This window comes from Lutjanus erythropterus, chromosome 15 (genome assembly GCF_056507025.1).
Source record: "Lutjanus erythropterus isolate fLutEry1 chromosome 15, fLutEry1.hap2, whole genome shotgun sequence".
Taxonomy (NCBI): Eukaryota; Metazoa; Chordata; class Actinopteri; order Lutjaniformes; family Lutjanidae; genus Lutjanus; species Lutjanus erythropterus.
In genome coordinates this window covers 18,712,987-18,852,500 of record NC_139331.1, presented here as the reverse complement: position 1 = coordinate 18,852,500, position 139,514 = coordinate 18,712,987, and the positions used below count along the sequence as shown (strand labels likewise).

The 139,514-nt window shown below is 39.0% G+C and overlaps 7 protein-coding genes and 3 non-coding genes across 14 annotated transcripts in view; 2 read left to right on the top strand and 8 right to left on the bottom strand.

The window, feature by feature from the left end:
* Nucleotides 1-9,265: 9,265 nt before the first annotated feature.
* Nucleotides 9,266-13,593, bottom strand: LOC146314311 (zinc-binding protein A33-like). Its single transcript, XM_084737380.1, has 6 exons — nucleotides 12,127-13,593; nucleotides 11,933-12,028; nucleotides 11,624-11,854; nucleotides 11,511-11,533; nucleotides 10,709-10,827; nucleotides 9,266-10,521 (listed from the first exon to the last, which is right to left on the bottom strand). The coding sequence occupies exons 1-6, from the start codon at nucleotides 12,529-12,531 to the stop codon at nucleotides 10,019-10,021; spliced, it is 1,377 nt and encodes a 458-aa protein (XP_084593506.1). The 5' UTR covers nucleotides 12,532-13,593; the 3' UTR covers nucleotides 9,266-10,018.
* Nucleotides 13,594-23,923: 10,330 nt separating this feature from the next.
* Nucleotides 23,924-90,213, top strand: eya4 (EYA transcriptional coactivator and phosphatase 4). Of its 5 annotated transcripts, none has more exons than XM_084736876.1 (20): nucleotides 23,924-24,298; nucleotides 28,713-28,773; nucleotides 57,426-57,475; nucleotides 61,527-61,648; nucleotides 65,586-65,669; nucleotides 67,007-67,084; nucleotides 67,712-67,778; nucleotides 69,743-69,885; nucleotides 70,501-70,644; nucleotides 70,801-70,883; nucleotides 72,671-72,845; nucleotides 74,695-74,831; nucleotides 75,069-75,152; nucleotides 81,096-81,185; nucleotides 81,795-81,853; nucleotides 82,660-82,820; nucleotides 84,183-84,297; nucleotides 84,447-84,568; nucleotides 87,145-87,245; nucleotides 89,313-90,213. In XM_084736876.1, exons 2-20 carry the CDS (start codon nucleotides 28,741-28,743, stop codon nucleotides 89,391-89,393), a joined length of 1,929 nt encoding a protein of 642 aa, XP_084593002.1. In that variant the 5' UTR covers nucleotides 23,924-24,298; nucleotides 28,713-28,740; the 3' UTR covers nucleotides 89,394-90,213. The 5 variants fall into 5 exon arrangements, with proteins under 5 accessions (XP_084593002.1, XP_084593003.1, XP_084593004.1 ...); XM_084736877.1 differs by lacking the exon at nucleotides 87,145-87,245 and adding an exon at nucleotides 86,958-87,058; XM_084736878.1 differs by lacking the exon at nucleotides 65,586-65,669.
* Nucleotides 90,214-92,313: 2,100 nt separating this feature from the next.
* Nucleotides 92,314-95,918, bottom strand: rps12 (ribosomal protein S12). Its single transcript, XM_084737959.1, has 6 exons — nucleotides 95,807-95,918; nucleotides 95,637-95,683; nucleotides 94,312-94,428; nucleotides 93,996-94,098; nucleotides 93,434-93,535; nucleotides 92,314-92,401 (listed from the first exon to the last, which is right to left on the bottom strand). Exons 2-6 carry the CDS (start codon nucleotides 95,648-95,650, stop codon nucleotides 92,339-92,341), a joined length of 399 nt encoding a protein of 132 aa, XP_084594085.1. The 5' UTR covers nucleotides 95,651-95,683; nucleotides 95,807-95,918; the 3' UTR covers nucleotides 92,314-92,338.
* Nucleotides 93,765-93,847, bottom strand: LOC146314309 (small nucleolar RNA SNORD100). Its single transcript, XR_014771998.1, has one exon. It is a non-coding gene; the product is annotated as a small nucleolar RNA SNORD100 (small nucleolar RNA).
* On the bottom strand, nucleotides 94,169-94,251 carry LOC146314308 (small nucleolar RNA SNORD100). Its single transcript, XR_014771999.1, has one exon. It is a non-coding gene; the product is annotated as a small nucleolar RNA SNORD100 (small nucleolar RNA).
* On the bottom strand, nucleotides 94,513-94,589 carry LOC146314307 (small nucleolar RNA SNORD101). Its single transcript, XR_014771995.1, has one exon. It is a non-coding gene; the product is annotated as a small nucleolar RNA SNORD101 (small nucleolar RNA).
* A 1,104-nt stretch (nucleotides 95,919-97,022) lies between the features above and the next one.
* Nucleotides 97,023-99,502, bottom strand: LOC146314305 (SH3 domain-binding glutamic acid-rich-like protein 3). Its single transcript, XM_084737640.1, has 3 exons — nucleotides 99,315-99,502; nucleotides 98,919-99,086; nucleotides 97,023-97,387 (listed from the first exon to the last, which is right to left on the bottom strand). The coding sequence occupies exons 1-3, from the start codon at nucleotides 99,357-99,359 to the stop codon at nucleotides 97,325-97,327; spliced, it is 276 nt and encodes a 91-aa protein (XP_084593766.1). The 5' UTR covers nucleotides 99,360-99,502; the 3' UTR covers nucleotides 97,023-97,324.
* Nucleotides 99,503-101,872: 2,370 nt separating this feature from the next.
* Nucleotides 101,873-116,807, bottom strand: LOC146314304 (scavenger receptor cysteine-rich type 1 protein M130-like). The gene is made up of 17 exons (XM_084737222.1): nucleotides 116,649-116,807; nucleotides 115,464-115,541; nucleotides 115,083-115,109; nucleotides 114,631-114,942; nucleotides 111,423-111,716; nucleotides 111,008-111,322; nucleotides 109,747-110,037; nucleotides 107,447-107,761; nucleotides 106,976-107,275; nucleotides 105,865-106,173; nucleotides 104,671-104,985; nucleotides 104,189-104,497; nucleotides 103,787-104,080; nucleotides 103,354-103,689; nucleotides 103,144-103,248; nucleotides 102,165-102,249; nucleotides 101,873-102,033 (listed from the first exon to the last, which is right to left on the bottom strand). Exons 2-17 carry the CDS (start codon nucleotides 115,513-115,515, stop codon nucleotides 101,883-101,885), a joined length of 3,810 nt encoding a protein of 1,269 aa, XP_084593348.1. The 5' UTR covers nucleotides 115,516-115,541; nucleotides 116,649-116,807; the 3' UTR covers nucleotides 101,873-101,882.
* A 6,186-nt stretch (nucleotides 116,808-122,993) lies between these two features.
* On the bottom strand, nucleotides 122,994-131,473 carry sh3bgrl2 (SH3 domain binding glutamate-rich protein like 2). The gene is made up of 4 exons (XM_084737939.1): nucleotides 131,220-131,473; nucleotides 125,945-126,130; nucleotides 125,406-125,486; nucleotides 122,994-123,821 (listed from the first exon to the last, which is right to left on the bottom strand). Exons 1-4 carry the CDS (start codon nucleotides 131,262-131,264, stop codon nucleotides 123,807-123,809), a joined length of 327 nt encoding a protein of 108 aa, XP_084594065.1. The 5' UTR covers nucleotides 131,265-131,473; the 3' UTR covers nucleotides 122,994-123,806.
* Nucleotides 131,474-138,184: 6,711 nt separating this feature from the next.
* Nucleotides 138,185-139,514, top strand: part of lca5 (lebercilin LCA5) — a 5,933-nt gene continuing 4,603 nt past the window's right edge. The window contains exons 1-2 of the mRNA XM_084737790.1: nucleotides 138,185-138,595; nucleotides 139,271-139,512. Of these exons, the coding sequence (XP_084593916.1) occupies nucleotides 138,202-138,595; nucleotides 139,271-139,512 (636 nt within the window). The 5' untranslated portion in view covers nucleotides 138,185-138,201. The remainder of the gene's footprint in view (nucleotides 138,596-139,270; nucleotides 139,513-139,514) is intronic.

The window sequence follows — 139,514 nt, the reverse complement described above, 5'->3', positions numbered from 1 at the left end:
GAGGGGTGGAAGCGGCTGGAACACTGTTTCTTTTTTATTATAATGATCTAGGCTCTTGTATTCAGCATTGTATGTAGGTACTTACACCTGCCTTATGAATTTCAACTTCTTCTTCAATCTCTCTGCTTTTGACTGACCTTGATCTCTGCTTCCTAACCTTCTTGTTAAAATAATTTACATTTAAAGACAGATGAGACAACAGATCAGATGATAATAAAAGGTTTAATCAAAACTGCAGGATAGCCAGATTTATATGGAAGCTAGAGGAAAATACACTCAGATTATGTTTTTATAAACATAATGAAGTAATGTTTTAGTGAACACATTTGAAAAATTGCAAAACATACTGACAAATCTGCAAAACACTGACTGACAGTGTATTTAATTTGCTTTCCCCATAATATCAGGAAATCTCTAACAGGAAACAAAGCCTGATAAAACTGTTTTATGGTTATGATTAGGCACTCACTTAGATAGGGTTGGGGAAACAGTGATGTCTTGATTTAATATCAAATCATCACTAACTTTGATTTTCAATTTACTATTAAATGGCTTAAAATCATTTAGTGGCCCAAACTCCTGAACCCCAGCCTGCCTGCTGTCCACCCAAATTTGTGAGATTAAAGATTAAGATCTGTTTAGGTTTAGGGACTAAAAACACTTGGCTGGGTTGGGGCAAGATCATGCTTTGGGTCAAAATGACTTACAATGGCTTATGATAATTACAGTATTGGAGATTTCCAGTACAATGACAGATTACTATCCACATTTTGACTGTGAACATTTTTTGGCTTAACTATTAAAGAAAGTGGTTTAGTTACTGATTGCTGATTACTAGTTTGGCTGAATGTGTGTAAGACCACTTGTGTTTCCAGTGTTAAATTTCCAAATTACCTGGAAAGTGTAGTGAGCTAAGCTACCAGGAAGCATCACTACACCGAAGCTAAATGTAGCAAGCTTAGACTATTAATGTATTGCATATACCTAGTTATTGAGAGTTATTGAAAAAAAAAAATAACGGAATTTCCTTTAAGTCAGCACTGGCATGAATTTGACAAACACATACACACATTTTTAATTTCTGTAAATAACTAACCACACTGATCGCTATCTAGAGTATCTATCCAAGTTAATGTATACCTGTTGATTCAGCAGGACAGACATGTATTATTCATGTCCTGTATGACTCAGCAGTATGATTGTGGATGTGAAATAGTAGCTGAACGCAGGCTGATAATGGATGGTTGGGTGGGGGTACATGAGGTGAAGCCTTCTTCTAATTAAAGCTACACGTTGTCAGTCAAAAGGTAGTGATTCACACACGATAGCTTTTTCACACCACTGAGTTCTCCTTCGCGTCTCTCACAGAGGTAAATGTATCCTTCACTGCAGCTGCAGTTTCTAATAAATGTCCTTAGGGGGCGCTGTGAGTCAGGGCTTTGGGATTTATCTGCAGACTAACTCTTCCTATCGTCTTCATTGACATTTAATGATAATTATAACTTGGGTCACACCAGGGGCATATGCACACACAAACACTGGCTCACTAACAACACACACACACACACACACACACACACACACACACACACACACACACACACACACACACACACACTGCCTGGTTAAAAACATGAAGACATTAGCGGTAACTTGATGCTGAGTGAGTATTGATCTACTCTCAGGGGGCTTAGAGAGTGAGAGAACACCAGACAGCACTTTATCACAGCACTTGACCATCTAGGCTGCCCAGCGCTAGTGTGTGTCAGTGTGTTAAAAAAAGAGCTTTAACAAAACCATTTGTTATGTTTGGACATTTTTCAGAAAATAAGAACAAGTCTTAACGCTGTAATATGTAACATTTCTAGATTAAAATGTCTAAAAATAGCCCTGTGTCCTAGAAATTACACTGAAAGAGAGGTGACGTTAGCCACTTCCAGTGTTCCCCATGGGACCTTACTTCAGAAAAAATTGGTTGGTCAAAGGAGAGAGGCGGATATTTTTTTGATCCTGTCTGAATTGTGCCATGAATTACATTCTGTAGGTTTGTCGTAGTTTGGTTTAGTTTTTGGTAAACCGCTCAGTGAACTGCATCTCCCTTCTTGCAAAACATACATCATCAACACCAAAAACATTGTTGTCCCTTGTGACATTATCTTATCTAATGTGTTTTATCCGGTGACTCCTGGTCCTTTTATCAGCCAGGAAAATGAAAAATGAGTAAGGCTTGTTATTTGTTTTGACTACATTGTAGTTTCAGCGGCTAACGTTAGCATTTGGAGGGAGAAAGTCGTGATGTCACTGATGACATGGCTGTGTAGAGTTTCTAATCATGAACATTCACAGTCTTACTCTTCAACGGTTTTACAACAAATGGTGACTTTCTTGACTTGTTAAATGATCTTTTAAACTGACAAATATCATATGTGTAATTTGTGGGAAAATTCAAATGGGACCAAAAGTTTTTTGGCTCTCCCAATTGACTACAATATTTTTTTTCCAAGGTAGGGCAAACATAACCTCTAAGTGACAGGGTTGCTAAAAATGCTAGCTTGAGTTACATCCTTCTGCTCGAAGCCGGAGAAATCAGTAATTTATTCGAGGGAATGGTACATTTCCTACTAGCTGTTAGTTGCTATAACTTGCTAAAACACAAATACATCGGATATGGCAGATACATCAAGAACGAAGCCAGCAAATATGACTAAAACTTTAATATTACCTCGTCTATGAAGATGATTTCTGCCTGAGTCGTGTCAGATAGATATTTTTTCAGCTATGGTGGTTGTTCAACACTGAAGATGATCCCACGCTACTTTCCTATGTCACCAAACTACATCTTGTATTAGTGGTTTAATATGAGAGAAACCCCTAGTGGCAGAACTTACAGATTGTGCATTTAACTGTCAAACCTGTCTTTGAAATCCAGCCTTGTTTTAACCTTCATTCATCACTGAAAAGCAAACTTCCTTTTCCTTCTTTCCTTTCCTCCTTCCTAATTCCTTCACCATTTCTCCCTATATCCTCCTGTGAGGTCCTGACTGACACATTCAATCTGCATCTATAACATTATACAGACCAGACCGAGCAGCAATCAGGCCCGTAAGTGTGTGTGTGTGTGTGAGACCAGTAGGGATTTCGTGATTATGATTGCTGAGGACACGTGCTGCTCAAATTCTTCAATGATTGCCTCCAAACGCAACATAAATGCCAAACACAACAATAAACCCTTCGAGAGAGAGACAGAGAGAGAAATGACAACATCATATACTCTGGGTCTGTTTCTTGAAGATATCCAGACCACAAAAACATGAGCAAAAAGTGACCAAAAGGGACCTGAAAACAAGGAGCAGATGGAAAAACAACCACATAAGAGTGCACGTGTGTGTCCATGCGTATGTTCTTGTATATATTGTTTATTACACTGATTTAGCCCTTAATAGGCATACAAATAAATATTTTGGAAAATTAATCAAGCAATTAACTAATTTTCAACGAATCAGGCCAAAATGACACAATTTAAGGGGATAAATTTAATATTTCCCCCTTTTTTAACAGTTAATTTACCAACTTTTACAACATTCTTCAAACTATTTTGGGAGAAGTCTGTAATATATTTACCGTAGTAAATCATAAAACTACCAAGATTTGTCATCAGACATCATGGAAACGTGTCAAGTTGAAATATTTGTGTCTCTGACAACAACACTACAGCCACGGTTTCCTTTGAAATTTCTATTCCAGCCTGTAACTTGTGTTATTGTTTGCCAATTTCACATGAATTACATTTCAAAGTGAATGATAATGGGCTTAGCTTTATGTCAACAGAGAATTGAGAGTTATTAACAGCTGATCAACTTACAATGCTGGACTTGTTATCACAAAATCTTTTTATGTTTATATTTATTTTATTTAAGAAGGGACAGTGCACATTAGTTAATATGATCCCTCAAGTCACCTCATTATAAAATAAAGGTGCACAGACCCTTGATAAATGTCAATAACAAAGAAACCTTTTCGGTTCACATTACAAAAACATAAATAAATAAAAATTAAAAATAGTAAAACACTGAGACAGTTCACTGAGAAGTTTTTGATGACAGTCTCATTACATTTTATGCTCTTCTTGCCTCAGCCCTCCAGCTACATTTGTAAATCCTTTCTCAGCACTCCAGCACACACACACATTTACACACACACTGTCATCTCCTCAGAAACCAAGCCAAGTCAAACTACATAGGTGCTGGTCCAGACAGACAGTTACCGTGTGTCTTCTGTCTCAAACCTTCAGGCTACTGGCACATCTCTCCCGTCCTTCTGTTTGCCTCTTTTATATTCCTTATAACTGTGTCTTAACTTGATATCTGCTTACTGTTTTGGCTCCGGTTCAGAGCCGTGTTGTCACGCCACGAGATGGTCCGCCTTTGATCGCTCAGTCCGAGTCACTCATTGTCTTTGACCCCATGAAGACCTAGTATCAAGAGAATCTGTATCCAGACACAGCCACATAAGAAAGAAAGGTTAATCATCGCAAAAAAATGTGATCGCATTTGTCCAACCACATCTGGAGGTAGTCTGGCTAACTTTGTTTGGATCTCAGGTATAACCACAATTCATATAAGGTGCTAGTGTCTGTACATGTATCTGTAAAAACAAATAAATAAATGAATAAACAAAATTTGCTTACAGTTTTTGCCTACAAAAATTGCCTACAGTGTAGTCAACAGTTCAAATAAGACACGACCACAGTTTTGGAAGTGAAGTTCATCATCAGTTGGTGAAAAGGATTCTCCATCCAAAGTATTTAACAGCCGCACAGACCACCGCTGTCCACAATGCTGCCTCAATTTTTGCCTCTAGGAGGTACATAATTACAGCCTCCTCCAGCGTCACCATGTTTGTTCTTGCCAGAAACTTTTGATTCCTCTTCTTCTTCTTTGGGGTAACTTCTGACTCTGAGTGGCGCCGTCTGGTGGACGTATTCCATCATCCGTGCCAGCTTAAAGGTCATGTACACATGTAAGTGGGCAGTGACTGTTACATCATTTGAAACAGAGGTATCTATTTATGTAGCAGCATAACTAAGCCTTAAAAATACCAGGTGTAAATGGGGTGTTTGTCTCTCACACATAATTTATGAATAGCACACTCACACAAATACCCACACACACATTAAAATGCATCCACGTACACACACGAATAGCTTTGTTATGCCTTTTAGGACAAGAAATTTAAAGCACTGATGTTAAATGTGATTGATTCTCTTTGTAAAGTTTTGGGACAAAAGTAATTTCTACACCATTACAAAAACAGTGTCCAGTGCTTTGAACTTCATCTGATTAATGTGTTTATTTCATCTGATTAGTAGAAAAATGGGACTTTCAGTAAAATAACATCTGACGTATTCCACTCAGTGGCTCCTCAGTGCTCTCTGGTCAACATCGAATGATTGATCATTCAAAGGGGATTTTGAGGGGGAAAAAAGAAAAAAAAAAAGTTGGATACGCTGGTTTGCCGTCATTCCTTTGAGCTACAGTAATGGTTTATACAGAGAGAGTGATTAGTTATAGAGAAAATATATATAGAGAGAGAGCGAAGAAGAGAGGTTTTATTCCAGAATGTGAAATCTGCAATATCATAGCTCAGCTGCATTAAAATAAGCACAACTAGACTGGGTTCAAAGATTAAATTAATCTAAGATTAGCTAATCAGAGTTGAAATGAGTAAATGCAGATTAAAAATTAAGTAGAGCCCTATTACATAATCATGCACTAATCTCAGTTTATTGATGTAACTCAATAGTTTCATCAAAATATAGATGCTTTTTAATCCAAAGTAAAATCAGTAAATAATCACACTGCCAAGAAGCTCACCTGTCGATACCACTACTTCTATTGAAAAATATTCTGGGACGGTGATGATGCTAACAAAGAACATTTAAATATGCATAATTATCGCTATTAATCTAATTGTGTACTTACAATAGCAAAGGAGGGAATAGTGGACAAACAATTAATAAACTCAAAAACAAACATAAAACATATTAGGCTAACAGGTAACAGGTAACAACTGTATCGGGAATACATTTTTAAAGTAAGCCTCCCAAGCCACTAAAAAGTTAACTAAACATTAAATTGTTTGCTAGCTAGCTAAAAATTTAACTGTGATGACTACCTAAAAAGTCAGTTTTTTGATGATGGTAGAGAAGCTCTAATTTTTCCATATTTGACGAAAAACTTGGCTTAATTAATTGAGCAACATGGCTTGAACCTCTCTTAATTTCTAGCTAGCTTACTTTGGTGCAGCAGAATTTAAGATTAAGCCATGATTTAAATGAGTTTTCCTTGTTGGTGCAGCCCAGCCGTAGAGATGAATTTTAACACAACACTTGCTATCCAAGATGCCTACTTATAAAGTGACGCATTTATGCCAAGCAGCCAAGTTAGTCATTCCTTAAAGTCCTCCAAAGTCATTTAGAGAGCATCTAGTCCAAGGGTGAACAACCTGCAGCTCTGGAGCAGCATGCAGTTCTTTTGCAGCTCTCCCGTGTCTCCCTGTGACTTTGGCAAAAAATTTAATGAAAGTGAATGACGGTTCTTTTTTTAAAATTTAAATTTTCATGTAGGCCTGTCATTATTGTAGATGATTCTTACATTCTGTAACTATAAAAATGTGTAGGCTATACTATACCAAATTAAGAAAAATGTTTTATTATGTACATCTTACGTCAGATTTTCGCTGGTGGCTATAGTCTTAAGTGTCTCTAGGCTCTGGATGTCAAATACAAAAACTAGAAAAGCCTCCAAGAAAAATAGTTGTGGCTCCAGACAGATTTTGTTGTTTCTTTTTCAACAAAAAATGGCTGTTTTGATAGTAAAGGTTGCTGATCCCCGATATATCAAACCTAAAAAGTAGGTTTTGCCTAATTAAATTCATGTATGAGTAATCACTCAGGCTGACACTCTTTCTCCTCCAGCTTTCACTAATGACAATTACTAAGTTTGAAATTTATCTTGTATAATCAGGGGGAAAAGTCCCCACATGACCACATTTGAGCAAATGTTGTCAGTCAGCGTCTGATTCATTAGCCCTGAGAAAAAACTGACTGAAACACTCATCATGTAAAACATGCAGAGGAATACAAATTGAATGAAAGATGCATACGCCCCTTTCTCCCTCTATTTCCTTTTCTCCCTCAGTGTGTTTTCTTCTCTCCGTCCTTTTTCTCTTTTAATTTGGCCCCTCTGTTTGTTTTTCTTCATTCTTTCATTAGTTGAAAAAACATAGCAGGCATTCCAGCTGTAATACCACTGAGATTCAGTATCAGTACAGGGATCCAGACTCATGTGAGTGAGTGTGTCAGCAGCTAACAGACACACACAGAGGAGAGAGATGGCAGCACACTGGAGACGTTAGGCATTGCCTCATAATGATTCATCTCTCTGCTATGCATGCATGTAGGCACAGGGGCATTATGGGAATACTGAAGATTCTTAATGAAGACATTCAGACTGGCTGAAGGCTGCATTTTATTTTTTTATTTTTATTTATTTTATTGTTTGTTTGCTTTTTTTAAACATTTTTTTCTATCACATTCCTTAAGACAGTCATGAGGAGATCTATGTCAGTACAGACACCCTGGACTTCATGTATGATCAGTGATGGTTGCCCACTGCTCCTAATAAAAGGATGGGATAAATGCAGAGACTGAATTTGACCGTATAATTGTAGTCTGTATGATCACGATAAAATCTTTACCTTCACCTTCATTTGCACAATAGCACATTAAGATGCAAGCATCACATAATTCATGCTATTTTTGCAATTGTACAACAGTTATGCAGTCATTTACCTGAAAAACATTTCTCTGCCTTCATTTTAGAAAAGATAAATTTGATACACATTTTGACTGATATTCATGCATGTACAGTTTGTCATTTTCATTTATATATCCCCGAATGACAAAAAACACCCCCACAACAGGTTAAAATTAAGAAAAATAGGAAATTGTCCTTTTCTTTGAAGAATATTTACATGATTAAAGTATAAAAGCCATTTTCATTATCCTTAAAAATACCCATCCATTAATTAGCGAAACCTTCTTATTCTCAAAAACAATTCATTTGTAAAATCAAATTATATAACAGTTAACAGATAAATTTACAGTGTATGATGAAATTAAACTACACATGATTAAAAAAAACTTTCAACAGATACATATATCGACTTGCAAATCATTCACAACATTAACTGAATTATGTATTGTTAAACATGTGTTAAACTTCCATAAATTTGTTTTACTCAATAGAGCTACATTAAAATAAGATAAGTTTTAGTTCTTAAAGGTCAGCCTTCAAAATAACTACACCTTTCTACACTTCCCATGAAAAAACTCAGTAGCATCCTTCATTAAAAGGATTCTGCCTCCCTAATTCCTGTCTTTCGAACCTTTTGTATTTGCATTTTGTAAATTATGGAACAAAGCAGGACATGCTTTAGGGAGGGGCTACTGTGTGATTGACAAGTCATTCTTAGTGAGTCTGTCCAGTGCAACACACGGTTGATCAAATATGGATCAAGAATCTGTTACTGCATTGCCTGTTTCTTACTTAAAATGTTTTCAGAAACATATTTAGCACACAGTTTCCTTTTAATATGAAAAAGATTGTGACCAGCACGCATTATTTCCTGCTGAATGGACACACCAAAACTAAGTACCACCCAAATCACTCTACATCACCTATCAACTCTACACTTTCGATGGCAATGCCCATTCTAAGGCAACTCCCATAATGCCAGTCTCAAGGTTTCAAAAGTCCACAAACCAATGGCTGATGGTATGGCATCTACATCCACTTATTGTACTGTCTATGAGTATGTAGTACTCCTCATGAATAAATAACAGGGCATGGCCACTGACAATACTTAAGTTAAAACGAACATTTGGTGTCAAAAATTTAAAGAGATAGACCAAGGTTTACCCAACTACTAAAATCTGACAAAGATAAACTAAATAAAAGTTATGTACTTAATGTGGCCAGCATTTGCCAAGGTAGGTGATGTTGCAAACTGTTAAGGTTTCAAGGCCTCACATTGTTTGATCCAGTGTTAATTTTGTTGACGAAAAATTTTCGTCATAGTTATCATCAACAACCTGTTTTTTCTGACTAAAACGAGACGATAACAAAATAAAAATTCATTCAAGAGGACTAAGACAATGACGAGGTGTATTGACATTTTCGTCAACGAATAAAAACGAGATGTTACGTACACACTTTGAACTAGTTTGAGACTGACCCAGGAATGTATACTTGCACCCAACTAGCGTGTTTCACACGGAAGACAACAGAATGTCAATGCCTGGGAGGACGAGGAGAGAAGATATATGGACAAATTTTACATTTGACGTGAAGGAAAACAAGACGCTGTGTAAAAAGTGTAGCGTGAGGATTACCGGCAAAAATACAACGAACTTTAAGAGACATTTACAGTTGAGTCATCCTGAAATCCACACACAGGTAAGCATGTTAATCAACGGATGGGGATGAATGGAACTCGTCCCATACATCCTGTCGGAGTTTATTTTTCCACAACATACAACTCACTGGACGTTAACCCGTTTATTACACGGCTTATGGGTGAAATATTAAATTTGAGACGTAATGTTCGCCAAAATACAACTTTTATCGATTATTTAGCGTAGCTATACAAATCTGCTAGTCTGGTGATTTTGCCGCTGTTTTGCTAACCCCCCTCTGCTGTATGCAAGTTGAAGGAAAAGTTTACATATTACCCTTTACACACTTTTTAGTTAGTTGACTAAATCTACTGTAGTTTTCGTCGACTATAATCTTATGATATTTCGTCAACTAAAACTAGACTAAAACTAAGATAATTTAGATGACTAAATTATGACTAAAACTAAATTACAATTTAGTCAAAAGACTATGACTAAAACTAAATAAAATTTTGCTGTCAAAATTAACACTGGTTTGATCTCTACATTACTGCAGAATGTTTATCTGGGTTGTCTTATCTTCACTAACAGTTCAGCTGGAAGCATTTTTGCACCCACAGAAAAACACGGATAGACCGTCTCTGTGAAAGTGTATTTGATGATGTGTACAGGTATTTTCCTTTCAATGTCAACAAATGACAGGATCCCTTGGTCATAATCCAACTGCACTCTCACCTTTTGGGGAATTACATTTTCAGATACAATTTCTCTGTCGTCTTCTGGAGTAAGTTCACGCAGAAAGTCATGGTTAGAATATACATAGATGCTCCAGATCTTTTTAATGAATGGATTCTTGGATTTACTAGCCACACCGACTTCCCAAAAATCCTTTAACTCGGCATCCCAGCTGTGTTTTCCAGAGCTAAAGCCTTCGGAGCCAAGTACTCGTAAGCCTAGTCTTTCTGGGTTGTTAGGAAGTGGCTGAAAGTTCTCCCTTTTTGTTGAACGTGTCATCTGTTCTGATATAGTCATGTGACAAGTGTTGGGGTCCAGAGTTACAGGAGCTTCAGAGAAAAAGAAAGGAAAGAGAAAGAAAAGCTTATTAAGATGGTTATTAAAGTGAAGGTAGAAGTTTTACTGAAGGCATTACAGTGTATTAATAGTTCTTAATAGTTCATTTGTAACCGTACATGCCACTGCAGATTAAAATGTCAAAATCTGGCAAGGCGGAAACAACATGACATCACTTACTGTAGTGGATCATCTTTTTCATCTTGTTCCAGACTGTGAACAGCAGGTTCCCCAGGTGTTTGGCCTCATCGATCAGCGCTCCTGATGGAGTCTCTGGTTGTGGCAGTTTGCACTGTGATCTGAAACAAGCAAGGCAGCCTCAGATTACCAAGCAAATATTTTTAAATACCCAAAGCAGCAAATACCTTAGAGTTTTAATCTTTACTATTTTCATTAATTCAAACCATTTGGGGGTTATTCATGGCTTGTATTTATTCTTCTATAACTTTAAAATGTATTGACACTTTATTGGCAATGCCACACAGGGGTAAGATTTACTACAGTTCCTCACAATTTTTCAAATGTGCATCAGGTTAACTTCCCCACCAATAATCAATCACATCACAAACCAGCTCTCCTCTCACCTAAACTTTTTTTAATGGGATGCATCCAGGACTTTACCCAACACAGACAGTCCCAAACTACCATCACCCTGCTTCTGGATTGTTTAAGTTGACACTGTTACAGTTCAATATGGTGGAGGACCGAAATGCAGATGAGGGAACCAGCTCAAAAAAGGTTTAGTGAAATTAAACAAAAGAAACAAAGGCTGACACAGATGCAGGGTGGTAAAAATCCAAAGTCCAATGAAACAGAATCCACAAAAGGCAAACTCAAAAACAGTCCATGGGAAAAATAACACGGTCTAAAATAAATAAAATAAAACAGGAAATAACCAACAAAAAAACAAAACCATGACAGACATGTGCAAATGCTGACTATCATTCAGCTGTGTTTTGATAGTATACAGGAAGCAACTTACCGCTTCATGGTAGATTTGACATTCTGTAAAAGAAAGAGAAAACAGGACAACAAATCAATGTCATTAACTAATACTCAATGTAAGGACCAGAATATTAATGAATCACTGAGTACCAGCATAAATGAGATGTCCTCAGCCTTCATCTCCCTCTCTGTGATTTTGATTTTGTCTGAGAGCGACAAGATCTCTGCGGTCAAATTAACAATCCTGATGTTCATTGCTTCAGTCTTGAGCGTCGCCTCTTTCCTCACTGCATCAATCCTGGCAGCCTCCTCTGCTCGCAGGAACTGGTAAAGCTTCTGAAACTCCTCTTTGATTGTCTTCTCTGTCTGCTGAGCCTGGAGCTGAGGACAAACACCTTTTTCATGAAAGAAGACGACCAATAGACCACACGTCTGCAGCCGTTAATGTCTGTTACTTACCTTGATGTGGCTGGCCATTTTATCACAGGTCAGTTTTTCGTTGTTATATGACCCCAGTTTGGTTTTTAACTGCATCAGTTGAACTTTGAGTTGGGTCTACAAGTAAAGGCACATATGGGTTAAATACATAATAAAAAAATAGATTAGTTACACAACACATTTTCCTGTTATGTTAAACATATATATTTGCTCACCCTGTAGGCTTCTGCTGCTTCATTGACGGGGACACAGTTGTGTTTCTTATGTTTTTGTGAATCCCTACATATCACACAGATGAGCTGTCGATCATCCTGACAGAAGAGCTTCAGTTTCTCACTGTGCAGACTGCAAATCTCTTTAGATCCTGAGTTATCTCTCTGACTCCTCTCTCCTCTCAAGTTGTCAGACAGATTCTTCAGCGCCAGATTACGTGGAGGCTGAGCCATTGGAAATATTTCCTTACAGACGGGGCACGTCTTGAGTCTACTCTGTCTCCACCACTCCTTAAGACAGTGCTTACAGAAGCTGTGACCGCACAACAAAACAACAGGATCCTTGAATATATCACAGCACACAGGACAGGTGCATTCCATTTCAGACGATGAAGCATAAGCAGCCATTCTGGTGATTGATTTCCTGTAGCTGTCAGCTCCTGCGTGTCTCAGACCACCAACTTACTTTCACTTTCACAGATTCTCTTGTATTTGCTCAGCCAGTTCTCAGGTTCAGTACTTGGTTCCAAATGGTCTCAACAAACACACATAAATTCCTCAGTAGTCGGTACATAAATAAATGTCCTATTTACTAGAAAGTTTTACTTATTTTTGCTAACAAATACACTACCACGAGCTGCTTCAGTGCTGACTTCCTGTGACTTTTTCCTGTTCACTGTGTAAAAAGGGAGGAGTTATTGGTTTTTCTTTTTAACTCTGTCATGCCCTGTGCAGTGAATAAAAGCACACACTCTAAGAAATGATTCATGGGGTTAGTAAGTATAGCTTAAAATCAAGAGTTGTTTCAGCTTAAAAAATTAAGTTTGTCACATCTACACATTTTAATGAGTTGATAACTTATTTAATGAAGATGGTCAAACTTAAAACAAAGAAAGCTGTCTTAACTCAATAATATCTTGGTTTTGAATAAACATTTCTGCCATTATTCAACAACAGAAAGAATTAAGTTAGAGCAACTTGAATATGTAGTGAGCAAACTTAAAAAAGAGTAGAAGGATTTGAATTTGCCCAGACTTGTTTTGCTCCCAGACTGCACCTGCCACAAGAGAAAGGAGGGAGGAAAAACAGCAGTTTGCTCTGAATATCTACTTGGTGAGTACTTTTAAGTTACTAATACTCAAATAAATTAAGGTAACAATTGACATGGACTTTTCTGAGTAGACTGAAAGTAAAATAAATAAGTTAGAATAACTGAAAATAAGTAATTTGACCACTTAATAGCACCAGTTGGTCCAACTTAATTAAGCTTGTAGAGGACAAAACAAATCAAGCTGGTTGTACTAAACTGATTGAGTTGGTCTAATTATAAAAGTCTTGTGGGATTTACTCAAATCATAGCTGAGTTGGTATTACTTAAAAAGATCCATGCAAATTGTTACCTTAATTTTTTTAAGTTGAGCCAGGATATTATTTTTTAGAGTGCACTCATTTGGTCAAACCCACTTTAGATTACAGTCCACAATGTAGCCTACAGTATAACTCTGCCCTGTTTACAGTATACATTTCATTCTTGATTCTGATTGGTAGGTGTGAATTAACTTTTAATGACCAGACAATAAAAGCAGACACACGTTTTTGTTTGCCAGCAAGCATCCAGCCAGCCAGCCTCAAACTGACTTCCTAGTTTTCTAGCAACCAGCCTTCAACTCACCCTGCACTCTAGTCAGTTAGGCTTGGGTTGCTGAGCCTGCAGCCTTCCTGTCCAGAGCTAGATAATCGGTTCCCTGGCGGTCGTGAGCCAGCTAGCCACTGGCCCACTAGCTTCCTGCCAGTTCCTGTACTGAAGTTAGTCAGCTTCCTACCTGATTCCTCCTTCGATGATCCACTGAAGTCTCCTTTTTGGGAACCCAAGCTTTTAAGATGACCTGACATCAAGAAAGCAACATTCCAGATACAGTCAAAGCTCCTTGTTATTGTCATATCGTCCAGCTCTGTGGTCTCCTTTCTCTTAGAGCTGAACAGCACTCAGACTGCTAGCTTCCAGACAGTTAACCAGTCGGCTAGCACAGAGCCAGCTAGCTCTCTTCCTGATCTTGTCCAGGAGCCACATTCCCAGAAGTCCTCCAGAAGAAGCTGTGGTACTCACCGATGTCAGGCCTCCCAGCTGCCCTGCATCCTAGAGCCTCAGCTGCCTGGTGTCCCACAGCCTAAGCTTCCCCGTGTCCCAGAGCAGAGACATACCAGGATCTCAGGACATAATATAAGATGTTTAAAGGAGATAACTATAAAGGTCTAATGTATAAGAGATTTGGTCACATTTTCACACACACACTACATTTCTTTAACTTTTTTTTTAATGGCATCTTTTTCTTTCTCTCACACATCTCTCTCTCTCTCTCTCTCTCTCTCTCTCTCTCGTCTTTCTCTCTCATGCACACACATTCATATTAAAGCACACACATAAGCTACATACATCAAATTCACAGCAGTGAAAATTTCAAGTGATTTGCCCTTTGACCGCTGCAGCAATAGCAATCAAAGGCTAACTGTTTTAACATGACAGGACACACCATGTGGCCAGCTAATGTGGCTTCTCTTTTCTGTTTTTCTCTCACGGGCTTTCTAGGACAAAATTTATAATCTGGCCTGCACTGTTAAAACTGTCCATCACACCAAGAAATGCATGACATCCAATGTGAGAGAAAAACCAATCATTGTGGATATGAAGCAGATGAAAGCTTAACTGTAGAAAGCTGTATTGATATTAAAGTGGTTTCTTGCAAAAAAAAAAAAAAAAAAAATCAGCCTCAGTCAGTGATTCAGTTTGGTGTCATTGTATAAAAACCTGCACCCTCAGTGTTGGGGTTAACTATCAAACTGACAGTCCATATCTAACCGTCTGTGCTCTGTTACATAACTTCATGATAATGTCTCTCCGACAGCATATGGACTTTTCCCACTTACCTTTCCTACCCTGGTGTAATTATTAGGGCTGGGGATAGTGGTGCGGGGGTGGATTCTTGCGAGACTGTTCCTATACTTAAATATTATGTCCATAACCATAAAACATTCAATCCGCATAAAGCCAAGTGTTCTGGATCTGGCCACAGTAGCCTCCCCAGGGTGGTGCAGTAAAACCGCCCTGGGCCGCCATTAGGTGGAGGGAGCTGGAAGAAATACTGGACAGAGGCTGGGACGGAACGAGAGCCAGAGCACAGCTGATGGTAAACTAATTCTGTTGGCCTGAGACCCTTCCCCAAAAACACACACATGCTGTATGTGCTGTGTTCACACACATCTACGTGGGACACACATACTGCACTGCTTCCACAATAGTGAGGAGTCTCTTAAGACATTTAATGTGGGACAAAATCACTCTCTCCTTCTTTCCATCTCTTCCCTCAACGGCTCTCACACACACTTGATCACCATCTCGGCGAGTAAGGCATATGCTCCATCATTTGCCTTGAGGGACAAAAGACTGGGAGGGAATTCAGCGAGACACTGTAGCACTTCTCTGCAGACTGTTGAAGAGCAGTGGTGTATTTGTGTATATTAACGGTGTTCAGCTGCACAGCTTTCCTGTCTGTGAAACTGAAGAAACACTATACAAATCTAAATCTGGACTTGATATTCAATGTACACGTACAGAGAGAAGAAAACATCAGTCATGTTCTTTACATGATAAATTGCTCCAATTATGCCTGAAAGGAGTTGCATGTTAATGCCAGAAATAATTCTGTAAAAGCGTTTGTCAAGCTTTAAATGTTAAATGTCTTTATTATCTCTGATCATGCGATAGGTCGTGTGTGTATATAATATTTTTTGTGTATATGTGTGACTATATGCTCAAGGGCTCTTGTGGTAGGGGTGATTCACAACTTTTGAAAAACCTCTTAACCAGCTGGCAGGGGTCACAAAAACAAGGTTACATCTGTAGAAAAGTTTTGTTTCATCTGTAGATTAAACCAGACCCAATAGCTACCAGTCTTTCCATGGTTTCATTGACTAAAATCCTGATTTCATGGCAGAGATCTAAAAAATTGTGATGCATGTTGCAGTGTTTTGAGGCACTTCCCGCAATTAAATTGCAGAGGCAAGTGAAAAATGCAAAAAAAAGAGAAGTTGTTTTGTTTGTTCTTTGGTATTATGCATTATTATATTATTATGCATGGTATTATGCAGTGGTTGTATCTGGCAGCTGTGATGGAATTGCAGTATGTGCTTCACCATCAGTTGCCCAGTAGAGATCTGCTCTCAACCACTTTAAAATTGAAATAGTTTTTTCTTTTCCTGAAGGTTACGGGCACCTGAGACTAAAACCACTGTCTGTCCATCCGATGCCTCAGGCCTATGAAGAATAAAGAGATTAACTGATTGCAGTGATTACAGGAGGCCACACATAAAGAAACTTTGGACATACAGAAGAAGCCTCCCGTCTTTTACTGTATTATGTTTGTCTCTTTCTGTCACCGGACACTAATAAAGAGTCAGAGGGAAAAAAAAGTTGTAAGTGTAACCGGAGCAGCAGCTCCTCAGCAGGACATTACAGGAATTTACGATGTGTTAAATGTTTCCTTTGTTCCTCCCTGTGGCAGCTCACTCTGGCAATTAGGGAAGGCAGCGGCCTGCAATGAGCTCATTATCCACCCTGTTTCTCTCTCTACATCACAGAGTCTTCATCGGACGTAATTGTTATGCAGGTTTACTTGACTGATTGATGCTTGCAGCATTAAGTCATATCATACACCTTGTGATTCACCACCATTTTAACGTGTTCACAAAAAATAACCATGCATTTTCGTATTTGCTTTGCTGTCAGCATTTGACTCCCACACCACCATCTTAATTACCAGAAGAGATTAATGTAATATCGCTTTTGTTTTTCTTTCAATATTATGGTAAAATCTGAAACCCAACTGTGGCACTTTGCCAAAGTCTGAAATGCCAGCAGACTTTTTTTTTGTACACTCGGCCGACCCCTGAAATAAACCCCATGCACCATTCCATTTGGCAAACCAATTTGGGATGGAGGGTGGGGGCAGGAAAGGGAGAGGTATAGGTTAGCTGTAGTAATAATCATAAATCACCTCTGAAATGCTGCCATGTCACATGCCAGACTGCGCCACTAATGACCAGCCCCATCTTTCACTGGGTATTTTTATCTGTGTGCCCTGACACTCGACTTCTGGAAGCGTCCTCTCGTTTTACGTCGTCAGCACCTCAGCCCGGCCTGAGCACAAGTTCCTCACATATCTATAAATACCAGCCAGCTAAATGGCATTTTCTCTCACCCACCCCCTGCTTGGCAAGAACCAGAAGCTCTGTGACTTGGCAAAGGGACCCGCAGTCCAACGCCACTAAACATCTTGGGGCTTAGCCCCCCACCCCAGCGTCACCCTCCGGAGAACAGCTGGCTAAAAAAATAGATCCATCTGCCACTGCCTTCAAATTCCAGAGTGGTTCCAGTTTAATTAAACAAGTTGAAATTGGCTTTCACAAGATTTAGTAAAAAGTGGTGAACATTAGCACACTAGTTTAGTTTAAGACCACCTGTAGGATTTATTTCAGTTAAAGCCTCAACATCTATTAATGCTTGTTGACTCATGTAAAGACTGACAGACACTCTCACGCGCACACCAGAAATGCACAAACACCTGTATATGCTTCCTTTGTGCAGAATGTTCTGCCAAGTTTTTTAAGCTTGCTGACATGTGGCACTAGAGACTGCAGGTCAGCGACAGCTTCCTGCTATTTCGAGCTCTGTCACAGCTTGAGGTTTTAATTTATTCTGCAAGAATGTGTCAATCACTGAGCAGCAGGGTTTGGGCATGAGTCTGCTGCGGGAGCAAGAGGGAGGAAGACCTGACCATGCTCACACGTAGACATTTTCACATCAATCTCTCAAAAAGTTCTGAAAAGCAAGAAAAGCCTACTTTCGAGGGTGGGAACCCAGAGAGGGATCATGTCCTTTTTGTTGCACTAGCAACTCCTATTGTTTGGTCTGTGTACTTGCATGAAAGGAGGGAATGTTGTACAGCATGTGACACTCTCTCAGTGAAGCTCATTGATGGCAGGTGTGATGAGCACATTACCTGTGCATCATCAGAGTCTACACAGGATGTGTTCAGGCACAGTGCTGTGTGCAGGTCACCTGTCTTTGCATATTCAGAGCCAAATGCACAATCACTGTACATGTGCACATAGAAGGAAATACACTTGATGCCTTAAATTATACTTGTTATTGTGGTTATGCACATAAAGTGCAAGTAAAACAAGTAAACACAATCCATTATGTAGCCTGTGTGGACAGCTGCATTGATTAAAATAGAAACTATGTGTTGGGTCTGACACTCGTAAGACTGATGACTGAAAAACATGTCAGAAACCAGGGCTGTTTCTGAACATTTTGAGGCACATAATAACATTTTACACTAATCCTAACTGCCAGACCTCCATAACAACCCAAACCACCACTATCCATTCACTGAAATGAATAATTTGGCATACTTCCAAATAAAGTACAATATGAAAACAATAAATATATATTTACAAGAAAATGTATAAAAAGAAACTGCATAAATATTAGTAAAAGAGTACAACACAAACCTTCTCAGTGAAAATGACTAGATTATTCTAATGCAATAGAAAAAAAATAAAATAATTTGTAAGCAATTAGATATTTACACAGATAAAAGATACATATAATTAAAATGTAAACTTTCAAATGGGCTAGGTTAGAGCTTGTCCCTTAAAAAGCAAGTACACCTAAAAACAAAAGAAGTAAAAAAGAAAAAAAACACGCACAGGGCCCCCTGGTGGTTAGCGGTGCCATCACAATTGCTTATAATATGTATATGTAAAAACAGTCCTGGCTAAAATTCCTGTGTTCATGGCTTTAAGAGAACTTGTTGCTCATGCTAATGACCAAATTTGACAAACCTGGGACAATACACACACTCGTACAAAGAGACTTCAAAGAACAAAGAGAGATTTAGAATAAGAATATATAAATGTTGTCACACAGGTGGCAAATATCTGCAACAACCAATATCGACCAACCAACCAACCAAACATCTAACTAACCAGCAGACCCTTTCACAGTTCTATTTATACTACACTGGGTTTCTGCACGCACAGCCCATCATGCAGACCCTCAAGGCCATTCAAACTTTTTATTTTCAGTGGTCAAAACCCCTCACAGAGTGTGATGTGTCAAAGATGTGTTCCCTGAACATGGAGTTAGTCAAAGTGTTGGTCAAAAATGGATTTTATCTCAGCTTGCTCCTTCAACAACAAAATCATGGGACAATTCCACCCAGGAACATTTTACCTGATTGTTTTGATGAAGACAAGTGATTAAAGAACACAATGACTGTTATTCTCTCTCTCTTTAGGCATCAGGCCACTGTTTGCCATGCCAGTGCCCGTCCACATGCCATGCCAAGGGCATGAATTTGACCCTCCCGGTGTTGTGCCAAAATACACACACACATCAGTCAACATGTGATGTCATGCTTACTACGCATGGCATCATATGACATTGCAGAGCTTACCCATGAAATGACTAAAAGGCTCAGTTGTAAGGCAGTGTCACTTCACAGGAGGATATAACCAGGGCTCAGTTCTCTGCTGATCCTGTGCAGAATCTGCATCGCTCCCTAACTTTACTTGGGTCTCCTCTCAGGGTCCAGAGACAGCTGTGCAACGCAAAGTGATTCTGTCAGCCTGTGTTTTTGCAGATGAACTGATAGCCTGTCTTTTGTCACCTTCTACCCACTGCGGTAACCGGAAATCACTGTTAATGTATGTCATGAAAGCTGATACAGAAGAGCTTTCTGACACACTTGCTGCGATGGCAGCTACATGCTGACTTTAACAAATGTCTTGGTGTACTTGAATCAATGCGAAAATCCCCACCTTTTATCTAGAAATACAAAGCAATTTATTTATTTACATTTGAAGACACTGTTTCATTAGATAATTTCACTTTTCACGTGTGGTTTAGTTAAAAATGTGACAATATTTTTTTTTGACTCATGACATATAGAGAGATTGAATGGTAAGTTGCATTGTAAAAAATGCCTTGATTTTAACCCCAAAATTTATCATCTTAAAGCTGATAATCTCTTCAACTTTTTTAATCACATCCAAAAGAAAGAAAGACCTATTTCCAACATGGTGGGAGGCCAGATAGGGATCAGGCTCTTATTGCTGCACTAGCTTGACCTCTGTTTGTTTCCGGTTTCCGCCCAACAGTCAGTGTTTTCTTTTTAAAGTATGACCACAACTGATACCAAAATGTATCCACGTTTATTATTGCAACCACAACAATGTAAGCCCAATAACCTTAACAGAGCAATCATTTTAACCCAATTTCTAGGGATGAGTTCAAAGATAGTTATGTGTAACAAACCATCTGGTGTGTCAGGTTAGCAGTGAGCTGTACACTGCAAACACCTTGCCTCACCCTCCCCTTCCATGCATGTAGGAGAACCCATGGCTGGACACAAAACTACTGTAGAAGCATGGCAGTTCATCACTGGTGTCTTCTGTAGATATAAACAGCTCACTGATTATACACTAATGAAAACATATTTAGGAGTATTATATTCAATTTCTGTCACATTCTGCCAATAAATCCAAATAGATCTTAAACAACCTGACCCTAAACCTTGTCTCAGCTACACACACTTTAATTTTCTTGCTCCTATAACTGACAAGATAGTGGTAAGTGGTAAAGTTGAGTCTTCAATAAATCCACCCACTAATATGTGGATGACATCACTAATACTGCATCCATGTCCTTCTGCAGCCTGCAGCTGGGATAACCTCCAGCATCCAATTAAAATAGACACATGGAAAAAGAAAATTAATGGATAGAGAAAGGAAAAGAGTGGGGGTAAACACTGCACTGAGGTAAGAAAATTAATATGACAGCCTCCTTTTCACTCTGCTCCCACTTTTTCATTTGCTTTGCCAGTATGTCAGTGGCTTTCTCTTTCTCTCTGGCTCTGCCAGCTGATGTGCCAGCCAATGCCACAAAGAACAGACCTTTTTTCAGTGTTTGTGTGTGTGATGCCAGGGAAAAGTTGGCTCTCTTCATTCAACATAATATCACCAAGAAGACTTTTGAATTATATAAACAAATTGTGTTTGTGTGCATGAGAGGAACAGAAAAGCAAGGGAAAGGATGTAAGATGTGTTTGCATGTACTGTGTGTGTGCGCGCGTGTGTGTGTGTGTGTGTGTGTGTGTGTGTGTGTGTGTGTGTGTGTGTGTGTGTGTCAGCAGGATCTCTAAAGCAACAATCAGAATCAGTCAGAGAGGCTGCTGACATCATCATCCCAAATAAATGACAGCATGGTAAAAGAGCGCTGGTTCGAGTCCAGCATGGATCCAACAGTCTCAGAATCCATAAGCCATAACAAACATTCAATTTTTCAAATAAACTTCACTCCCAGGCCAAATCTGTCATCTTTCGGGGGCCACTGTGGAACAGTGCTGTCTGACTTAACACTCACGAGATTTATTCAAGCCATGCCAATGTATGTTTGTTACTTTGTTTTGTACGCCCAACATGTTTTCTGGCATCTATTGGAACAATTGTTTTCCATTTCTCTCTCTATAACTTTATACAGAGTAACCAAGAACATGTTTTCCCTCTTGGGGCTTTTCCACTGGCACTTTTGGCAGCGCTGAGTCAAAACTTGGCATGCTGATTCGCATTTTCATTACGACTTTTATCATACCAAGCAACACAGAGCTGCGCCTGAGATTAAGAGTACAGAGAAAAACGTTTCTAAAAGTCTCTTATGTTCTGCTCTTAGTACTTTTGTAGCTTCTAACTGAATCTCTGTGCTTTGAATTCAGTTTCTCTCCATCGCTATTTTTGCTCGGGCCACCGAGTCAAGCCAGGCCAGCTCTTGTATGGAAATGGGCCATGTATCTAGCTGTGTATGATTTGCAGTTTTTGCCATCTTTTCTGTTCTGCTATATGTATTTTTAGATATTTCAGTATGAGAACTGTTTTCAACAGGGCTGGAACACCAGATCACAGGTCCTATACATAAGCAGTCTGTGTGTGGCCCCCCCTAGGTTCACTGCCTTCAATCTAAGAAAACAATTTATTATATTATCTTAAACTGTTAGTTGTGTTTTCAACTTTGTTTTGAAAGAAATTGGATGTTTTCCCTCAGTTGGTTTTCTGTTTTTCTTTTCTTTTTTGGTACCCCAATATCTGTTTCTTAGAGATAGACATGACTCACACACTGACACTCCGGCCTCAGCACTCACTTGGCTCAATTAGCTGCATTTAGAGACACATTTCTGCAATATCTCCAAGTGATTCACTATCAAGAAATGGCAAAAACAACCATCTGTTTTGTAGACACCCCTTTAAACGATACTGGTGAAGCTGAACTTACTGACAAAATCATTATATTACCTCAAACCTCTGCTCAAACATAACATAACGCTAGGTCTACCTTTTTCCCCAGAAAGTCTGTTTCAGAGTTTCAGACCAGCTCTGTGAGACACTGCCACCAGAAATCATGTAACTTGCAGGTTTGAAATTGTGCACGCAGCTCTCTGAAAAGTGGGTGATGTAAACTCAGCTCTGAAAGAATAGTCTGCAGTGCGGGTGCAAATGTACATCGGCAGAAGTTCCAAAATAAAGATTCCTTTTCAAAACTCTAGTTTCAAAACTCTTAGTGGTGCAGCCTCTGTCCTCCCTGGGAGAGATTTCCCAAAGACTGCTGGCACAGACTCTGTACTCTCTCTTGGGGAGCCGGCTCCCCAACCAAGCAAGCTAATCAGGAATCCTACAAACAATAAATAATTTAACAGTTTGAGGTCAAATAAAAAAATAAATTTATTTCTGACTAAGCAAAGATATGTCAAAAAGACATTGCATGTCGTCCAATTTTTTTTTCCACTACATTTACCACTTGCATTGCTACATTTTCCCTTGTGATACATATATTATCTTATCTCTCACTCAGATTGCTCCCTTGGAAATGTGTGCACTTTTGTTCTAAAAAACAGACATTAAATTTAAAATGGGGCCATTTGCTTTATATGCCCTCAAAAAGGCCAACCCTCTCCATCATGGTTTTCTTTTTTCTTTCTTTCTTTTTTCTACATAAAACATAAAAACTATGATTTATGAGAAATGTTAACTGTTCTTGTCACACAGAATCCAGTAATATGTACAACAATGTTGATGCTGTCCAGCGTAAAATCATTAGCGTGCACTGGGCCCATCGTAATCTACTGAATTTACGCTTTGATATAACATTAAGACAATTAATTGAATGAAGCTGACATTTTTAACATTTAAATAAAATACTGTGGAATACTGTGGGGAAAAGACTGAATGTGTGGGAGGACAGTTGACTTGACATGCCTAAAACACAGGCAACAGGAGCAGCAGTAACATGTCTTTCAAGTGGACCAGTTAACCACAGTGTGACCAGTTTTTATTGGAACTATAATAACCCCAAAAAAATCCTTATGTGAAAATGATTGAAAATCGTAAAAATATTAAAATGCTCATTAGTATTTGAAAATAAATAAATACTAGATATAGATAGATAGATAGATAGATAGATAGATAGATAGATAGATAGATAGATAGATAGATAGATAGATGCAGGCTGGTCAGTGGGTACATGTTGTTTTTGCTCTGATGGGATAAATAAAACTGTGAGCTCGTCATTTGGGCCAAACTATTAATAAGAATGTCATTTTGGTATCCCCCTCCCTCCCCTCTGAACCCCATTAGTCCTTTGGACACTTGCCCAATAGTGTCCGCATGGCAGCTGGACGCATGCGCAGCGGCACGGTTTTTCAATAATGAAGTTGAGTGTAATGCCTGTGAACAGCCCGGTGCTCAAACTTGGACGCGGACTTAAAATAATGGTGTTACCCGCAGAAGTGAGCGGTGCTGTCACCGAAACTGAGAGCCGGGACGCGGCTTTGAGTTTGTGAATGACTTTAATCGAGTGTGAGTAAGTCGTCGGGCTTGTTTTCGGGACTCTTGCTGGTAATGGCCAGCAGTGGCTGAAGTGTTTTGATCAAGTCAGTGACAGCCTGCAAACAGCAGGGAGAGCTGTGCGGCGACCACACTGCGTTAGATTATGAGCGTCCCTAAGAAGAAGTGAAGGAAATCTGGGAGCTGATTACTTGCTGGGACGAAAATAAATTGAACACAGGTATGTTGACTTTATTTCTTTATTTACAGACAGTTAGAGATACGTGTGTTTTATTCTGCTAAGTATCAGGTGAGTGACACTTCAGGTGGCTGCAGTTCAGAGGTGATAGCTTGTTAACTGTTATTTTAATATTACTGATTTTAATTCAGTCTGATTCATTTAATGAATTGTTCAGTAATAAACGGAGGATATTCAAATCATACTTTATTTTATACGTTTTATCATCTTACAAAGCATTAAACAATTTAATTTTCACAGCTGAAAATATCGTGTTTTTTTTATTTGTCTTATTATTTTTATTTCTGTATTTTTTTTTTACGTAAAGTTGTTGTTATAAGGAAGTTACATACACATTTATGAGATTTTCAAATGAGATTAGCTCAATATTTACGGTGGTGTCCGGATTTCACACGGGAAGGAGTCCAAAACTTCAATCTTTATGAGTATTAAACCCGGTTGAATCTGTTTTTTTCCGCCTTTTGATTTTTCATTTCTGAGATTAATACACACAATTTAACAACAAATTATGAAAAATAAATAAATAAATAAATCAGCCCCGTTCCTGTAAAACTGGCTGTATTTTACTTGTGAAGAAAACCTTTTAAAATCATTTTATAAAAATAAAATCGTGGCATTTGCCAGATGAGGAGCTTTCCCTGCAGGTCTGTGGTTTCTACATCTTTTCAGACAGATTTCATCACATATCGAGGAATTTAGTAACGTCTGCCAGCATCCCTCCCTGTGTCCACCACTTTTCTCCCCATCTCTTCTCCTCACATCCCGTACACGTGGAGTTTGTGTTTATATTTGATATGTAGGAAATGGGAATCTTATACCACGGTCCCGGTCGGGGCTCTCAGGGCTTGAATGGCCCCTGGCTATTGGCCTGCCCCTAACAACATGACAGGTTACGCGCCGACTCAAAATCTGATAGGCCATACTGCGCCGTAATCCATACAGATTAGATTTCACATTAAGGACTCATACTTTAACCAACGCGCATTAATGCGCAGGAGGTGGATGGATGGACGGGATTTGGTTCGTGGTGGAGATGTGGGGAAATGATAAAGTCCGGTACACACAGAGTCTGAAAATAAAACATTGTTCTGGCCCCTTTTTTTTTTTATTTAAGTAGCAGCTCGGCCATTTACAATAAAGTCTGTTTAAAAATAATTAAAAAAAACGCTGGTTTAATCCGTTTACTATCTTATAGAGTGTGGGAAATGGTTCTAAAACGCAATATTTGTATATGGTTGGCATTTTTCGCAGGCTACGAGTAAAATTTGTCCTTTTTATATCGAATTTAATTTTGGATGTTTTTGTCTTTTTTATTTTATTTTCTTCTTGCAAAATTTGGCCTGTATGAAACACTGCCTTTGAATGAGTTTAATATGAGACTGTATTTGAAAAAAAAGCCCCATAACTCAGGTGGAGGGGTTTAAAACTTTTATCATTCAATCAACATTTAATTTCTCATCGTGTACCAAAACAAGGAAACCGTTTCTCGGCCTTAACAAAATAATAAAAGGCCCTCATGAGACATATTTCATTTTTTTCATTTGGACAATTATTCCTTTAGATTAATGTTGCGTGTCTTCAATATTCCTGCTAAAAATAGTAAGAGTGGCCCATTTAAGCGTGTCTGTATTTTTCGTGTGACGGATTTAACTCACCCACCTATTTTCAAGCGTCATCTAAAAAATCGACCTGTGCGTAAAAACGATTGCTAAGTCAATAAAGTTTAAACTGAACATGTGACTTTTCACTACAACCTCTCCATCCAGCAGCAGTCTGCGGTTTGTCCTACATTCTCCTGTCCTCGGCTTTTATAGCGTGAAATTACCGCAGTGTAGCTCGTGTAGTTCACTTTCTAATCCTCCGCCGTCTCATATGTGTTTCTTATGTCGCTGTCAATAGCCATTGAGAGAAATATAATTCTCTCTTCAGGGACGCAGAAGGAAATGGCAGGCGTTATTGATTCCCTGTGCAGTGTTAGGTAACTGCTTTAGGGCCGCGCGAGGCTGTCCTGTGTGGTGAAGGAAAACACACAACCAGGGGGTCATAGCATTTAAATATTCTTCATCTCAAAGTTTAAGAATATTTAAACTCATTGATTTATACATTTGAAAGACTTATTCTTAACTCTGACTAACCATGAGTGCCAATCCGTTATAAATGTCTCACTTCAATGCCCAAAGAGTTAAACAGACCCTTCAATACCCATTAAATGACAGGTAATCTTTACTTGATGTGACTTTACTGTCCACTGCATACCTGAAAAAGAAATGATGAAGGGGAGAGTGAAATGCAAACAGATAGAAGGCTGATTCTGTCCTCCACAAAGGTGAGAGGGAGAGGCAGAGAAAAAAAAAGTGAGGGGAGAGAGAGAGAGGGAGGGGGGGGGGGGGTGAGAGAGACTGGGGCACAAATCAATTCACCTGAGAGACGCATTATTGTCTTCGGTTTCAGGCGAGGAGGAGCTGAACGCTATGAAAAATTAAAAGGATGCCAGTTAGTTTAAAGGATCGAGCCAGACAGCTACACAGTGCGCGAACATGCACACACACGCACACACACACACACACACACACACACTAAACAGACTGAGAAAAGTCTTATATTTCTCTAATTTAATGCTTTTCTAAATGTTTTGGGACACAGAAAGTATTTAAAATACTGAACAGCCTTTGTAGAAGAGTAAAAAGATGTATTTTCTCTTACATCTCCTGCTCTTGCACATACATACCACACTGCGCATACATCAGCTGAACACACTGTATGACACACAGCCTTGTTGGCACTGTGCAGAAAGGACAGCATTTGTGGTTTGCTGTTGATATTATCTCCACATCTAAGTCATTATCTCAATAAAGTTTGTCATTATTTTGGGATACGAAGCCATTAGAGTGAGACTAAGTCATTACTTTAAAATAGAGAATCATTATTTTGAGATGCTAAGCCATCATTGTGAGCTTGTGAGTCATTATTCTTAGTAACCAACTAATTATTTTGAGATGCTGTGTCATTACTTCCAGAAAACTACTCACTAACTCATTATTTTTAGAACTTTTCTCATTATTATGAAGGATAATGTACAGTGAGCCGGTTGTTAAACCCTGATGGGGCAATGAGTGAATCATGAAGGGGTGTATTTTGCAATAATGATCTGCTTTCTGCACATTATCCCACTTATTATGTGGTTGCTTAGAAACAGATTTAAAAAATCTAATGATTTGAGACAAACTACTAATTTAAAAATTGTTTTATTGATTTAGAATTATTTTCTTGCTCCTTTGCTCCTATGATATGAACTACATCCATGTTATACACAGCAACAGTCTGCTATTCAGAAATAACAGACCCTGTAATGCTGTATTTGACTAATCAAGTGTTTAACAAAGCTGTGTAATAGAGGTGAAGTACTAGTTAGTCATTATGATGACTTATTGATGTTTTTTCATCACTGTGGTGGAAATGGGCTTCCATAAAATAGAGCAAATGCATTAAAATGTGAAAGTGGTGGTGGTGTTTTCTTTGTTTTTTCATGGGCAAAATAAGCTGGAAATGGTTCAGTGGCACTCCTTACCACATTGCTGGGAACCACAGATCTAATGACAGAGAAGACCTTTGTCTTTGCATGTGAGTGCGTGTCTTTGCCGCCTACTCTTCTGTTCAACTGTCAAACTTTTTCTGACAGCCTTTGCACAATATAACAGAGAGAAGCCATTTTGTTAGGATGCTGGCATCGTTTTCCTATTCTTCAGGCTGGCCTTTTGTTGCAGTGTCACCCTTTGCGTGACATAGACGGAATGCAATTTCTGTCTTCGTTTTTCTGATCGCAACATTTAATCTCGCTTAAGATGTAGACAATCACCTCGGCCTCTCCGTCGCTCCAGACTCCTGCGCCAACCTGTCTCCTGTCTAGTATTAATAGGGTCACTCACTGTCTTCATGTGCAAGCCAGCCACTGTGTCTGTGGTCCAGAGGCAGCCAAGCAGCCGTATCATTTACACTTCTCCATTTTCATTGTTGATATTTACTTCTGCAATTATCTCTCCACTTCACCCTCGGCTGAAGATGATATGCTGAAGTTAACGCTGCAGCTTCCCTCCTTCAGTCTCCTGTTGCTCACACATAAACACACTGACAAGAGGTCTAACCAACAGATGCACATAGATGTGGAAAAAAGAGAGATTAATGCTGCATGGTTGGTGGTTTCATCCACAATGTGAGTGTAAGCGATTAAATTTGGGAGTAAAACCCCTGAGCAAGTGTTCAGGCAACATGGCAGGAAAACAGTGCTGGCCCAGGTGATGATTTACCATTAAACCTGTGCACAGGTAAATAGAAAAAAGTGACTTTTTCATTTTAAATCGATCAACCCACGTCTTATTTTCTCATTTTTGCCCCTCAGTGTGAGGTGGATCACAACCCAAGAAGCCATGGAGGCCTCACAGGACCTCAACGAACAGATGGTGAGTTAAACGCTACTGTATGCATGCAAGTGTGTGTGAGGGCGGGTGGGTGAGTTTACCTTGTAGCAGCCACACAAGTCTGAGGTATGGGTGCACTGGTGAGTTGTTGTGTGTGTGTGTGTGTGTGTGTGTGTGTGTGTGTGTGTGTGTGTGTGTGTGTGTGTGTGTGCTAACACACAGCAGATGTTGCTCAGTGAGTATACAGTAACCATATGGCAGCAGTCAGAGTGAATGAGACTTCAATAGAAACAATGCTGGACGTAGACATCAATTTATGAACTGTGTGTGTGTGTGAACTGCAATATAGGATCTAATTTAAATGACTGATTAATTGAAAAAAGTACACTGTAAAAATAAACTGTTTTAACTTTTAAAAAGTTAGTGTCCGGGCTCCCATAAAATTTTAAGCTGACTGAATTTGAAAAGACAAGTGGAGGTAATTTTGTAATGACACAAAATAAATTAACATTTCTATTAAAATAAAATTGAAAAAAACATGTTAACTAAGCTGAAGATATTAAGTTGAACCAACAACTTTCCAGTCGCAGAGATGAACATTTCCAAAATTTAACATTCATTATAATTTATTACATTTTTAAGCGTAAAAAAAAAAGAAGAAGAGAGAAAAAAAGAGAATTGATGGACCAACTTTAAAAAAATGAATTGGTAGCACACAAATGAATGAAGTTTTTCCAAATCAAGTTAACAAGTTAGATGAACACAATTCCTTCAAGTCATATGTACTCAATAATCTGTTTGCTTTCAAATCAACCGTTTGCATTAATGCAACCTAAATTTAAAGCAGCTTAACTTAAAAGTTTTCAACTTTCCAATTAAATTATTTGCTTTATGAAAAAATTAAAATTCTGTTACTTAACCTGAAAGTTTGGTTTCAGGAAAAGCATTTTTTTTTTTATGGTAAAGTAAATATGTTATCGCAGGTTTTTGAATATGATGAATGTTAGCATGAGTTAATGATAGCTGGTTTCATTCAGTGAAAAACGCAATTTAACCAATTTTGGTGGACCATTTTATATCTGACATAATATATTATGTGATCACAAAATATAATTTTGTCTTGCATTAGACTTAGCCTTCTTTACAGCTCACCAAGAAAAAATGGCAAAAAATCTGGAGAGGAGGATGTCATGATGTCAAAAGTAAGAGAAACCTAAGTGTCACACTTTTACTGGAATAACAATAACAGGTTTAGGAAACTAGATGTAATTTCAAGTTGTTATAATCCACAAAAATAGACTGTCATCACTAAAGCAGAGAGCTGAATGGGACTATTCAAAACATCAACTACTGAAATACACGTTTTAAAGTGTAGAGGCACACGGTAAGTTTATAAGTCTGTGCAGTACATTCATTCAACTCATTTAAAATCAAAAGACTTCAAGGTAAAAGAACTCATGTTTGTAAGTTCTGAAGTGTTCTGAAAATTATTTTTATCTTTAATTAACTTGAATAAATAAACTTTTATATAATTATGTTAAGTTAGTGAGAAATGATAAGTTGATCCAACTAAATTCCTGTATGATATTTTTATGTGAGTCGTTTTTTAAACTCTACTATGTCCTTTAGACCTCAATCACACACACACACACGGTGCCTGAGTGTTTGTTAGTGTCTCAGCACAGCAGGCCGTCTCTGCGTCACGTCAGCGCAGCGTCCCAGTTCTGCTTGTTTAAAGATCAGGCAGTATTGTTGGGAAAATGATTTTGGCGGCGAGCGAGGTCCACTCGCATTTCAAAGTCGTTAGTCAGCCACCAGAACAGGTGTAATTTCATCTCCTCCTCCTCCTCCTCCTCCTCCTCCTCCTCCTCCTCCTCCTCCATCAAGCCTGGTTCTCTCTCCCTCACTCTCCCTCTCCGACCTGCCAGCCTCCACAGTAATAATAGCGCAAAGTGGGACAGAGCACATGAACTATGTTGTTTTTCCCCCCACTTTTTGTGTTGCTCTGTCAGACTCGCCCTGGGTTTAGATTACGGGCTGACCCCAGCGGAGTACTGTCACTCACATATACAGTACACACACGCAACAAAAACACACAGAAAAAGAGGAAGGAAGAAAGACAGAAAGAGGACGAGAGGAACATCCATCTTGTCTCGCTGCCATCCAAAATATCAAATATTGATGTCCATATTCCACAATTACTTCACCTGCTTTAAATAGGGCAGTGATATCATTTATAATGTGAATTTGAGCTGCGGCTCAAAGGCATTGATTAATTGTTCAGGTTGGAAATTAGACCTCAGAGCAAGGACAGAGATTTTAATCATATCACATAATAGGCTTATATACCTGAGATTTGTGACTTCTGGAAATGTTTGTCTTTACCTTTCTCTGTGTTTATACCAGGTGGGCATAATACACAAATACACAATTTGACTTGATTTCTCATTTTAGGTCATGATTCTTTCAGTCATTTTTCAATTTGAACATTTTTTTTTAGCACTGATGTCTATGCCGCTGTTAAACTATCGAGTCTTGATTTTTAAAGATCGACACATTATTGGTAATATCCCCTGACAACTGTCGTTTACATTTTCAAAATAATTCTTTTAAAAGATAATGTCCAGCGAGCTACGCTGTGTCGTCTTTGAGGTGCTATTTTTTTTTTTCTTCAGACACATGCTGGATGTCACAAGTAGGTGGGGGTGGAGAGTAAAAAAAAATACTGTGAGAGTCGCGACTGTGCCTTTGATTTTGATTTTGATTTTAATTCAGTTTTGCTCATTTCGATCTATTTGATATTTAAACTGTGACACCCCAGGTATATATGGTTTAAATCTATTTGCCTAGATTCGTTAACTTTATGGTTATGTTGGAATATGGATGATTAATGATGTCGTTGTTCAGAACTAAACCGATTAAAAGTTCATGAGCTGATAATGTATGTTTTATGAAGCATTCCTTCAGAGCTCTCAGGTTTTCTCGCAGTTTGGTTTGGTCTGCCTTGTTAGTTTACACGTGACAGTAAATGTGCCACATGTGACATTGTATTGTTTGGAGGAGTCATTTATGGAATAAGAACAAATGGATAAGAGCAAGAGGTTTATTGCTTTATTATGTTCTTTGTGCTTCATCAGTTAATGCATCACATTATTTAAAAATAAGAAATCAGGTGTGCATTTTGAATCTCATTAATTATTAATTAACAATCAGTCAGTGTTGATTAATGAACATTAATGTTTTCAACTATCATTATATTATATTATATTATTATATTCTATTACACTGAGATGTGAAGGAGATATAACTGTGTGTGACTGTAGAGGAAGATGTGATGTTGTTTACAAGAAAATATCATCAATAAAGTGAAAATGCTGGCAGAGCAGAAACGGTCACTTTAACTGTCATGTAGGGCAGCAACTAACAATCATTTTCAATTATATTCAGTTAAATTGGGCTTTATTAGCATGGGAAAGAGATGTTTACTTTATCAAAGCAAGTGTGAAATAAACAATGTTTGGTCCTATTCTTTATCGATTAATCTGTTGGTTATTTTCCTCATTAAAGGGATAGTTTGGGTTATTTGAAGTGGGGTTGTATGAGGTACTTATTGATAGTCAGTTACCAACAGTTGATGATGTTTGTAGAAGCAGAGAGGAGCAACAGCACAGAAGATAAGCAATGTCCTGCTTAAAAAAGATGATATCAGTTAAAGTGGAATATGTAGAATATTTTCTGTGCTTTATTTTGATGTCAGACAGCCTTTCCCAGCAGAAAACCAGCATTATATGTCAAATATTGCTCCCTTTCACTCAACCAGACTCCCTTTGCAAAATGTGAATTTTGCCTTACTCATCACAGGAGATGCTGGTCTTCTGCTCCCTCGAGCTGTTAGTTTGTTTGTGTTGTTGTGCAGCGTCTGTGAATCCAAACTAACCTTTTAAAACACCACAGTCACACATTAACATGAACAAACTAACAGATCGAGGCAGCAGTAGACCAGCAACTCCCGTGTTCTGCAAGGTAAAATTACTCATTTCGCCTTTGGAGTTTTATGTTTTTTGGAGACAGCGATACTTGTCTTATCTAACAGTTATTTCCCATCAGAAAAGCCTGTCAGATGGCAAGGTAAAGCTGTGAAAATACAACAGAAATATAACCTTAAACATGTATGTATTTTTTTTTTTTAGATTGGCCTTTTTTAAGTGGCTTTAATACATTGAACAGGTATTTAGTTTAATATCATAGAAGATGAAGAACACGAGAAAACAGTCACATTTGAGAAGGTGAAACTAATGAACATTTGGCATTTCTGCTCGTAACAGGATAAGCAATTAATAAAAAAGTTGCCAATTAATTTTCTGTAGTTTGACTGACAGACCTTTTTCACAGCTGACATACTGATATGAAATAGTACAATAAACACTTTACATTTAGTGTAGCAGAGCCTTTCCAGTTAGCCAACAGCCACAATAGCAGCACTCTGACTCTTTGACCTGAATGGAACAATAATCCCTGTCAAATAACTTTATAGCTCACATTTTATTTACAGTTTTGTGCTCATCGTCTCACTTTGATAACTACAAATTAAGTATGAATGACAGCTTTCAAATAACCAAATTAACTTTAATTGGAAATGAAGGTTTTAATCTGTTAAATTGATTACATAACTGTAATTCATTTCCTCCGAACCTTTCCCTTTTGTTTAAAATTTAAACTGAAAGTGGCTAATTCTTTCACTGCTTCATTGAAACAGGCGTGTCTCGGGTGACTAAGAAAACAGCGCAGACCTCACACACAAAGTTTCGGGGAGTTGTCTGTTGATACCTGATACCCCCCACCCCTCCCCTGTACCCTTTAAAGTGCCCCCCTCCCCACCTCGGCCCTCCCTTTTCCCACCACATCCATCGCGCGTCATCTGGGTTATGGTCAGGCGTCCTCTCTGGCCGCCTGCCTGCCGAGGGCCAGCCTGCCGTCTGGGGTCCTCGGGGAGTGCTGGAAGGAGCCTGAGGCAGGGCCAACGGTGGTTAGCCCCCATAATGCTACTTTTAGCCTGTTTAAGTGTGTCACCCCACCTGTTGTCACATACTTGTTTAGCTTTGGAGAAAAAGGTGATAACTGTTTTTTTGTTGTTGCTTTTGAGTGACGCTCAGAGATGATGATGGAGAGAATGTTTTGTTATGACCTTAATTAAATCCTAGGTATGGATTTCCATAATAATTAAGGAGATTTCAAAATAAAGGATCCTGGATTTCAAAATAAATGATTCAAAAGTAAACTAAGAACTGCCAAGTATTTATTTAATATTAATATTAAATATGAAATGAAATGATAGAAAACACCAGTGTCTAACATTATATGCAAAGGCCGTCCCTCTGAACATGTTTTGGACATGGTTTTTTAGGGGACTGGAAGAATTTGGGTTTGAGGAAAGGTGGGAAATAAATTGTATTAGTAGGGTTTTTAAATTATGTTCTGTGAAATGATGAAGAGACAACAATAATTGGATCAAATGTTTTCTTATTAATCTAATTAAATCCTTAGTATGGATTTGCATAAGATTTCAAAATAAAGGATTTCAAAATAAAGGGTTTGAAAGTAAAAGGTAAAAGTGACAAATATTTATTAAATACAAAAAATGAAATGAAATGATGAAAAAAACAAAACAAAAATGAACATAGCTAGGAGCAGGTTTGGAAGGAATTATAAGATTTTGGATTTGTCCATCAATGGCTCTTGAGCCAACAGATCCCTGATTGAGGTCTCCAGTCTGTTGGCTAGAGGGGGAGGCAGTGAGGGACGGGGTGGGGGGGGAGCGGCAGTGTGTGGTGACCCTGGGGAGCCTTGCAGGATTTAAATGTATGGCCACCAGAAGAAAAAAGTCAAGAGAGATGAAGGAAAAAAGGATGAAAAAAGAGGGGAAAAAAGGTTCTTTTAGCCGTTGCCTTTTCCTCTGGTGCGCTGGGAGAGGCCCAGAGTATGGCAGCTGTCCCAGTCTGTGTGTGTGTGTGTGTGAGAGAGAGAGACAGAAAGACGGAGAGAGAGAGAGAGAGAGAGAGACCAACTTAGAGGAGGAAAGGGGTCAGGTTCCACCCCTCTTTCACCCCTACAACCCCATACAGACACATTCACACAAACTTACATGCAGCAGCAGTAGCTAAATACGAGCACGGCCCAACCCTGATTGCCAAGATTGCATTGGCGTCATAGACAGTCGTTTCAAAATCTGCCCGGCGACAAGGCATGTGGACAGATCACAGGAGTGTGGAGTGTAACATCTACCCCCTGGCATCCCTCTACGAGGCTGGCATCCTAGTTGTGGCACCGAGGTGCACTTCAATTTCAGCTTAGTGTACAGTGATTCTTGTAAGATTTATGTTTAGTTGACAGCTGAGTGCCGCTGAGAGACTCGGCCGCTCAGTCCTCTGGTCACCTCCATCTGAGCTGTGCAGAGAAGGAAAATATTTAGGACACATAAAAGAAATTATTGTTGATTGAAATATGGTTGATAATTATGGCCAAGAGAGCGATGAAGTCAAAGAGAAGCAGACATGTTAAAAAAGGAAGCAACATGTGGAGTGTGCAAAAAACAATGTAGTAGTAGTAGTAAATGAGTAGTTCAACATTTGTGAAAATATTTGCTTTCTTGCTTACTTGTTTCTTCCCATGGGGCCTACATGAAAGTATTTTTGTTCAGTAAATTTCTGCACTCAGTCAGCCTGGTAAGAATAGCTCAAGCTGTTTCTGATTTGGATTCACAGTTTGATGAGATGATCAATAATATTTTCTTCTGGTAAATATTAAAGCTTCAGGCCGCCACCATTTAGTTTAGCTTAGCATTAAGACTGGAAGCAGGGAGAAACAGCTAGCCTGGCTCTGTCCAAAAGTTGCAAAATCAGCCAACCACCACCTCTATAACTTATTGATGAGGTTGCTACCCTCAGCCAAGAAATAGCCCAACAAACTGCAACTGCAAAAAGTTTGTACACTTTTGTTTTTGCTGGGATTTAAGAAACTCGTACGGCTGGGAGAAAAAAAATCTTCTCTTAAGTATCGTGATTCTTTTTTTCATGATTCCTGAATTGATTTTTGGATTGCTGAATCAGTTTTTTTTTAGCTATATAAATAACTAGTGCTTTGTTCCGTTAGCTTGATGCTAACACATGATGGGATTTCCCATTGACATGCTGATGTAAATAAGCATCACAGCTACTCAAATAGTATCTTAAACCGATCCATTTTACTTCACACTTTTAACTAAAAGGACGTGTGTTCATACTTCCAGGCACATGTTTCCTCTGCCCTGTGGAAACAAACTTAATAGCTTCTGATTTCACATTGCTAAATTAATCTATTATTCTGGCTCAAACACTCCACACTGACTCCACTGACTGACTATTTTGTTTATTATTTTCTTAAGGCACCACCTTGCTGAACAGGAACAGCTGTGATGCGCATGTTTTTGGAAATACGACCTATGATGTACAGCCTTGATTCAGTGATTCAACTTTTTCACATGGTCTAGTGTTAAAAAAAGAAAACCAAAATTGCAATAAGTTGTAATATTGCACTGCAATATTTTGAGAATCATGATACATATAAAATCAGCACTCAAGTGTCGTGATAGTATAGAATCAGGAAATAAGTGTATTGTTCCAGCCCTACAAACTAGATGTAACACGTTAAGTAAACCTAACAGGTCTGTGTTTCCCCCTTCTTCCAGTGTTTATGCTAAGCTAAGCTAACTGGCTGCTGGCTTTATTTTGCTAACAGATATGAAAATGGAAATGGAAATGGAAAACGCCTTGAAGCGTGGAAGCATTCGGGTCAGCCCAAGTTAACTGGGGACTTTGGCTCGTTTTAAGCACTATGCTTACTTCTGGAAACTGGGTGAAAGCAGCCTAAATGAAAACTGCAGGTTAAGGATTCTACTTCCTTGTGAAAAATGGAAAAATAACAGCCTCTCTGTTTTGACATTGCTTTTATTTAAGAAGCTTGAAACAACCAACATGTCTGTCTATTCAGTTCTTGCCTCGCTTCAGATAATTTATAACTCATATATAAGAGAGTTGAGAGTCTGGCCGGCCAGGGAAAGCCAGCTAGGTGTGAGGTGAGCAGGTCACAGACAGCCTGTGAGCCAATCACAGTGGGACAGAGTCAAAGCCCCCAAACAGACTGGAGAATCCATCTAGAAACCCAAAGCAACCGGCGTGGGCTTCTAGAGGAACGCACCAGACAGGAAACCACATGATATGTGTGCTTGAGTGTCTGCTGTGTGAGAGTATGTGTGTGTGTAGGTGTTTCTTTCTCTGTTATACACATAGACTTTCTGTGGTGTGGGACGGCTGAGGTCATCTGAGTGGAGACGGTCTCATATTGTGACCATGCTTGTTTAATGGAAGTCAATCAGGGCACGATATTTCATGCCAAGATTCCTCACTTTATTGATTACTCAAAGAGTTTCGGGGGAAAATTACATTATTGCCAGATGTTGAGTTGATTCTTAAAGAAATTATACCAGTAACAGCACTGAATTCAAACTTTTCCAAACTCTGAAAATTACATTACATGTACAGAGGTCCTTGGTAAAAGCATTTTATTTTTTGTTCCCAGCAACTTCCATAAATAGAGCCCTTGATAGCACAGCCCACCGTTTGTTCAGCCTGCTCTCCTGGCCAAACGCTCATCTGCCATTGGTTACACAAAAAGGAGCATATTTCCTCATTTTGCTGGGAAGGAAATGAAATTGCAACAATTGTGCTTTGGTTACGGAGGAACCTGCCTGCCCTGCCTGCCGCGAGAACTTCCTCTGCTGCTCTGCTGGGAGATTGTATTTCTCTCTCTGCAGTGGAGGATCAGAGAGGTAGCAGAGGGGTCGCTGAGGCCAGATGGGCTGTGACCTGGGTCTCTGACTTGATACTCCAGACTAGGGCTGTCCCTAATGATTGTTTTCATTACTGAGGAATCCATTCTTTGGTTATAGATCTTTGCTGTTCATCATCGTCAGTGTATATCGGTGGCATATGTGTTTAACGCGTAGCTGAAAACCAAATTTTCTGTAAAATTAAAGGAAGTTGTGTTTTTGTTATCTTAAATTGAGCTGTTGGTATTTACAGCAGGTGCAGGTCCCCTTCCAGGCAGGCTGCCATGTTGCACCGCCATGTTTCTACAGTAGCTCAGAAGAGACAAATCAAACACTGACTATAGACATGGCCTTTCACACTTTTCGTGAGTTTCACATCCACCATAGGTTCTTTTAAATGCTTGGAAGCCGAGGATGAGGCAACAGGTTTGCAAGCTCGCCTCAAGATGCAATCAAATCCTTAAGTCTTTTAAAATAAAGTTGAAGTTAAAGTTATATCAGAAAATGAAAAAAGAAGAAGAACCCAAGGTGATGTTCTCAAATTGCCTGTTTTGTTGAGCATCAGTTTACAAGATAAGATATTCAGTTTTCAATGTAAAACATACAGCATAAAAAAGTAGCAGATCTTCACATGTGGAAGCTTGAACCAGAAAATATTTGTGTTTTTGGTTGAGAAATGTACAAATAATGATTAATAAATTATCAAAATTGTAACAGATTTTTCCAGACCTACAGAAAATCTGTACTTGAGAGGCTTTGCAAGATATCTTAATAAAATTAATTCTTGCCCTTTATTTGTAGTAATATTAGTAGTATTTAACTTGCAAGCACTAACCAGGATTTCAACACTGATGTTCAATTGAAAACTGGTTGATATTCACTCTGAACGTCTCTTTTCGCCCTCTTTTCAAGAGACTAAAATGTGGTTACAACACCGTGTCACAAATTTGTTCATCATTTTGATAATTTGTTCAGTTGTAAGTTGAAAGAGAGACTATATTGATGAGTGCGAATGGTTTTCTCTGCTAGGTGAAATCTGGTCTACACAAAGACACAATTTCAAAGCATCAGATGTTTCAAAATGTCATAAATACAGAACTCTGTGAGCCGTGTGCTGCCAACAAGAAACTTCGAGGACATCGTGCTGGCAGAAGATCTGCATGTAAAATAAGAAATTGCGCTCAAAGCTGTGGCCTAACACGCATACGCAAATGTATCAATATAAAAAGCGACAGAGAAGTCTATATGGCAAGGAAGATGTGGTCGATCAATGGAATAGAAACAGGATTTTTATCTGGGAGACTGAGGTTTGAGGCCTGTTTGTGGCAATAATTTTTTCTGGCTTTCAACTGAGAAATTTGAATGTGGTTTCTTGGTTTGGCTCCAAAATGAGGATGAGGAATTTCACTGTTGCAAATCCTGGTGAAATACGGCCTAAACGTGAAAAAAAAAAAAGTTAGTTAGTGAAAGTTAGTGAAAAAACATCCATAGTCGTTTTTGTCTTTTCAACAGAAAAGTGTCTCCTGGGTAGTATGAGAATTAAAACAGAAGAAACAAAACATGCTGCAAGCTTTCCAGTATCACTAATATCTTTTCAAATTAGCAATTTATTTAAAATTTGAGCCAGATTTATTTAATGATGTGTTTAAGATTTCCTGGTTAAGCACATTTTGTCCATCTGGCCATGGATCTATCGAGCGTTGATGCCCAGACAGACATATTTTACCCTCCCTGTCCTTGATTCTTTCTGTCTGTATTCCTGTCTGTCTGTCCCACCTTGTCTTTCTCCGCAGGCCTGCCCGCCTCTTCGTCTCTGACTGTCTCTCTCTGGCTAGAGTGATGATTCAGGGCCTATTGTGAAGTCAGCAATCCGATACAGAGCCAGCAGGGAGGGAGGAAGGTGGACGACAGAGGAAGGGAGGGAGGGAGGGAGGAATAGAGAGAGTAGAGGGGGATGAGAAACAGAAGGGATTATGGGTGTTCTCATAGCCAGGTCCATGCTGTCTGGAGCCCGGGGCACTTTGGCACCCTTTCACCTGTCCTCTGCTTTACCTGTTGCTCTCATTCTCTAATTTGGCTCACGGTCCTCCGCGTCTCTTTGTCTTCCCTTATCTTTTTCTTTCTCACACCCCCGAGCGCTTCACTGTCCCTTTTTTGGACTCGCTGCCCTTCCCTCTTTTCTTTTTCGCACTTACGTACATCCTCTTCTCCCTCAATCTGCCTCCCCTCTCTGCGGACATATGGTATTGTGAGTGATTTTATTAGGAAGATGATATGAAGTGTTTCGAGGCCTGGTATGATGGAACAGCTTGCGACTTCTGAGACATTCAACTCCTGTTCGCGCTCCTCGGCGCGGAGGGCAGCAGTAACTTCTAATAATCGGCTGCATATTGAATCTGAGAGCAGATGGCACATGTGTGTGTGTGTGTGAGAGAGAGAGAGAGAGAGCATACCTATCTGCCTGCTGAATGTCTTTTTTTTTTTAAAGGATATCTACCTTATGTCGTACCCTTCACATGCACACACACACTGTGATGTCATGAGCAGCATTATTTAACAGGCAGCTGGGAGGCCATTCATCATTTAATTAAAAGCGTCTGAAAGGGATCTGAGGCCTAATGAGATTAGCTTTAATTATTGATGCTGCTGCTGCTGCTGCTGCTGCCACAGACACGCACTTACACACACAGGCTCACAAACACACACACACTCACTCTAGTAATGACCACCGCAGACACTCAGACTCTCTTAGAATTAGACTTTTTGGTTGCACTTTATTTTATTATAATTACAAAAGAGCTGTACTGTAAACTAAAGTGTGTTGTTTCCCACTGTTAGGCTTTTACTTAGGGGATAATTTGCGGTGTATTACACGAGAACTGTGCTGTAAACTGACATGAAACCACTTATCTGCTACTTCCAAATTTAAAAACAACATGTGAACCAGAGCTGCCGAGTAAAGGCCAAAATTATAGAGGTAGAGGAATATTTTGTCTATGGATGACTGCACAGACTTATTGTTAAGCTACTCTGCCAGTTGTGCAGGACCAGCCAAAGACGGTGTGTTTCAAGGAGCAGATATGTGATTTCACTTTAGTTTACAGCGTATTTCTGTTGTAATGTCTAATAAAGTCTAATGGGGGTTTAATACTGTTTAATATACAAAAGTACAGCTTGTTGCATCTCACGAGTGTACTGTAAAATAAAATGCTTGCATCTGCAATTTTTGTTTTTCAGTTCTTTGCTCTGTTACCTCATCTTTTTTTCCGACACACACACACACAAACACACACACACACACACGTCTCATTGATTTGGCTTCACGATGGGATGTGGAGGTGCTCAGGGAGGTGGGCTGGTGGGTTCGGAGGGGGAAGGCCTGCAGTATGGGGACGGAGCAGGGGGTGCGGTAGCTGCGGTCAGATTCGGGATAAGGAAGGGTGATGGCGGAGGGGGGTTGCGGGAGAACGGTGTTGTGTTTCTTCAGGTCTCACACAGCAGCAGCAGCAGAGAGTAGTTCTTACCGTTCTAGTCCTCTCACTCTGCTCTCTATTTCGTTAAGTTAAATTCTGGCACAAAACTTGGAGACTAAAAACCTGTCTGCTGTCTTAAGTGTTAGGTAATTAATTACAATGCTTTTCTCACCTTTTATTTCCTCTTAAGTAGAATTAAATTAGTTAAAAAATCATTATTATTTTATACTTTTTTAATAGTATTACTTTTTTCGGGCTGCACCATTTCATCATTTTATCAAATGGAAATTTTCTAGATATTAGATAGATATTCTGTCTTATGTATTATTTTATATTAACCTCTCCAGAATTCAACATATTTGGTTTATTTGCAAACCACAGCTGGTTTACAGCTCATCATATTACCTACAGTAGATGCTGGTTGACACGCCCCCAGTTTGGAAAAGCAGCAGGAGTACTGGTGTAGGACGGTAAGCAATGAAATGCTATGGACAGAGTCTGCAGGAAAAAGGATTTTAGTCACCAAAAAATGTCCTTCTAAAAAAAAGAAATCCATCCACCTTGCAGAACATGTGAGTTGCTGGTCTTCCATTGCCTCGATTAGTTATTTTTTGGGGGGGGTTATTGTATGACTGGATGAATCTGAATGAACCCTTTAAAACCAAAGTTACATAATAACACAAAGAAAGTAACCGATCAGACCAGCAGCGCCTGTGTTCAGCAAGATAAAATTACTGTTTTTGCTAATGGACTTTTGCATATAATGGCATTTTCCCATTGGAAAAGGCTGTCTGAATGCAAGGTAAAGCAGTAATAATATCCTAAATATAGCCTAAACTGATGTTGATTATGTTTTTTAGGTGGACAATTTACATTTTCTTGCTGACCTTGTGCATAGCAGTGCATTGCTTAGCTTCTGTGCTTGTACTCCTCTCTGCTTCTCCAAAGTGGGAGCATGCCGATCGCCATCTGCTGTAGGTAATACACTGATGGACCAGGACCTAATACAACCCCATGTAACTTCCTCTTCCATGTTTCTAAATCAAGCCATGAGATAGTTTCAGTGAGGACATCTGTAATATTATATCCTATATACTGCATGGAGCTGGGAGTCATCTATTGACTCATACTGAGTCATTCAGATCAATTATTTAGGGCTGTTGATTATCAGTGAGATGATTAATCATTTTATCCATAAAATGTTGTACTTAACCGTCAGAGAAATCTTGATCAATCAAATAATTATTTCTTACCTATACTTATTCGTCCAGATCACTCTGCAGTTACCCGTCTCAGTTTTTGACATACTGTACCTTTGAACATTTCATATTGGGTTGTGTCTTCTTGCCGTTGAGTGGAGTGATGGCCAGTGTGTGTGTGAATGTGTGTGTGCGTGTGCATTTGTGTGTGTGTGTGTCTGGTCAGCCATGGACTGGTTTAGGTTTCTCCCAGTTGTTTTTTTAATCACTCTCATCAGATTAGCTGAGCAGGGGCAGTTGAGGCCAAACGCTTCACAATTAACAGCGCAGAACCAGCCTGCACACACACACACACACGCACACACACACACACATCCATCAGTGACTTTTCATTTGTCTCCATTGAGTAAAGCTGCATTAAATCATGTCTGTGATCCACTCTGAGACAATGAGGAGCCAATTTAAATGGCAGATATGAAGACCACCAGGACGGGAAGGAGGATGGAGAGCAGCCGTAGTCACTGTTCTCCTTCACTGCTCTTCCTTTCCAAACATGTGTATTCACCACGAGTTGATTAAATAAAATAATCTTTGAGATTCCATAATTAGTAAAGTGCACTGACCACCCTTGCTTTGTTTACACAGAGACATTATTTTTAAAGATGACCCATTGGACCCAGCAGGAATTAATTTGCTTTCTTATTAACTACATGATTCCCTGTCTTATATTAAGAATAAATTCATAATTTGCTAAAAAATCAGAACGTTGTGTAATCAGGATGCAAAAAAGGCAACTGTATTTAATTCCAGTTACACAAAAAAAGACGATATCAAATTACAGATGCATTTAGTAATTAGAAGAGGTCACTCAACAGAGTACAGATCCCCACTAGGCAGCAGATGGTGAAGCACCTACTGCAATGCCACCACAACTGCCGGATACAACCAGCAGAGATTTGTAAAGTTCCGCTAACATTAACATGTTGTTCTGAGCTAAAACAAGATTTCAAATTGTTGTTGATCACTTGCGACCCCTAGTGGCCGGCTAAGAAGAGTGAGTTGCATTAAACCAAGCAATAAAAAAAATAGAATTGCTGCTTCATAGTTGTCTCCACCAACCAGTCAAGTTACAGTTAGACTTATATAATGTCTGTAGTGAAGAGTTTGAAGGAATTTAATATTTAATATGTAACTCACGACTATATTGACCTGTAACTTTGAAGGAATTAAATAAAAGGTATCAGGTGTATTTATTTTGGCAAAATGGAAGTTCTCACTATAGCTGTGTGATTCCAGTGAATAATTTAAACATGTTGTCTTCACCTAGAGACTGTTTTTTTCAGAGGAGGACAGAGGACTGATAGAGAGCTGAACATTATGGAAGTTGACCTTTGACCTTTTGCATATGAAAGGTCATCAACTCATCATTTTATCCTTTTAGGTATTTGTGTGTAATTTTGTCATAATCTAGACTTGTGAACCAGAGATCCTTCAGCATAGATTCGTAATTGCGCTCCAAAAAAACTTCAGATCGGGCCGATCCTTTCAGCAGTATTCACGATTAGCTGTGGACAAACTGCAGGTCCATTGATTACACATGAGAGCGACTGCATGATCAATAAATCCAGCAAACATTCACATTTCACAAGCTGAAATCACATAGTTGTATATCATAATAACAATAATAACTTGAAAGGTGAATGCAGTGAAAACATCTCAAACGCATTAACTGTGAATGTAGACGCGGTCCATATTCTACTTAGTAGAAATGTTGAAATCTGGTTGGTTTGAAACATTTTGAATAATTTTTTCTGTAATTTGAATTTACTAGAGGTTACAGATTGCAGCTTTCGATTGTAGAGGTGTTTCCATTGTTTTTTTTGCAACCAGAATGTTCTGTCATGAGATCAAAAGCAAGATATTGTGAGGAAGGAACTGTGTATTCCTTTGAAAGCTCATTAACTCACACACCCATGAACCTTTTTTAAACTCACTGTAGATCCTTTTTCTGGCTTGAATGACGTAACAACTCTGTGCTACATAGCTTGGAGCGTCCATGATACGTGTCGTTCTTTCATTTCTTAGATTGTTCGAATTGTCTTGGGGGTTCAATGTAGGCATTGTCTAGTTTTAGCTCTATTTTTGTCTTTTTTTACTCCCCCTGGGCGATTTGAAGATGATTCACAGACATGTGACACTACTGATGAAGAAACTGCGTGAATATACTTTCAGTTTTGTAAGTCAACACTTGTAAACTCTTGGCAAATTCATGTGCACATAGACAGGTAGAGAGAGGTACACCTAGCCAGAGAGAGATGTTTTTGGAGAGTACCTTTTCGCCCAAACACCTCCTCCTCCTCCTCCTCCTCCTCCTCCCTGCTCCACAGACTCACCCTGTTCTTCCCTTTCACTCCCTCACTTCTTTTTTTCTTTATAGCTTCCTACTACACCTGAAAAAGGGGCATTTTTGGAGGCATAAAGAGAGGGATAGTTTTACACCTCCCCAGGCTGGGGGGAACCGGGGGTTGTAGGAGGAGTGGTGGAGAGAGGGAAGGAGGGAGGAGGCTCAGCACAATGTATTTTACATGAAAGGAAGAGGATAGAGTTACCACGCCGATAACCACTCATACAAATGGGGAGAGCAGAGAGCTTTGAGCAGGGGGACAGGTAAATGTGTGAGACTCTGTGTGTGTGTGTGTGTGCGAGAGAGAGAGAGAGAGAGAGAGAGAGAGAGAGAGAGAGAGAGAGAGAGAGAGAGAGAGAATGTGGAGGATTGATAGAGATGGTGGCTGTGTTTGTGTGGTGAGTAACATCCTTCATGAGTGTGTTTTGTGGTCGACACACACCAGCCGATGTCAGAGACAGGGATGGCTGAATGATCATGTTGCACAGGTGTGTGTGTGTTTGAGTGTGTATGACCGCGTTTGTGCATGAAAGACATGGTATTTTTTTTCCTCTATGAATCCTGTTAGCTATGTATTAGCACAACTGTTTTCTGTTCTTGACTTTTTTTGTTTATCAATATTAAAGGAATATTTCAACCTATTGGGAAACATATTTTTTGGGGTTCTTTCCAAGAGCCAGATGAGAAGATCGGCACCACTCTCATGTCTGTATGATAGCATAGCTTAGCGCAGAGACCGAAAACAAGGAAACAGCTAGCCTGGGTCTGGTAAAACCACAGCTTGTTTTTACACTTGTGGATTAAACAAACCACCTGTGTGTTAGTTCAATTTAGAGCTCAGGTAGATTTTTTTTTTTTTTTACTCAGGCTAGCTGTTTCCGCCTGTTTACAGTCTTGATGCTTGCCAGCTAAGCATGGTTGAGCTAGGCTTTAGCTTCTTATTTATATAAATATATTTTTTTAAGTTTGATATCAACTTTACTTGTTTGTTTATTAATATTAAAGGAATATTTCAACATTTTGGGAAGTGCAATGAGATTGGCTTAGCACAAATAATGGAAATGGCTGGCTCTGATAAAGCCACAACTTATTTTTACTCTTACAGATTAAACTAACAACATAATGCATCAGTGAAGTTTAGAGGTGCTGACAGGTGCATTTTGTTAACTTTGAACAGAGCCAGGCTAGCTATGTTAAGTAAAATGAAGACTGGAAACAGGGGCAAAATGCTAGCCTGGCTCTAATAAAACCACATCTTGTTTTTACACTAATCAAACAAATAAGATATAATGTGTTTGTGAAGTGGCCAAGAGATAGATGAGATGATCAACACCACTCTCTCATCAATACATAGATAAAAAGTTGCAGCCAGTAGCCGGTTATCTTAGCTTAGCACAAAGACTGGAAACAGGAAACTGCTAGCCTGGCTCTGGTAAAACCACAAATTATTTTTACTTTTTTTTGTATGGATTAAACAAACAGCATTAGTGAGGTTTAGAGGTGCTGGTAGTTGGATTTTCTTTGCTTTAAGCTAAGCTAATTAAGCTTCACAAAGCTAAACTAGGCTTTAGCTTCCTACTTTCTACCAGACTCAAGAGTGGTGTCAATCCACTCATCCAATACTGTTGGGCAATTCCATCACTGGTTATGTTTTGGGGCAGTTTTTGTCATTTTATTTTGCAAAACTAAGGGTCTAGAGACCGAGAGCCGCTGCTCAGTGTCACGCTCTCATTCAGTACACACCCACTGGGCTGAGAATGAGTGCAGCGGACTATTTTCACATCTAATGTAGTTAATTAAGGATTTTTTTTTTCAATCAAACAGTTGGAATAGTTGTGGTGCAATTTATTAAGTGTCTCTAGTGTCTTTACTAAGTTTGAATGATGTAACAAGGCAATTAAGCTCATCTTAGTTTGATTAAAGGGAGAAACTTGGATTCAGAAGATGTGCGGTTGTATTTTTCTGATTAATAAGAAAACCAGATGTTGGAATGTTTCCCTTTTTAACATTTTGTGAGGTTTTTTTTTGTTTGGTTGTCTGTTTATTGAACATAGTGAGCGTTCATAGCCTATGTGACATAGCAAACTTGCCAATTGCACACGTCTCCCAGCTAAGCCTTATGAAGACGGCAGGAGGTGTGCATGAATATACAGTATCTGCAGTCATTGGTTGATGGGTTGATGGGCTGACAGTGGCCAGTTGGAAAATTTTTACCTATTGCCCAACCCTATCATTTAACTCGTGGTCAGGAAGCAAATTGGCGCATTTCCCCTAATATCAAACTATTCCTTTAAACTCAGTATATTATTGTATTGACTTATTTTAAAACAGATAATAAATCTATTTTAATAAATGTACTTGTGAGTCTCTAGAGATATAAATAAAAAACAAATTGAAGGAGCTCATGAAAAGTCTCACTACAAAATAAATGAAAAGAACAACAATAAGACAGAAGCGATGAAGAGGAGCCGAGTCTGTCTCCGCCTGCTGAGTGGAAGATAAACTGCTGTTGTTCCACTTGAAGAACAAAGTTACTCTCGAGGGCCTCTTGAAAGGGAGCGAGGCACCTTCGCCAGACACTTTTAAAACACTCCTAAAGTCAACAAAAACCGAAGCCGAGTCCTGTCATTTAGCTGTCTAATATACTACCCGCTTCCTCTGCTCAGGTCACTGCTCCGATGTGCCCGTGCCACGCTACTGTTTTGTTTTTTCTGTCTTTTTCTATTTTTTTGGTATTTCATTAGGCATGTTTTGGGACACCTCCCCTGCTCCCTTCTCCACTTGCTGTGAAAATATTTCATCGGGGATGTTTTTGGACGACCCCCTCCTGATGGGGTCCTGCCTGGCTAATAATAAAGTGCTTGAGTTGTCAAGCGCTTCGGCAACACCCTAATCTGTTCTGACAGCTAGTCCTTCACATACGCTCTCAAACGTCCAGCACACGCACATATGTGCATGTCGGCATGCACATACATACAGACATTTGCACTGATGTGTGCACACAGGTCTTCGGACAGTCTATCAATCAAGGTGTTTATTGGGGTTGGGGGATAAATGCTGTGGGACGGGGCCGCATACTGTCACCATGGTGACGGAGCTAAAGGTGGCTGGTGCACAGTTGGAGACAGTGGCCCTGTTCCAAATTGGTCTCTCTGCCTGTATGTGTTCAGCACCCTTCTCAGCTGTTTTCTGCTGCCTTGTAGATGTACAGTAACATTCAAACTGCTCTGTATGTTGTTAAAGGGTCAGTTCACCCAATTGAAAAAAACACATATTATTTTGGTACCCAGCCATGGAGATATTTAATATTATTTGTTTTATTTGCTTTTTTTCTGTATATATTCAATTAAAATTAATTAACACATTAGGATATTCATTGTATGCTAAGATGCAATACTAATATGAAAAAGAACTATGTGTTGTTTGAAATCTTTACTGATTCATATTTTAGTTTACATACACTACACATTTGTGACTTTTGGTCTGACTGACACACAGCAATTGGACCAAATTTAGTTCAGTACAACTCAGTGCCTTTTCCAGCCATTTAACAGCACAGTGACCACCAAGTTGAATACTAGAGTCATGTCAAATTTTATTTTGATGTGTGTTTAAAATCACAGTGAGGTAAGATCAGATGTGAGTGGAGTCAGATGTCAGACTAACCATATACATGGGGCTTCTCTTTATAAGAATAAGTAGATACTAATATGCATATATATGCGTGAAACTCTGAATGATAACTTTATAGGAGTAATATGTACCAATGCGTGTAAAAAAAATAAGTACAGCAGTCCACATAGTGAGTTGGAGCCATATACTGTATATTATATCAGGCTAAAATCCTATTTAATATACGATCTATGGTTGAAGCAATTTGTTTCCCCTTTTTCCCTCCTACCCAGACTCTGGCAAGGTCATGCAAGCTGCAGGAACATTTCAGGAGCACAAGACACGTTCAACATCATAAATTAACAATTAACAACCAAGCAATGAGGAGTCCTACACTGAAAGTTGTACGGCTATATCTATAGTCGTAAGTGTCAGCTGTTCATCAACGTAAATGTAAGCCTGTTATCCTGAAGACAAAAGCCCAGTGCACTGAAAATACACCTAGAAGAGTATTTCAACTTGTATCATTTTATGATTTATTACAGTAAATATATTGCAGATTTCTCCTTTAAGAAAATTTCCAACTAACAGCCATCGTTTGGCCTCCCAATTTTCCCATGATTCTCCCATATGTTACCCTTCTTTCTCGCTGTTCGGCCCCTTACCTTAAATATTTTGCCATAAATCTCCCATATTTTTAACCTTCCTAAAAACTTCAGAGGTAGGCACAGGGCTCCATGCTTATTTGCTGTGTTTGTTACATTACCTTCCTGTTAACCAGGTTCCAGGATAGAACATTAGCTGTAACATCTAGTGACCAGAAATCATTAAATCAAACAGGACCAGTCTAAGTGTCTAAGTGCTGAATTTATGTGCTCTTTTGTCTTTTCATTCATTTATATAATTCAGAGATGTTGACAGCATTTCACTTTCAACCAGGTGTCTGATTCTGACCACCTAATTGTAGTCACTTACTTAATGCAGGAACTAGTGTACACAATTCTTTTTACACTCGTATGTTAAAGCAAGCAGTTGCCTAGTGGTGATTTTATTCACTGTGTGTACCCTTGTCTTAATGTAAGGGGAATGTGGACAGTAGTTGGGGTGGTGGGACACCAGAAAATGTACCTTATTTTCAAATCCCAATGTTGACAGGTATGGCCTTGACTAAAACACAGTCAACAAGTTTCTTAGGTAGAAAAGAGTCCCAGGCAATGGAGAGTAAAAGAAATGAACCTTACTTCTCATCACTACAAAGTCTGTTGCGACTATGTTCTCTACCACCCCACTTTGTTCTCCTTTTGTGTTGTCCGTCTGTCTTCAGCATGGACCACAGAGTGTCCCCATAAGCATAAAAAATGCTGTCAGTCTCCTGGGTTGCACAGTAAAAGGGGAGGCAGAGGGACACTGGGTGCTGCTGCCAGAGGAGTGCTGACTAACATTACAGCATGCATGGGAATAAATGACAAAATAATACATTTGTATATATTTCTCAATTCCCCGATTGTCTGAATAATTGTGAATCACTTCATTCAAATATTAAATATTTTTGCAGTAAAAAGAGACTAGTGTCTACAGGTAGGTAGTGGACCAAACCACTGCAAGGCATTTGGGAGGCGAAGCACACAATATTTTAAAACTTGAAATTGTTTTGTTTTGCATCTATAATTAGCACAGGTGTTACTGAATGTCACGCCAGTCAACAGTTGTTATATTAAATTTTTTTTTTGTTCAAAATATTGCTAGGGGCAATTTAGTAGTCCTGGATATTGGTAGGGACATATCCCTACAACACCTACCCAATTCTACACCCTCGTTCCTGATGAAAAGTGTTCACAGTGAAGTGTGTAGATTATCTAGAGTAACTGGGAGGGTTTTTGTAAAGTTGCTGTTGACCAAAAACACTGGTATTACAGATGAGTTGACACTGGTTTAGGTATGTGTATGAGTGTGTGTGTGTGTGTGTGTGTGTGTGTGTGTGATCATTCTCCCATCTGTATCTGACTCATGTGTGTGTGTGTGTGAATTTGGGTGTGTGTCTCCCCTGATAACACCTTGGCGACCACAGTGAAAGAGTGCCATCTTCAGACCGAGGCAGCCCGGAGTAGTTGATACCACACCCGCGCTCGCACCGACCCCTCCGGCTTAGTTCCACTTCGCATATGACACACACGTGCAGCCAGTGTGGTTCCAATTAACACAGATTGAGTGTGTGTGTGTGCTCAGGTGGACATGTGAGTCTCTGTGTGGTGTGGGTGAGATGGGGGAGGGTGTGTGTGTGTGAAGGGGGGTCAATTGCATGGTGTGAAGTTTATGGTCTGGCCTGTACGTTGTACTGCACAGTGAGACATTGACATTGCATCCACACTGCATCTCCGTTTACCATCTTAGCACCACAGAAGTAATCTCACTAAAGCTACCATCAGCAGGACTTACACACACTGATTATTTCATGTCAGGGGCTCAGACTTTCAGAAATCCTTCATTATATTTTCATGCATGCACGAGTTGAAATGTGGAGTTAAGTGCCTAAATAATGGATCTACAGAAAAAGAATGGAGATTTATTTTTCTGTACACTAATAGGGCATAACAAGTCATACTTTGTATCAACTTAGACAAAAACTGGATACAATATGTTCTTTTTAGACAGTATTAGATCCTTTATTAGGGGATACATTACAACAGAACTAAACTGTCTAAAACTAAAGTGAAATCACATGAAACAATATGTGAACCAAATGCACCAAATAAAGTATGAAATTATAGAGGCAGAAGAATAAGGGTGGAATAAAGGGCTAACAGTGGGAAATAATACACTTTAGTTTACAGTGTGGTTCTGTTGTAATCACTTACCACACTCTAATAAAGTCAAACAAGGATCTAATGCTGTCCAATAAAGAATATACGTCTTGTTTTGACACAAAGTACAGCTCCTTATGTCTTATCAGTGTACTGTAAAGTGCAACCAAAGAAGCTTAAAAAAAAAAAGTTCCTTAGCTTTAAATGTAAGCTTGAGTGAGTCTGTAGTGAGTGACAGCCGAGATAGAGAGAGGAGGAGGAGGAGGGGGAGGAGGAGAAGAGAAAAAAAGAGGGGGAGGAGGCAGAGGAGGAGGGAAACAGGACGAGTGAAATGTTCCCCATTACTAGAGTCGAGGAAGACAGGAGCTGTGCATGGATTGACCTCACAGGCAGAGAGAGACAGAGGAAGAGAGAAAAGTGTAGTTCACATGCAGTTTGCGTCTTTGCTCCGGCCGCTACATGTTTGCTCAGAGTGAAAGCGAGAGGCTCAAAGAGAAAGAGAAAAAGAATGCATTGTCTCCTGTAAAGCAAAAACAAGACAAACGTGACACCTGGAGCGCAAAGTGAGAAGCAGGTAGATAAAGACAAACTGAAGCTGCGTGTTCGTCCTGGAGGAGTGTGTGTCGTTCTGTTTGTGTGTATGAGACCAGCAAGCCTGTGAGTGTGAGGGGAGGCTAGTGGATCGTACAGCTCTGTAATGCTTTGTGGAAGTACAGGACTGTTAACTGACCTGATTACACCCTGAGGTAAGAATACATCTCTAACTCTGTGCAAGTGTGTGTGTGTGTGTGTGTGTGTTTAATGCTCAGTCGACTGCTGTAGTTTTTTCATCAATCTATTGTAGTGTTATCTGTGATGTTAGTATATTTAATATTCTGTTTTGCAAGTCTGAATGAATAAATGCTGCTGTAAGTAAAGGAAAGACAAAAATTGCTATTTAATTTGATATGACTAAAGCTGCACAGTTAATCGAAATATTGTCAAAATCACAATATGGACAAGTGCAATATCCAGATCGCAGAAGTTTTTTGCTCAAGGAAAAATGTGTGACAGAGTGGCATTATAATAAAGTGCTGCGGTGGTGCAGGGATGCCCTGGCCTACAAATCTTCATCTCAAGATTTAAGAAAACATTTTTGTTTTTGTTCACTGAGAATGAAAATTGTGATGCAAAAATGATCATTGCCCCTGTCACATTTACAATATCTATCAGAATAGTCACAATTTTTTTTTTACTATATCATGTACCCCTATATATAATTTACGGATGAATGGGTCCAGTATTCAGAGTAAACAAGGGTAGTAGGTTATGGTGACAACACTGTAATTGTTACCACTGAAATTAATGTCAGTTTAATTAATTTACACTGTGAATATGCTTTAAGTATATATCAAAGCACTTTCCGTAAAATTAATGGAATGGATTTTTCCTTCATGCTTTTATTTTATGTAAACCGAGTGGTGCCAAAAAAGGACTGTCATTAGTAAATATTCTGATCTTATATTGTTATATATTATTGTTTTTTGTTATATATTATTTGTGTGGGGTTTTTTTTGTTTGTTTGTTTGTTTTTACAACAATTGAGATTTGCCATAGGATCACAGCTATGTTCTTGAATTTATCTTTAAATCTCCCTCACAAAGATAAGCAATTTCTATGACCATACATCACCATTTGAAAAAAAAAAGGGAAAAGTGGAATTTCAGCATTTATAGCAAAGATCATTTTAAAAATGTTTCTGACATTTGGTTATGAGTCAAAATGTTTCTTATATAAAAGCAGAAAAAAAGATTTTCTTAAAGCCTTCATATACCATTTGTCTATGTGTGTGTCTTTGTGTGTGTGTGTGCGCAACTCTGTGCATGGTATCGGATGTCCTATTGCAGATGGGTTGGGTTCTTACCAGAAACACATAGCGCTATTCTTCTTCGTCTCTCCCTCTCTACCTTCTTTTCTCTTCCTGCGCGGCATTTTCACAGTTTGCTCGAAACAATAACTCAAACCTTGCTCGCTGATGCGCCTTCTCGGATTTTTCACCGATCTTGTTAGAAGTACAGCGGCAAGAAAAAAAGAAAGAACAGAATGAGTCAAAACAGCACATCTCGCACCAGAACTGAGACTGGTTCTGGTTATATCTGACTCACACCTACTGTTTCTTATTACTGCTTTTTAGGGTCAAATCAGGCCTCACGTTATCATCACATCCATTAGATGATTAATAAGTGACAACACAAACACAGTAGTCTGTAACTCCCCTAAATAAATCATTGTTATTAGCGCTAATTACCTGGGGTACCTGTATTTATCCCTCAGGGAGTCCACGGGCTGGGCAGGTTGTGTTCCAGAGCGGTCACCCAGCCAACCAGGTCAAAGGTCGTCTATTTAAGTGGCTCAGATGACACAAATGGGTCCTTCAGGCATCATTGCCACCTAACAGTATGCTACGAGGCCCTTCATTTTGTTAGCAGGGATGAAATTGAGTGTGTTTTACCGCAAAAGATGCATAAAGAGGGAGAATGATGCTGAATATCTGAATGCAGGACATTTGTTGTAACTTTATTATGATATGACAGGTTACTTTTCAAATAAAAAAAAGTAGAAACTATTTGTTTTTGACTTTTAAAAGTGGCCTTAAATTCTTTTGTTGACTGAATTTGAAAGACAAAAGTTCAGGTAATTTTGTGATGTTTTCTATCAAATAAACTTGATATTAATTCATTTGTACCTGTTCAATAAGCTCAAAATATATAGATGAACTGAGAAGAAGAGCACAGTCACACATATGAACGTTACAAACAAAATTGATTTCTTTTTATATTTTCATTTACAACAAGTTTTCATCATATATGTTTTGGTCAAATTATAAAAAATAATGTTGTCAGGAGAGTTTTAACTCTCAGTGCAGGCTGGGAGGTCTGTTCATATTCTGATCATGTTTCTTTAGAAACTGAATTCGATGAGTTGATTGAAGTCTTTTCTGCACGTTCATTCAACTCATTATTTCAAGTCAAAAGAGTTCGAGTTAGAAGAGCTCATGTTTGTAAGTGTTCTGAAAAATAAAGACTAGAAATTTTAAGTTGAATTAGCTTGAATAAATAAAAATTGTATATTTACTTTAAGTTAATTAGAAAAGATTAGTTGATTCCACTAAATCCCTATAAGATTCTTTTTTTCTTTTATTTTTTTATACAGTGATAGAGTAATTTTAATGGCTTTTGATTTGAATCATAAACACGTCTTGAATATGACCAGTGCCTATTAACGAAATTTAAAGCAAGTGAAAAAAGTTTTAGTATTGAGCAGAAAAAGACAAAAATAAATGTACTGGCATCATATTAATTATGAAACAAGTATTTCCAATAGAGACGAGATAAAAGTGGTGAGATATTGAGAGATGTGAGCGACTCAGAGAGGTCATCACTCAGAGAAAGTGTGCAGAGGATAAAGAACAATGATAAAAGCTTTTCGGGATCAAAGCCTCCGTGTGCTTGTGTTTTCACAGATCATGTTGAGACAGAAACAGCCGGGGTTGTGTGTTTCTGTGTGTGTTTGTATACGTGCACATGCGGGCCTTGAGTGTGTGTGGACCCACATCCGTATGTAGCCCCGTGTGTGCGTTACATGTGGATTGCAGTTTCTCACGGCCGTGCTGTTGATGTCGTGACTGACAGCCTTGTTAAATTTCAGTAAAGCATGAAATGTGACATGAAAGTGGCTTGTGTGTGTGTGTGTGTGAGTGAGTGTGTATGAGTGTGTGTAAAGTGATCCATACGAGGGTACTGGCTAACCTTTGAACCCTGTCTTAAACAGCTAAGTGCTGCTTCTTATTCGCTCTCAGCAGGATCCTCTAATCAGAACCATAACACCACACACACACACACAGAAATGTCCAAAAATCCCAAATACCTGGAGTTTAGCGTCTTGCTTGGCCAAGCACTTTCTCTGCATACTTACCTGTGATTGCGATAATGTGCAAATGACTTGAATATATGCTGCCTGGGTGAATTTGACCATGTGTGTGTGTTTATATGTGCAGTTCCATGTGTGGTGTGTGTGTGTGTGTGTGTGTTTGGCACCTCGCGCGTGCCCTACACCTCGACAGTGTGTTGACACAGTGATTATAGGGCAGCTGGTACACATTGGCCCTCGCTCCGCCCTGCATTTACTGTCCTAATTAGTTCCTGTTCCAAATAAGAGAGAGGAATTTTAATAGAGAACCGCTGCTCCGCCGTCCAGCTCCGCATACCCTCACACACAGCAACACACATAAAAACCAGCCTGTGTGCGCTGCGGTGGAAAGGCGCTGAGGCTCAAGTGTGTTTTCTTAATTCTTTTTTTTTTTTCCTTCAATGATGAAGGAAAAGTTCCAGCGCACCAGCAGTGATTGACACGACCAAATGTCCCCCAAAGTTGAGGCTCGATTTAGTGTCCGTGGTGACCTCTTTTAAGGGTGAAGAGTGAGCCCCTGTGACCTAACATGACCCCGCTGTGACCCTTCAACTCTTTAAGGGTTGAGGAGGGGGCCTGAGCTCCGTATGGGGCAGGGTCATGGGTGAACAAGGGAAAGTTAATATCTGTCACTTAGACGCCAGTTAGCACTTCTGTCACGGTGGTGGCTACAACTACAGACAGCAGGTCACGATTTATTATGATTTCTGCATTTTAAAGCCACTGGAAACTCAAATCCACAAGACCCTTCTAAATATGTAATTTAGGGTCTTATGAATATAACAGCAATCACTTAAAAATATTACAATTTAGACATTATCATATAATATTAGATTAAAAAAACAGTTTTAATCAAAAAAGTATTGTCATTGAATGCTGCTACAAGAAACGTTCATATTGTGTTGATTGTTATCAAATTGATTTAATATCAGAAATAAAATAATCTAAATAGAAATCTCCTGCTTCTTTTTAAGCGGTTAAAGAACTATTAACTGTAACTTTGTCTGGGAAAAAGATAAAAACAGGCTTGTTTAATTTGATTTCACTGAGACTGGAAGCAGGAGTTTGAACCTATTGTTAATTTATTTAACCACACACAAGTCTTGTTCTTCGAAACACAGGAATAAATAACTTCCAACTTTACGCAAATAAATATTTGCAGACATATCAACAAGAAGGATGATTTTGAAATTAACTTGCTGAGTTACAAACTCACGCCTCAACCACCTTATGCCTCCTGTCCCTGCCTGAACCTGCCATATCTGGGAGTCCTGGTCAGAGCCACTGTAAATCACCTCGGTACTGTATTCCCTGTGGTCAAATTTGCCGCCATCGTTCTCAGCGGACTGATAATTGAACTAACTAGCTAATGGCTAGCAGCAGTGAACTGATGCCTTCTGGGTTACTAAAGAAACGGCCCATGTTGCATCAATCCCTGGGCCTAACGGGTCGACTGATGTGGATATTCGTGGATATTCATCGAATATCCACATCAGTAATCCACTCAGACAGGTGCAAGAAAACCTCTGCTCTGCTTAATCTGCTTCTTTTAGACCAAGCCAAGTCAACAGACTCATTTGGCAAAAACATTAATTTTACCTCACAGAACACGTGAGTTACTGGTCTGGCCTTGACCCGCAGCTGGCAACATTAATTTGGACTGGGATTAACATACTCAGGTGCTAAAGTCACTAAATAACACAAACAAACTAACCGATCGTGGCTGCAGTACTCTGGCAACTCCTGTGTTCTGCAAGGTAAAATTACAAGACTGCTTTTGTTAAAGAAGTCTGGCGGGCTCAGTTCTCTTTTGGAAAAAGCTGTCTGATGGCAAAGTGCAATCGTGAAAATATTCAATATTTTTTACGTGGCTAAAGTACGTTTTGCTGATGACCCCATCCACAGCACATTGCTTAACTCTTGCAAATCCAAGCATGATCTGCAACACCTTCATATTCTTGAGAAATGCAGCAAAATTGGCTGCTTTTTGAACTAGGTTTAGTAGTTACTGTCTTTTTTGTTTTGTTTTTGGATGCTTAAAGAGACTGACAGTGCATTTTTACTATTTCAATCCACATTTCCAGAGGCTTTGAGAATCAGAAGATTTAAAGTCAGATGCATCTTGTTGCAGTTTTGTTCACTTTGAGGGAAGTTAACATCAGATTTAAGTTTTATTCCTCGTTGAATTTTCTTCCCCCTTTCTTAGGTCTGAGGGTGGGAATTTATTTTGTTGTGATTCACAACAGTTCATGATACTAATATAATTTGTCTGATTCATAAACACTGGTTTATGAGGCTGGTTTATGGCACACTAAACACCAGTTCTTATGAACCGTATGTGTGTAATGTAATGTGTGTTTAGTTAACATTTCCTCCGCTCTGGTTTCTCTGCAGGTGAAGAAATCACACAGTGAATCTCATGTTCCAGACCCTTCGGACACCAGGTACGCTCATATGTGTCTGTTTGGATAATATGACAAACAACATTAGGTTTTTCAGAACGTTATGTGTGCGTGCGTCTGTGTGTGTTGGTGTACAGTAATGTGTGTGTGTCCTAGTTCTCCGGTCATGGTGCAGAGAGGTGAGGTTTCACTGCAGTTGCGGGCTGTGATGAGGTCATCAACACTTTCCCAAGATCTCAGTGCCTGATACACACACACACACACACACACACACACACACACACACAGAGGAAAAGATATACTGATCCAAGTGAAGGACAGGCACAGGGAGCATGCACATTGTAATTTATTTAGACCTGAAACTGCTCACTATTTAATATTAACTCATTGTTTCAGTAATTTTTCAAGCCAAAAGGAGCAAAATGCCAAATATTATGTGGTTGCAGCTGCTCAGTTGAAAGGATTTGCTGCTTTTTTTCTGTCTTATATCTTTGTAAACCGAATATCTTTGGGTTGTGGACTTTTGTTCGGAGAAAACAATCGCGATATTTTGTTTTGTGATTCTCCAAAACACTGTATCACGATATTGTGATACATGCAAAGTTTTGTGGCGGTGGTTCTTTTGTGTTGTGTTTAAACCCCCAACTGCTAGATGGCAGTGTTGTTATCCATCTTCACTGTTCTGATAGCATAAAAAGTCAACTTTTTAAACTCTGATTTTATGCATATGGTGGTGTGCTCTTTATACAAGGACAGGATCCCATAAATTATATTTAAGAAATAGCAATATATATCGTGATACGGGTCATATCGCCAGATTATTTCAGATGCACAGCTATAAATATTTCTGCATTAAAATGTCTAAAATGCTAGAGCTATATTATATGTTTTATTGAGTTACGTACTTACATCCCAAATCTTTCCAACAGTGTTGTAACCCAGAGAAATCTGTAATTTATTCAAGGTCACAGTGTTTTTACTGCTAGCCATTAGTTGCTTTAACACCCAGGAAAAAACAGGATATGTCAGAGAAAAGTAATGTAAATAAACTTTAATATTAACTTGTACCTAACCATGATTTCTGCCTGAGTCACTTCAGATAGATTTTCATTTGCTGTGGTGGTTGTTAAACAATGAAGACAGCGCCACCAGGGGTCTCTCATATTTAAAACAACAACAACAGATGAAGTACATATAGATTTTATATATTATGGCCTTAATGTGAGAGAGACTCCTAGCAGCAGAGCCTAAATATTGTGTGTTAAAAGCATTCAGCTGGGGCTCTTGACAGTCATGATTGCTGATTTTTTTTTTTTGACATTTCACACACCAAAAATAATATGAGATAAATCAATGATGAACACAATCCTCACTTGCTGGCTTTAAAACTGTTTAATTTACAAAATACACGGTACACTGCACGTCGCAGTAAGATGCAGCATATTTTTTCAATGACCAGACATAATGTGAAAACCAGAAAAGAGTTTATGAAACACCAACTCCTGCCATCGCCTCCCAAGAGGAGCGAAACAGAGAGGAAAGAAAAAAAAACAGCACGAGGAGGGGAGACAGAATCATTTCCTGCTGTTGAGAGACAAAAGAAAAGGATGGATGAAGAGTGTGGAAGCACACGAGAGGGAGAGAAAAAGAGAGTGAAACGTTGAAAAACACCGTAGTCTGTGAAAGTTCTTAGCTGTTATTGCCTCGTGTAGAAGAGATATTTTAGGCTTCTGTTGAAAGTTATAGGTTGGCTCAATATCTCGTCCACCATTAAGTGCTGTTGATGCTTAAACAGTGATCAGTGTTTTCACTTCATAATGCACAGGGCAACATAATTAATGTTTAGCTGTAAATAGAAAAAAAAAAGGTTGACAGAGAGAGTTGATTTAGTGTGTTTATCTTTCGTACGTTCTCTCTTTTGCACCCTTAAGCTGTGTCTTTCTCATGTGCTGAAAGCTATGTGTTTATACCTGTCAGTCTGACTGTGGGTTGCAGTCATGTGTGGCGATGCTATCTGCCCATAGCATTGAGATGGCCTGCTTCCAGACCACGACACAGATGTATCGTAGACACACACACACATGCACACACAAAGAGCGGTAGAATGGCGGCCCGCATTTGTTTAATTCTCCCTCCATCTCTGTCAGTTCTGTCTTTGATGTCTCACGCAAAAGCACAAGTGTGACCAACCTGCAGGCGGGTGGCATGAGTCAGGGCAGATACACACAAACACACGCACACACACGCGGTCATATGAGGTAGTGTCCGTACACACTGACTCAACATTAAACTATGTCTGTGTCAGAATGTGGGTTTGTGGCCACAGTGATGAAGAGGCATAAGCAAGTGTTTTGCTTTTCTTACACAGCGCATGCACGAAAATTGATTTAAATACAATTCCCGCTTCTAATTGAGGGTTATGGTCGCTGGGGAGGGTAGATGTTGCCATGGTAACATTTAATAGGGATTCAAAAATAAATTTAACACTGATCACTGTAAAAAATAAAAAAAAAACATACAGGAACTTAGTAGGGTTTGGACAGTACACTTACACACATAATCTCCTGATTCATATGAAGATATGTATTGCGTTTTCACCAAGTATTGTGATTTGATATTATGATTTATTGCAGTTTCTTTAAACACTAGACCATGAGAATAAGTTGAATCATACACTTCTAGAGACTGTGTGTCATGATTCATATTTCTGAAAACAATGCACATCACATGTCAGTCTGAGTTAATAACTATATGACATAAAAAAAGATGTTCAGCAAGCTAGTGCCATAAGAATAAAAAATAAGATGATAATTAAGATTTTAGGCCAAAATGAATACAGTCAATGAAAACACAGCACAAATGTGAGTCAGTGATGTGAAATCTATTACTTCGTTTCCACAAAGCAGAGAGAACATATGCATGAAAGTATGAGCACGTGTTATTTTTTTGTTAAGCATGTGAAGTGAAATACATCCATTTGTTAAGATAATATTACAGTGATCACAATGCTGATTTCCACTAGCGTGTTAATGGAAATTTTCACTATGTGTTAGCACTGAGCTAACAGACTGAGTGCTAGTTAATTTAATAAAAGAAAAAATGTTTCAGCAATTCAAAAAGTGATTATTTCTCATGAGCTTAACATAAAATATATTAATTTTCAGAAGACCTTAACTTGAAGTCTTTTGACTTTGATTAAGGTCCTTAAGAAACATTATTAGCATAGTAGCAGACTTCCCAACATGCACTGTGTGACAGCTAGAAGAGTTCTGTTTGTCAGTGTGACTGAAGAGTAGTTGGTTCAACTTAATATCTTAAGTTAATTGAATATATTTTCTCGTGTACAACTGAATTAATATCAAGTTTATTTTACTAGAAAAAATTATTTGTTTCTAATCATTGCAAGTTTTTTCAAATTCAGCCAACTTAAAATTTTAAGGCTGCCTGGAAACTTTTTTTTTAAGTTAAAAATACATTTGTTTTACAGTGTTTGAAAGACAGACTTCTACTCCACTGTAAATATGCATCTTCATTCTGTTCATGTCTCTGTTTACTTCAACTTACAACCCTTCAGACACACACACACACACACACACACACACACACACACACACACACACACACACACGCACGCACACACACTTACTTTACCATTACCACCTTGTGTGCTGGTTTGTCCCAGTCATGCATGTGGAACACATTGTAAAACTAAAGCATGCTGGCAGGCTGTGGGTTTGTATTGGAGCCCAGAAGTGCACACACACACACACACACACACACTCGTATATAAACACACACTCTATAAAGAGCCAGCAGGCCCGCAGACAATGTCTAACGCCTCTGAACACATGCTCATGTAAGCTAACTGGTACGAAGAAGCATGAAGTTTATGACTGTATATGTGTGTGTGTGTGTGTGTGTGTGTGTGTGTGTGTGTGTGTGTGTGTGTGTGTGTGTCTGTCATTGAATGTGTTCAGTGAGATCTGAACGTAATATATTGCGACGGGAGATTCCCAGCTGTGAGAGCATATTGCCGTTGATCTGTTATTCATTCAGAAATCGCAGTTCATCTCATCCCCCCCTCCTCCTGTAGGTCTATGGAAATGCAGGACCTAGCCAGTCCTCATAACCGTGTGGGAGGTGGAGATTCGACAGGCTCCAAGCTGGACAAGAACAACCTTGGCAGCCCCTCTATCACCACCAATGGAACAGGAGGTGAGAAGGCAGAACGTGTTTGGTGCGACAGTAATGAATGGGCAGTTTTGTCTGTGGTAGAAATATTAGTTTCAGTGTTCAAATACAGTTTTTCCTTTCCATTTTGTTCCTAATTATCATTATTCTTATTTTTTACTTGTTTGTTTTGTTCTTTTTTGTGGTTGGGCACAAAACATTAGAAAGACAAAGTATGTTGTTCAACAAACTTGAAGTTGAGATGAAATGAAAAGTGCTTTGTTAAACTTTTTAACTCACATTTTATTGTGCACCTATTTAAAAATATATGCCAAAAAAAATCAAATCAAATTCTTCCCAGCATTATGCCCCATAGGTCTGAACAATTAATTGAAATTTGATTGAAATCGCAATATGCTCTGTATTTGTTAATGGCAGAAAATGTGTCAAAATACCATTTTTAATTGAATACAGTCATGTTGCACAGACTGACTTAAGAAAACATGTTTCTTTGGTATAGATTCCGGCAAAAGTCACAGCTTAATCATTTTAATTTTGATTAAGAATAATAATGTAAACATTCAAATTAAATTAAAATTTAAATATTGCAAATCATATCGCAGTTGCAATATCAGTCAAAATAATTGCAATTAGAAATTTTTTCAAAATCGTTCAGTCCCACCACCTGCCCATCCAGTTTCACTTGTAAAAACAGTCACGTACAGAGGCACGGGTCTGAAAAGTAAGGCTAATGCGTAATTGCCTCAGATGTACATTATTTCTCATGGCCACTGGTTGTAAAATTAAGTCAGTTAGTATGTAAGCTTATGGGAAAAAATGTCTCACTTGATTTACAACCTCAGTAAACAGTTTACCAATGAGTTTATAGTCTCAATTGCTACTTTGAAGTCATCTTCAATGCAGCAACATATTCATTTTGTTAACTATGGCACCATTTAGAGTAAAATAGACAATAAAGCAGAGTGTTTTAGGGTGTGGCTACCATGTGATTGACAAGTTGCTGCCGTGGCGTGTTCTTGGATTCTCAGTCAGATTCAGTCAGGGTAGAGGTGTAGTAATGCATATCCTCCCAGCTCTTATTCAAGTATAGTCACTTCTGGTTCCAAAAAACAAACATGTTGACTGCCATGATTCCTTCAAACCAGTAGTACACAACCAATGGGCGACATCATGGTGGCTGCATCCACTATCAATTATAGTCTGTGTTCCCAACAGGCATGAAAGTGTTATCAGTCGTCGCATCTATCTCTTGGCAAGAAAGAAAATAAGCATATTTACAATTTTGTCACAAGTTTTAACAATACTGGTAATCTTTTCTCTTATTTGATTGGAAAATCACATGACACATACTGGCCATTAATAACAACTTTATTACAAAAAGAAATGAGTACAATAATACATAAATGTTTGAAAATGATGATCAAATAAATAATTATCTATCTATAGGGTGTGTTGTTTTTAAATGTTTGAAGATGTTACTCTTATTGCTGCTGTGTGCTAGTTTTATATCACAAATTGTGCACCTTACAAGTGAAAAGCTGCATTTGCTTTCTGCCACTCACTCATAAGTTTGATGCTAAAGCACAAAATAAGAAAATACATAAAGTTTAAGGACCTTGACTGCACATGCTGCTCGTTGTTTGAGACAGACGCACTTACAGTTCTTTATGACATCTAGCTCTAGACTCCAACAGAGTTCGAATGTGCATATTGTAAATCGCTTTGGGCAAAAGCAAGTGATGAGTGTAATGTAATGCAATGAAATCTATTGCAAAATCATCAGTCAGAAAAATTTTCAACATGCAGAGATAAGTACTTTTGAGGAATTTATAGAGACGGAAGGAGGACGCGCACATGCAAATGCGCGCATATACACACACACCACGCTGGCACGAGGACTTGAGTAAACCACTGGAGAATGTGTGTAAACACACGGTGAAGCACTTCTACTCTCCTCCGCTAACCGCTTGGCAAAGTGTGTGTGTTTGAGTGTATATATGCGAGTGCGGGCCCAAATCCCACTGGAAACTATTTCCTCTACAAGAGCATTAAAGCATCACCGCTCTCTTAGATGTCAACACCAGTGAGCCCTCTCCTTCTTTTTGTCTGCCTTTCTTTTTCTGCCTTTTCTTTTCTTCTGTCCGTCTGTGTTTCTCTTCCTTTCTCCTTGCCTTTTTTTTTTCTTCTTTCACCCTCGATCCCCCTCTCTCATTCTGTCCATCCACTGCAATAATTTTTGACAGAGCAGTTTGATGTAATAGCACTGGATGTAAGTGCTTTTGTTGAGGGCGATCCTTTGATCTACTGCTGATTTAACAAGCAATGGAAAGCACTTTTAATAGTAATGTAATGGAAAAAGTGAGATACTGCCTTTCAGTCAACTTGATGTGTCAACACACACACAGTCACAGAAATAGCCGCGCTCTGAGTGGATTTTAACGGCGAATTCGGACCATATTAGAGCACATTAAATCATTTTTGATGAGCTCACAGTTAATGGTTTAAGCAGACAGAGCCGGGACTACACGCTCACAGCCAAAACAAACTACATACCCAACATTCTCCTCACCTGACATCAGCCGGAGCTCGGGCCCGCGGGCCATTTCCATAGCAACTCATTTGTCTTCATTAGGGCTCGTCTGATGGGTTGTATTGCTCCCCAAGGGGACCGATGAAGTTGTCATGAATTAAATGGACTTCTCAGATGGCCGTTTATGATCAGTTTTAATCATTCATAGAGAAACAGGAAAAGTGACTGAAAAACATGCAGGATGTTAGCAGGTGTGCTTCTTTTTTAAAAATAATTTGATAAAAACATTCATAACACTCTCATATTCCTATTAAAGCTTCAATAATCAAACATTATTATTTTTATGTAGAAGATGTTGCTTGCAGTCAACCGCAGATAATTATTATCCAACTCTGCAGTTCTCCTCAGCTATACAAAGCTTCTTTTAGTTCATTGTTCTGGTTTTACGGCCCACAACTTTCCTATTTTGAATCACTCTCATCGGCATAGTTTCCAGCCTCAGCATGCAGCTGTTTTTGGTGAATAAGCTCCAAAAACCCACAGTCGCTACCTGCCAAGCACCAAATGCAAGCACAAAGTTGGCAAATAGGTGGTGAATATAGTGGGGCTGCACATTCAATTGAAATATTATCAAATCTGCAAAATGGCAGACATGAAATATAAAATATATGAATATATGCTGCATTTTATGGTTAAGGAAAAATGTGTGACAAAACAGCACTATAATGAGCTGTGTCCTGGCCTTCAATTTTTTTTTTCCCCAACCATATTCCGCAAAGATCCACCCCTAATCTCGCTCTGACTCTGACATTCTTTGTTATCCTAACCCTGACTAAACCTAACCAACAAAGGCAACAAGAACGAGCCAATCAGAAACAAGTTAGGGTGTCTCTTCGCAGAATGCAGTGGTAGAAAAACTATCACATGTGTAAACACATAGCTATCATTATGATAATTATTGTCATTATTATCATTATTACTATCCATTTTTAATCTGTACACCAACAGATATCCTCTGTTTGTTTTATTGTAAAATATATTCAATATTCTATTAGTGTACAATTTGATTTATATCAAAAGCTACATAAAAAAACAAAAATACATTTGTGTTCAAACTATGGAAATGTATGATGTATGTAATGTATGTCATGAAATGCATACAAAATTAATTTGAAGTGCGATATTTACACATATAAATATACCCAAGACATATGCAATTGGTATTGACATTCTCATGTAACTCTCAGCAAGAAAGCAAATAAGCTTCTTCCTCAACGTGTCAAACTATTTCTTTTGAAAAATACCCTTTGCAATATAAAGGTACACTTGATCAGCACCAAAATGATCAACATCATGTCTCATATACCCGAGACTGGCGTCTGGTTCTCAGTGCATCGCATCCTCACACCTTCCCACCTTGCGCCCCTTCAGGTGAAAACATGACAGTCCTAAACACGGCTGATTGGCTGTTGGGCTGCAGCAGCCCGCCCCCTGCCCCGGGCTCCAAGGACTATGGTACAGAGGTGCATGTGTGTGAATCCAAAGCCAAAAAGCCTGACAGTGTTAATGCTGGTTAGGTTTTATATCTGATGTTTTTTTTGTGACAGATTTGCGGTGATTTTCATTTTTTCTATGCTGTGTTCTCTGCTCTTTGGATCTCAGTGTGAATTTATTACAGAGTGTGTGGAGTTGTTGCACATTTGCAAGGTTCCCACCAAACAGCCTGTGTATTAAAGGGATAGTTTAGATTTTTTTGATGTGGGGTTGTATCAGGGACTTATGGATAGTCATCGTATTACCAGTAGATGGATAGTAATTGTATTACCAACAGTAGATGGCGGTCAGCAAGCCCCCAGTTTGGAGAAGCAGCAGGATTATCTGCACAGAAGCTAAGCAATGTACTGCTGTGGACAGGGTCATCAGCAAATTAGCCACTTAAAAAAGAAGAAAAAAAATCTAAAATGTACAGTTTAAATGTACACTATATTTAGAATATTTTCATCATTTTGTCTTACCGTCAGACAACCTTTAGGATGGCGGGGTGTCATTAAATAAGCCAAATGTCATTCTTTCCAAACCAACCACACTCCATGGTTGAAATCAATCATTTTACCCCACAGAACATAACAGAACACAACAGTTGCTGGCAGTTTGTTTGTGTTATTGTGTGATTTTGATGTTTTAAAAGGTTAGCTTGGATTCATGGATTGAAGATTGAAGGCAGTGGTAGACCAGCAACTCTTGTGTTTTGCGAGGTAAAATTACTACTTTTGCAGAAGGAGTCTGGTTGAGCAAGAGAGAGAGATAACTTATATAACAGCTGTTTCCTGTCAGAAAAGGCTGTCTGATGACCAGGTAAAGCACTTAAACCAATATTTTTTTAAGTGGGCTGTTTTTGTTTTTTTTTTCAAACTGGAGGGGATGTGGACCAGCATGTACTGTACAACAGGTAATACACGGACTACTAAGTACTTCATATAACCCCACTTTAAATATATTGAAATATTCCTTTAAAAGCTCTGGAATTTGATGAATTTCCTTGGTAAGTAAGCAAATCGCAGTGACTGAACTTAAACTGAAACTTAATTATTACCAAAAACTGGTTTAAAATGAGGAGGAATGAACTTTTTAGGTTACGGTAATGTTTTGAATGCAGAAAGTCATTTAAAAGCTTACAAGGGGAACCCTGCACACAGAACTTTGTCTCATAATTGAACTGCATGGGAGTTTCCTGCTCTTTTCTCTGTAGGGTTTTCTTTGTGTGTGTGTGTGTGTGTGTGTGTCTATCTATGTGTGTGATGGTATGTCTCAACTGGCTTCCCCTAACACTGATCTTTTCCATCTTCCTTAAGTGAAAACAGAGCCTATGAACAACAGCGACACAGTCACTACGACAGGCGACACAGTATTGGACACATACGCAGGCTCAGGTAACACACACACATCTGCCAACAGAAATACACACATCTTCACTTTTTTTGCTCATCTAGAGGAAAAAACTAATTCATGTCTCAGCTCTACATCACACACAAACAGCATCATCCATTTCAGCTCAGCGGTAGGCACGCTGAAAACTTTAATCCCATGAAGTATTGCCTGTCCTTGGGTTGCGTCATCAAAGGCTGGCAGAGGGATGAGAGAGACATTTTTACACTTGTCTTTTTTTTAGACTCACACATGACCCCGTGCTCCTTCACGCTGCAGAACACACAAGCAAACACACACACACACACAAAACCATTAAGCAACGTACAGTGAGGCTTTAGAAGCAGCGGGGTGTTTGTCAGTATTGAGCTCTGACATCTCAATGACCACAAACAGACATTGTGTTTCACTCTGAGGCCCGCTGTAAGGGTTTCATGCTCTCTGAAGGGGGAGAACTTGGCTTCTGTCCATTCAAAATGCTTCAAATTATGTTTACTGGAACAACTCAGACAAGCCAGAGGCCTTGAATCATTCTGTTCAAGAGTGGTTTTATTAAAATGTGAAAGGAAACAGAAGATTTGAGTTGACACCATTCATAACCTTGTTGTTTTTGATTATTGTGCTGTTTTTAGTAATCACCAGCAGCGGGTACAGCCCTCGTTCAGCCCACCAGTACTCCCCTCCCCTCTACCCATCCAAGTAAGTCAGACTTTTTACACTGAGAAAGCTGCTTTCTAAGAATCCTTTGCTGCATAGCGTCTCCTATGCTTCTGCAACACAGCTAATTGACCCCTCCAAAGTCCCGCCCCTTATTAATCTGTACTTCAGCAACAGTTGGGTAAACTTGGTACGTCCGTCAACCTTCTCCTTTTCCTGTTTAAGTGACATATAGGGTCCCATCTTATGCTAGTTAAGGTGAGCAAAATTCTGGCTAATTAGCTAGCTAATTTTAGCAAAACACTGCCTATCTAGCTAACTAATAATTGTTGTAGACTAGCTGGCTAATTAGCTAGCATTTTGCTAACATTAGCCAATTTAAATTGTGACTACATGTCACTTTTACTGGACCCCAGCCACATCTTTAACCATCTGACAAGATTTAGTTTTGTTTTCAACATAGACAAGCACAGCACAGAGCAAAAAGGGGCGGGACTTAGGAAGGGTCAATTATTATTCATCGTAACACATTGTAATGACCATCATTAATAAATGGTAGATTTATAGTTAGACTGTAGTTAATAATTATTTAACTATTAATAAACAATGAAATGATTATTAATTATGTTAGTAATGTTGTAACGTGTGTTAGTTTAGCATTAGTTTGTGTAATATAAAATAATTAGCTTATAACTTATATATTGTATCCAAGGGGGCATATCTCATTATAATTTCAGAGGTGAAGCTGTGCAAACAGATCTGTCTATATTTTATTACGTGACCAAGAGAAGTAGAAAACTGGTCTGTTTACTTTATGCTGTTTACAAGGTTCATGATTAGAGGGTAGGTCAGCTCAATTTATGTGAATTATTCATGTTAAAGGACCCTCTGCTCCAGGCGGTCTTTCAAGTGGTCAGACTATTAAACCAAACTCCATTCTAAAAGCAGGTGTTTTATGGTAAGGCCATATTTTTTCACAGTAAAATCTAGTTACACCATCACTAAGACTCTTTTGTGATTCACTTTGATCTTTGATTCACTTCGAGGCACAATCGGCACACATGTCATTTACTCATTAACGTCATTAATTAGTCTGTGATAAAGTATTTTCCACAGATGCACACTACATGTATCGACTGGACCGACACTATAGCGCTTGTTTTCAAGTGACAGGAGAGTGACGTATCTGGATCAGACTCCTGAGCAGGATAGATGGAGGTAGAAATTAAAAAAAAAAAACTTCAAAAAGTGTTCTGAAATGGAGTTGGTGTCTATTAAATGTACATTTTCAGTTTTTCAATTTTTTTTCGAGGGGTACAACTTCATGCCTTTAAAAACTGAGAGGGTGATGTCCCCTCTGTCCCTACCACTCCATTTGGATGGCCATTATCAAGTTAGAGTTGATGTTTATAAAACGTTATAGGTATAAGTTCTAGTATCTAGTAGTATCTAGTTTATGGTCAAGAGCCAAATGTATCTCAATTAGGTATAATCCGTTGTCCATAATCCAAAATCAGTTGTCTTTAACAAAATACTGTCAAAAGCCGAGGGCGAGAGATATCGAAATAACACAGCGACACGGCGACGACCTAGAACCGGAACCAGGGAGCGGGTTATTACTTAAATCACCCTGAAAGGATTTATTTCACCATATACGCTCACTGTACATTATCCAGCTTATTACACAGCTACTTCTTTAAAAAAAATCAATAATTTGAAAGAAAATATTAATTTAAAAATTAATTTATTGATTTAAAAATAATTTTATTGCTCCTCCAGAACAGACTATAATAACTGCTTCCACTCGGTCTGTTATTCACATCAAAAGTCTGCTATTCAGAAATAACAGACCTTAGAATAGCCTAATTGACCAAACAGAATCGAATATTTCACAAAGCCGTGTAATAAAAAGCGTTACCTATCCATCTGCCTGCCAGTTCAGTCCCTCAGTCATAATCATCTGAACTTGTCTTGTGTCTCCCTGTGTCACTCTTCTCCTCTGCCAGGCCCTATCCTCACATTCTCTCCACGCCGGCAGCCCCTCCCATGCCCACGTACGCCGGTCAACCCCAGTTCAGCAGCATGCAGCAGTCGACTGTCTACACTGCGTACTCCCAGACAGGACAGCCGTACGGACTGTCCACCTATGGTATCAATAAACACACCGATTAACTGAAATTAAACTGCAGGTCTTGTGACAAAAAAAAAAAAAAAAACACATTTACAATGTACCTCATTGGGATAATTTGAGAGGAGGACATTGTTGGATGTCTTCTGTGTGATTATAAATAGACAAACCCACAGCATTCAAACACAGTTATTATAAAGTTATTAAAGCTTAAATTAGATTACTTTTCTCTTCTTGTTTTGATTGGCTGTTGTGATTGAATACATATTTAGCAAGCAAACAAAACTTGCACTCAGAAGGCCTGAAAGTTGTCAATTAAAGTGTAGTGAAAAAAAACTTGTCAAATAAAAACTGACTTTAAAAAATGGTTTAAAAAAATACTAGTACTATAAATCAAATATTTCCAACCTTACAAGCATGACATTGTTGGTTTGAAGGCAAACCAAAGAGCAACATAAATGGAATGCAGTGCAAGTAAAGCCAGAACACCCGCTGACGATATCCTGAAATGTGCAGTTTTAAGAAAATAAATTATGTTCATATTCGTGACTTAGGATTGCAGTTTGCTGTTGCAGTAGCTAATACGCAAACGTTGTATAATGTTCTGTGTTTTTTTTTTTTCTTTCTTGTTCACAGACCTCGGTGTGATGCTGCCGGGCATTAAGACAGAGAGTGGCCTGGCTCAGAGTCAGTCTCCTCTGCAGACAGGCCTCAGCTACAGCCCCAGCTTCACCACGCCTCAGCCCGGACAGACTGCGTACTCACCCTATCAGATGCCAGGTCTGATTGAAAAACATCATTGGTATTTGATATTCTCAGTGAAAATGGTGACAGAAAGATGATCTCACTTTCCAATGTGCACTGCAGCGTTTTCATTGTTTCTGTCTCCATTTTTCTTCTCTGTGGTCGAATTTATCTTCTTCTTTGTGTCCCAAGGTTCCAGCTTCACTCCTTCCTCAGGCCTCTACGCCACCAACAACTCAGTGTCCAACCCCGCCAACTACACTGCCACACAGCAGGTACATGTCTATATGCTGTGTCTGTATACTCTTTGTGTGTGTGTCTGTGCAGGCTTGTCCATTAACGTCTGTATATTTCAACCTGTACCCTATTTTCTTGTGTTTTGTGTCAAAACTAAGCTTTTGAACCATTTAAAACCCTAAACTCTGTCACACAATAACACAAATAAACTAACCGATTGAGGCTGCGGTAGACCAGAGAAGAAAAATTTCTGTTTTTGTGAATGGAGTCTGGTTGCTTTGAACAGAGTGATTTGGCATCTGTTTTTGGTTAAACAGAACAGATGCTCTCTCTCTTGTTGCAATCCTCCATTCCTCCAATCTTTCCCTTCTGTTGTCAAACACTTATAATAAAAGTCTGAGCCTGTCAGCGGCAAAACAAAAATAGCACACGTTCTGTTCTGTGTAACAGTGAATACAACAACTCCTGTGATCTCACGCAACTGTGTCTTTTGTTATTGTTTTGATTGACAGACCTCTCATGTCTAGATGAGAACCCTAGATTTGCAAAACTCTTGCAAGATTTGTATGCATTGTTTCATTTTGGGTAAGATCTGGTCAGGTTTAGGGACTAAAAGTACTTTGTTAGGGTTGGGAAAAGATCATGGTGTAGGTTTAAATGATCACTCTCATGAAATCTTTGTGTGTCTGGGTTTACCATCTAGATCCTTGGGAGACCCCCTAGCGTCATACATACTGTGCATTTAAACCTGGACTACTGGTACAATCCAGCTGAAAGTTTAAGTAACATACATTTTCCCCGGACAGTAAGAAAACCCATTTCCTCAGGGAGCTCTTGTCAGAGCAGATCAGCTATGCTACATGTTTGGTCTGAGTGGTCAAGTAAATGTCATTTGCCTCGTTATGCCGGCTCGAACTAAAGATGAGGATTCTGTATGTTGCATTTGCAGAAGTGGTTTTACAGTTACACTCCCACACAACTTTCCTCATTTTGAGGTTGCTTCAAGAAATAAAATCTAATTACACTCTGACCTTACAACAGGGGACAAACTTAGGAGAGAAACAGACAATTAGTCTTTTTGAAAGAGTGTTTTGTTCTGAATATTTCTACGTCCATATGATGGATTGTGCTGTGGTACTAAAATGCTTAAAGGGGATTTGAATGTCCCGCTATGATAGATGTGGCTGTTTACAGGAACAAAGTCGAGGTTTGGCTTGTGTGGGCGGATTAAGGGGAATATAGTTTGTGTGTGTGTGTGTGTGTGTGTGTGTGTGTGTGTGTGTGTGTGTGTGTGTGTGTGTGTGTGTGTGTGTGTGTGTGTGTGTGTGTGTATGAGTTTAGCAGAAAAAGAGAAAGCAAGAAAGACGCTGAAAGGGAGAAGAAGGCTGATAGAAAGCGAGTGTGTGTGTATACAGTATATGTGAATATGCATGCTTGCATACACATTGTTGACTACACACCAGCTATGCATGTGTGTGTATATGTGCATTTATGTGGTGGTTCTCCATTTTATAAGGACTGGTAGAGATGGACGTAGTGACAGGTTTAGAGAGCTGACTCATAAAAGCGCCCATCTCCACTGGGTCAGTAAAAAGCAGCAACACAAGGCTTTAATTGTTTTGGAGATATAAAATACAGAATCGAGGGAATAAAAGACAAGAGAAATGAGAGGGAACACTTGTAAAATCTCTCTTCAAAAGTCACTTTGAACCTTTCCAGAAAAGTGAAACATCTCAATTTCCCTGCATTTTTCTTGTTTTTTGCTCTCTTTGTCTCTACTCTCTGTGTCTCACTGTGCACTCATAATTCACGTCATTCTCCACAGGATTATCCCTCATATACAACGTTTGGCCAAAACCAGTATGCCCAGTATTATTCCACCTCCACTTACGGGACTTACATGACCTCCAACAGCGTTGATGGCACAGGCTCCACGGCAGCCTACCAGCTACAAGACCCCGCCCCTGCGATGACCGGACAGGCTGCTGAACTTCACCCAGGTTTGTATTCAGGTCCACATGAAACAAAAAGCAGTGTGCTGTTTTTTCCCCACATATTTGTTTCCAGATATGGAGGAACTTGTTGGCTTTTAATCGGCATATATTAGATAATGATTGCAGTTTACAGTAGCCAATACGCATGCAGCTGCAGCTACAGGGGTAACCCAGTGAACATGACAAGACTGTAACTGAACTCTGCTTCCAAGACCAACAGAAGCCAGTTTGACTGAGGGGGAAACAGCTCAAAGGTGGTTATTTTGCTGCGTTTGACTTCTGGCACCTCAGGGCTGTGCCAGCTAACTAAGCTGCATGGCTAATCATGCTATCGGTACTACTGTTAGCTGTAAATTTCAAGTAAAGCTAAAGCTATCTTTCCATCAGGAAACTCCATAAATGACCTTAATACTGTGTTCTCTGTCATTCCCTGAGGCTGTGCTGTGCTGGTCTGGCCAGTTTCACTGGGAGCTTAAAAAATACACACAAAAGACAAAAATAATTAAAGTCTGATGCACACCTTCACTTTCTTGTAGACAGGTGCAAGGGAGAAAAATCCACAGGCAAGAGAAAAACTCCCACACACAGTCCTCCAGTTGTGCATAAGTACTCTCTCATTTGGTTCTAGCTTACATAAGCATGTATCATATTTTGTTTTACAGGAGGAAAACATTGGATTTTGATATAAAATTACAAAGAAATGGATTTTGAATCCTTGAATCCAAATACTTTAAGAATAACAGACCAGCCAGAATGAAACGGTCAAACCACACACTTAACCACAGCTCTAATGTTGTAAATATGCAAACAAATGTCAGACTCTTCGCCATTCCTTGATACTGGCTCAATAATCTTGTTTCCAGTAGAAAAATACCACAGTTTGGGTAACCGAGTTCAAAACTCTCTCTCTCAGCCATGATGAAGCACAGGAAGTAAGTTCAGACTGTAACCATAGTTACCTGGCATCACGCTCACTAATTGCAGAATCAGCATTTATTTACATTAGAGTGAAGTTGTGGTAAATATTGCACTTTTGTAGAAAAGTCAGAGAAAAGAGGAGAAAAGTCAAAATGAGAGAGTGCTAAAGTGCACCCGTGGCTTGGTATTCAGTTTTTTTTTTTCTGTGGTTTATCTTGGCAGTAATTCAGGGAGCCTGATTAAAGCGGCTTATCATTCTTCCTGTCACTGACACTTTCCCTCTCACCGCTTTTCTCGCTATTTCTGTTTTCTCTTGGAGTTTAAGTTGGTAACTGTTTTGTGTGTGTCTTTTTGTGTCTCTTTCCACCCCCCCTTTCGCTCTCTCTCTGATTGAGACATAACAATACAAGAGCTGAAGCTCTGAGTCTGGTTCTAGTTACCACACAGCAGTGGGAGCATATGGCATTAGGAGGGTGTGTGTGCACACAAGAATGCGTTTGTGTGTGTGTGTGTGTGTGTGTGTGTGTGTGTGTGTGTGCTCTTGCAGAATTTTTTATCAAGAAGAATCAGATTACCTAACTTTTCTAATATACTGCACAGTTCCATCTTTGCCCTCCTCTGTTAAATCTTTACATTGCGTGTTATCATGAATCAGTCAGAATATCAATGGTGCTTTTGTTGAGGTTTCTTGGTTCTCTTTAAGTTGATCTGTCGTGCCAATTACCTTGAGTTATTAAACCTGACAAGATGGCTTATTACGGTACAAAGTTTGAGTTATTGCTTTTCCTGAGGTGGATACAACTCCAGAGCACCTGTGGGATTGGCTCAGAAAATGGCATTACTGTTGCTTTAATGCAGCGAGTATAGTTTGAGGGACGTTTCATCATTTGTACATTTTGAATGTTTAAAATCTGTCTGTGTTTGCATACTCTCTCAGGGGACTTCGATACAGTGCAGAGCCCCTCCACACCCATCAAAGAGCTGGACGACCGAGCCTGCCGGAGTGGGGGGTCCAAGTCCCGGGGCAGGGGCCGCAAGAACAACCCCTCCCCTCCCCCTGATAGTGACCTGGAGGTAAGGGACCAGAAAACACCCACTGGCCGAGTGCTTTCAGTGCTGGCTGAATATTCCATTCAACTCTCAACGGATATGTGGTATTCACTTTGATCTTCATCCTCTCAAATACAACAGGGGAGAGGCTGATAGAGAGCAGGACCACCCAGGTCACTTGACTGCACATATGGGCTAAAAAGTTGGACATAACATTTCTTAAAGTGCATCTCTCGTTGTCTCACTGTTTTTGTTCTCTAGAGGGTGTTTGTGTGGGATCTGGACGAGACGATCATTGTCTTCCATTCTCTGCTCACGGGCTCCTATGCACAGAAATATGGCAAGGTAAAATCTGTCTGTCTGTCTGTTATTATCCTGCACTATGTCTGTGACTGTCCGCCCATTTTCTTTCTTTCTGCCCAAAATATCCCAGATTGCAGCTGGGACAAGACACGTCTGATTTTGATTAAATGAACAGCAATGAATCTCATATAAAAAATGACCAGAAATTGCTTCATAACTGAAGCATCAACCTCTCAGCAAACCTTTCAAGTATTCCTGCAGCAAATGCTCTGTGGACTTTTGTGCCCAAGGCTTTGCCTCACAGGCTACCGTGCCCTGTGTACGGTGGAGGTTGTTACAGTGGCCATAAGAGAAGGTATAGACACTCTTCAGGCTGGAAAAAATGTGTTTCCACTTCCTTTTTATGTTTCTGTATTGATTGAGTTAATATTGTCCTGCAAGTTTATCATTTGCTAAAAAGATGCTACAAATGGACACTGGTCAAAGATAAAGGAGACCACACTGGTATTGCCTTATAGGGGCAATCATAGTACATTGTAATGCATTCATAATGCTTTATTACTGCAGTCATAAACGCACATAACACTTTCTGATGCACTATATCAACAGTCATAAAACATAAGAAATGTGACTTATAATGATTAGAAGTTCAGCGTTCTTATGGATGCTCTTGACTAGTTATAAACTAGAGGTTGACTGGTGGGGCTTATAATACATTATGACTACCTATTCTCACCCATATTCACCTGAAGAATCAACCGTAGTAAAGACTCTTAGTATGTTAAAGTCGTATCATCAGTTATCACATTAAACCTCATAACATTTCATTGTGGGTGATAAGTAAAGTGTAATGTATTTTCATGTTTTTATGACGCCATATGCTGCGTTATCAGTGATTATTATGTAAGACGCCAAAATACAGACTCATTTATTTTGTGTTGTCTCCTTTAGGAATGGAACCTTAAGTTATAAATATATTAAAGACTAAATACATTTTCTTCAAAACTTTATTTCCACTATGGGATGAACTATTGTAACTCTCTGCTTTTTAGCGTCTTACATAATGCGTTATGGATGTGCCCAAATCAGGAAATGTTTTTCTGGAAAGCACAAATAATGTGATGGAAACAGATATGTTGCCTTTTTTTGTGAAGTTGCTCATTATTATTCAGAAAAAAAAACAGCTCCATGACTACTTTATCAGACCAAGATTATTCGCTTCAACTGAAGGGAATTTTTATATGAGTGTCTTCACAAAGAATTATGCATATAATAATAATAATAAACTTTGAATTCCCCCATTATAAATGTGGTCTTCATAGAAAGTGTTACTGGAATAAAGTTTTGTTTAGTTAAAGTGCAAATGCAAGATTATCTACCAATGAAACTAAATGTGATTTTAGGTAGGGATAATTAATTAATAAGTACTTAGAAGAGGATAGATTTTTCTTTTATTCTATTATTATGAAGGGGCAAGACTCAATTGCTTCACCTCCCGCATCTGAAACCAAACCCACACTCTAAGTCTAGAGGACTGGTTTGAGCTCTAAATTTTTGCCTTTATGTAGTCTTTATAGAAAAAATCAAATATTAAATATAAAACTCACAATGAGAATGTTATTCATTATAAACCCGCAGTATAAACATTACATCAAGTACTTCGGGAATGTTATGGTCAATTTATGATGATGACCAAATACACAAAACATGACTGAGTCTCTAAATGTACTACATATTAAGAATACATTTAAAAACCATGAATAATTGTAGTTTAATCATAATTTAACATGCTTATTTCTTAGTGGACTGATGTTTATTCAAAGCTTCGTTGTGAACTTATTTGGTGGTCTCGCCTTCTCACATAACAGCTACACTGTTTATAGTTCCCTTTATTTTAATAGTTCTTGGCTTGGATCCGGGATCATCATATGTGGCCAAGGCTACAGATTTTTATTGGGTGATGTCGTTTCCTGTGGGCACCGGGGCAGCCACCAGCCCGCCCGTACGGGCTTTGCATCCCACTCTGCAGCCTGCAGAGTCCATTCTGATATTCTTGTTTGGCAGTCAAACAAAAGCTGGCATAGCGCACACACAGCATTTGGAGCCAGCCCATAGGAGCCCAGGCGTTTTACAGATAGGCTTTGTGGGCACTGATGTACTTCCTAGTTGCTCTGCAGTCGTGGAATTTAATGTTTGGCAATTGGGATTTAATTGGTATAAGAAAGACCCCGGTGAGCTGTAAATTGCTGTGTGTGTGTGTGTGTTTGTGTGGATCTATGAAGAAGAGAACACATGCAGCCTTGTGGTTAATTCAACTCGGTTTGCATTGTTTTTTTTAGCAGAGAAACACTGAATACCTAAAGATAATGGATACTATTTATGTCCAAGTTTGAGAGGAAAAAGTTGCGCATTTCTCCTGACTTTTAATCATGTAATGAATGAGACATTGTCAGTGAGTCAAAGTGCTGCAGAGGATGACCTTTGTAGGCCAGCCTGGAGGTTAGCATTGTGCTAATGCCCTCAACAAAAAGCCAATGGGATTTTTCCATCAGATTTTGGATTAGTGAATAAAACGAGCTCTGTGTTAAAGAAAATTTTATGATATTTTTAGTTCAGTAAGATAATCCTCATAACGGAACACTACTTTTATGATTTTTGAAGCGTAAATGCAGGCGTCAGAAGTAAAAAGCTAACAGGTTATAAACAAACTACACCACAGTTGTGACATTTAATGTGTCTGACAAGATGTGTAAAAGCTTAAAAACTAATGAATGGAGTATTTACTGATGTGTTTTTTTTTAATAGAACAAATGTGACAGAAAAACCCATTAAAAAAAAATTAACTTTGAGACAAGGGAACCATAAGTGCTAATATGCTAACTTATTTCTGGTTTTAAGACTCCAGCAGTACTCTACAGTGGTCCTCAACCTGATGGTTGGGACCCCTAATAGAGTTGCAAGATTATTTCTGTGGGATAAATGCTAGAATAAAATTAAATGAATTGTGATAAACAACATGGAATAAGAGCCACAAAGAAGTGAACCTGATTTTTCTGGTGGGTCGTGACTTGAAAGGTGTGGGGAGAACAATCAATTCTTCAATGCAGTGTGATGCAGATGTGGACAATTTTGCATCAATTCAAATCTAAATCTTAGTTAATAATGTGATGTTAACAGAGCAAATAAGGCAGAACTCAACTGTGAGGACAGTCTGCAGCACACACAAGGTTATCTAATCATAGCTTATAAATCACCTTCACAAATAGTTTGAAGAATGTTTTGATTTAATATCTAATTAATTACTTTTGCAAGACAAAAGTGAGCTATATTGGGAATACTTTCTACGCCATCAGCCAGAGACTAACCTTAACGGAGTGAAGCAGTGATCAGCAGTTATGTTTCATATTGTATTTCAGTGGAATAAGGACGCCAGTAAATGGTTTGGCACACAGTATACTCAAGGGCAGATACTTCATGCCACGGTTGGTGGGTTACAGTAAACATGTCCCGGATGAAACTACAGCAACGGCCTGTTGCCATGTTGTCACAAAGTTTCAGAGTTACAGTAAGCATAGTAAAAGCTGTCAGTCTCCTGCCTGAGGTGCACAGTGTGAGGAGAGACGAAGAGACGCTGTGCTGCTGCCAGAGGAGTGCTGACTGAGATTACAACATTCACAAGAATAAATTACAAAATAATAATAGGATTTCCCCCCTAGTGGTCTGAATAACTCGCAAGGTTTGTTGCTAGTCGTTTTTTATATCTATATCATTTATATATTAAATATTTTGACAGTAAAAAAGAGACCTGAGGCTATAGGTAGTTAGTCGACCAAACTAATGTGAGGCACAATGAGAGGGAGCACGCTATCTTGAAAATGCATTGTTTTGCATCATTAATTTGCATTTGTGCTTGAGTATGTGAGAGCAAGAGAGTGAAAATTGTGCCACCATTTCCATTTCCTTCAATCAACAATCAATTCTGAATCCAATTGGACACCAAAGAATTAGAGCCGAATCGAATTATGAGATTCCCAAAGATTCCCACCCCTAATTAGGTCTCATGTACTCTCTGATAATATATGATATTTATTTTATGATAAAACGAAAATTAGGTTGCCATCTTCAGTCAGCCCTGTGGTTAATTCAGCTTGATTTGCATTGTTTTTATAGTAGAGAAACACTCAATACCAATAAAGTGCTGCATAAAGCGAAAATCAAGTTGTCATCTTCAGTCGATTAGATCCTGACAAAGCATTAGCATGAAAAAAGATCAGAATATATGCATTGTAATACTTATAAGAGCATTTCTTTCACCTCATTTGCTGCTGATGCCCTCAAGAGACATAGTGGCAGCTGTGTCTGTTCACACCTCACCCAAAATAGTGTTTACACTGTTGACATAGCAACCATAAGATCCAAGTACCCCTCTTAAATGGGCTTAGATGATATATCTGCTCTAAATGATGCTTCACTTTCTAATGAATACGCACATCTTTTCCCCACAGATGCACACTGCTCATTTCTCAGTACAGGAGTTATTATAACCAGGGATAATGCTCATGAAGTGTTCAGTTTCCAGCACTTCAAATGATAACAGCAGAGGTGGAGAGTGGAACTGTTTCAGGCTACTCTTGCCAGGCCAAAGTAATATTTGCAGTTCCCCGTGATTGATTGAACTTGTCTGGCAAAATATTACGAGAAAGAGCCACCTCAGCCTTTCTGGAGCCCAAAGCACAGCCAAATTCAACTGCTCAAAGGGAATTTACACATTTCAGATGTGAGCGTTTCAACACACGCTGATGTCCGTAACTGTGCTTTGGCTGGCAGCCAACATAATCATTACCTGAGAGACAAACTCGAGTGCCTCTCGTCTCTGTGATTGACAGGAGAAGAAATACAGTCAGAATTCCCGCTATCACTATTAGCAGCTGTTATGTTTTGGAGAGCTTTGCACACTTCACATCTTTGGACTTTATGGAGCTCTCACTCTGTTGTTTTTTTTTTGTTTTTTTTTTTTGTGCTTGGGAATGCCGTCCATCTCTCGCTCACTCACTTTCACTCTCCTTCCTGTTAGTTTCTTTCTATTCTGGTCGTCTGACGGTGTCAGCGAATCGCGCGGCAAGCTGTCGTCCCTTGCTGACCTATCACAGATGATGGTTTTTGCAGCTGAGCCCCGGGCTGGCAGGGCAGGCTGTGTTCTCCCAAACACTCACTCACTCACTCACTCACTCACACACACACACACACACACACACACACACAAACCATTCACATACCAAATACACACCACACAGCGTCTCCCTACTCTCTGCAATACACACACTCTTCCTCTCACCCCCCCACAAACACCCCCACCAAGCATGAGGAATGTTGATGGGACAGAACAAGTGCAACCTGTCTGTCAGCATCTGCTGTGATGAGTGGAGCGTACCAACTCTATAAGTGGGGGTGGGGGGCATGGGGTGTGAATTTAGGAAAGAAGTAGGAGGTGTGTAAAACCTGAAATGAAGTATAACATGATTTGCTTTGTTTAATTAGCTGTAATTACTTTTAAAAATTAATATATAAATCAATATATAAATATAAATAATATAAATATTTAATGGTAATTTAAACTCCAAATTAAACTTCAAAATGTTTTATTAGTGATTTTTCCTGGCCTCTCAAGGCCCAACATCAGAGCCTTCACTTCAAAGCTCACTAAGCGCATGTGATTTTTCTGAGTTGTAGACAAAAGTTTATGCAGGTTCTCAGGCACACATGAAAACAATACACCTACATGAGTGACTGATCGTGTATGATCAATAATTAACATTCACTGTAGGACTGTTAATGTCTGTGTTTTTATTGTCCCCAGGACTACGGGACATCCTTAATTTTGAGCGTTGGGGGCAAGAATAAGTAATGTCTCTCAGACTGAGGCAATAATCTGTCAAAATTAAATCTTACCATGATAACGATGGCGTTACCTTTCTCTTTCATTAGGACCCTCCGATGGCGGTAACGCTGGGTCTGAGGATGGAGGAGATGATCTTCAACCTGGCTGACACACACTTATTCTTTAATGACCTAGAGGTGAGACAATATCAAACCTGTTGTCATGAATCATTCTATTTAAAATGTACTAGAAACCAAGATCACTAACTTAAAAATGGATAAAAAATAAAATGACTGAGGAAGACAAGGTGAAAGCTAAAAACAGTGTAAAAGCCTGTGCAAAATTCTGTGTGTGCAAAGTTGCAATAAAGTCCTTTGGTGGTGATGTGGTGGAGGGGAACACTGACCGACACACGCACGTTTGAAATTTTCAAATGAATGTTTAAAAGTTTGGTGTTTTTCTGGCAGATTATTCAAAATTTTCACTAAGGTCAGCAGTAGGCGCTTGAGAGTTTCTTGAAGTCAGGCTGCCATTCAGTTAAATAATGCTACTGCCCTCTAGTGGTGTAACATGAATGGAACAGGGCCTTCGTTTTACTGGTAACACCTGTGTTAACCCTTCTCTTTCATGTCAATATGGCTGCTGTGAAAAAGGTCTCATATATTTATTTGTTATTTTTGGTAAATCGATTAGTACATGTATATCTTCCTAACCAGAATATATTTCTGTGTGACTTTTTTTTAAACTCTCATTACAGTTTAAGGGACTATGCATCTTATCTTATTTGTGTGTGTTTGTGTGTACAGGAGTGTGATCAGGTACATATTGATGATGTGTCATCAGATGACAATGGCCAGGACTTAAGGTGAGATTTTAACTATTCTCATTTTTTCTTTAATTATAAGTAAAAATCTAAACATTTTTGTGTAATTGGTTGTTTTGCATTTGTTAATTAAACATAACTTACACTATTTGTTTTCTGTTATTTGGCTCTTAAAGGGACAGTTCACCCCAAAATACATATTTTTTCCTCTGTTCATTCATCTAGATTGTTTTGATGAGAGTTTCAGAGTTTTGCAGATGTCAGCTGTGGAGATGTCTGCCTTCTCTCAAATAAAATGGAACTAGATGGCACTTAGTTTGTGATGTTCAAAGCACCAAGTACATTTCAATGTCTCGTTTCTGAAATCATGACCTGGTTACTTAAAATAATCCACAGACCTCGTTTTGTGCTGTTTCACGTAGGAACTATTTTCTTTCCATATTACGGCACAGAAGGAAGCATGCATCTACTAACGAGCCACAACACATTGCTGTTGAGTTTTTCAGCTGTATTTTTTGTTGCTTTGACACCATTAGTCAAATGCCATCTAGTTATATTCAAGAGAATGCAGACATCTGTATGGGCATTATCTCCAAAACTCTGGATAAACAGCTCTACAGGCCAGAGGAAAAATATGTATCTTTGATTTTAGTGTATATTGTCCCTTTAAAGTTTTTTTTAGGACAATATATCAGTTTATCAAAATCATTAAAATGTGTATATTTTTTCCTTCTATTTTAAAGTTAGTAATTGCACATTGACAGTATTGAATAATAAAAATAACCATTTGATCTTTTTGTTCTACCAGAGCAGATTTTTCAAATAAAACATATCATTATTATTGACAGTACTTACAGTTTTGCAACTGATGGCTTCCATGCAGCTGCAACCAGCGCCAACCTGTGCCTGGCTACGGGTGTCCGCGGCGGGGTCGACTGGATGAGGAAACTGGCCTTCCGCTACCGACGAGTCAAAGAGTTGTATAGCACATACAAAAACAATGTGGGGGGTAAGCCAATCTGACGGGAGTTTGCTGGACACCAGGGTCAGCTGAGAGGGTGACAGAGAAAGAGCGTTTTTATTCAGCTGAACCAGAACTGCATGAGGCTGAAATTAGATGAATTACAGGGGCTACATGTTTTGTTAATTATTTCCTTAAACTTTTCTATGTCAATGTGTCCAAATTCAGGGTACAATAGTTAATAAAATATTATATTATTATAATAAAATAATAGTGAAAACTTAGTTTTAAGAAAACTTTTCTAAAGACATTAAAGATGCAATTTTTGAAAGACAGAAAAATGATAAAACCTGGAATTGGAGTCCACATTCTAAACACAAATATTAAATACATATGGACAATAGCAGCTCATCCTGGTACTTTGCTGCTACATCATGCTCCTGCCTTTTTGGGTGAAAACAACCACTCTAGTTTGACTGGAGGTCAATACAAATTCCAAGGTTTTTGCCAGTTTAAACTCACAAAATAAGAAAATTGTACGGCTGTTTAGCCAGTAGGAGCCCAGATCCTCTAGCCAGCCAAGTGAGCAATTATAATATGTCTTTGAAACAAAATTACATTTAAAAAAATGAAAGAAAAAGGGGTCCTTTCTGTCTGCCTACATCAAAGTGGATGAACCTGTTATAAACAACTACTTTACTGAATCTTCAGGTAATGTATTTTAGACATCTGTCACTTTGTATATCAAGACACTATTTTGTTGTTTTGCAGACTTTTCTACCAAACTCCATTCTAAAAGCAGGCGTTTTCTGGTAGATTCATATTTTTTGACGGTAAAAACTTGAGTTCCTCATTCGCTTAGACTCTTTTCTGATTCACTTTGATCTACAGGCACATTCAGCACACATCGTTTACTCAGTTACATCATAAACTAACTTGTGATGAAGTGTTTGCCACAGTCACACACACACACTGACTGGCTGCAGGACAGGGGTGTGACGTATTTTGGCTGCTCTCATCCATCAGTGTTCACAGCACAGAAGTGTAATAAAGTATACAGCCAATCTGTACTGCTGATTACATCTTTTTGATGAATTGAATAAATTTTGCAGATTTGAATCATTTTAATTTGACCGTTTTCATTACAAAATGAAAAATATATTTAGTTTCCTCCTGATATTTATTTCTGCTCAGATGGATCCTAGTCTAAAACAGGTTTTAGACTGTAGGTCATTCAAACTTCCTACTGAGGCCCCTGTAAATGTGGTTTTATCAAAATTATAACACTTCATTAAACGCCCACTTAGGAACGACTACATATGGGTCCAACCCTTGTAGACCACATTTTGTCTATACCTTTCCTACTTTTTACCTACGTGTGAGCCTTTCCTAAAGTCGGCCTTGTTTCAGGTCTGCTGGGTCCTGCTAAAAGAGACGCCTGGCTGCAGCTCAGAGCAGAGGTGGAGGCTCTGACTGACTCCTGGCTCACACACGCACTCAAGTCCCTGTCCATCATCAGCTCCAGGTGCCGCTCCTTGACATATTTATTCTCTGATCGTCCCTCTTCTCGATTAATTATCGAGGTCAAATTAGAGCGCGTGAACTAATCCATATTCATCCATCCTCTCTCACGCCTTTACATGATAAGGTCTGTTCTCTGTCTGTGTCCCACAGGAGTAACTGTGTAAACGTGTTGGTGACCACGACGCAGCTCATACCAGCGCTGGCTAAAGTTCTCTTGTATAGTCTGGGTTCTGTGTTCCCCATCGAGAACATTTACAGTGCAACAAAAATAGGTAAGACACAAACACTCACACACACATTACATTAATTCTAAACAACAATAATCTTAATATTAGAAATAATACAATGTGGAATGGAAGTGATTGTATAGTAATTGCCTATATATTTGGCTTATAGTGTTGAAAAGGCTGCATGTATTTTGTTGGTTGTCCGTTGTTTTGATGTTTCTTTATCTACTCCATATGTTCCTGATATCCTGTTATGATTTTTAACTTACTGCTTTAGTTGGGCTCAGGTTTACTGAACGGTTGGTTGGGAATGTGTGTATGTGTGTGTGTGTATGTATGTGTGTGCGTTTTAAACTTGTTTAAATGAAAAAGGGAGTTTGTCTTCTGAACACATTATACATGTTGGAACGTAGCTGCTGAAAACATTAAATTGCTAAGGGAAATAGATCACACTGGTTAAGAGTTGACCATAGACAGATACTTTGACTTTGAGCAAGAAGCTATGAAGTGGTAGGAATAATCAAGTATTTTTAGATATACCTGTGTTGGTGGAATGCAATTTTTGCAAATCAGATCCCAGGTGTTTTTTGTGTCTCTTGCCATGTGACACATTTCCTTGGATGGTTCAGGCTTTCAGACCAGTTACAGGAAGTTCTGGCAGGCTATCATCAGAACCTGAAAAGGGGGAGGGGGAGAGAAGGAAACCAAATATTTAATTAACATTTGGTCTGATGACTTGACAAAGAGTCAGTTTGAAAAAAAAAAAGTCACTTTTCAATGATTGCTGCATTCACTGGCTTCTCATATGGTCCCATTACCCCAGCTGGGAGGTCGTTCTTCTGACTTCAGTGTGTTCATGAGCTTTTGAGTTTTAATATGGAAACATGGACACTACAAAGAGTGGGGTTGGGTTGTTTGTGTTGAAGCGTCTGAGTGATTTGTTGGCTCTCAGTGAAGATTCATGTTGCTATCCAAGTATCAGAAACAGTTCAAAGCTTCACATTACAAAGCGATTTTGTCTTAGGCTTGTTGCTGCACCAGCACATTCCCTAAAATCACTAAAATATTTCTTTGCCTGACTTGTTATCAGGGTTAATGCTAATAAATAACTTTTCTACCTTATCTAAGGTAGAAAACTCTGACCTTGAGTGGACAGCAACAAGTGGTTACAACCTAATATCATATTACAAAATACATGTAAGCAAAATATTGATATGCAATACATCAATCAGTAAAAAGTTTCCAATCAATCTCAATCTCCGCATCTTGAACTAATTTCCTATTATTTCCGACACCACATGAACGCAGAATGTTTTTTGAGTGGATGAGAGAGAAAGAGGATGCAAGAGGACAGGAGAGGAATGCCACAAACCAGTACAGGGAGACACAGTTTATGTAGGTGGTGATGACATACATACGTCATGTGTAGTGCTTTAGTGCGCTCACATAACTGCTAACCGGATCAAATGAATACAGTGTGACAAAAATGCAAACCTTGGTTTGGACTTTCATGGGCGAAAAGACTCTTATTCTCCAGTTCACACTGAATCTGAACATTATATCTGTCCTCACCTTACATGATACTGATCTTTCCTTGAGCAACTCTGACACTCGTGGGATCCTCCAGGCCGGACGCCCACACACTGAATGGACTCTATTAGCCTGAACCTCAGATGGCTACGCCAACGCACCACAACTGTGGCCAACACTAAATCGTATTCAACCGTACATCAATCTATGCAAAGGAAAACAAAACAACTCAGATTTTGCGGGAGGGTGGAGAGCCAAAACATTCAGGAAAGAAAAGTCAAAGCCAAGTGTGTGTGTGTGTGTGTGCGTATCTGTGAGCTTATGTTACACCCAGTTCAACCCCACGTTGCCTTGATTCAAATGGACGTAGCAATGTGGTAACCATGACAACCGTCTGCGGTTTTAAGACACAAGCGGACTTCATAAGTGTTTCGGGTCAGACGCCACATCCCATAGACTTCTGGACTCATTACTCTGCATGTGGAGTTACTCTGCCTGCAATTAGCTTTGTGTATGCTGTACAGGAAAAAGGGTAAAAGGTCAAAATGGGGGTGTGACTTCCGACATCACTCTCGAGCATGTCTGTTCTTTGGGTTGTCATGGCAACCAGATTGATTATGTTTATTTGAATTAAAGTACTTCTCAGGATGCACCAGGTGGGTGTCAGGATTAATAAGAGTGAGTGATCTGTAATGGGATAATGTGTGTGTGTGTGTGTGTGTGTGTGTGTGTGTGTGTGTGTGTGTGTGTGTGTGTATATATGTGTGTGTGTGTGTGTGTGTGTGTGTGTGTGTGTGTGTGTGTGTGTGTGTGTGTGTGTCCTATCCCTTACTTCACCCTTCATGTGTTTTCTTTTCATCTAAACAAATGAAAAACCTGTGAAAGCCCGTTTGTTTGTCTCCAGGCAAAGAGAGCTGTTTTGAGCGTATAGTCTCCCGCTTTGGCACTAACATTACATATGTTGTGATTGGCGATGGGAAGGATGAAGAGCATGCAGCCAGCCAGGTAAACACGACGACCTCTGAACTCTGACCCCTCTGACCTTGTGACCCTCCTTCCTTCCTCCCCCTTGTTCATTTGTTTTTTTGCAGGAAAAGAGAGTTGCTTTGAACGCATAATGCAAAGGTTTGGCAGGAAAGTAGTGTATGTTGTAATTGGGGACGGTGTGGAAGAGGAGCAGGCGGCCAAAAAGGTAAATGGACCCGCAACCTCACCGCGACCCCGCCTACTCCTCGCAGTGTGAGCTCTGGTTGGACAAAGCCTGCCTTTCTTTGCTGTAGAGGTTTTGTGTTGGTCATTTTTCTGTTCTACTTGCTGTTGCCTTTGTTTTCTCCTTTTTTTAATGGAGGGACGGGAGACTTTTGATTGCAACTGTCAGAATGAAACACTGAGTTTGAGGCTTGGCTAATGTTGTACATTTTGCACCTACTTTTGAAAGTAATAATCTGTACATGCCAAATTTGTCAGGCACCTGCAGCTGAATTATTACAATTAAACTTATTGCTTTTGATCATGTATTTCTAAACTCAATGTGATTTGCATCACATTTGACAATGAAAGTGAATGGCTGCCCAAATGTACACAGTGATTAAGCTTTAAACAATTTCTTTTATTTAGAGCAGTGGTGCTGGGGTTTATACAATGGTGTGTGGAGTCTTGTTTTACACTGATGCTATAGTTTATGTGACAAAGTAAAAAAGTAGAGTTATATCACAACAAACAAGATGACAAGCAGTGATATAATCGAATGCATAGCGAGAAGACATATTTTCTTACATGTGAATATGCTGTGAATCCCATCTCTTCTCCAGCTTTGGGTTTCATTTTTAATGCTGGGTGCTGGGATTGTTAAAGGAATACTTTGACATTATGGGAATTATGCATATTCACTTTCTTGCTGAGAGTTAGATGTGAGGATTGCTACCACTCTCTTATGTGTCCCTTCAACATATGGCCACAGCAGCCTGTTAGCTTAGCTTAGCATAAAGACTGGAAGCAGATGGAAAGAATTAGCCAGCCACTGTCTTTAAAGCTCACTAATAAACACATTTTAGGCCAATCTTGTTTAATTCAAACCAAATCATAAGTGTAAAATCAACTGGATAGTTTATGGGGTGAAAACAGTTCCACAGTTCATTAGCTTAGCTGAGCATAAAGTCTTGTCATCCCTTGTAAAGCCACAAATGATAATTTTATGCATTTGTAAGGATTAAACAAACAAGATGTTATTCTGTGAGCTTTTGAGGTGTCTTTTTTTTACCTTTGGACAGAGCCAGGCTACATGTTTTCTCATTTCCAGTCTTTATGAAAAGCTAAGCTAATAGCCGATAGCTGTAGCCTTACTAAACGGGTAGATATGAGTGTGATATTAATCTTCTCAACTATATTAAAGAGACAGTTCACCCAAATCAAAAATACATGTTACAGGCTTGTAGTGCTGTTTATGCATATAAATAGTTGTGGTGTAAGCTACTGGGTTTTTGAGATATTGGCCAAAGAGATGTCTGCCTTCTCTTGAATATAATAGTTATAATAATATAACTAGATGGAACTTGGCCTGTGTAGCCAAAAGCACAAAAACAAACAATATTTGAAAAACTCAACAGCAATGTTTCTTTCCAGAAACTATGGCCAGTTGAGGCAAGATAATCCATAGCCCCTGTTGTGAGCAGTTTCATGTATGACTACAGCCTGAGTGCTAAAGTTAAAAGCAGATGTTAATTCATGAGCAGATGCATGCTTCCTTCTGTGTGGTGATATGTTTGGTGGGTATAGTTAGGTAGAAAAAAAAAGTTCCTTTGTGAAAATGCACACAGCAAGATCTATGGGTTGTTTGAGTAATCAGGTTATGGCATTGCTGATGAGTTTTTCCTTTTCTTCTGACACTTTTGAGCCACACAAGCCAAGTGCCATCCAGTTCCACTCAACAGAATGAAGACATCTATATGGCTGATATCGCCAAAACTCAGCAAGTCACACCAAAACAATCTAAATGTATAAACAGAACTACAAATGAGAGGAAAAAAAATGTATTTTTCAGGGGTGGTGAACTGTCCCTTTAATTCTCAGCATGGACATGGATGAGCACATTTCCCAAAATGTGAGGCTCTTCCTTTAAGTCTTAGGAGTGCATGGATTTTGTTTGCAGTGCTTTTTCAAAGCAAGCAGCTACAAGCTACTGTAGTGTAGCTTGCATGATTTTAGGTGGTGGTATGCGGCTATTGCAGGTTTTAACGATGTGTGTGTGTTCACTCCGCAGCACAACATGCCTTTCTGGAGGATATCCAGTCACTCTGACCTGCTGGCACTACACCAAGCACTGGAGTTTGAGTACCTGTAACTATTATAAGCAATATGGACTCATGCAATGTTACCATGGACATGGTCAGCCAGGCAGCCCCCTTCTTTTGTATAACTATTTAAGAACAAACAATACACTGCAACTGTTTTTGTGATTTTATTTTTTGTCTTGTTTTTTGAACGTCTGGATTTACAAACTCTGAACGGTCTTAAGAAGCAAACGGAGAGGTGAAAGGCAGTAAAAGAACAGTGTGGTTTAAGAGATGACTCAACAACCCAGCTCAGCCTCCCCAGTGCCCCTGAAGCTGGGAACGGACCGCTGTGAAAACCCTGTCTACTGACCTTGCAGCTGTAGCAGACTGAAAGCCTTTAAAGGCTGAAGACCTCCCTTGGCTTGGGAGGACGTTTCTTTGGGCAACTCCTTCATGGTCGTTTTGTTCTGGAGCACCCGGGCTAGCATCAGGCCTGTTGTGGGTCACGTGGGACAAACAATCTTCAAACAATGAGGGCTTCTCTGTACAGGCAGCATTATGTGTGCGGGGATAACGGCTGCTTTTTTTAAGTGTTTTCTTCCTGTTGGTATAATCACAACACAACAATGCAGTCTGTGGCAGAAACTTGTGTAAATTATTTACAATAAACTTAAAAAAAAGGGCAGTGGTGGATGTTTTTGTCAAGGAGAGGAAGTTGTGGGGTCTTTTGTTTTTTTTTCCCTCTGGATTTTTGTAATTTTGGGGGGGTGGGTGGGGGAATTGAGGATGTGCATCATGATGTGTTGTGCCTTAATGTGTTTGAATGTCTTTTCTTTATTCAGAAATGTCTATGTATGTAGATATAAAGGAGAAAACCTATCCAAACGACCTATGCATCTTGTCTTCCCTAATGCTGCTGAGTTTATACTGAGGATTATTTACAGCTATATAGTCTGCAAATTAGAAAGGCACTGGAATCCCAAAAAAGCCTTTCAATTGTATATTTAGGGTCATGTGTACGTAGTAATAAGCGGTGCTATAAACCTTGCTCATAAAAGTAATTTGTTACATTGCCTACTGAGAAAAGTAACTTAAGAGTACTTCTGCATTAGCAAAAACTACAGCAAGCAGATGCACATTACACAGCTGCTTCTATGAAAACAAAACAGGTTCATATAGACTATAGTGCGTCACGTTTCATCATGTAACAAATGAACCAGTAAGCTTCTCAAAGCACACGCCTACATACAAAGGATAAAAGCGCACAGGCATATCGAAACACATACTCACCCAACATACGTTCTCCGTTGCTTGCAAGGGTAAATCTAAAGGGGTGGCAGTTGCCACACCTCTAAGATGCCTTGCTACCCCAGGTTTGGACAATTCTAGTTCTATATATTATAAAAACTTGTGGCTGGACCAAAATTTATAAAGACTGAAACTAAATCCGCTCTTGGGAATTTACTCTTTGATAACATAAGTTTTTCAAAACGAGTTGGAGAGCCGGTTCCTCCAAGTCCTTCATAGCTAAAAAGCTTGCCTATAGGCACATTAAATGATGTTGGGAGTACTGAGAAAGAGTCAATTAAAGGGAATTTGTTCAATATATCCTTCTCATAACCTTTAAACCCTCAATGAGATCAGTGTCTGCCGGGACCATAAATGTGGAAAAACTGTAATGCAACTGATTAATTGAAACTATTACACATTGCATTGTATGTATATGAAATATACATACACTAATAGTAAGCATCTAATAAGTATTTAAAATTTATTTTTATCCAAATTCAAAATATAATTTATGTTATGCACATGTTACTGATACTGGCTGTCAACCAGTTTTAAGACTATCCGAAATCCAAGCACTTTTCAAACAATGAAAATATTTAAATTTCCAGATTTCCAGCACCTGTACGAACCTTGTGAAAATATTCCAAATACAGCACACTTTGAATTGGTAATGTTGCTCAGATATTTACTATGAAAATTCTACATTTGTTTCTTAAAACCACTATAAAAAAAAATAAACTGCACATTTGTCCCACTCAGAACAGGAGCAAAAAAACCCCAAACCCTGCCCTCTTTCATTTCACCACATTAAATCAGATGTTGTGCTATAAACCAAAATTATATTTCATCATAGATTTCCACAGAAATACAAGTTTCATGTTTCAAAATGTGTCACCAAGTAGACTTGGCTTCCTATGAACCGGCTGAGTCAGTAACACAAATAGAAAAATAACTTAATTGGAAATTTCTTTGCAGCTTCACAGTCGCTGCACCAGAGAGCAGACTGACAGATCACACTTAACGTAACCACACACCCAGAGTGGCAAGTGCAATGTGCAAAAGCAATTAGGCTGACTTATTTTCTTCATCTTAAAAGCAAACAAGTCAGAGTGGTTTATTAAAAGTGCTATTACAAATTCAATCAGTGTCAAGCACTTCATCCAAGGGCCAAGAACTTTTCCAAACCCTGAAAGATTAAAATTCAAGTTCTAAGAATTTCTAGCACCTGTGAGAAGTCTATGAGAATATTTTAAATGTAGCACACATTGAAACAGATTTTTTTGTGGTCCTTTAGGGGTGGCTTAAAATACATGTAGCTGCTGACACTGGCCACATCAACACATGCTTCTGTGTAGGTACTACTGAAGGAGACGTCCATCAAAATGTGATCTGCCATAACTACAGTCTTGAGAATTTAGAAAAATTAGCTGTGTGAACCAGGTTTTCCAACAGTAATAAACCTTCATCACTCAGACTTTTGTGGATACATAATGGGAAACTCAACTTCGGTTATCATGCATTTTACCATTTCAAGCCAAATTTCCAGAGGTTTCAAATTTCACAAACAATGAAATTTAGATTCATATGAGAATACACCATAATTTTTTAGTCCCCACCAATTAGTTTGATCTTTATGGATTCACTGGTGCTAAATTAAGTACTCAAAAGTGAGTAAAGGAAAACACTTGAGACAACAGCTTCATTTCCACATTTTATTCACACCTCATTTCTTGCCTTTGAAGTATTCCTCAATGACATCCTTGGCTTGAGACTCCTTGCCATAATCCTGTAGACAGAAAAGCAGTTTGAGATGAGCTGGGCAGCGATGCGACTACAGCTCAAAATTACAACCCTGCAGCCTGACCACTTCAACACATCTGTCAGTGTACAACAGCCGAAAAGCACTAAAACGCAGACAAGTCTGACATAATTTACAGTAATTAAAAAGGGTCCTGTGGAATTTCTAGTAAACAAGTGTTAAAATTCAGTGTTTGTCAACAAAACTTAGTATGTGGATCCTTGGTCTGGACAAAACACTAAAGCCTTTTAAGCTTTTCCCTGTATTTGTTGGCACAGGTCAATGTGTCTCTTCAGTTAATATGGGCTTTACCAGATTGTTTTAATACTCCATCAGCCTCAACAACATAATCTGTCAGGCTTTGCTCTAAATGACACCAAGCTAAGTAACACTTATGACTAATTGGCTGTATAGACACCAATTCATCTTTTTAAACTCTTTCCGTTAGATTTCTCAGTATTTTGATTAAAACTGACACTGTCTGCCAGTATGTAGTGACTACAAATGTATACCGCTTTCATAAAGTGAGATATCAAAACCTAAAATAACACAATTTTAATACCCTTCCCATTAACATAAACTTGAAATATTGTAGCTGTCTTGTACATCTAGGAGATTTTCCCAAAATTCAACCAGACCCATTAATGTTTAGGAAGCTAAAACAGTTATGTTGACAAAGACTGGCCATACAGTACAGTTAAGGACATTCCAGTTATATACCAATATGTTGCTACATGTAGCCATTCTTAGGGACCCCAGACACCACAGATCGATGAAGGGGCTCGTACCCTGGCTGTCATTTAGCCAATTGATATCAACAACAGCTGCTTGGCACGAGGCACAGCACCTGCACTTGATTGGCAGATCTCATTATTACAAGTCTGTTCTGACTGACCAAGAGTATTTAGCGCCTCTGTCCTGCCATTACTTAAGGGAATTAAGTCAATTTCTTTAGCTTGTGGCTTGAATGTAGACTACATTTTCAGGCACACATGTAACCCTGCATCAAGCATCACTTACCTTGACCACGACACAGCTGCAGCCCACTACCTTGCGGGGTTTGCCCTCACGGTCGATCTTGCACAGACCGACCCACTCGCCGAGCTTCTTATTGTCATCAACCTGAAAAAGAAACAGCATCTTAATTTCTGTCATACCTACATTTCACTTTTCACTGGATGCAGTGTGAATGTTGGCAACTTTTGAAAATAAAATGTTTATAGAACATTCTTAAGTATGTAAACATGGAAAATTACTTATTAACTTATCACTAATGTGCATCGATGGCCCTCAGTTTTTTAAACTAGACGTGTTATGAGATGAAACACTGACAAGGGGGTGTACTCACAGCTGTATCTCAGACAGAAATTGGGTAACAGTGGCAATCTCCTCATCATATTCAGTAGAGGGAGCCAAATTATCATCAGTGATACAGCAGTGCGTAACATAATACCCTTACCTCATTTATCAGTACAAAACATATCTGAAACAATATATTCCATATACATTTGGCAATAAGATATTCCCCATGTGTCTGCCAGACCAGATGCTAAAATCAGGCCATAGTGATTCGGTTCATTACCTTGATCAAGTTGATCTGATGCTCAGCACAGAGGGCCTCCACCAGCTTGACATACATGGGCTCGTCGCAGTTGGCTGCAAGGGCGCAGAGGTGGGCCTGACGCCTGCAAGAGAACACCGAATTAACTCAAAGCAAGGGGGAATACAGCATTTACACATTTCCAAGTTTGACAGCATATCTCAGACAGAAATTGGGTAACAGTGGCAATCTCCTCATCGTATTCAGTAGAGGGAGCCAAGATATCATCAGTGATACACCATCAAAGGAAAAGTAAGTTGAGGTAAAAAAAAAACAAAAAAAAAAAAAAACAACTTACTTGTCAAGGGCCTTGGCAGCCTCACGAATACCACGGGCAAGGCCATCGTGGATGAGTGCGGTCTTGAGCACTTCAGGGAGAGCGGTGTTGACATCCATGACACCTCCAGCGGCAGCGCTGTCAAAAACAAAGGGAGGAAAGAAAGGGTTAAATTTGACCAAGACAGTGGTGACAAATTAGTGGATTCCAGTAGAGCTTCCAGCATGTCAGAATGGGGGTCTCACTCATTGTTGAGTGAAGGGGTATCCGACAAAAGATTGTAAAGTCATCATTCAAGCACCAGAGAGCTCTTACATAAAATGCCAGAAAAGAGAAAAATATCCATCCCAGTTTTTCAAAGTCCAAGATGATGTGTTTAAGCATCTTGTTTTATTAGTTTAAAACCCAAAGCCATTCTGTTATTAAATAAATACATCTCCATATCTGAGGATCAAAACTCCATTTTCCATTTAAAAAAACACTCCAATTAGGCAATTTTCAGAACTCTTTTTCACCACTTCAGCAACTAACAATCAACTAACTCATTATTGTTAAGCCCTGTTTATCATCCTATTTAACCTGGCCAGGCCAATATTCAACTTGTTTATCTAAAAAGCAATTCAGTCAAGTAGCAATTATGAAAACAATGCAATTGCAATTTCAAGCACTTTATCCAAAATCCAAGCACTTTCAAACCTTAAAAAAAATCTAAAATTTAAGTGTTTGAAGGATTTCTAGCACCTGTATAAACTCTGGAAAATGCTCATTAGTACTGGTCAAAATATCAGCATCATCATGCATCCCTAGTTTTAAGCATCGCTTTTCTACACCTGGTGCAAGAATTGTTCCACTAATATATTTTGCTTTTCATTTCAAAACATTTGAGCTACTAAATTGCAATGCTTTTAACTCTTTCAGCTACTGTGCTTTCAGGTTAAGGTTACTGCTCAAAGTGGGAACCGTTCAAGAATATGACATACCATTATAATGTTATTACAGACATTGAGTTCACATTCATGACGTTTCTGAGTAGATTTAGCAGAGTGAGACCAAGCTCACGAACGCTCAACTTCCATACAAATGTTAACCATCCCCACACAGGCAGATATCAAATATCCCTAACTCAGTAAGCCTGAAACTCGGCTAAGCTAGCCAGTTAGCTAATCTAAAATAGCAGGCTACCCGAATACAGCGCCAATCATTGGAGATAATCGATACCCAGAATAACGTAATTACACCAGAACCACCACTTATCACAAAGAGTCATGTGTTTATATCGCCGTTTTCATTGTTAGATCTCGCGGCTAACACTGAGGGATAACGGCAAATAAAAGCGTCATGCTCACCCTTCCTCGGCCATAGTTGATTAATGATGGATGTTGGACTTAAAGTTCTGAAATAAAGAGCAGATATTAAAGGAGCGTTATTATCCTTCGTAAACAGCTCGTTGTGATGAATTTATAAATCAAGATGTTAGATTAATCTTGTAGATTGTGCCGGTAGCAAAGAAACGTACCAAAACCTCCACTCGGGCATCAGGAAAAGAGGACGTCATAAGCCCGCGACATGGTTTTAATACCACCATCAGGCCCCATCTGCTCTCACAGTGGTGTCCAACGTGCTGCCTGTTGAAATTCCAGTTGTTTCTCATGACTTGCTGATAACTACAATACTTGCCACCTTTACCCTTTTTTCGCATGGAGGCAGTATTTCGCCTTTTCTATTCACATCATCAAAGGCAGACACAGCCTGAACAATATTTGTACATGGAAAACCATAACATTAAAGAAAAGCACAATGTAAGGCTGAGCAAATACAACCAAGATGACGAACCAACAAGCACAAATAAAAAAATCATAGAAAATAAGAAAGCTAACAAATAAAATAAGATGTAAATTTAATCTTCTGTCTGGGGCCAAATTAAACTAACAAATATTTATGCGGCTTTCCTAAATCTAATTAACTTTCAGTGAACCTAAATGAAGAGACAGCTCTGTTGTAACACAGGGTGATTTTAAAAATTTACATTTGTCTAGAAAATATTTGGCACATACAATCAAGTTATTGTAAAAATAAATCAAATTCCGTGTCTTCTGTATGAGATCAACCATAATATGGCAAACCTAAAGTGTTCAATATGAGGAGACATATGGTAGGTTGAGAATAAATCAGAGTCTATTGTCTCTTCAACAAACTAGAATATTTACAGTAGGCCTGTGTTAAGTGTTTTCTTAATAGCCCCCAGCAGGTAGCAGGGTAACAGGTTTATGTAGGCCTATCTTATTGTCTCTGCATAGTTCTGCAATGTTACTGTCATTATTGTGGCTGATATTTTTGCTCTATAGTGTTCCCACAGTTCCTACAATTACTTTGTGGTTATTTTAGTCAGCATTAGGGGCAAATGTGTTTAAACTGTAAGTGTAGTTGTGTGTAGGTTTGATGACTTACAGATGTAAGTGTAAATATGATCTGTGCTGATGCTCCAGTCTAATAAGTTAATGAAGCTCCCTGTTGAAGTGGACATTAACTCACCGAGGTCTGCTAGAAAAACCCTAGCTGGACACAATATTCATCATATTGTAGACATTATGTTTATATACAGCAAGCTTATACAGTAGTTTAACTGTTTCTTAACCACAGTAGTGAATCTGCAGGTAGATATGAGGCATGTACACGACTTTCACAAAAATAAGAAATTACAAAACTCATATCAATGAGTGCAACAGGCACAGTTCAAACAATTTCAACATTTTTTATTTTAATTGTACAAAGTATTCAGATGTGCAACTCCAAAAACTCTCAAGGGAGACTAGAAATCCACTTTCATTTCACTGTAAACCAAATTTTCATTTCTTTAAGCTTTTAGCATTATTTATCAAACATGAATAAAACATCTATCACAATGAAAGGAAACAGAAATATTAATATATTCTTTTCTATATTTATTGTTGTTCATTTGCATTAACTAGACGTGCAGACACTGCAGTGAACACGCTGTTGTGGTGAGGTGTTCCACAGCTGGTCTCCATTCCTTTTAGAGTTTGAGAAACTTCTCTAACTCTTCGTTCTCGACTGCATTTTCAAATGCAGTGAAGTCCTGAAAAAAAAAAGAAAAGATGTTTGGAGTCAGGGGTCGGGGATGGAGGAGATACTGATCATGTGATTGGTTGTCTGCAAGTGTGTGTGTGTGTGTGTGTGTGTGTGTGTGTGTGTGTGTGTGTGTGTGTGTGTGTGTGTGTGTGTGTGCGTGTGTGTGTAACACACAGGGCTCAAACATGTCCACAGCTAATCTTGCATTTCACTGGACCTATCAGCTTGAATTTTCTGTGCACATTTATGACCGTATACTTAAAGCTGTGGAAGGCAGCATTTCTTTGGCATCAGTGAGCTAAAAATCCATAATAAACTTTCAGCATATTGTAAATCAAGTGGCCTGAGAGAGAACTAGACTGCTCCTCCTCTTGGCTCTGTTTTCAGGCTTTAGGAAATCTGGCCAGTGACAGTAGAGTTAAACCAATCACAGGTCATCTCCTATTGACTTCTAGGCGTTCCTATTGAATGTTCTACTAGTGCTGTCGTGTTGTCAGTCTTTATATATGTCAGTGATTTGAACATAAAATGTCACCCCACTGGTGGAACTAAAGGTCACAGGATCATACATTTTAATTCAAAAATTTTAAGTTAATCCATCCAATAGATGTTGATATATTTCAGCTTGGATCAACGTGGTTAACTTGCGAGGCAGCTGGATCCACAAGATCACGCAAGAATCCATCATGCCAGGTTCCAAGCTATCCGTTTGTGCACACACCAGAGGTGTTGTGAGCCGATCAGTGTCCGCAGAGGGACTACTGGCAACTACAGGCATCATTTTAGGCACACCGACAGTAAGAAGCGTTCATGGAAATGACTTTTTCTCACCCTTTTCCAAACAGGGTCGGATGGTTCTGTGTGACAAACCAGCTGGCATGTCAGGCTACCAATGTAGAGGACAAACACCCCAATTGTCTGCCATAGTCATCCCTGCTGCTAGCATTACTGAACATTATAATGTTTGAGGGCATAAAATATAACTCTTTAAAAATATAACCTTTACAACCTGTCAGGCTCAAGGGGACACTCCTTAAGCTAGAGCAACTTTTCTGTCACAGAAAACTCTAAATGGAATGGTTAAATAACTGTCAAAACCCCCCAGGAGCAATCTGATGTGTGTGTGTGTGTGTGTGTGTGTGTGTGTGTGTGTGTGTGTGTGTGTGTGTGTGTGTGTGTGTGTGCAGGGGGAGTCAACAGGGTGTGTACCAGCATTCCTGTGTGTGCTAAAAACTCAAAGTAGTATAGCTGTTCACACTTATGCATGCATTTCTGGTGTGTGTGTGTGTGTGTGTGTGTGTGTGTGTGTGTGTGTGTGTGCAAACCTGTGTGTGTTTTAATATACTGTAAATATTTATTTAATGCCTGCGTCTACGCCCTGGACAACCACAGTCTTTTTTTCCCTGTTAGAAATGCAGCAAGAGAGTAAATGATTTACATTCAGTCATGACTCCATTAGTTGTGAGAAGGTGTTACATGGTCAGTACACTATTTTATTTATTTAATTTTTTTTTGGCAAGTTACTGTGTGAGACTTACCCCACAGTAGGTGTCCCCACTGCATATTTGAGGGGGCAGTGCAGTCGGATTCCCTGCCCTCTCCCTCATTAAAGCCTTGCTTGCGTCACTCACAGAAATATCCACAAGATCGAAGGGAATCTTCTTGCTTTCCAGGACAAAGGTGATTCTTTGCTGTTGTTTCTTCAGCTGGAGACGACAGTATTTCATCAGTCAAATACTGTGACATATACGGTCACACCAACCTTCACTTCAATGAGCAGCTACAGTTTATCTCCATATATAAAATGTAAACACTGTACGCACATCACTATATGCACTACATTCAACATGCCTTATTTCAAACATTAGCAACATATCAGTATGTTAACAATATGGTTACACAAGTAAAGAATGAAGTAAGTCAGCATACTGTACCTCTAGGTTACTGCTCACGCTGGAGTAAAACACTGTGATTTTCATGTCTGCTAAAATAATTTTATCTAGACACACCTACAACGGTTTAGAAAGAGGCAGACTGCGAGCAGTGAAGAGAGAAGTCTAGAGACGCAGATTGTTCCAGTATCCTACATGCAGGTATGTGGTGCTGGTTTGCAACAGCAGACAAGGTGAGCAGGTTTGGACATGGCTTACCTGCCTGCACGGCCACGCCCACTTCCACTGCTTGCGATTCCAGTTGCAGCCTGCCTGCATCAATTGTGAAAGCACTGAAACATGCAACGCATACACACACACACACACACACACACACACACACACACACACACACACACACACACACACACACACACATACACACACACAGAGACACGCTACCACAAGCAGTGCTGAGATGTAACCAAAAACATTTACTCTAGCAGTGGACTTGAGTACAATTTTGATGTACTTGTACTTTATTTTATACAACTTTATGCCTCCACTCCACTACATTCCACAAGTAAATATTGTATTTTGTACCCTGTTACATTTGTCTGACAGTTTAAGAGACTAGTTACCTTTCAGGTTAGAAATTTCCTCCTACTTCTTAAGATAAATAAACGCTCTTGGATTGGTTGGAAGATGTGTTGTCACAAAGATGAAAACAGGGCCGTGTTGTTAAGTTCATGAAAAGACAGCAACACTATAAATCATCAATATGCAATATGACATCATACTATAGATTAAATGACTCAATAGCATAGTAGCATAGTTAAAATTAGTTCAACCTTAGACATCTGCAGCAGTAAAACCAATACATACATTAATGCAGCAGTAATATTAATCCAAAAACATAATATATAATAGTAAAACACTGACCAGGACCATTTTACTGCAAAATTACTTTTACACTTTGAGTAAATTTTGGTAATATGTCTGTATAGTATATTTTTGTACGATCTTGTATTTTCACAGTGTAGTTAAGTAAACCACTAGTGATGGAAAGCAACTAAGTACATTAGTCGAGCATCATACACGAGAGATACTTGTACTTGACTTGGGTATTCTCAGTTTATGCCCCTTTATACTTCCATTCCACCACATTACAGAGGGAAATATGGGGTACCTTTTGCTCCACTATGAAGGTTTTTCATGGAAAACATTTTGACAGGGTAAACACGTGAGTAAATTTATCAGAGAAGCCATCGCTGAAGAAACTGGATGTTGATGCTAGATGGTGAAAAACTCACACTAATCTGCATTGCTGGCTTTAAAAACACTAATAATGTATGATGGATATGTTTGTTGAAAAGCTAATGCTAAACTTAACTGCTAGCTGGCTTTATCTTGTGTGAAGAAGCAGCTAAAGGAATATGAAGTGTATGAAACTGGAAAAGTGGGAAAAGGTCCAATGATGAATCACATAAAGCTCGTAGATGTTTGAATGATGAGGGACATTATACGGTTTGAATGGAGTTTTTGGCTTAAAGTTGAATGAGTAGACATAAGCTGGAAAGAGTATGAATGGTTGGAAAAATTGGGACAAATGATGCAAACCATAGTTTAAGCTAGGAGATGATTTATATTGCTTCACAAATGGCTGGGAGCTAAACTGCATTGCTGGCTTTACTTTGAATGAAGAAGCAGCTGAAGGAGTATGGAGAGTTGAAATAGTGGGAAATGGTCTAATTAATATTAATGAGATTTAAAAGTTGAATAAAACTTATCATTATGAATGGTATTGAACCTTATAAGGCTTGAATGGAGTTTCTAGCTGAAAGTGTAAATGATCAGACACTTGTAAAAGGAATGGATGAATTAAATTCAGCTGCTTCATCAATGAAGATTATTTTTATGTGTATATTATTATTGATGATGATTATTTAGACGTTTAGAATTCATTGCTGTATTTGATGGTCTGTATTGTATCTTGGCTGCTATTTGGTCAAAGCACATTGCTCCCTAATCAGATGTGTAAACTGGATGAAAAAAAAACTCTACCAAATAAAAATCTGGATGTGTAAGAAATACAAATTTATTGATGAGCACTCACATACACACAAAAAAGCAAATTATGATGCAATAATGTAAGACAATGTAATCAGTATCAGTACCTACAGGTCAGTTAAATCCCTAAAAGAATAAGTATGTATTAAATCAATGTAATATTAACATAATGTTATTCAAAATCACATTTTCAATTTCTGCAAAGTTTATTTTCTAAATCTATTTCTAAATATAATTTTCTAAATCAAATAACACAGCATCTGTTTGAGGAAATGCAAAGTTGGTAGATTTCTGAATAACTTGTTTACCTAAAAAGAGGTGTAAAAACACACATAAAACAGGTCCTTAATGTACCTGTGGTCCTTAAAAAGTAACTGAACAACAACCGAAAACCTTGTTTTTTCCAGGATGTCTTGGTACACCATGACATCACTGATGGGTGTGGTTACAAGTGTGACAGACTTCAAACTTTCAGACAGAAAGAGCAGCACTTGTCTGTTTTTCAGCCCATTGTTATGTTGCTCTTTAGTGAAATCGCATGACAGGTTAGTCATTTTCTTATCACGAGAGAACGAGGGGCTCAAGCTCATAAGTCAGTTTCCCAGCCAGGTTTTCAGGGACCCTCTCAACGGCGTTATCAGAATCGACATCAGCCTTCTTCTCTTCCACGCCATGACTGTTTTCACGCTCATTCACTTGGGTATTGCCATCTCTGCTGGAGATAAGGACAGAGACAACTGCAATCACGAGGATGTCTTCCAAGTTATTAGTATTTATTTATTTCAATACGAAAATATGTGTATCTTGGCAAACAACATGAGCCACATTCTCTTTTTTTATTACCTTCCATCGTATACTGCATTGCTCCTTTCGTCTGTATCTTGTTTTATTGCTCCTCCAAACGCCTTACTAAACTGAACCATGATACCTGAAAAGAGAGCATAAAATCATCATGACAACAGCAGCCATTGTTTTAAAAAAAAAAAGGTCTTGTGCTAAATGGAATACAGGTGAAATCTAAAAACAGGTTTTAAAGCTGCACTCATTATTTTTTTGGCCACATGGTGACAGCAAAACAAGCTGTAAACACATTACTGACATACCATCACTTTCTAAAGTTGTTACAGCGAACATTTGCCTACTGCCATATCCAGCAAACAAAGTGCAGCATTAGCATTAATTTGGTTTTTCCAGTGTAAGTTCTCACTTTAGATATGTTGAAAATCAAAAATACATATTTTCCCTCCTATCTGTAGTGATATTTATCCATCTACATAGTTTTGGTGTGAGTTGCTGAATTTTGGAGATATCGGCCATAGAGATGTCTGTCTTCTCTCCAATATAATGGGACAAAAGGACAGTCAGCTCATGATACTCAAAGTGCCAAAAATGCGTTTGAAAAATTCAACACCAGTGTTTCTTTTCAGAAATTATGACCTGACTCAAGATAATCTGCAGACCTTTGTGTGAGCAGTTTCATGTAGGAACTACTTTCTTTCTAGCAGAAGAAAGAAAAAAGTAGTTCCGGTAGATTCTATTGTTGACAGAAAATAGCTAACTTAAGATGTGACTGTAAATGTAGCTTTGACACGAGTACCTTATATGGTACTTTGACCAAAATACCAAGTTTCCTCAACTGTTAGTGAAACATAGAGCAAAAAGGGAGGCCTTAGGAAAGATCAGTTAAAGTGGGTTTGCTTTTTGTTCAGCATTAGCCAGCAGGTGGTGATTGAACATAGACAATTAATTAATGGCATGATTTAAAATAAGAGAGGCACTGTAATTTTTTTAAACATTAAAAGTGTAAATGTCTGCCACTTACCAGCCCCCCTGCCTTGCCTTCGCCAGACAAAATAACCTATACCCAGCAGGAGTAGCACTACCACTAGCCCACCCACAACTGCTAAGGCAACTGAGGAAGATGAGGCTGAGGGATTAAAAAAGAATCACAATGTACAGTTAGCAAAAGAGAAAACTAGCCATAATTATTGTAGAAAGGCAAATAAAGTCTCATGGGTACTTTAGGTCTCACCAATTACAGTGACTTGAAGTGTCTTCGAAGGAACGGAACAGAAAGACAAAGTGGAGATGTTCACTCCGTAGACACAGGTGTACTCTCCCTGCTGTCCATAATCTATTTCAGAGAATTCAAAGGATGCCAGGTAGAAGATAGAGTGGCCAAACGCGGTCTTCGCTTCAGTAGAAGTTTTGTTCGACTTTGCTAGATAGAAGAAACCTCCAGGATATCTGGAATGAATAGAGCAAGTGACAGAGAAGCTGCTGCCTTGGGTGACGGATACTTCGTCAGGGCTGTAGATCACCATCGCATGAGGAGATGTCAGAGAGATGCTGGGCGTCTCCAATTTCACTGTAAAACATAGAACGATTTTCATTATTTAAAAACAAATTTGCAAATTGCAAAACAAATATGATCAATTCGACAAACAAAGCACAAAATTATTAACCTGTAACAGAGAGGTCAGCAATATTTCCTTGAGGATAATAAATAATTTGATTGGGCAGTTTCTTGTGATATTCACAAAAGTATGACCCCATTTGGCTGAAGTCCACTGCAGGGAAGATAAAGGTTGCAGCTTCGTGTTCAGAGTATTTTTCCATTTTAAATGATCCTTGGTTCTTTTTCAGAACAAATGTCCCACCCAATTGTTCTGACACTACAGTGCAGGTGATTTCAACTCTGTCACCCCAGCTTACGTCTGGAGAAGGACTCAAAGTGATCTGGGGCTTTGCTAGAGCACCTGAAACAGAAAATAAATTTTAGTAAGTTTGTTTTGTCAGTGCAGTTTCATCTAATACAAGGTGGGAGATAATGACTTCATTCAGTTTCACAATGAGCCAGCTCTTACCTAAACAGATGACACCAGCGTCTTCACCGTGCCCGCAATTGTTTTCTCCAAAACCATTATGTGTACAATGTGTGATAGCAGGCTCTTGGCCTGTACACTCCACATTATCCAGCCATATTGGGCCGCTGCCTCTACCAAAGTGGGCACTCGTAGGAGCAGAAACTGCATGACCACAGCCAAGCTGTCTGCATACCACATCAGCATTGGCCATTTCCCATTCATCATCGCATACAGTTCCCCACTGGCCTTTATAGAGGATCTCCACTCTTCCAGAGCACTGACCTGAGCCGCTAACCAACCGAAGCTGTGCTGCATATGAAGACAGAAATGACGTGAGTCCAAATGCAAAGGACAGTCCTTGAGACATGCATTTACATACAGTTCTAAAAGTGTAAAAAGTATAAAGTATTCCTTTGCACAGGCATTACACGGTATTATAATACTTGACCAACTACATGTATGCATTTTTTGAGAGGCTTTACCTGCACAGAGAGTACCAGCATCATGGTCATGCCCACATGTCGAGCTTTGGAAACCATTGCCTGAGCATTTCTGAAGAGACGTCACATTGTCGAAGCATGCATCGCTAGCCTCCACCACTGATCCGCTGCCTTGGCCAAAATGAGCACCTCCTGGAGCGTTCATTGCATGTCCGCATTCAAGCTGCTCACACACCACCTGAGCTTTACCCATGGTCCAGTGTGTGTCACATACCGTTCGCCACTCCTCACCATGACGGACCTCTACTCTGCCAGTGCACTCATCTTTACCATTTACCAACCGGGCCTCCAAACTTCCTGTGAAGTCAAGTGAATCATAATGATTACATGGTACGTGGCAGATAAATAATAATCAAAGAAAAACACTTGCAAGGTCAGATTTGGAAAACAACACCTTTAGCAATAAGGACATAAGAGCATGTGAAGTGCTGATAAAATGTCTGCAGAACTGTAGAATTGACCCTTCCCAAGTCCCAACCGTTTTTGCTCCAATAACGGCTTAGCAAGCTTAGTATCTGGTGGAACCTCGATCATCTTTCTCTGTTTCTGTTTCCTGTATATTTATGTTATATCGTAGGGTCATCTATGTTGAAAAGAAAACCAAATTTTGAACATAATTAAAAGACATTGCTGGTCAACCTGTAAAAGGGGATATAGTCACATCTTAAGTTAGCTAATGTTACCAAAATGGTAACCTAGTTAACTAGCTAGGTGATGATTGATGTAGGTTAGCTAGCTAGTTAGTTAGTGTTTTGCTAACTGTAGGTATCAGATATAATGAGCTAAAACTAGCTAAAGAATTATGTAGATTAGCTAGCTAGCCAACAATTAACCTAGATTTGCTAATGTTTTGCAAACATTAGCTAAATTAAGATGTTACTAAATATATGATGCTTTTCCAGGTACCCCATCAACATCTTTTAACCATCTTCCGAATTTTGGTTTTTGTTCAACATAGACAAGCCTAGCACATAGCATAGCTATCCAAGTAAGTAAAGTAAGTGGACTTGTGAGTGGAGTTTTTCTAGACATGAGAATTAAAGAGGAAAATTGTATGAACTAAGTTTTGTAAAACTAAGGGGGAAAAAGCTTAATAATACAAAAAATAGGCATAATACAACTGAACAACAACAAATAAGACTATTGTCTTTTGAAACGTTTTGTATATTTTCTTACCAGTGCAGATTACACCAGCAATTGAGGTGGTGTTGCAAGTTCTGTCTCTATATGGTCTTTGTGAGCACTGAGACAGCGCTGTCTCCAGTCCATTGCATTCAATTTGATCAATCCAGACCTGTCCCGAGCCATGGCCGTAGTCAGGGATGGTGGTAATCTTATGAGCCCTCCCACAGTTCAGCTGCCTGCACACCACATTTGCATCATTCATATCCCAGGATTCACCACACACATTTCTCCACTGGCCCTTGTTATAGAACTCCACTCGTCCAGCACAACGGCTGGGCCCATCAGACAACTTCACATTCCCTGGAAATGACAGTTATTGTGTGAATGTACAGTACATGCAGTCCAACTTTGTGTTTGCTTGTATTTGTTTACTTTTTGGTCAGAATTGTATGGAACCCCATTTCCACCATCTCTTTAGTTATTACAATTAGAAATTTTTTCAAAATAATGAGTTAGTATCTCAAAAAACTCAACATAGTCCCTTAGTATACAGGTCACTATGATGAGATACTAAAACATTGTTTTGAAGTAATAAAACATTATTTTGAGAGAGTATCTCCCTATAATGACTTACATGATCTTTTATTTTTAATCATATTTGTGGAAATGGGCTTCTTTAAAATTCTAATTACCTAACGATGGCTACAGACTATGATATTTAAGCAAACTTATAAGTTTATTGCAAACCACACAGTGTGACATGGATCCATTAAATTTGGCTACGACATCTAGTTTGATATATGTAGACTTTACGATGATCACACCTACTGAATTGCAGGCTATTAATAGGCAGGTTAATAGGCATATATCAGGCAGGTTAATATCCAAGAAATCATCATCAGCATGTATAAACAACATAGCTGAGCAAGAATGGATCCCTTGCAATAGTGGTATTCGTGTTCATGGAAAAAATCCAAAGACAAGTGGGAGGAGAATGTGGAAAATTTTCTATCTTAATTTCTATCTTAAGTTATCCTAAAAGTGTTTGAACCTCTCTCATGGGGCATCGGAGGACCCAATAAAACCAAAACTGCACTGCATATACCTGGCTTAATGCAATAGGTGAGGGGAATTTAAATCAGAATTCAACTTCGAGTCTTACCTGAACATTCGATGGCTGCCTCTGTGACCCCAGGGCGGCTGCCCATGGTATATTCTCTCAGTGTGCAAGTTGTGAGGGAGTTCTCTCCACCGTTACAAACAGCCGTATATCCTCTCACTGCTCCACTCTCACCAAATGATCCCGAGACCTTGGCAGGATCTCCACAATTCATCTCTCTGCACACCACTTTAGCCTCATTCATTCCCCAGTTAAAATTATAGGCTGGTGACCAGTGGCCAGCATAGTAGAACTCCACCCTGCCCGAGCACTGGTCGGTCCCATTAATCAGTCTAATGTTAGCTGGAACGCAAAGGACAAAGAATCAGTAGTTAGTCAGTTGGTGTCTGGAGAATATCCAGTTAATTCAAGTAGTGAATGTGATATAACATTTTCATATTTGACAATGAAAAGAATATTCATCAGAATTATGAGTGACAGATAAATGAAAACATAAAAACAATGAGATAATACCTGAGCACACCACGCTGGCATCTTCGCCATGGCCACAGTTGTTTTCTCCCAGGCTGGGATGTCGGCAGTGCAAAAGGGACGTCTCATTGCCGACACAGTTGACATCATCCAACCAGATGTCTCCCTGGCCTTGACCAAAGAAGGCACTAGATTTGGCGGCCTGAGCCGTTCCACAGTCCATGACTCTGCACACTACCTGAGCATCTCTGATGTCCCACTCGTCATCACAGATGGTTCCCCACTGGCCGTCGTGCAGAATCTCCACTCGACCAGAGCAGCGGTCGGTGCCATTGACAAGCCTGAGCGGTGGTACACCTGAGGATAGGTCCACTCAAGTTAAAGTTACTCACCACTTTGAGTCAAATCATGAAATATCAGGGTTAAAATGGACTGTCATCTGTACTCAATATAGTTAATTAATTGTCTATAGTGTGAGAACAAACATCTCTACCTCTAACTAACTCTGTTAACTTGGCCTCGAGTGTAAAGTTGAGTGAACAATTGAACAGTGAAACCAAATACAGCAACTTATGCTATATGTTTTCAGTAATACTTTTGTGTAGGTATTACACACACAGAATAAATAAATTTATTTTCTTAATTTTTTTTTTTGCTACACAAGTGACAGATCAAATGATATGTCTTGTGATATTCTATATTCTTCTTATTGTGAACAAATCCCACCATCAAAACCAACAATGATACAGATGTATGATATTATTTCTATGTGCCATAGGCCTTCATTGTTGTTTATCAAAAAACACACCAGTGAGACCTCAATGGGTGACATATTCTGTCATTATGAAGAACGTGGTCCCTGAAGTTTATTTCCTACTGCTGCAAATATAAAGATTTAAGTCTTTGGTAGAAAGTCAGAGTTCTTATTTTAAGACAAATGGTTCTTGGTTCTGGTGATGTTCTGTCAATATACAATGTGCAAGACCTTGTATATTCCATTTTTACTGGATACAGTGTTAATACAATATCCTTTGTCCTATAGCATTTGTTCACAGCCCCTCTGGGGCCATCTAGTGGTTGTCTTCATTATTGTACTTGTTGGTCTTGGTTGTGCTGTGTTCAAACGGTTGACTGTTGTTTACTTAATGTCTTTGACCGCCCTCAAAAATTAGATGGTTCATCTCAACCAACCAGAACAACAATGTGAGCATCCACACTGATGAACGACGTTTTGTTAACAGTAGTGTCAAGCACCAGGCGGGTATTCCATCAACGTGGATAAAGGAAAAGCCTGGCTTACTTGTCTGGCTAATTTAAGTGAGAGATCAGCTCCATGACTGTGGCTTAAAGAAATCCCTGCTCAATAACAAGACTAACTCATACCACTGAACCAGCCTGCTCTGTAGCAGGCTAACTGTCGAGATTAATTTAGTGGCGCGTCGGAGAATTCCAGCCAAGACTGTTTGGAAGTATTTTTGAGGTAAAATGGTGTTTTTGTATGCATAATTTGCAGCTTAATTTTGCCTTATAAGTCCATTTGATAAGTTGTAGGCCACGCTCTATAAATTTGTGTGGATTTTGATTGGCTGTCAGTGTACTATTGTTCAACAAATCGCTCTGTTAGTGATTTTAGAGGGGACACCCCTGTAGCTCAGTTGGTGGAGCATGTGCACCATGTGTTGGGGCTGTCAGTGCTCAGCAGCAGCCGCCCATTAAACTCCCACCTGTAGCCCATTTGCCATGTGTCATCCCCTCTCTCTACCACCCTTCCTCTCATATCCTTAGCTATTCTTATCCTAATACAGGCATAAATGCTCAAAAAAATTATCTTAAAAAAAAAACAGTGATTCCAGCGATATTGTTTGATAGAAATGACATGAGGTCTTAATAATGCCCAAATCTCTAACAAGCGAACGGTCAGAAGTGTTCTATACAGGCGCTTCTACTGTTGGTCACCCTCCCTGAATTGGCGCGTTGAATTGTGGGCTAATATTTTGTTGGCAATGGCCAAAACCTGATGTTTTACAGTATACCATGCATGCTGCACACAGGTTGCAATGATAGTAGCAGTAAAAGTAGGAGAAGACCAACATAAACAAAATGGGTGTACAGTATTGAGTGACTAAATTTACAGTTTAATATAAAAGATACAGTTAATTATCATTACCAATGAACGCAGCACTGACCCCTTTCAAAATAAAGGTCTGATAATGATTCAAAGGTAAGCAAAATGCTAATGATTGTCTTTGCCAGATTTTTAATCTTAGTATTTCCATGGAGGCCAGTCAGTGGGCCACAACCTAGGTCTGTTCTAGATGATATTCCTACTTTTTGTGCCTTACCTGCGCATGAAAGTGAAACACCTTCACATGTCCCTGTGATTTCTTGAAGTGTGCAATGGGAGATGGAGCTCACATTGCCAGAGCATCTAGTTGTAATCCCTCTCAGTCCGCTTTCACCAAAGTTGAAGACTTCCTGGGTTTTTTTTGGAGCTCCACAACTGAGTTCACGACACACCACTAAACCTTCTGCGTGGCCCCAGTTACTATTACAAACTTTCCCCCATCTACCGTCGTGATAGACCTCCACTCTGCCAGAGCAGCGGTCAGTCCCATTTGACAATTTGACTGCATCTGGAAAAGAAGCAGTTAAAAAGACATGTTATATTTAAAATGTTCAAAATGTTATTTTATAATGGATGATAGGGCAATATATAATAATATAATAATAATAAGGGAATAAGGAGAACAGATTCTACTGCTTCTGTATCTGTGGCATCACGAACAACCACAAATAAGAGGAAATGGAGTAAACAAAATTACAAAGTTCATGAAGATTTTCTAACTTGGTCTAAGTTTAGTAATGATACTTCCACTATGATAGAATTTTGAAAGTAATGTTTAAGAAAATTCCTCTGTAAATGCGCATGGGAAAACAAATCCACATTTTCCACACATGGCTATGCATGCATCAACATTGCAAGCAAATGCACAATGTATTCCACAAATCATGCACGACATGTGTGGAGGTCTCACAAATGTTCATGACTGTCAAAACAACATGAAAATGTTATGTTTACTTGACACACTCATCCCTTGCAAGATGGACACATTGACATATATCATGCTTTTATACTTTGCTTCATTTTTGTAAAGTAGGAGGAGGCGGAGCCACATCATCCATCTTCATTTATGTCAGTGGATGCACATACAAGTTTTATAATCAGTCAACAAATTATGAATTTCTGTCCATTTTAAAAACTTTTAAAACATGTTTTTAAAGTTGAAATAGCCTAACTACTTCAGAACCCATTAACAATACGTACATTTTGCACAATGAACTAAAAAGATATAGAGTCAATGTTTTTCCATTTAATATCTTAAGCTCACTGAGCATGTTTTCTCAGCTGAAGTGAATTGGTTTTACAAAGCTCAAATAATAATAATTTGAACAAATTATTTAATTTAATAATAATTTAAACAAATTATTCATCCATCCATACAGTTGTTACTATCCAAGTGTTCTGTGCATGTGCCTGATTTCATTCAAGTACTTCAGCAAATGTGACCTATTTGAGTAACAAATAGAATAGCATGTGTTTACCTGAGCATACAACACCAGCATCTTCATTGTGGTCACAGTCATGTTCTCCAAAACCTCTGTGCGGGCAGTCAGCGAGGGATTTTTCATGACCAGTACACTCAACGTCATCCAACCAAACGCTACCTGTACCTCTGCCGTAGAAGGCCTTGTACTTGACCGAGAGAGCAGTCCCACAGTTCATCTCCCGGCATGCGACAGTTGCTTCCTGCATGCCCCACCTGTCATCACAAATTGTTCCCCACTGTCCATCATGGTAGACTTCCACACGACCATTGCACCGGTTAGTCCCATTCATCAGCCGGATTGGTTTACTGTCTGTCAGTTGAAAGAGAAAAAAGTCAGTCATACAAAACAGCATGTAAGGGTCACCTCATAATTACTCATGCAGTCTTTTTTTAACGCATGGATGACTTACTTGTACAGACAATTGTAGCATCAACGCAGCTTTCTTTGAAGTCATGAAGGCTGCACTGAGAGATAGAGGTCTCATTTCCAATACAGGTGGTTTTGACTCCAGACAAGTTATTTGCTTGGCCAAAATTGAACTCTTCAGTCTGAGCGACAGGAGTGCCACAGTTCATCTCTCGGCATACCACCTCAGCTGATGCCCTGTCCCAGTCACTGCTGCATACTCGCTTCCAGTGGCCATCATTGTAGATCTCCACTCTGCCGTTACACCGGTTGCTTCCATTCATCACCCTCAAATGTTCTGCAAATGATGTCGGCAGACATTTTAATAATGTCAGTAAATACGCAGTAAGTGCATGTGTGCAAGAACTCCACGGGCAAATATCGCTCAAAGTCAGAGACTTTTATTTCAAATTCACGTGGAGAAACCAGATTATCAAGTGACACCACATATGTTTGGCTAAGTTTGGGGGAAATGAGCATAATACCACGAAGGTTAGGTTTTATCCAAGTCAACGTTACTGTCCAGGGGCAGACACAGGTTTTCTGAGGGGCAGGGGCAAAAAAAATAAAAAGAGCACCAGCTGTGTGTCGTTGGGCACCAACACACAGAAAGTCATGACATATTTATGGTTAAACAGGTCTAAATGCTTTTTCTAGCATGTAGTGAAGTCTTTATGAAACTGCTTTTTCCCATTTTAAGGACACTCATTATGTTGCATTCAATCAAACATTTCTAGCCTCCTACTAGAAAAAGAAAAATGGAACAGCACTTTAAGTTGGAGTTCCTACTTGAGAACTTGGTGCAAATTCATCCACCCCAACTTCATGAACAGTGTTGGGCAGTAATGCATTACTCAGTAATATTATTACTTTGCCCAGTAATGTAAGGGATTACACTTTCCAAAACAGTAATTATATTACAGTTCCTAATCTAAGTATCTCTGAGTTACTTAGGCAATGTTTTGATGATATGTACATGTGGCAGGTCAGGGCAGGTCACTTCAGCTGCCAGCCAAAAAGCTAAAGAAGGAGGATGAGAGAAAGGGAGAGAAGCAGACTTTCCTCAGGTGAAAGTATTGTCATTGTTTTGAATTTCTTTGTCTCCTCGAGAGAGAATAAATGGTCTATGGGTGTTAATATTTCACTGGATCAACAGTTCAACTTTGCAACAATGTACAAAAGCACTATAGTAATATAGTGTGTAATTAATGAAATAATTTTCATGCCAAATAATAACTAAAATAATATTATTACTTTTTAAACGAGTAATAAGTAAAAAGTAACTTATTATACTTTCTGAGTAACTTTTCTAACACTGTTCATGAAGAAGCAGTTGTCTGAAGTCATACAACAACGGCAGCACCCATGGAAGCCTAAAATATAGCATACTTTCATACTGTACAACCTGTTTTGCCATAAAATAAAATGTGTAATGGCGTCGTTCTTCCTCCTCTGTGTTGTTTATGCAAGGAGGATGCACTGCTGAGGGTTGAATTTTGTGCACACTTGCCAGTGAAGCTAATTGACGTGCCATGATCAGTTTTGTTTATTTTTGGTGTCATACACCTGGAACGCTCTGAGGTCAAAAGCTGGAAATTTCAAGTGGGAAATTCTGACCTTCGACAGTGTCTGGAACACGGCATTGCAACACGTTTTATCTATCATAGGGACATCCAGGAGGGCACTTTTTGCTTTATCACACACATCCTGAGTGCACCATTAAGTGTACAGTCAGACAGTTTACCATTCTGATTTTTTTTATCTGTCCCCCAACTTTATGGACGGGCAAAACTACTTTTTTAATACCACTCTATCAACACCTCTGTCACAGCAAAGCATAAGCAGTTGTGTTACTTTGTTCAGAATCAAGTTGTAGATTGAAATAATGACCTGACATGAGGCAGTGGTAAGAGCACTGAGTAACGATTTTTTGCCAAACATACCGACATGATCAAAGTTAGGTCGGCTGCTGAATGTTTATCTCCCATATCTACCTTCTGACCTTTGCACTTCACATTTAAAGTAGCAGCAGATCATGTGTTGGCCGTGCCAGTGTGCTTCTGCTGCAACAACAAGGCCGACACAGATAGCAATCATCTTAAAGTGGACAACAACCTGAACACACAACAAAATCTCTTGTTTTTTTAATGCAAGTCAGACAAGTGCTGCGTTAGCTCCTTTTCAGCCGCTGTGTTTCCCAATTTCTCCTGACAGTTCCACTTTTCTGGTTTTGATCTAATTTGAGGAACGTACTTGCAATGCTGAGTTTTGTGAACTTGATTTTATGAAGCAACTGTATCATTTCAGGTTAAAGCTGCTTTGTGTGAGATTTCTGGGGATTTATTGGCAAAATATTGCAGAAATTAAATAAAATATTCATACACATGTATTTCTTAGTGTAAATCCCCTGAAAATAAGAATTGCATTTTCATTTGGCTTAGAATGAGCAGTTTATATATACAGAGGGCACAGGTCCACAGAGGCCACCATGTTACACTGCCATGTTTCTACAGTAGCCTAGGACAGACAAACCAAACACTGGCTATAGATACAGCCCATTACATTTTTCATGGCCAGGCCACACGTCCCACACTGGCTGTGTGTACCTTTGCATCACAGCTACCTTGCTGAACTGCTGCAGCTCATGTGCCTGTGGTTCCCACACAGACATCACTGCTTCTGCAGCAGTGCTACTGCCGGCCCTACGCTGAGTTTGCAGAAGAAAAAGTAGCATGATTTTTTACCCCCTTGTTCAAAGGAGGGGGGGGTTGGGAGAGAGAAAAAGTGTTGCTTGCACATCCAGTGTGGCTCAGGCATTACTCTTGTTAGAGTTACAGGAGAAGACTGCTTTCATATTTACCAGATTAACTACAGGCTACAGCTACACACAGCAGATAAGCTAAAGAGTGGAGATGGCGAAAACAGCTTGCTTAGCTCTGTGCAAAAGTGATAAAATCCACCAACCAACACCTCTAAAGCTGGCTAATTTGTTTGTGTCAGTTTACCTTTTTACATTTCCCCTCTTTCCAGTCTTTATGCCAAGATAAAGTATGTAGCTGTAGACTTATTTAATGGACAGATGAGCATATTTCCCAAAATGTCAGACTGTTCTTTAATATAGGTAGGCCTCCAAAGTGTGCTATTGGATCAAGAGTCTTAAGTGGGTCAATAAAGCAAATATAATTGAGATCTGTGAATAAACTTAGTGTTACCTGAACAGATGACCCCAGCATCTTCACCATGGCCACAGTTATTCTCCCCGAATTGTCTGTGGTTGCAGTTGAGGATGGAGGACTCTGAACCAGTACACTGCACATCATCCAACCAGATCTCGTCCTTCCCCTCTCCAAAAAATGCACCTTTTTTGGCCTCGAGGACTGTCCCACAGTCTAACTCTCGACACACCACCTCGGCGTTGGTAACGCTCCAGTGGTCATCACACACTGTTCCCCAACTGTCCCTGTGGTAGACCTCCACTCTACCAGCACAGCGTGATTGCCCAACCAGACGAATTTTCTCACATTCTGGGAATAGAAAAATGAATAGACAGTGACTTTATGTTGAGTTACCATAAACACAATAACAAAAAAGGGTATTTTTGCAGATTGGGGTGTTGAAATTGAAATATCTAAATAATACGCTTGTGAAACATATAGCTACTGACCTGTAAGCAGGGATAGACTCAGTAGACCTATAGCAGAAACAGTAAAATGTTGTAATTAAACAATATTAACAACAATGTAGTCCAAGAAATACATTGCAGTCAGAGCTGTAATTTGTCACGTCTATTACAAAGCAGGATGAGCCCATTGAGATGTAATATACAATTTTCATGAATGTCAAAAAATACACAACCCATTACATCAACTTTGTCAAATAAAAAACAGAAAAAATGAAAAACAAAAACATAGCAATGATATATTCACCTCTCTATCTTCCTCTTGGTTTTGATTTTATGCACCTGAACTATTTGACTTTTCTGCTCTCATGTTTTTATTTAAGAAGTCAAGGAAAACAGATAAAAAGGAAGCTGTTAAAAACTCACCTATTGACAAATAGCAAACAAAATGTAGTTTTTCAGCAGAAATGAAGATCATATTCTGTCTTCAAGGTTGGTCAAATGCTGTCAAAGTACAATGACAGAAATATTGTTAGTCTTCATTTAAAAAGGGTGCTATCTTTCTCTGCTGTCTCTCAGTAGCTGAGCGACAAAAGCTTATTGATTTTTGGAATTTCTGGGAAATATCCTGTTTTTCCCAAAATCTTCAAAGGCGATGAAGTCACCCTCTTACCTTTTGAATCCAACAAGTCAGAGCAGCTATTAAAATGAGCTTACAAGTCAAAATAAAAAGCTAATCTCATCTGAAACATCCAATAGACAGAAGCCCCATGTACAGATCCAGTAATTGTACTGGTAACTGGACTTGGACTGCAACCTGGATGCATGTTGACATTTTGATCAATCATTAAAGGCGGGAGGATGAGAGGAGATTTCATTTAGTTTTACACAACATCTGCATTAGTATTTGAAAAAGACATTATGTCCAACAGGAAAACATACCCACATGTGAGGCTGGAAAGCAGCTGTACATAATAGAAACACTGATTTGAAAACAGAGAAACGATCAGCAGCAGAGAAATAACACGTAAACAGATCAAGAGGAGAGTTGTTGTGAACAAAAGTCAAGAGGTGAACTAACTTGCACACTGACTGCCAGTGCAACCGTCTTTCCCCTCCCACCCCATTCACAGCTGTCCTTTTATGTTGAATTTGTACAAGGTACCCCCAAAACCATCCCTGTAACTCGAATAAAGACGTGCAAGCCAAAAAAAATGTGTTGTTTATTTGCTGTAGCTCTGCAACATTGTAAGATCTTTAAGACAGCCTCCACAGAACATGGGACTTGGCACAAATATAAATCTAAGTAACTTAATAAATTGTGTTAAAGCAACTACAAGGAGATTTTAACAGATTATGAATCAGTCTCAGTTTATTACCAATGCCTCTATGTGACCAATGTAAGTTAACAAGACTGTCAGTGAGACTATTTCTACATAGTTATTTGCAATGCCTGTCCCCAGGATTATCCTCAAAATGAGAGGAAACCAGCCTCTGTTTACATTTTCACAAGCAATGTTGCAGTGCAGACTCTAACCTTTAACAAGTTTTTTTTTCTTTTTTCTTTTTTTCCCCCCCAAAATCTCATTGCATTTTACAAATTTGTCTTACCTTACAATATGGGTTGATGTAGTTTTCCACAAATCAGAATTATTATGGTCTGATGACCTCAGTCGCCTGAGATGTGTTCCCTCACAAACGTTTGATGTGACAGAACGAGTTCTCGTATTGCATCTTATTGTCAACATGACTCACTGGGACTGGGAATGGCAAACACTTCCCCTTGTGAAAGTCTGAGCAACAGTCCTTTTTTTACATTTATGCAGTTCCTGTTCCTGCACCCCAAAACATCACCCCTTTTACCAAAACATGTCACAGAAGCAACCAGAATTCTTTTATATCACCACATCACTGTCCCCGTTTTCTGAAACGTGTTTTTCACCTCAGTTAATCTTGCTAACATCTTGTTCTTTTGCTATTTATCCCTGAGAACATACTGTACTGTCAGAGCACATGGAGGCTGTACGTGACATTGCCTAACTGACTTGTCTATTCAGCATTTTGAGTTGCATGGTTTGGACATCTGTTCTGCACACATAACGAATTTCCTTAATTTACCTCCGGTTACAGTTGAACGTTTCGCCATTGTCTCGGAAAACCACATCTCAAACTTCCCCTTGATGCCAAAGTTTTGCCACATATTTCATGACAATAAATATTTTTTTATTATTATTATTTTCACACGTATTGATACTCTTGCATGCAACAGACCAAACAGTAGAGAGAGAGATATTAAGGTAAACAAAGGTGTTACGAAGGATACTAAGGTTCTGTCACATTCAGGTCAATGGAGCAGGAACTTAATTAGTACCACCGGCAACACGTGTTTACCTTCAGGACTGACAGGAGACTGTAAACTGAGCCGAGATGTTCACTGACGAGAGTTATAGTTGGCCGTAGCCTTTTTTCACAGCAGATATTTTGACTTAGTGAACGTTACAGCAGGAAAAGCACAGGCGTAACTAATAACGTAAGCGATGGCTCCGTTATTCAAGTGTCACAGTAAGTCATGACAGTGCGACAGTGTCAATACCACAGAGTGCACAATACCAGGAGGACTCCGAAGCCGAAGCGGCTAAATGGAATTCAGCCATCATTTATTTTATTATTTACACCACTTTTTTTCTGAATTTTGCATGCTGCCCTGGTTATATACTGATAAAAAAATGTACAAGTATTTTTTACAGAACTAAGACATCTTGGACTTTTTCACTCATGTTTTTTTGTTTTTTGTTTTTTTGTGCTGCACCAGAGTTGGTGACAATAAAGATGAATTGAATTGAATTGAATTGAATTGAATTGATCCACCGGTGGGTATATGTCTGCTCTAAATATTCTGATGAGGCAATATGTTTTTTCAAAGAAATTGCTACTCAAATGTGAATTGGCAGCTGGGTGTTTCTCATCGGTGCATTTTTGTCCCTTTCAGCTTGAAGGAAAAAACTTGTCAAATACAGTCATGAATGTCTAGTGAAAAAAATCAGGCTGATTAGTCCAGTAGTGTTCAAGATTAGCTGCAGACAAGCTAAAGGTACCTTAATCACACACACACACATATGTGCACATGGCAGGGGTAATGAGTGACAACCTGAGCCAACCCCAGATAAATCAGATGGGTTGCCTGAGGATTAACAGGATAGCAAAGAAGAAGAAACAATTGTTTATGTTCATTTTTTTTCTCAGACGTCTCTCATGAATTTGCCTTTTTTCTTGTATAATACCAAAAACTTTTATAATGTATCTCTTCAAGCCTCTGAGAATTAATAAATGGACTGTTAGCTAAACCTGCAATGAGTTGTGTGTAAGCATTGTTTGACTTTAGAGGATCAAAAGCCATAAATGTTGGGATCCAGTGTTCTAGACAATCGAACAGCAGCACAGTCAGAGGCTCTAAAAGTAGTGAAAAGAGTAGTAGACCCAGTAACCTTAGTCAAATTCTCCCTAACAACTGAGGATATTGAGATTTGGACAGCGGGTTAAGCACATATTGATTTCTGGGTAAATCATTATACACACACATCGATATGATTCATTCTCTGATGGGAAATGACTTTACAACTCATCCGGGGCAAGGCCCTTGAAAAGCAAGTTTTATTTTTTGTTCCTTTTTTTTTTTTTTTTTTTTTTAACAGACGATCAACTCTGTGATTGCCACAGCACTACAGCTAGATCAGCACGATCATGTTGTTGTTGCCTAACATATCAACAGGCATGTAAATTATCCAGAATGTAACATGAGCATGATTTGACTTTCTTCTGAACCTAATTTGTGCGCCTTTTGGAGTACAAACAAGAAGGCAATCTAGCAACCCCGTAAGTTCCAAATTTATTTGCTCGACTTGTAGGAAATAAAAGAACTTTAACACTATTTAGGACAGGGATTTAGGATAGAGACAGGTCAAGCAGGTATTTATGTTTTTTTTTAATTAATTGATAATTAGTCACTAACAAATGCTACAAATTTAATTATATCAGATTAGAGAAAATTATAAACCCAACAAACATACGTTCATCGTTTCTCTACAAAGTATTTGATTTTATATTAAAGATATGCTCTGACTATGGAAGCCCAACAGATAAGAGATAACAAAATCTGGCAAACCATTTTCTAAGACTGATCTAAACTGTTTTCTGTGTGATTGTGGCTTAAAAGGAAGTTGCATCTCTAAGCTCTTAAAATTTGTTGTTCATCTCTAAAACAGGTGGGGGGAAAAGTTAAGTTAAGCCTGGTGGAAGAAAAAGTTTTTAAATCTGTGCAAACAGGTCGGAAAAGGGACAAGTTTTTTGTATGTTTGTTTGTTTGTTTGTTTTGCAATACTCATACGCGGCTGAATTGCACCACTGCCCCGTGTTCTAAATTATTATAGGATTCATGTTTTCTGGTGTTACAATTTGTCCATGCAAATACAAGATAGGCCTACATATATTACACATTGTGTTAGCAAGTTATGCAAAATTATAGTCATATCATGTTACGGTCAGTCCTTTTACATAACGTACATGTACCTTTAATTTAGAGTCTATGTGCACCCCCCGACCCCGCACCGCATGACACCACATCCTGCCGGAACAGCTACTGACCATTATCTGGCTCTTGTGTGTGCAGTGACCCCTGGTGTTGTAGTCAAGACCACCTACACCACCTAAACAGAGACCAAGTCCAGACCAACACCAAGGCAGGGCAAGACCGTGTCAAAACCAAGTGTTCTCACTTCTCTAGCTTGATGGTGTCAGAAGTAGTGCTCCCTTCTCCCATTTATTTTTATGCTGCAAGTCTAAGTCTTTATTTGTCTTGATGTTTCAGTAAAATAAAACTTGAGGGTAGGTACACTCCAACAAACTAAGTAAGGCAACAACAGAAAAAAAAAATCCTCAAATGCTGTTACACACAATAGATGTTGAATTAACTGTGTTATGAGTGGTTATGTGGTCCCCGCTGTCTCAGCAGGCATTGCGTTGCAGAATTTACATACCACTGTGTGTCTTCTTTTGGACAGTGTTTTGCTGACATCTCTTCCTAGACAGCCACAGCTTCTTCTCCTGTCTCTGTTGGAGTGCGTGTGACGGGAGGTGGGGACGTCCCTGCAGTTGTGGTCTTGACTGATTTTGACAATAAAATCTTGGTCCTCTTTCTCTGAATCTGAGACAAGACAGAGTAAAAATGTGAACATTTTGGGGATGAGATTTGATGAGACTGATTTTCTTCGTCATACCTTGTTTCCAGTCTTGTTTGTCTTCTGATGACACATTGTCTGTTTTTGACATTTTGTAATTTTTGCTTGCTCTGATTGACTAGCTTCCTCGTTTTTTTTGGGGTTTTTTTACTGTACTGCTTATATTACTGTACAGCTGCTTTTTGATTAAGTAAAAGCACAGCAGTGGGTCCAAGATGTGGTGATCTTCATCCACTGAATTTACTCTGACTTTGTACACTGTAAAATAAATCAATAAATAAATGAATAAATAAAGTTGACGGAATTTGAAAAGATAAGTACATTTTGTCATGATTCAAAACAAATCAACTTGTCTAGTAATAAAAATTTGCTATTTATTAAAAGATAAGAAAATGTTAAACATGTTAATAAGCTTAACTAAAACAATGCATGCTGGGAAGTCTGCTCATGTGCTTTATATGTGCATATTTTTTTAAATTAAGTTGATTATATAACTATATTCAAAGGTGAACTCATCATTTTAAGTAAAAAAAAAAAAACTAGAAGAACTCTTGTTTATAAGTTCTGAAGTGTTTAACTTTTATTAACTTGAATAAATAAATCTTGTTCAGAAATATATGTTAAGCTAATGAGAAAAGGTTAGCTGATTCAACTAAATTCCTGTATGATTATTTACAGTTTAGTTTGATATGCCTACCTGACACCACATTTTTTGCTTTCAATTTGTGTTTCCTGTATTAAAAAGCAAAATGACCACCACTACAAAGGGGCTTCAGATTTGTCTGAGAACAAAGGTGTGAATTTTTACATCTCTTGCAGCTATTTAGACTGATTTCAAATACGTAAAGAAAAAACCCCAGTATGTACCACTTTAATCACGCTCTGAAGCTAGTAGTTTTACTTGAAAGATAACATGCAAATGAAAAATACAGATGCAAATGAACTTTAAGTACTGTAATCTGCTTTCTTGTGTCAAATACAAATACAGTAAAGTGCCATTAAGTATAATTCTCATGAGCCTGTTAACAAATGGAATAAAATGCCACAGTTAACCATAACAGAACCAGAGAGGTGCAACATAAAGTACATTTAGTCAGTTTGTGGTCCAAACAGGCTTTTAAGTCTCCATTAACAAAAATTCATGATATACATCATCACATGATATGACAAAAAATGAGGATACAAGTCTGCAAAATAGGAATGTTTTTAGTGTGGCAGAAATACATTGAGTACGATGTCCCCTACATGATGTGAAATAAGTGAATATGACATGTCCTTTCAAATGATGGCACGACACTTGGGGAAGAGTGACTAGAGAGTGTGTGTCTGTTTGTGCATGTCCTTCATGTGTAAACATAAAGGAATTAGTCACTCACCCACCCATGATAATTTAACAAGGATGCTTAGTGTTGGTGTTTGGGAGGGAGAACATACGGTAGAACACAGATCGGAGGACAGGACTAAGAGATGACCATGACGCCTCATATTACGTATCGCACACAGAGGCATTTCTGTTTACTGAGGCATTTGGAAACATAAAGAGAGAAGGGGAGGAGAGTCTGAGTCTGTTGGTGCAGAGCTTTTCCACTCAGTTCTCTCTGGCACTATAAATGATGATTTCTTATCGTCTGTTTTCTGTCAGATAAGTGTTCTCCTATAGCTCATGTGACCCTGATTTTAACCATGCTTTATGTCCAGCAGTCTTGATCAGAGGATAAAGCTGGTGATTATCTAGATTTTTCATGTTGCCAACAAATCCCCTGAAAAGACCAAAACCAACAATGAATATATGGTATATCTTATTCCTCTGTGCCACAGAATGCAGCTGTTGTCCAAAAATACCTAAAAGCACATGAATGAGCCACAACATTACACTGGATCACATGTTCCTTCATTGTAAGGAACCTGGGCACTGTAGCTGATTCTAGGTGCTCAATATGTAAATTCTGCCACTAGGGGTCTCTCTTTCATTAAAATAATAACAATAGACATAGTTGGATGATGTTATGGAGTGGCATGGGATCATGGGAGTTTGGACATGAATGAGGCAGTATACAAGGGTATTAAGAAACCCTGACGGTATGATTTTCAGTCCCGTCAAAAATATAGACACTGCGCTGTCTACTAAACTTATATGGAGATGCTGTGTTGAGCCGATGTAGCACACAGCACGTGCCATAAGAGGTCAGTCTACTGAAGGGATGAGACGGCACAGCCAAGCTGAGAAATATGGCGCCTGGGGTATAAAGTTACAGCACTAACTATTAAAAATGAAAAATACTTGTGTCCTTGCTTAGGAGTGTTTTGGATTTAGTCTCGATGATGAAGGTGAGCTAGCAAACACTGCAGGCGACTAATTGGTCCGAGTAGAGTAGCACAGCGAGTGTGTAACAGCTGAGCGAAAGCGAGAGCGCTAGTGACAAAGAGTGATGGCGTGCTGATCGGAAGAAAATGGGACATCGTCAGTGATTAAAGGCTGCAGTTGCTTACAACCAAAGCAAAGCTCCTGAGTGTGTGTTGCTTCCTGACTGCTGGAGCTGCGTTGCTATGACACCTGGTTGCACCTACGCTAAGGGAGTACTTTAATATCTGCAATGGAGTTAAGTCAGGTTTAGCTGTTTTACAAGAGTTTCACACAAATTCCATTATAATAAAGAACAGCCTGATAAAAGTCAGGAAGGTATGAAAAAACAGATACTACCCAAGCCTCGTAGACAGTAAGAAATATATATCGAATAATATCAACTTGTCCTTAAATCAAATTAGTTTGGTTGTGGAATGATGGAAGAACAAAATGTTTGTTGTATTTGATGGCAAAGATATTAGATCTTCATATTTATCCTGCATATGTTTTAGGATTCTTTGTGCTTTGTGGTAAGCTGCAGTGTCACTGTCACCTCTGGGAAAGCATTATCACTCCCACACACACACACACACACACACACACACACACACAGCCAGACATGTTGGCTAGGCCTCGGGTTGTTTCAGGTTGCATTAAGTGCTGCCTCTCAGGTCCCCTCACTTAACGCAGCCTTCATTAACAGCTGCTGATTGAGACAGATGCACACACACACTAAGGCATGCACACACACGATTTAAGTGTGTATAAAGGTGGCTTGTGCCTGATTTGTTCTTCCCCATCCACTGCACTGTAGTTTGACCTAATTTAGTGATGCAAAAGCTGCTACATAGTCTTCTAGATTGCACAGAATTTATGCTACAGACAGTGTTTGCTGTCACAGTGTGTTAAACATAAAAAAGGAAACACAAATGCATCCATCATAAAGTCATCTTCTTCCGTCATAAGATCTCTGTGGCCTCCTCTGGGAATCAGACACTTCTTGGACGTGATGGTGGAATGTTGTTTCGAGAGTTTTTAAAGTCAGGAGAGGTCGTACAGGGTGAAATCCGTGGGGGTCTGACGTTTGGCAGCATGCTGGCGTTGTAGCAGAAGGAACACAGGAACTGGTGCAATTTTTGTCCTCATGTTTTAAGGTTCCCTGGAAGTCACGTATCAGCAGTTTGATCTTGGCTATGACTCAGAATCCTAGAGATTGGGGAAAAAGGGGATAGAGATTGAACAACTATGATCCACTTTCTCCTTAGTTTTTCAAGACAACACATTGGACCCTGTGCAAGAATATTTTCATATTCTTATCTTAAAGGCAAACTGAGTAAGATTTTCCCCCCAAAAAACGATGCATAGGCTCAATCATTGCCCACAACCCACCTGCACCCACAGAGACCCCACCTTCCACCAGTTTGTTCTGATTTTCTCATTATTTTGTTGTGCTTGGGACACTTTACCAACTCGTCATGATTTGTTCCCCTGGGTATGAGACTCAAAGCTCCTAACTTCAGATATCTGTGTAAATGACCAATGTAAATGCCGTCTGTATATTAGTGCATGTTCATTACAACTGTAAATTAGCATATGTAATGCCCCAATAATATCACTGGAGGGTGGGTGTCCTGTCCCTACTCCCAGGTAGGGAAGCAACTCCCATAAACCTGCATGCGGAGATATGGCCAGTACACCTGGTAGTAGGTAACAGTCAATTTAAATTGATAATATTATCATTAGGCAATGTGAATAAATTTCAAATTATATTAGAATTCAAAAATGCATAGTCAAACAGGAAAATGTCAACATAATTATGAAGTGTAATTTATATAGAACTTTCAAACTTTGAATTGCTTCGAATTAATTAAATAACAAGCCATTAGGAACAAACTTAATTTTGATTAACTGCAGACTAATTGCACCTGACTCGTGAGACACGTGTGGACCACATGTAAACTTGTGTTCATACTTAAGAGAAAAAACAAAATATGAGAAAACTGGTGAATGCGGAAAGTTCTCCTAAATCATTCGTAAAAACCCACCTAAAAACAAATCTGTTCTTGCATGAGGTCCATTATATGCTGTATACTGTAGCCAGACAACTCTGCCAAACATGAGCAAACTGAATGTATCTGCAATATCCTGCTGGTTTATACGTAATCAGATCTCTTATAACTCAGTTATCCAATCAACCTCCAGAGGAGAGACAGAGAGGGATGTGACCTGGGAAAAAAGCTCATTTGATCTTTGATAATTGGATCATCAAGTGGTCCCTGTAATTACTGTATTCTTTCAAAGAGCACAGACATAATCCAAGTTTATTTCCAGTATGAAGATGAGAGATACTCTAATACTGTATATTATATTAGTTTTCCTGACCAAGATTAACTCTGTCCATTGGTTGATGTAGGAACTATGATTATTTAAATTCTAAGAGGATCTTAGGGAGACAGAGCACGTAAATCTTCATATTTGAATGAAGAGAGGAAGCAAGCTCACTGAGACTAGCTGTATGTGATTTAAAATAACCATTTTTCTCTACCAAAGAAAAGCTGATGTGCATGAAATACCAATATGTTATGGATCAAATGTTTGACAGGCAGCTTGCAGAAACCAGAGCTGCTGATCCAGCACTGTGGAGAAACTGTGACTTCTTTAGTGTTTGAGGAAGTTGGGACTGACAGCAAACCTCGTTGGCTATATGATTTATATCACAGACAGGAGTTTATTTGTCTCCAATTGTGAAAACGTGCGTTAGCGTTTATGTGCACATGGACTCCCCCTTACTTTCACTGAGGGTTGGGAACTGAGCCCAAGGAATGCAAACACAGTGTTGTTCTCCTTTGACTGGAAGAAGTCTTCATAGTCCTGCGGGTGGGGAAGACAGAAAATGAGGATGTTGAGTGTTACATAATCTCTACAAGTTTGAAAGATGGGTTGTAAACATCCCTGCCAAATAGTCCTTCCTCTGCTGCTTTTAATATAATTCAGTGGCCATGACATGAGTAATGTTGGATTACCTTGGCCAGTGAGAGTGACGGCAGGCACAGCAGATAATCTGCCACGTCCATGAAACTGGATTACCAAAGGATTACAGAGTGCATGCAGAGTGGAGGACATAAAATAGCAAGCACTAACTGGTCAAACTCATAGCATAGCATAGTTAACCTAACCTTGTACTGGTGTACATTGATGTGAACTAACATATTTGCTAAGCCATGCACAACAATAAAAATATTTGCAAATATTCATGAGACTGGAAATGCTTTCATCTATCTAAAGGACGGCTGCTCACTAGAAATACAACAAACAAATATCCATCATACCCCACAGTAGCGATCCTCGTTGAAGATCTGTGGAGGCAGTGGGTTGCCTTTCTCTGGCTGCTTGTCTCTGGGTATGTTACGGTACATCCAGAGCCTCTGCTCCTCCAGCATGGTGATGTCTACTTCCTGGAAACTGATTCGATTGGCCTCGAGGAAACCCACCACTGCCTGCTGATGCTTCTTCACCTGAAGACGTTGAAAAAGAAAGAAAGAAAGAAAGATGGAGGACATGTGGGATATGGGCCAAGTAGAGTGTGACTCGATATATTGAGTAGATCGGCTATCAGCCAAACTGTAATTTCAAACATTGGTACCAGCCCAGAATTTCACAGAATTTTAGCGATGTTGCATCCCTAATGACCACCACAACTCGTTGCAACATCAATAACGAACTAAAGCAAACCAACACATTGCATAAGAGTCATCTCAGAATTTTGTCATGTATGTACACGTGTGTTTAAGTGCAGCTGGACACTGTGCTGTATGTGTCTCTAGCATGCTGTATATGTCTACATACACTGCTCCTGTAATAACAAACGGTAAGCTGACACCCATCGAGCCACACTCACACACACATGTGGAGTGTATGTATTTGCTGCATAGTGACTCCATTGGTAATGGGGACATTAAGAAGGATTATTGATTAGTGGAAGAGCTTAGGTTTGAAATCGGGCAGCTGACATCCTTTTCCTATACAGTATGCTATGACCTTATATAGGCTGAGATGAACAAGTATCATCTAGTGATGAAGTTGTCATTTACTACTGTTATTATTCTGTGCAAAAAAACAACTTCACTTGATCTACATTCTGTGTACCCTCTGTGTACTTCCCAAGCACATAAGGGATAGTTCAGATTTTTTTAAGTGGAGATGTATGAGGTACTTAGTCATTTTATTACCTACAGTAGATGGAAGTCGACAAACCCCCCGTTTAAGGGAAGCAGCAGGAGTCTGTGTGCAGGAAAAAGTATTTAAGCCACTTTTTTAAAAAAAGGGATAACTTTTTTAAAGTTCAGTGGATGGCGAATGGTACACACAATTTTGAAAAGCAGAAGTACAGCAGCAGAAGTACCTTCCGATGGGAGGCTGACATTATATAAGTCAAATTTTGTTCTCACCAAAGCCACCAGAGTCTTTCTACAAAAACAGTAAGTTTAACTCACAGAACCCTTTAAGAGGGACCCCATCCTGAAAAACTATGCAATGAACTTTCCAATTTGTGTTTATGGGATGGATGCAACAGCTCCCTGTGGTATTGTCCTGCGTGCTCTCGGGGGGCTCTGCGTATGAGTGAAACTGCCTGACAGTGTTTGCGAACGCTGAGAGAAAAAAAACAAGTCCAAGGATAATTTTAGAAGACAGAAAACTCCCACGGAAAGGAAGGTCATAAACAAATTAGACACAGAGACACAGTCCACATGTCTCAGACCTGTGACTGTTGAGTGTCTCTCTCATCTCGGTCCTCACAGTCGACAGTTTTAAAGGAACAGAAGCAACTATGATTAGAATGATTACCATTATTAAGGTTAATCTGCACATTTAGCTATGATACAAAGGGAAAAACTATTATTTTTACCAAATTTCTGTTTTGTTCTGTCGCCTTTTTCACTTCATCACTTCATTCCCAACTAGCATGTATTATTTCCATGTATGCTTAATGAGGATTCATTAACATGACAAAAGAGCAGATTATCCAAAACACATTGGGGTCAAGGCAGTGGGAACAAATAGAAACAGAGGCTTTTATTTTGTAGCCGAATATGATAATTCATTATCCAGTAGCTTGAAAACATTTTTTCTAGTAATTGTGCCTTTAACTGAGAAGACAAAAACTGAATAAAAAAAAATGATGACAATTTACGGTAGTTGCCCTGGCTGCATTTTAATGATTCTTAAGGCCACAATGGAGCTATTGTTTTACCTTAAGGACAGTAAGAGATTGTTCTGGACAGTCTGTTACAGAGACACACCCAAACAAGACTGCATATCATCAGTTATGTCTTCCCATAACAGTGATTCTGTGTGTGGCCATAAATCAACTTCATCTGGACTCTCACAAGAAAATAAATGAGGGATAAGGATACTGACTGTCTTTAAATTTGTCCTGGTCAAAGGTTAAAACTCCATATATGTTAGTTTTTTTTTTGCTTAAGTCTCTACTGTACATCACACAGCTGGTCTCCACCTCAGTACAAATCATCCGACCTTCCCGGAGCTGACAGCCAGGCAGCATGAGTCTAAATAATGAAAGAGGTTCCCCCCGGTGAGGGTGAGTGAGAGTGTGTGTCAGGGGAAGGGTGAGTTCAGATTTTGCTTTTTTTTGTACGTGTGCATGTAGAATTAAAGACATACACTCGTTACAGTACATGAGTATGCACATATTGATTGAGAGCACGTTTTGCAATGTAGGGATTAACTGGAGGTTGAGACTAATCCTTTAGTTGTGGACAGACAGAGGGACACAAAGAAAAAGAGGACTTGTGATACAAAAAATAAGTTAGAAACGGGCAATGTAGTAATGTTATATGAGTTCTAGCAGCCTCTGTTGGAAATCCGAAGCTCAATGGTGGCGCCTAGTTGTAATCTTTCTTGTATTACAGCTAAACAGTACACTAAATTAGGTTTCTTGAAACATTTTAGGCATGATATAGGCAGTAAATTACCTGAAACCTTATCTCAGTTTGATCAAATATAAATCACAAGTTTCATGAACCCTGTGTGCTGCACTGGACGGGCTCACTGAGAGTCACTTGTCAATCACATGGTACCCACGGCCGTAAAGCATACCCTGCTTTATTTTACTCCATAATTTACAAAATGAACATCATGCTCTACAGAAGAAGACTCTACACTAGAGGTTGAGACAATAAACTCATTTGGACACTGCTTACTGATGTCATAAATCAAGTGAGAAGCAGGCGCATTTTCTCATAGGAGTACATACAATTGGACTTCTTTTTGCAACCAGTGGAGTCGCTGACATGAGAGAGAATGCAGGTTTAAGGCACTTTCACATTAGCTTCACTTTTCAGACTATTTAATATAGTATATGGACACAACAGATAAGCATCTGCCACTGCCATTTTTGAATGCCATATTATTTGCTGATAGGCTGATTGCAGTCAACATAGCAAATATTAGCCGATAAATCAGTGCAATCCTAAAAATTATATTCAACTTGTATTGCGCATTCTCTGAGGATAGGGATTACAATTCTTTCTAGGCAGAAATCAGAGAATGTGAGAACAAATTGTGGTGACTGTGTTTAATTATTAAAAACTACATTCTTGATCATTACCAGGGCATTGGGAATTAGAGAAACAGCAGGGAAATATAAAATCTGATGAGACTAAACCCAGTACATACATATCCACTGAGCAGTGGGGGATAACCTAATTTGCACTTCATTCATTCTGTGGTTTTTCCGCCCCACTAATCCACTATGGTTAAGCTGTGAACTGCTCATTTTTTATTAGGACACTGTTGTGTTTTGATTATTATTTTCCCCTGGAGTCTGTTTTTTCTTACTCACATATTCCTGCTGTGTTGCATCTGTCTGTTCTCCAGGTTTCGTCTCTGACTTCACCGCCTTTCACAGTATCATCGTCTTCCTCCATCTCTGTCTCACTAGTCTCTCTCGTTTTACATGCATACATCCAGTTTACTTTAATCAGCTGAGGAGAGTCCAGCCTCGCTTTCCCTCTTCATTCAATCACTTGTAACTCAATTCAAAAGCATTCAGAGTGAATTACATTCACATGAGCTCCACACTCGCATAACTGACCCAAATGGTGGACCTATTCAAGCGTGTGAGACTGAGCTTTGTGTGTGTGAGAGAGTGTTTTGAATGTATGTGTCATAGGATTAAAAATAACTCCTTTGTAAACGCTCAGAGATTGTGCTGCCCTCTACTAAGGACAGAGCATGATAAAATAAATATATTACTCATTTGTCCCATTGCCTAAGACTCAAAGCATTCACGCAGGAGTGTTGTTTGATGATTTTCTGCTCATACTCAATATCAGCTGAGTCTTCTCAATGGCATGCGCCTGTTATTTCCCAAGAGGCACTGCAGTACTGCTGCAACTAACCATTTATTTAGTGGATTAATCTGTTTATAATGTTTTTGATTGAATGGTTACGTCTATAGAATATCAGAAGATAGTGCCAGAGTAAGCTCTGCGTGTCTTTTTTTTCCCTGCAACTTATTCAATTCACAACGATATAAAACCATCAAGAAGAAAATTATATCAGAGAGGCTGCAGCACGCACACAAGATCCTCAGTAAATGTTCCACTAATGACATAAGTCAGTCTTATGTATTTGGAGTAACCCCTTCTGCATAATACTTAGGGCTGGGTACTGATATTTTTATGGTACCAACCAAATTGCTTCAATTTGTCATTGTCACTTCATACCTAAGGATTTTGACAGTTATTTATATGTTTTGTACAGTTCAGTAGGGTTTTAACGATCCATCAGTCTGGCTTGATATACAGCATCTATTTCATGGTCAACAATCCCATACATTCAATGCACAGTGACAACATTGATTCATATTATCATCTGTAGGATATGCCTTTATTTTGAAATTCCCAGAGCACTATGTGTATGAACCTTTACAGTTACTATTGAGCCAAATTTTATACTTTTGTTAAATGTTTTTGGTTTTGCCATATTTCATTTGTACTATTGGAGGCAGTTAAAAAATGTAAAATTTAACCTGTAAACACTGTCAATCTTGTCATTTTTGTTTACTTTGTCATACAGAGTCACTTGTTTTATGCTGTTTTATAGTTCATAAGTATTATGGTAAGACGTTTTATTCACGACTTAAACATCTGGTGTTAGAAATGGCTCTTTAGTGGCTTGTTTGAACTTCAAACACGTATTTTATTCTTCTTAGACAAGATTGTTGTTATTTATTAAGCTTCTCACACAATCAAGACAGGTCAGGTGGAATGTAATATAACAAACACATGATTAAAAAAATCAACAGGCTGAAGTGAGCGCGAGAAATCTGCCCTGCAAATTAAAAATGTGCATCTAAGCAGCGGTCAACCTGCCTGTCTGCCTGTGAGAATGATGCTCATGACTTTCACTGCTTGTGAGCAGTCTGAGCGCAAACAGGCGCACTCTCAGTTACATAATGCCAAGAAACACTATCGGCGATTTGAGAGCGTAAAGATTTCCACAAGCTTTTGTATTAATATCATTGCAGTCTTTACAATGAGCAACTGTCAACAAGCATGAAAACACAACGCAAACACTCACCGCGACAGAGCCACTTGAAGAGGCGATGTAAACCTTGATGACCATTTTAATCCCAAATTAATGTGAGACAGTCGACAAACTGTTTGTTGGCAGCGAGTCTCGTTTAGTCCCAGAATATCGAGCACAGCCTGTAAGACACAGGCTGTTTCAGAGGAGAGAAAACACGCGTCTCCAGTATTTAAACTGAGGCATGATAATAAAACAGCGTGCGTCTCTGCTGCTGACCGACTGTAGCGCTCAACCAGACACACTGCACAAACATAACGCACCTCAGAAAACGCGCTCGACTTCCGGTCATCGTTTTCAAAATAAAATCAACACTGCGATTGCTCCAACGGGGGGATTATGGACAAACATTAAAATCCAGATACAGTTTAAGGTTTGCTGAATACGCTTTTAAGGTTACATCTTTCCCCCCAGTATTTAACATCCAAGCACAACTTAAAAGTATTTAGGGGAAACTGGGGTAATTGTAACTAGGGGCAGTTGTAACTTATTCAATTTCCCCAGTCATAAAAAAGCTAGACTCTTACTCTGCACATGTTCAGCTGTATTCTGTCTCTGCCTGAGCAAAAGGAGCAGGGTTATTTCACCTCAGCAGAAGTTTTCAACAAAAAAAATGACTTTGAGGTATAAAAGTTATTTCTAGGTTATTGGTTAAAATGAACACACTATGCTAACAAAGGTATTGTTGGCTAGCATATTAAATTTTATTATGGCTGCAAAATCAGGGGCAGTTGTAACACTGTGTTACAATTGCCCCCGAGTCACATGGCCTGATGTAAGCACCTTGTTTGTGTGTGTTGACAAAAATGATTAAAATAATAAAAATCGAGTTAGAACAAGAATAGCTTCCTTGTCCTCTGAAAAAATAGATATAGACTTTTGCTTTGAATGATGCCTGATATCTAACAGAATTTGAACCATATACAAAAAAGTAAAATTATTAGATACAAGAGCAGTAACGTGATTACTTTTAGGTGTACTTTCATTTCAGACACAGTGGGTTAAGTTGACAGATTTTTTTCTGTGTTATAATTTCCCTCAACAACTTTTACAACAGCCCCCAACAAGGGGGCAATCGTTACACTCTGACTTCTTACATTAAATGTAATAGATTGTTATAGTTTTGCCCTTATCAGTTAAAATATATTAACTTTATTATTAATAAATGCTCTATATCAAAAGATGGATAGCACATTTTAAGTAACATGTGAGTTCTGAAGGAAAATGTAAAAACGTCATAATTACCCCCTAATCAAATTAAGGGACAGTTTTACTAATGATCTGATTCCTATGAGTTTCTTTAGCCTATAAAAGATAGATAGATAGATAGATAGATAGATAGATAGATAGATAGATAGATAGATAGATAGATAGATAGATAGATAGATAGATAGATACCAAACACATAATTTCAGTATCAAACTTTGCCTATTTATTTTGAAAGAAAAGTAAACTTTTTACTTAAGATAAACTCTGGATATGTTTGGCAACTTGACGCAGTAACCGCCACATTCAGTTTCCGGTAGGGAAATGTAGTTCTCAGAATTCAACCCAGTTTGTTTGTATATCACTATACCGACATTGTATGGGCAAAGTGCAGACAACCCAAAAACGTTAACACGAGTGACACCCTACATGTTAAATAGTAAAATAACGATGCTTTGTGGCATTTAAACACGAAGCCCATGTCCAGTACCTTTTGATATCATGCACTGTAACAAATATCTGTAATTTCTGTAGCATTTGTACTGTAAAATGAAGAAATGGTATATGTATACGGTTTCTTATTTTGTTATCAAGAAGGCAGAAGAGGAACTGATTTTCCTCCAGTCCAGGTAAGTGTCACAAATGATCCTATGATGGGAAAACACGGTTTTGAGTTGTTGGCCACCTGCTTTTCTCCGTGTCATTTTATTGCAAGAGCGACTAAATTCCTCACTTTCTTCAAGGCAATAACTCATTATTTTTAAAGTTTATGTTAGCTCAGCAGAGGTCAACGTTATCAGGTTGGTGTCACTGGATTAAAGTTAAATCAGTGTTTGTTAGTGCCTGCTCCATTTAGCAGCATTTGTGACAGTATGTGTGTGTGTGACTCGTTTTTTCTCTTACGAGCAACCTTGAGGCCTGAGGACCAAGAGCTGAAGCCGTTTCAGGTCGCCACAGACCCTCATAAAAGTAAGGCAATACAAGTTTTCACATCACCGGCACGTTAATGACATGCTGAGTTATATTGCGGGTTTTATTTTGTCGGACCGGATTTTCACGGTGATGTCTAGAAGGGAACCCCAGACCCGCGAAAAATGTCAAACCTTAACACTGATCTATCGAGAGTAAATCAAAGGTTCCCCTCTGGAGATGAGCAGGAGTTTCTATGGTTACAGCGACGCTCTCACTTTGAAACTTTCTGTGGGTTTGATCTTCTCAAACTGTGAGTGAGCTTCTCTCACTCTTTCTGTCCGGATCTCCAGATGGAGACGTTCCTAAAAATAAAAAAAAATAATAATAAATTTTAAAAAAAGTAATCAGTCTCTCTTACTCTCTCTCTCCTGGTCTCAGTGTGTTTATATACAGAATCATGGGAGGCCATAACAATATAAGAACAAAAGAAGTGTGTAAATCTCATAAATATTGAAATTGTTTGAACAAATAGTTAATTTCTCCAAAAGCTGGGTGATTAAGTTAAACTTCCACTATATGTCTGTATTGGTATCAACGAATATTAGCTAAAGCATTTCATTTGATTTTTGGGAAAATGTTCTATTTAAGCTAAAAAATGTTTCAAGTGCAGCCCTGGTGGCATGTTTCACCAACATGAATGACAAACAGCACACATGTATCATGACCAGACACACAAAAAAGTATCTCGAACTCGTAGGCTAAACCCAACAGGAAGTCAGCCGTTATGAATTTTGTGGTCAGTTTTCTCCTCCTACAGAAATAATCCGATGGACTTCAAAATCCGTTTGTGCCACCTAGACTATTAGACTACTTTCTAATCAAAAGTCATTAAAAGATTTGGACAGCATTAAAAAGTGTGGCTGTGGAGTTTGATGACCACAGTGAGGGTGTCTCCTTGGTGGGAGCTGCTGATCTTCGGCAGGGGTGATGACCTCGGTGGGGGCACCTCCTTGGTGGGGCTTTTATCGACCCTGTTGCCCCCCATGACCAAGGTGGGCATACATGGCTGCTGATCTTGGGGGGTGAGGGGGGCTGCTGATTGAGGTAGTGGCTGCCAATCTAAGGTGGGAGCTGCCAACCTCCAGAGGGGCTGCTGACCTCGGGGATGGAGGCCTTGGAGGTGCCTTGCAGAGTCTCCGTGGTTGGTTTGTTTTTGTTTTTTACTTAGGTGGCTAAACATTTTATGTTTCTGACCCCGTCCCCAGCACTACATTGCTTAGCTTCCTACACCGGTACTCCTGCTGCCTCTCCAAACCAGAGGCTGTAGTAGGTAATAAACTGACTATGGATAGGTACCTCATACAACCGTACTTCAAAAAATCTGAGCTATACTTTAAATGGGACTGTTCACCCCAAAACAAAAAACACATATTTTTCCTCTAGCCTTTAGTGCTATTCATCCATCTAAATAGTTTTGGTGTGAATTGCAGAGTTTTAGAGATATCAGCTGTAGATGTAATATAATGGAACTAAATGGCACTTGGCTTGTGGCACTCAAAGTGCCACAAAAGAGTATTTGAAATAGTGTGTCATATGTGTATATTATTTTTTCTACCTGTTGTGTCATGCCTACTCACCCTGATTTTGGTCACCTCAGTACATACATAATGAGCACACAAACAGAAATTAAAATTCAGTTTAATTAAGTCAAGGAAAAACAGCTCGAGATCAATAACTAAAGTAGGTTTGAAATGCCACATGGTTCAGTCTGCAGGATCGAGTTGGTATCTGCAGACATGTTTGTTTTGGGGCTTTGTACATGCAAGTCAGGTGGAGTTCAGTGAGTTTAAAGTATTTTAGTTTTAGTATTTGTTTGTTTCTGTAATCCAGTGTGAAGTCATGACGTTACGCACTCAGGTACAGTAGGTGGCGGCATGCACATTTACGTTGGTTTTGTAGCCCGCCATTAAAATGAACGAAAAAGAAGGTAGGCCTCACAGCACGTCCTATAGCGCCACTCTGGTGGAAGAGTGGTATTGCAGGTAGTACCGTTGCCATGGTACGGCGTCAGCGGACTGACTGGAGCAAAACTCGAGGCGTGGACTGAAAAAAAACCACCATCTGCACGCCCATGACGGTCGGGATTAACGTTACTCCGTCTTGTTGTGTCGATAATTAAAGAGCGGAGTATTTAAAAACGATAGCCATGGCTATTTCTTTCCGAAAAGGGTGGACGACTAACGTTATGCCTTCTTACATCCACGGTTAACGGTAGCTGAGTTGGCTAAAGTTCACGTTAGCTTGCTAGTAGTTGAAGCTATGTAGCTAACATTGACCGACCGAGTCTAAATAAAACACTCTTTGCTAATTGCGTTAAAGTTAAACTTAAACCAGGCAGAGCCAGTAATATTTAAGGAAAAGGGACAGGTTTGGTGCAACAACCGAAAGGTAACGTTAAAACACATCCCACCTGTTGATGTTCGTGTTTTGTTTGTGTGCTAGCATAATTACCTAGCAGTCCCCAGTCTCCGTTAGCTGTCTACAGACCCTTAGGCTAATGTTTGATAATGTCAGTACGCTGAAAAGCTGTTTGGAAATGCTTGTTTTCTCTCGTATTCAGCTCTACTTGATAATGTTATATACGATTAAAGGGCCCACTGACATTTACGTGTGATTTGCTTCATGTACTTGCTACATTTGGTTGCTTATACCTGACAGGCAGCCAGACAACAAAGCACCTGTCAATAACAGACGGTCCATTTTAATCCAATCTGTTCGTGTCACTGAGACAGAGCTGGGGAAACCTAGCATGTTATACCACTCTAGTAGCCTAAGCCCTTGATAACACACATCTGTTTGTATATTTGCTTTCACTAGGGAGCTTGTGTGCAGAGGTTTTCTCAGCCAACAGTGTTATCAGGAGCCTGCGGAGACAGCCGGACGAGGACAACACAGATGATGGGGATATAATGTAACCTGTGTGGTGAGTGTTAAAGATACTTGATGCCACTGTCCATCCAGACATACTTTCCTTTAGACATAGAAAGGCTACATGGCAATATATGATATAGGCCCATATCTTGATGCACATATTTTCTTTAAAATAGCATATTTTCAAATAGTGCAAACATATTATGGTCTTATATAATATAGTGAATTGCTGTAGATTAAACTACTCAACAGAGGAGGGCTGGGCCATATGGACAGTATCAAATATCACAATATTTTTGACCAAATACTTTGATGTAGTTATTGTCACAATATTCTAAGGATGAGTGTTGGTGCTTTCATAAAATATTAACACAATTAGATTTTTGATAAATAATCACCTGTAATGTGGACATAATGACTAAGTGGGTGAAAGCAAATAATAGAACAGCTAGAACAGTCTGGTAAGTTCAGAAAATGAAATCATTTTACCATAACATAGTCTTTAAACCTAGGAAAAGACAATACTTATACTACATCATGATACTAAGGTGATATGTTACATTACTACATCACAATATCGATATATCAGTAAATTCAATAATAATAATCCAGGCATGTTTTTCTTTCGACTGGATTTGGTATAACAATTATGCTGCTGTGTGTACTGCCGTTGCCATAGATACTTACCCTTCAAGTGATTCTATTATTGTTCGGGCTGATGAAAGGGCCAGATGACTGCACGACCTTTACATATAATTAACACACGTATGAAAGAGCCTACAGGCTCCTCAGTATTAGTCTTGAGCTCTATGTTTGATCTTCAAATTACTCAAGGTTGATTGATCTCTTATGAACAACAACAACAAATCTTTTTCATTTTGTTTCAAATACAGATTAGGGGGGTAAATGAGCAATGTAGGATTTGTCTAATATAGAAAAACTAAATATGTCTACTACCTATTAGTCTTGCAACACAGGAGACTTAAAATTATGACAGATACTGATACAGTCTAAAAATAATATCAGACGAATTGTACATTTCATGGAATAAAAAAAATAATTACAACAATACAATATATGTAGTATATGGTAAAACATATTTTTAATAAGATAAGATATGATAGAACTTTATTAATCCTGACAAAATTGTGCCAGAGATTGTTCAACAATTACAGTAAAATAAGAATAGAATAGAGTAATAAATATAAAGTGTATCAGGAGTAAATGCAAAAAACAGTGCCTCATAGAATTACAAAAGTTTGATAAATTACGTAGAAATGTAAACTAAAATAGTAAAGTTGAATTGTAGCGAATATTGGCAGTGAAAAAACTGATAAAAAGTAATGCATGAAAGCATGAACCAACCTGTAAGACTTAATTTACAATCAGCTGATTCAAAATAACACTATATTCCTTTTTTTCTCCTCTTTTTCTGTATTCTTATAATGTGTGTGTACATGTGTATCCTATTGCCATCAGAAATATTAACCTGGCTATTTAATAAGCCTACAGGGCAGACAGGGGCAGGCTAGCATTTTGTATGTAGCAGCAGTGGTGTTGAATAGTGATATCATACATCATTCAGCCTCATGGAAAATTCCACATCATGTGTATTTATTGTTGCTTAGTGACCAAGACACACAATACGGAAAACCTGTTGGCCGAGCTTCATATTACTGTTTTAGATGAATTTAGAGAATTTTCTCCCGAATTGCACAGTACAAATGTTGAGCTCAGTTTATCAGGGGACTTTTAATGTAAGTCTGTTAAATCAGGTTAATTACATTCTGTATAAGTAAGTGTTTGTTATTGTTAAATTATAAATGTGAATCATATTTCTTACTTCAAAATATACTTCATAGTCTGATATGTTTTTCCCCACTTTTGTGTTTAATTTCAACACAGCATTTCTTCTGTAAGTCACATCATGGAATCTGAAAACATATCTGACCCGTATGAAGACAACCGGGATGTCAATCAAAGTCGCCAGTCACTCCGAAGTACAAAGAAAGAATCCCGAGAATCGTCCTTACAAAAACACAAAAAGAACTTTCAGGACAAGTTCCAGGATGAAGAAGAAAAAGACATCTGTGCTGACAGTAGATCAAAAACACGAATCTGGCGTTCAGATCCAGATAGGGACCAGATATCAGATGGAGAGGAACAGAGAAGTAGTCGGTCGTTTTACTCAGAGGACTATGAGAATGAGTCTCCTTCAGAGGGCTCCCTCTCACCATACTCTCAGTCCAGGACTCCATCCCCTACTCTTCCAAGAGGGGTGCGGGCAAAGAGGATTTCTAGCAGCCCCCTCTACAAGACAGGTATGAAAAGCAACGGAATGATCAAATGTGGATGTGTGAATGAATGAATCATGATCCTCCTAACTATTAAATTTGCTGGACTGTCCAGGTGATGGCAGTGTGAGGCAGATTTTAACAGGGTCGTTTCAGCAGGGGGACAAAAACCATCCTTTTTAGACAAGGATTAACATTTTATGAGCATTTTTTTTTTTACCTTGAATTTCAATTCACAAATACATTGTTTAACACGGTTTTCCTACTGAAGTTCCACTTTAATATTATAAAAGTTCTTAACATGCTAATTATGAGTAAAGTATGATTTTGATTAGGCTTTAGCCTCAACCTTTATCACATCTATCGTACTTGTCCATATTTTTTTAGTAAAGGCCTGTAGAACAGTAAATGTCATATTTACTAATAAAAGACCTTACAGAGTATTAAAGTGCAAGAGTTGCAATTTAATGCAAATTTCTTTTTGGACAAATGTTCCTAAACTTGTTATTTTCATTTTGCCTCACTTATAATTTTGAACTGACAATATATATTTTCACATTTGATGATCAGTTTTATTGCAAAATTAGCCTAAAATTTAATTCACCAGTGGCGTTAAATAATCTTAGATTGAACTTTTTGAATAAGACACCCAGTAAAAGTGTCAACTGCCATTACCTTTAAGTTATTTCTGCATCACTGCAGGTGGTGTGGGGCGTCGGGGTGTGTCTCGCCCACAGCGCCCAGGTGGCCAGCCCCTGGCCCAGCAGCATCGCAGGGGAGTCCGTTCACAAAGCAAGGAGTCCACGCCACCTAAAGACCTGGACCTGGTCACCAAGAGGATGCTTTCAGCCCGCCTGCTTAAGATCAATGAATTGCGTAACACACTTGCTGAGCTGCAACAGCGCACCGATGAGCTGCAGAAAGAGAATCGAATTCTCAGACAGGT

Bases quoted from the DNA above. Each gene is read 5' to 3' on its own strand.
- LOC146314305 (XM_084737640.1), bottom strand. From the start codon at position 99,359: ATGAAAATCACAGTGTTTTACTCCAGCGTGAGCAGTAACCTAGAG. The intron at 99,087-99,314 runs GTACAGTATGCT...TGTCGTCTCCAG, and splicing joins GCGTGAGCAGTAACCTAGAG to CTGAAGAAACAACAGCAAAG. The intron at 97,388-98,918 runs GTAAGTCTCACA...TTTTTTTTTCAG, and splicing joins GTGGGGACACCTACTGTGGG to GACTTCACTGCATTTGAAAA.
- sh3bgrl2 (XM_084737939.1), bottom strand. From the start codon at position 131,264: ATGGTCATCAAGGTTTACATCGCCTCTTCAAGTGGCTCTGTCGCG. The intron at 126,131-131,219 runs GTGAGTGTTTGC...CAACGTCTTCAG, and splicing joins CTTCAAGTGGCTCTGTCGCG to GTGAAGAAGCATCAGCAGGC. The intron at 125,487-125,944 runs GTATGATGGATA...CCCCACCCGCAG, and splicing joins ACGAGGATCGCTACTGTGGG to GACTATGAAGACTTCTTCCA.
- eya4 (XM_084736876.1), top strand. From the start codon at position 28,741: ATGGAGGCCTCACAGGACCTCAACGAACAGATG. The intron at 67,779-69,742 runs GTAAGTCAGACT...CTCCTCTGCCAG, and splicing joins CCTCCCCTCTACCCATCCAA to GCCCTATCCTCACATTCTCT. The intron at 75,153-81,095 runs GTAAAATCTGTC...CTCTTTCATTAG, and splicing joins ATGCACAGAAATATGGCAAG to GACCCTCCGATGGCGGTAAC.
- LOC146314304 (XM_084737222.1), bottom strand. From the start codon at position 115,515: ATGATCTTCATTTCTGCTGAAAAACTACATTTTGTTTGCTATTTGTCA. The intron at 111,323-111,422 runs GTAAGTCATCCA...TTCAACTGACAG, and splicing joins TGCTACAATTGTCTGTACAA to ACAGTAAACCAATCCGGCTG. The intron at 104,081-104,188 runs GTAAGAGCTGGC...TTTCTGTTTCAG, and splicing joins CGCTGGTGTCATCTGTTTAG to GTGCTCTAGCAAAGCCCCAG.
- rps12 (XM_084737959.1), bottom strand. The intron at 94,099-94,311 runs GTAAGTTGTTTT...GTTCTCTTGCAG, and splicing joins GCTGCCAAGGCCCTTGACAA to GCGTCAGGCCCACCTCTGCG. The intron at 92,402-93,433 runs GTAAGTGATGCT...TTCTGTCTACAG, and splicing joins GCAGCTGTGTCGTGGTCAAG to GATTATGGCAAGGAGTCTCA.
- LOC146314311 (XM_084737380.1), bottom strand. From the start codon at position 12,531: ATGGCTGCTTATGCTTCATCGTCTGAAATGGAATGCACCTGTCCTGTG. The intron at 11,534-11,623 runs GTACTCAGTGAT...TTTCTTTTACAG, and splicing joins AGGACATCTCATTTATGCTG to AATGTCAAATCTACCATGAA. The intron at 10,522-10,708 runs GTAAGTGATGTC...TTTTCTCTGAAG, and splicing joins GAAAAAGATGATCCACTACA to CTCCTGTAACTCTGGACCCC.